Below are 144,179 nucleotides of genomic sequence, written 5' to 3' on the forward strand. Positions count from 1 at the left end.
ATCAGCTCTGGGTAATTCCCCATTATCAAATTCTTACAAATCGGGTCAGAAAGGCACCTTGTACACACTGTCAAACTGCACCCCTTCTCTCCTTTCACTCTCTCTCCCAGCCCTTTATTTGGGGCAGTTGTTGAAATCCCCCATGTTTATGATTCTGGTGTTTTTGCTCAGTTCGTATATCTCTCTACATATTTCTCCCTCCACTTCCTTTCCACTATTTGGTGGTCTGCAATATACCCCTAACATCTTCCATCTCAATCCATATGGATTATGTTTCTATCGCTTCGTTAGTTATGTCCTTTCTTGTTACTGCCTTTGTGTTGTCCCTGATTAACATATCGACCCCTCCACCCTTCCTTTCCCATCTTTCTAAATACATTATAGTCTGCAGAATTTAACTGCCAATCCATCCTGTCTGCAGCCATATTTCATCTGTTTCCTCACTCCTAACTATTGCCTCCAATTCCCCATTATTGATGCTCTCGTACATTGCTATACCAACAATTTACATAAGAAATAGGAGCAGGAGTCAGCCATTTGGCCCCTCGAGCCTGCTCCACCATTCATTAAGATCATGGTTGATCTGATCTTGGGGTCAGCTCCACTTCCTCGCCCGCTCCCCATAACCCTTGACTCCCTTATCATTCAAGAATCTGTTCATCTCCACCTTAAATATATTCAATGACCCAGCCTCCACAGCTCTCTGTGGTAGAGAATTCCAAAGATTCACGACCCTCAGAGAAGAAATTCCTCCTCATTTCTGTGTTAAGTAGGCGACCCCTTATTCTGAATTTATGTCCCCTGGTTCTAGATTTTCTCTTGAGGGGGAACATCCTCTCTGCATCTATCCTGTCAAGCCCCCTCAGAATTCTATATGTTTCAATAAGATCGCCTCTCATTTTTCTAAACTCTAATTAGTGTCGGTCCAACCTGCTCAACCTTTCTTCATATGACAACCCCTTCATCTCAGGAATCAACCTCATGAACCTTCTCTGAACAGCCTCCAATCCTTAAATACGGAGACCAAAACTGTAGGCAGTACTCCAGGTGCGTCTCACCAATACCCTGTACAGTTGTAGCAGGACTTCCCTACTTTTATACTCTATCCCCCTTGCAATAAATGCCAACATTCCATTTGCCTTCCTGATTACTTGCTGTACCTGCATACTAACTTTTTGCATTTCATGCACAAGAACCCCTAGGTCCCTCTGTACCGCAGCATTTTGTAATCTCTCCCCATTTAAAAAATAATTTGCCTTTTTATTTTTCCTTCCAAAGTGGATAACCTCACAATTTCCCACATTATACTCCATCTGCCAAATGTTTACCCATTCACTGAGCCTGTTATATCCCTTTGTAGATTCTTTGTGTCCTCCTCACAACTTGCTTTCCCACAAATCTTTGCATCATCAGCAAATTTGGCTATATTACACTGGGTCCTTTCATCCAAGTCATTAATATAGATTGTAAATAGCTGCGGTCCCAGCACGGATCTCTGTAGCACCCCACTGGTTATAGTTTGCCAACTGGAAAATAACCCACTTATCCCGACTCTCTGTTTTCTGTTAACATAAGAAATAAGAACATAAGAAATAGGAGCAGGAGTCGGCCATTTGGTCCCTCGAGCCTGCTCCGCCATTTAATAAGATCATGGCTGATCTGATCATGACTCAGTTCCATTTCCCCGCCCGCTCCCCGTAACCCTTTACTCCCTTATCGCTCAAAAATCTAATAGGCTCCTAGTTTTCATCACTCCCCTGCTTTATTTTCATTACTCCCTATAACCTGTTCTGTTCTAAGTATTTACATTGTTTTTATCACTTTTCGCACTCTGACCTTTGCTCCCGGGTAGAATCATAGAATTTTACAATGGCTACACCATAGAAGGTGACCATTCGGCCCTGCAAGAGCAGTTCAGCTAGTCCCACTCCCCCGGTCTTACCTTTAAGTTACTATAATATCCCTAGACTGGGTAGCTCTGGTGTAAGAGCTGGCACTGGGCTAAACGGCCTCGTTCGGTGCTACTGTTTCTATCATTGCTTCACAAGGCACCTGAACAAAGCACAGAGGAGATAGAAGACATTTCCCTGCAGGAACCGAGATACCCTGGCAACAGGTTCAAAGGCAGCACAGATAAGAGGTCTGTGGGCACAGTGCCAGTCTGCCCTTCAAGCTGTGATATGGTTCACAGTTAGTGCAGAAAGGGGAGTAGGAATCATTGCCAATTAGAACCAGGATATAAATATTATCTGAAAGTTCATGCCATTGAAATGATGACAGAGATCTACATATGGATAAAGCTTGCTCGTGAGAAGAGGCGACTGTGGCAAGCTTCCTCTCAGTGGGACAGTCATTGTAGTTCTCAGTCAAATTGCTAAACTACCATCAACCTATATTGACTAGACCCTGAAGCAGGCATATCATTTACCTAAATGTAATAAAGGGCTTTCCAACTCTCAGCTACATTGCATATAACCCACAAACTTCTGGTCTCTGTAGACCAGTTATCCCCTGTGGACGTCTTAGCCATGAAGCTGTCACACACAGGAATGCTTTCCTAGTTTGGAGGCTCAATTACACATTATTTAAACAAACACATCACGGGTGGATCTGATTATCTTTTCAACTTCCTTTGTGTTAGCAAAACAGAATTGTTAAGCTTCATGTTTTGAACAACAGTAGAAAAGTACAGCAGGATTTCCCAGCTTCATGGCGTTAATATCACAATGAAAGGGTTGGTGTAAAGGAATATAGAATCATAGGAACAGGAGTAGGCCATTCAGCCCCTCGAGTCTGTTCCGTCATTCAATTAGATCATGGCTGATCTGCATCTTAACTCCATCTACCCGCCTTGGTTCCGTAACCATTAATACCCTCGCCTAACAAAAATCTATCGATCTCAGTTTTGAAATGTTTAATTGACCCCCAGACCCAACAGCATTTTGGGGAGAGCGAGTTCCAGATTCCCACGGTCCTCAGTGTGAAGAAGTCAAGCTTCAATCACCTCTTGCTGATAATGCCCCACGTTTATCGTTGCAAACTCCTAGACCAATCCACCTCATCTTTTTCTTCATAATTTCAAACAGGTGAAAGGGCGGCACCATCAGCAAAGGACATTGTGAAATGAGATTTATAACTGAGAAACCTGAAATAGTCAGTGAGCATGCCAGTGACCAGGGAGGGCAGATATTACACTTTGGTCAAAACAGTAATGCCCTCCCAGCATAACCCAGTCCAACAGTCTTGCCCAATACTGAGGGAGCACTGCATGGTCCTTCCAGTCAGGTGTTAAACCAAAGTCCCTGTTCAGATGGATGTTAAAGATCCTATGACTGTATTTTTTTTTTTAAAAGCAAGGAGTTCGACACAATATTCTTCCCTCAACAAATGCCAGCAAAAAACCCAGATTCATCTCACAGCTGCTTGTGGGATCCTGAGGTGTGAATAGAAAAAGGCTGTTGAGTTTTCCGACCAACAGTCGCTGATCCTGCAGGACTGTCAGATGTGATAAGATACCCTATAAATGCAAGTCTTTCTTTTCAAACTGAGAAATTCTGTAAAAAAAAATCCCATCTTTATGTTCCATTCCGACAAGAACCTGATTGGTACATTCAAAAGAAATGCAATAGGTCTAGGTGTCCCATTTTCCACCCTCCATAAACTTCAGCACATCCAAAACTCTGCTTGCCATATCCTGACCCACACCGAGTCCCGTTCACACATCCCCCTATGCTCACGGACCTACACTGGTTCACGGTCCGGCAACCCCACCAATGTAAAATTCTCATCCTTCTGTTTAAATCCCTCCATGATCTCACCCCTCACTATCTCTGTAATTTTGCCAACACTACAGCCTACCAGAACTCTGAACTCTTATGCACTCCCTTTGCCCCAGCATTGGCTGCCGTCCCGTGATCCGTTCAGGTCCCGAACTTTAGAATTCCCTCCCACAAGCCTTCCGGTCTCTCCACGTCCATTGCCTCAAATCCCATCTTTGACCAAGCTTTTGGACACACCTCCCAATATCTCCTTCTGTCGCTCAGCTCTCATTTCTTATTATGCCTCTAGGGACATTAAAGGCACCATATCAATGTTGCTGCACCAACACAAAACTGTTGCATAGAAGTATATTCGTTTTAAGTCATGACAATAGTGGCAGAAATGAAACAGAGGAATTTGCTTTTACACACCTTGCCTTTCATATCATGGGGATAAAGTCCCATAACCAATGAATTCTATTTGTAGTGTAGTCACTGCTGTTAAAAGCAGCACTAAATTTTCGCACAGTAAGGTGCCACAAATAACATTGAGCTAAATTATCAGATAATCTGTTGACTGATGACTAGGACACTGCAATGCTCCATTTCCAATTTTTAAAAACCTTGCATTTATATAGCACCTTTCACATCTTCAGGATGTCCCAAAATGCGTTACAGCCAATGAAGTACTTTTGAAGTAGTCACTGTTGTAATATAGGAATCATGACAGTCAATTTGCGCATGGGATGTGGATGTCGCCAGAAAGGCCAGCATTTATTGCCCTCCAGAAGGTGGTGGTGGTGAGTTGCCTTATTTTATACAACTGAGTGGCTTGCTGGGCCATTTCAGAGGGGAATTACGAATCAACCACGTTGCTGTGGGTCTCGAGTCACATATAGGTCAGACCGGGTAAGGACAGCTGATTTCCTTCTAAAGGACATTCGTGAACCAGATGGGTTTTTACAACAATCTAGTAGTTTCATGGTCACCATTACTGATATTAGATTTTTATTTTATTAACTAAATTTAAATTCCCCAGCTGCCATGGTGGGATTTGAATTCAGGCCACAGGATCATTAGTCGAGGCCTCTATGCTTAACCACTATGCCACCATACCCCGTGTACCCTTTTATGTGCACTTGAGAAGGCAGATGGGGCCTTAGTTTAATGTCTCACCCGAAATATGGCACCTCCGACAGTGCAGCGCTCCCTCAGTACTACCGCTCCGACAGTGCAGCGCTCCCTCAGTACTACCGCTCCGACAGTGCAGCGCTCCCTCAGTACTGCCCCTCCAACAGTGCAGCTCTCCCTCAGTACTGCCCCTCCAATTGTGCGGCACTCCCTTAGTGCTGCCCCTCCGACAATGCATTCTCTCAGCACTGCATTGGGAGTGTCAGCCTAGATTTGTGTGTTCAAGTCTCTGGTGTGGGACTGGAACCACAACCTTCTGACTCAAAGGCGAGGGTGCTGCCCCGAGTCACAGCTAACATACAGCACAATGGGATTTTTAAAATCGCACCTGAAGTCTCAGAGATGGCCCAAAGCCAGCACATGCGGCAATGCCGGACTCAGCCTTGATTGTGGGCTGGAGTCTGGAGTGCGGTTGGAACGTACAAGCTGCTGGTCCAGAAGCGGGAAAACCAACCCTGATCCAAGGCTGGCACCGGCTCACTGAACATTACATTCAACAAGAGTTGGATTTATTGTTTCAGGAAACCTCAAACCCCAAATAATTCTGAAAGCTATCGGAGAACAAAATCAATACAAACTGGCAACTGATAAAAATCACTTTCAAACTTTTGGAATCGAGTGGTTCATTCGAAAATGTTAAATCTTTGCTGGTCCAACATTTCAGGAAGGGAAGATCTTTCACTGTTTAATATTCTGACAGAAATCCCTCCACAGCCTGACCCCAGCACTTCATTTACTGCAACACTGACACTTCATTTCCGGTCGAATTATTTCACAATACTCTCTCAGTACTTGCACTGAATGAGCCATCTGAAAAAACTTCAATCCTCAGATATCCCCAAAAGAGAAAAGGAGATATTTTTTAATAAAGCCCACAATATCCCAGGTCAGCAGACCAACACCAGTCTCTGCTGCAATGGATTCTGGCAGTTCCACTTCTTACCACCCTGCACAACAAAAGCAAACAGTGAAAATACCACAGTACCCCCATCACTGATGACAGTACACTGCAACAAAATTAGTGCTCACATCGTTGCCATTATTTTACTGCTGAAGCAGTACACTACATGGCAGCCTGTAAATCTAGTAATAGGTGAACAACTTGACTAAAAAACTACCCAGACAGCCAAAAATAGGAATTAGATCAGTGCTGGATTATCTGACACTCTCCCTCACTCCCTCAGTTAACGCTGACACTCTCTCACTCTTATGTATTTATGCTTGGAGTCACCAGACACCAGGGGGCGCCACTGTCGGAGGCCATCAGGCTGTACGCACGTGTGCGCAGTCATTGGTATATAAGCGCGGGTACCATGTCACGCGGGTTACATTGGCCGCAAATAAAGTTGGATCAGGTTTACACCTGAGGCAGTTTACAGTAACAAGTCTTTTGAGTCATTGCATTCATTACATTTAGCGACGAGGTAACTTAAGAACCTTCACATGCACAATGGGCACTATTGGAATTCTGGAGAGATTCGCGGATGGCGAGGATTGGGCGGATTTTATCGACCGTCTGGATCAGTATTTTTAGGCCAACAAAATGGAGGGAGAGGCTGACGCAGCTCAGCGCAAGGCAGTTTTCCTCACCGTTTGTGGTCCAAAAATTTATAGCCTCATGAAGAATCTTCTCTCGCCTTTACATCCAACGGACAAAGAATATGGGGATTTGTGTGCTTTGGTGCATGACCATCTTAAGCCAAAAGAGGGGATCATCATCTCACGCTATCGCTTCTACACAAGTTTGTGCTGAGGGCCAGGATGTGTCGGGATTTGTTGCCGACCTGCGACGTGTCTTGCTGAGCCGTGTAAGTTCGGGAATGTGTTGGAAGACATGCTGCGAAATTTCTTTGTGATAGGCATCAACCATGATGTGATTCTTCGGAAGTTATTGGCTGAAGAGAAACTGGATTTGTGCAAGGCCATCGCGACTGCCCAGACATGCATGATGACTGATGATAATTTGAGGCAGATATCATCGAAGAGTCGGAGCTCCACGGCAAGTACTGTAAACAAGATTGTGCCGTCTGGCAGAGCTACTTACGGCAGGACCTACTCAACTGCTTATGTGAAACCTGTAGCTGCTCAAAGTCCGCCAACTGGTACGAATCCGATTTCACCCTGTTGGCGTTGTGCGGGCAATCATCGGCCTCATCAGTGTCAGTTGAAACAGTACTCTTGTAATGGCTGTTCAAAAATGGGCATCTTCAGAGAATGTGCCCACAACTGAGCAAGCGTGCTGCCGCTCATCACATTGCTGATGATGACCAGTCCAGTGCTGGCCCGGATACACAACCCGAGGAGGAAGTGTATGGTCAGTATTCGTTCTTGGGAAAGAGCCAGCCAATAATCGTTAATGTGAAGCTGAATGGCGTGCCTGTATCAATGGAGCTGGACACGGGTGTGAGTCAGTCGATAATGAGCCAAAGGACATTTGACAAGCTCTGCGACACTGAAGCTGTGAAGCCTAAGCTGAGTCCAGTCAATGCCAAGTTGTGTACTTACACTAAGGAACTCATACCGGTGATTGGCAGTGCAGTGGTCAAGGTGTCATATGATGGTGTGGTTCACGATCTTCCGTTATGGATCATCCCAGGTAATGTTCGGCAGGAATTGGCTCGAGAAAATCAAGTGGAATTGGAACGATATCAAAGCGTTGTCATCAGTGGATGACACTTCGTGTGCTCAAGTGTTGAAGAAGTTTCCTTCTTTGTTTGAACCGGGCATTGGTAATTTTACAGGAGCCAAGGTGCAGATTCACTTGGACTCCAATACAAGGCCTATCTATCACAAAGCTCGGTCTGTTCCCTACATGATGAGGGAGAAGGTTGAAATTGAGCTTGACAGACTCCAACGTGAGGGGTCATATCACCAGTCGAGTTTAACAAGTGGGCCAGTCCTATTGTTCCTGTATTGAAGAGTGATTGCCACTGTCAGGATTTGTGGAGACGACAAGGTTACGATTAACCGATTTTTAAAACAGGATCAGTACCCGTTACCGAAGACCGATGACCTGTTCGCCATGCTAGCTGGTGAAAAGTAGTTCACTAAACTGGATCTGACGTCGGCCTATATGACACAAGAGCTTGTCAACACTTTAAAGAAACTCACCTGCATCAATACCATAAAGGACTGTTTGTTTATAACAGGTGTCCTTTTGGAATTCGTTTGGCTGCAGCCATATTTCAGAGGAATATGGAGAGTCTACTGAAGACCGTTCCTAGAACTGTCGTGTTTCAAGATGACATTCTGGCCACAGGTCGCGACACTACTGAATATCTGAACAATCTTGAAGAAGTCCTACATCGTCTGGACAAAGTGGGGCTCAGGGTGAAACGTTCGAAGTGTGTCTTCAAGGCACCTGAAGTTGAATTCCTGGGGAGGAAGATTGCTGCTGATGGCATCAGGCCCACAGATTCGAAAACCGAGGCTATCAAAAATGCACCCAGGCCTCAGAATGTGACAGAGCTGCGTTCATTCCTTGGGCTACTCAACTACTTTGGTAATTTCTTACCCAGATTGAGCACTTTGTTAGAACCACTGCACGTGCTACTCAGAAAAGGCAACAACAGGGTCTGGGATATACCTCAAGATAGAGCCTTTGAGAAAGCTAAGAAGCTGCTCTGATCAAACAAGTTGCTTGTACATTATGATCCGTGTAAGCGTCTTGTATTGACCTGTGATGCTTCATCATATGGGGTTGGCTGTGTACTCCAACAAGCAAATGAGTCGGGTAAGCTACAACCTGTTGCGTATACTTCGAGAAGTTTGTCAAAGACGGAAAGAGCTTACAGCCTGGTAGAAAAAGAAGCTTTGGCCTGTGTGTATGGGGTCTTCATTTTGAACTCGAAACGGATCACAAGCCACTCATTTCATTGTTTTCGGAAAACAAAGGGATTAATACCAATGCATCATCCCGTATCCAGAGGTGTGTGTTGACATTGTCTGCCTCTGATTATGTTATTCGTCATAGCCCTGGCACCGAGAATTGTGCCAATGCACTGAGTCATCTGCCATTGCCCACACCTGAGCTGGAGACACTTCAACCTGCAGATCTACTGTTAGTAATGGATGCTTTTGAGAGTGAAGGAACACCTGTCACTGCTCAACAAGTTAGGATCTGGACCAGCCATGACCTTATTTTATCGGTTGTGAAACATTGTGTCCTCAGTGGTGATTGGTCTGCAATACCGATGGAAATGTGTGATGAGACCAAACCTTACAACTGTCGCAAGGATTTACTGTTCATTCAGTCAGATTGTTTACTGTGGAGTAATCGTGTTGTTATGCCTAAGAAAGGTGGAGAGAAATTTGCACATGAACTACATAGCACTCATCCTAGTATTGTCATGATGAAAGCCATTGTTAGAGCTCATGTATGGTGGCCTGGAATTGACTCTGATCTGGAATCACGTGTGCATCAGTACAATACTTGCATGCAGCTAAGTAAAGTACCAGCGGAATCTCCGCTCAGACTCTGGATCAGTTCCTATGGAGTGGAGGGTAGCCAATGTAACCCCACTTTTTAAAAAAGGAGGGAGAGAGAAAACAGGGAATTATAGACCGGTCAGCCTGACATCGGTAGTGGGTAAAATGATGGAATCAATTATTAAGGATGTCATAGCAGTGCATTTGGAAAGAGGTGACATGATAGGTCCAAGTCAGCATGGATTTGTGAAAGGGAAATCATGCTTGACAAATCTTCTGGAATTTTTTGAGGATGTTTCCAGTAGAGTGGATAAGGGAGAACCAGTTGATGTGGTATATTTGGACTTTCAGAAGGCGTTCGACAAGGTCCCACACAAGAGATTGATGTGCAAAGTTAGAGCACATGGGATTGGGGGTAGTGTACTGACATGGATTGAGAACTGGTTGTCAGACAGGAAGCAAAGAGTAGGAGTAAATGGGTACTTTTCAGAATGGCAGGCAGTGACTAGTGGGGTACCGCAAGGTTCTGTGCTGGGGCCCCAGCTGTTTACACTGTACATTAATGATTTAGATGAGGGGATTAAATGTAGTATCTCCAAATTTGCGGATGACACTAAGTTGGGTGGCAGTGTGAGCTGCGAGGAGGATGCTGTGAGGCTGCAGAGCGACTTGGATAGGTTAGGTGAGTGGGCAAATGCATGGCAGATGAAGTATAATGTGGATAAATGTGAGGTTATCCACTTTGGTGGTAAAAACAGAGAGACAGACTATTATCTGAATGGTGACAGATTAGGAAAAGGGGAGGTGCAAAGAGACCTGGGTGTCATGGTACATCAGTCATTGAAGGTTGGCATGCAGGTGCAGCAGGCGGTTAAGAAAGCAAATGGCATGTTGGCCTTCATAGCAAGGGGATTTGAGTACAGGGGCAGGGAGGTGTTGCTACAGTTGTACAGGGCATTGGTGAGGCCACACCTGGAGTATTGTGTACAGTTTTGGTCTCCTAACCTGAGGAAGGACATTCTTGCTATTGAGGGAGTGCAGCGAAGGTTCACCAGACTGATTCCCGGGATGGCGGGACTGACCTATCAAGAAAGACTGGATCAACTGGGCTTGTATTCACTGGAGTTCAGAAGAATGAGAGGGGACCTCATAGAAACATATAAAATTCTGACAGGGTTAGACAGGTTAGATGCAGGAAGAATGTTCCCAATGTTGGGGAAGTCCAGAACCAGGGGTCACAGTCTAAGGATAAGGGGTAAGCCATTTAGGACCGAGATGCGGAGGAACTTCTTCACCCAGAGAGTGGTGAACCTGTGGAATTCTCTACCACAGAAAGTTGTTGAGGCCAATTCACTAAATATATTCAAAAAGGAGTTAGATGAGGTCCTTACTGCTAGGGGGATCAAGGGGTATGGCGAGAAAGCAGGAATGGGGTACTGAAGTTGAATGTTCAGCCATGAACTCATTGAATGGCGGTGCAGGCTAGAAGGGCCGAATGGCCTACTCCTGCACCTATTTTCTATGTTTCTATGTTTCTATGTCTTTGGTCGTGGCCATCTAAACAATGGTCGAGGATCCACATCGATTTTGCGGGTTCTTTCCTGGGAATGATGTTTTTTGTTGTGGTGGATGCATATTCAAAGTAGATAGAGTGTATTATTGCGTCATCCAGTACGTCTACAGCTACTATTGAGATCCTTTGTCATGTTTGCTACTCATGGTTTGCCTGACATTGTTGTGAGCGACAACGGATCTTGCTTCACAAGTCTGGAGTTTCAAGAGTTCATGATACTCAATGGTATTAAACATGTGAGGTCAGCCCCATTCTAACCTGCTTCTAATGGTCAAGCAGTGCATGCTGTTCAAACGATCAAGCACAGTATGAAACGTGTAACTCAGGGTTCACTGCAGACTCGCTTGTCCTGTATACTACTCAGTTACAGGACCAGACCTCTTACGTTTACTGGGGTCTCCCCTGCTGAACTACTAATGAAGAGAAGTCTCAAGACCAAGCTCTCTCTTGTTCACCTGATTTGAATGATCGTGCTGAAAACAGACGTCAAAGTCAGCAAGGGTATCATGATCGTGCTGCTGTGTCACATGACATCTCTGTTAACAATCCGGTTTATGTACTGAACTATGGTCAAGGTCCAAAGTGGATCGCCGGCACTGTTACAGCCAAGGAGGGTAACAGAGTGTTTATTGTCGTGCTCAAGAATGGGCAAACATGCAGGAAACATATTGATCAGATAAAACTGCGGCACATGGATGAACCGGAACGTTTGAGGAAGATGCAGTCAGTGACCAACCAACCAATGTTCATTCATTAGAGGATCCTGCTGTCATTATTGAAACTGGCCTCCAGTCCCTGATGTGGTCATTACCACTCCCATCAGATCGGTTACTCAACCTTCAGTTACAACTGACTCAGAACGCTCGCCTAGAATGGAAGTTGAGCTGAGACGATCAACTCGTGAATGGAAAGTCACAGACCTGTCTTAATTTGTAAAAAGACTGATATTAAGATCTTGAAAGGTGATGTTGTTATGTATTTATGCTTGGGGTCACCAGACACCAGGGTCCCCACTGTCAGAGGTCATCAGGCTGTACGCGCGCATGTGCGGTCACTGGTTGATAAGCACGGGTACCATGTCACACGGGTTACTTTGGGCGCGAATAAAGTTGGATCAGGTTTACACCTGAGGCAGTTTACAGTAACAAGTCTTTTGAGTCATTACATTCATAACACACTTCATGCTCTCTCTCTCTCACTCCCTCACTCCCACAGTTAATGCTGCCTCTCTCTCCCTTACGCCCTCAGTAATGCTGTCACTCTCCCTCACTCCCTCCATTAATGCTGTCACTCTCCCTCACTCCCTCCATTAATGCTCACATTCTCCTTCCCCGCTCAGTTTGGAAATGAATATCGGAGGGGGCGGGGGGCGGTTCTACAAGAGCGATCAATCTGCTCTGCTAGTTTACAGCCAAGTGCTGATGGTGAATATTCCCTGTTTTTTTTAAATAAAGTTTCGCTCCTTTATATTGGATTGTTTGCAAAGCTTAGAGCAATTTGTGAAACAGAGAAGCAGAGATGGTCCCAACAAAGTGGAGCTGGGAGAAACAAAATGAATGCAGTACAACACCACCAGTGGCAGGAGGATGTAACTACAATGTGACAAGTTTACATTGGTAGTTTCCAATATTACTCTGGACATAGGAATTTACAATGAAACTAAATCTGACACAAAATTGTGATGAAAATGTAACAGGATGTAAAGTTTTTCCAGAGAGGAAGTGTGTGCAGAGATAAGATTTTGTAACATTATAGATTGTAGCTAGGCCTATCTCCATATTAGTTTTAGTGAATTGCATGCAGGAGTTCACAGTTTTCCATAGAATTATTTAGCCAAATTTGTAAGAAGTGTAAATAATGAGGATGTGGGGTAGAGAACAGACTCTCCATCCAACATCCCAACACATATTATTTTCATGAATAATATCCTTTCTGCTTTCTGAAAAGATCAGCTCTGGAAGCTAACCTATCACTGATTCAACTGTTGCTTTTTACTGAACACTGAGGGGATCACAAAGAATATCTGGGAGAGCCCCATGTCTCCAGGACCAGCGGTAGCAGTCCGAAACTTCAGGCAACTGGAGAAATACAGTCCAGACCCACTAATTACTCTAATTAGTCTTACATCAGTCTAACTTCAACTAGATCCATTAATCTGACACTAACAACCTCTGTTCATCTAGTACGAACTACATCAACTAGTCTCAGACTAACTAGTTCCATTAGCCTCACAAGAACTAACTCCGCTAACCTGACATTAACTAGATCTACCAGACCCACAATAACCAGACCCACAATAACCAGTCCCGCTAGCCCTACAGTAATCACCCTCACTATCCTCACACTAAGTGGTCCCATTAGTCCCGTACAAACCAGTTCCACTAGAATCATAAAATCTTACATCACAGGAAGAAGCCTGTTGGCCCGTCGTGCTTGTGCTGGCTCTTTGAAAGTGCTGTGCAATTTAGTCCCACACCCCAGCATTTTCCCCATAACCCTTAGGGAATTAGTCCTCTTGAAGCACATGTCCAATTGTCTTCTGAAATTCCCCATGGAGTTTCAGGTAGTGCGTGCCAGATCGTAACAACCCTCCGAAGACATTTCTCCTCATGTCCACTTTAGTTCTTTTGCCAATTATTTTAAATCTGTGACCTCTGGTTTCTGACCTGCTTGCCAGATGAAACAGTTTCTCCCCACTTGCTCTATAATTCTGAATACCTCTATTAAATCTCCCTGTAACCTTCTCTGCCCTAAGGAGAACACTCCCAGCTTCTCCAATCTATCCACATAACTGAAGTCTCTCATCCCTGGTACCATCCTGGTAAACCTCCTCTGTATCCGCTCCAAGGCCTTGCTATCCTTCCTAAAGTGCGGTGCCCAGAATTGGACACAATACTCCAGCTGGGGCCCAACCAGTGATTTGTAACGGTTTAGCATGGCCTCCTCGTTTTTGTATTCAATGCCACTATTTACAAAGCAACGTATCCCCTACGCTTTCTTACCAGCCTTATCACCCTGCCTTGCCACCTTCAAGGATGTGTGAATGCACCCTCGCTTGTACCCCCCTCAAAATAGTTCCATTTCGATTATACTGCCTCTTACATAGAAACATAGAAAATAGGTGCAGGAGTAGGCCATTCAGCCCTTCTAGCCTGCACCGCCATTCAATGAGTTCATGGCTGAACATGCAACTTCAGTACCCCATTCCTGCTTTCCCGCCATACCCCTTGATCCCCCGAGTAGTAAGGACTTCATCGAACTCCCTTTTGAATATATTTAGTGAATTGGCCTCAACAACTTTCTGTGGTAGAGAATTCCACAGGTTCACCACTCTCTGGGTGAAGAAGTTTCTCCTCATCTCGGTCCTAAATGGCTTACCCCTTATCCTTAGACTGTGACCCCTGGTTCTGGACTTCCCCAACATTGGGAACATTCTTCCTGCATCTAACCTGTCTAAACCCGTCAGAATTTTAAACGTTTCTATGAGGTCCCCTCTCATTCTTCTGAACTCCAGTGAATACAAGCCCAGTTGATCCAGTCTTTCTTGATAGGTCAGTCCCACCATCCCGGGAATCAGTCTGGTGAATCTTTGCTGCACTCCCTCAATAGCAAGAATGTCCTTCCTCAAGTTAGGAGACCAAAACTGTACACAATACTCCAGGTGTGGCCTCACCAAGGCCCTGTACAACTGCAGCAACACCTCCCTGCCCCTGTACTCAAATCCCCTCGCTTTGAAGGCCAACATGCCATTTGCTTTCTTAACCACCTGCTGTACCTGCATGCCAACCTTCAATGACTGATGTACCATGACACCCAGGTCTCGTTGCACCTCCCCTTTTCCTAATCTGTCACCATTCAGATAATAGTCTGTCTCTCTGTTTTTACCACCAAAGTGGATAACCTCACATTTATCCACATTATACTTCATCTGCCATGCATTTGCCCACTCACCTAACCTATCCAAGTCACTCTGCAGCCTCATAGCATCCTCCTCGCAGCTCACACTGCACCCAACTTAGTGTCATCCGCAAATTTGGAGATACTACATTTAATCCCCTCGTCTAAATCATTAATGTACAATGTAAACAGCTGGGGCCCCAGCACAGAACCTTGCGGTACCCCACTAGTCACTGCCTGCCATTCTGAAAAGTACCCATTTACTCCTACTCTTTGCTTCCTGTCTGACAACCAGTTTTCAATCCACGTCAGCACACTACCCCCAATCCCATGTGCTTTAACTTTGCACATCAATCTCTTGTGTGGGACCTTGTCGAAAGCCTTCTGAAAGTCCAAATATACCACATCAACTGGTTCTCCTTTGTCCACTCTACTGGAAACATCCTCAAAAAATTCCAGAAGATTTGTCAAGCATGATTTCCCTTTCACAAATCCATGCTGACTTGGACCTATCATGTCACCATTTTCCAAATGCGCTGCTATGACATCCTTAATAATTGATTCCATCATTTTACCCACTACTGAGGTCAGGCTGACCGGTCTATAATTCCCTGTTTTCTCTCTCCCTCCTTTTTTAAAAAGTGGGGTTACATTGGCTACCCTCCACTCGATAGGAACTGATCCAGAGTCAATGGAATGTTGGAAAATGACTGTCAATGCATCTGTTATTTCCAAGGCCACCTCCTTAAGTACTCTGGGATGCAGTCCATCAGGCCCTGGGGATTTATCGGCCTTCAATCCCATCAATTTCCCCAACACAATTTCCCGACTAATAAAGATTTCCCTCAGTTCCACCTCCTTACTAGACCCTCTGACCCCTTTTATATCCGGAAGGTTGTTTGTGTCCTCCTTAGTGAATACCGAACCAAAGTACTTGTTCAATTGGTCTGCCATTTCTTTGTTCCCCGTTATGACTTCCCTTGATTCTGACTGCAGGGGACCTACGTTTGTCTTTACTAACCTTTTTCTCGTTACACACCTATAGAAACTTTTGCAATCTGCCTTAATGTTCCCTGCAAGCTTCTTCTCGTATTCCATTTTCCCTGCCCTAATCAAACCCTTTGTCCTCCTCTGCTGAGTTCTAAATTTCTCCCAGTCCCCGGGTTCGCTGCTATTTCTGGCCAATTTGTATGCCACTTCCTTGGCTTTAATACTATCCCTGTTTTCCCTAGATAGCCACGGTTGAGCCACCTTCCCTTTTTTATTTTTACGCCAGACAGGAATGTACAATTGTTGTAGTTCATCCATGCGGTCTCTAAATGTCTGCCATTGCCCATCCACAGTCAACCCCTTAAGTATCATTCGCCAATCTATCCTAGCCAATTCACGCCTCATACCTTCAAAGTTACCCTTCTTTAAGTTCTGGACCATGGTCTCTGAAGTAACTGTTTCATTCTCCATTCTAATGCAGAATTCCACCATATTATGGTCACTCTTCCCCAAGGGGCCTCGCACAATGAGATTGCTAATTAATCCTCTCTCATTACACATCACCCAGTCTAAGATGGCCTCCCCCCTAGTTGGTTCCTCGACATATTGGTCTAGAAAACCATCCCTTATGCACTCCAGGAAATCCTCCTCCACCGTATTGCTTCCAGTTTGGCTAGCCCAATCTATGTGCATATTAAAGTCACCCATTATAACTGCTGCACCTTTATTGCATGCACCCCTAATTTCCTGTTTGATGCCCTCCCGAACATCACTACTACTGTTTGGAGGTCTGTACACAACTCCCACTAACGTTTTTTGCCCTTTGGTGTTCTGCAGCTCTACCCATATAGATTCCACATCATCCAAGCTAATGTCTTTCCTAACTATTGCATTAATCTCCTCTTTAACCAGCAATGCTACCCCACCTCCTTTTCATTTTATTCTATCCTTCCTGAATGTTGAATACCCCTGGATGTTGAGTTCCTAGCCCTGATCATCCTGGAGCCACGTCTCCGTAATCCCAATCACATCATATTTGTTAACATCTATTTGCACAGTTAATTCATCCACCTTAATGCGGATACTCCTTGCATTTAGACACAAAGCCTTCAGGCTTGTTTTTTTAACACCCTTTGTCCTTTTAGAATTTTGCTGTACAGTGGCCCTTTTTGTTCTTTGCCTTGGGTTTCTCTGCCCTCCACTTTTCCTCATCTCCTTTCTGTCTTTTGCTTTTGCCTCCTTTTTGTCTCCCTCTGTCTCCCTGCATTTGTTCCCATCCCCCTGCCATATTAGTTTAACTCCTCCCCAACAGCACTAGCAAACACTCCCCCTAGGACATTGGTTCCGGTCCTGCCCAGGTGCAGACCGTCCGGTTTGTACTGGTCCCACCTCCCCCAGAACCGGTTCCAATGCCCCAGGAATTTGAATCCCTCCCTGCTGCACCACTGCTCAAGCCACGTATTCATCTGCGCTATCCTGCGATTCCTACTCTGACTAGCACGCGGCACTGGTAGCAATCCCGAGATTACTACTTTTGAGGTCCTACTTTTTAAATTTAGCTCCTAGCTCCTTAAATTCGTTTCGTAGGACCTCATCCCTTTTTTTACCTATGTCGTTGGTACCAATGTGCACCACGACAACTGGCTGTTCTCCCTCCCTTTTCAGAATGTCCTGCACCTGCTTCGAGACATCCTTGACCCTTGCACCAGGGAGGCAACATACCATCCTGGAGTCTCGGTTGCGGCCGCAGAAACGCCTATCTATTCCCCTCACCATTGAATCCCCTATCACTATCGCTCTCCCACTCTTTTTCCTGCCCTCCTGTGCAGCAGAGCCAGCCACGGTGCCATGAACTTGGCTGCTGTTGCCCTCCCCTGATGAGTCATCCCCCCCAACAGTACTCAAAGCGGTGTATCTGTTTTGCAGGGGATGACCACCTTCCTTGCACTACTCTTCCTGCTGGTCTTCCATTCCCTATCTGGCTGTGGACCCTTCTCCTGCGGTAAGACCAACTCGCTTCATGTTGTTTCTCCTAAAGTGCACACTTCACATTTATCCGCATTAAATTGCATCTGCCATGTGTCTGCCCATTTCACCAGTCTCTCTATGTCCCCTTAACATCTGCTGCTATCCTGCTCACTATTTACTAAGTACCAAGTTTTGGATCATCCGCAAACATCAAAATTGTACTCCCTATACCCAAGTCCAGGTCATGTGTTTAAATATATATATATCACACCCACACTTCTCCATTGCTCTCTGCCTCCTATTCCTTTGCCAATTACATACCCAAGTTACCATTGCACCTTTAATGCCATGTGCTTCTATTTTCCGAATAAGTCACTTATGTGGTACTTTATCAAATGACATTTGAAAGTCCATATATAAAAAATCTGTTGTACTCCCTTCATCAACCCTCTATTATTTCATTAAAGAACTCAATCAAATTAGTCAGACACGATTTGCCTTTAACAAATCCGTGCTGGCTGTCCCCTGTTTATCCCAGCTCCTCCAAGTGAGAATTAATTGTCCTTGACAATGGTCTCCAGTAGTTTTCCCACCACTGATGTTAGACTGATTGCCCTGTAGTTACAGGTTTATCCCTCTCCTTTTTGTTTGAACAGGGGTGTAACATTTGCAATCCTCCAGTCCTCTGGCACCAGTCCCACGTCCAAGCAGGATTGAAAGATTGTGGTCAGAGCATCGGCTATCTCCACCCTAGCTTCCCTCAGCAAACTAGGATGTATCCAATCTGGAGTTGATGGCTTGTTAACCTTGAGTGATGTCAACCTATATAGCACCACTTTTCAATCTATTTTTATCCTAACCAATATCTCTACTCCCTTTCCTCTACTGCAACATTAACTTCATCCTCGTCTTTTGTCACTAACCAGTGACACTAGCCCCAGACTAACCAGTGGCATTAGCCCACACTAACCAGTGTCACTTGCCCCACAGTAACCAGTGACACTAGCCCACACTAACCAGTGACACTAGCCCCACAATAACCAGTGACACGAGACCCACACTAACCAATGACACTCGCCCCACACTAACAGGTTTCACTAGCCACACACTAATCAGTGTCACTATCGCCACACTAACCATTGTGACACTTGCCCCACACTAACCAGTGACACCAGCCCCATACTAACCAGTGTAACTAGCCCCACACTAACCAGTGTCACTAGCCCCACACTAACCATAGCACACACTTACCAGCGTCACGAGCCCCACGCGTACCATTTTCTTTCGCCCCACATTAACCATTATCACTTGCCCCACACTAACCAGTGTCAATAGCCCCACATTAACCAGTGTCACCAGCCCCACACTAACCAGTGTCACTAGCCCCACACTAACCAGTGTCAATAGCCCCACACTAACCAGTGTTAATAGCCCACGCTAATCAGTGTCAGTAGCCCCACACTAACCAGTCACACCAGCCTCACACTAACCAGTGACACGAGCCCCACACTAAACAGTGTAACTAGCCCCACAATAACCAGTGACGCTAAGGCCCACATTAACCAGTGACGCTATGCCTCACTCTAACCAGTGACACTAGCCCCACACTAACCAGTGACACTAAGGCCCACACTAACCAGTGACGCTAAGCCCCACATTAACCAGTGATACCAGCCTCACACTAACCAGTGACACTAGCCCCACACTAACCAGTCACACTAACCAGTGACACGAGCCCCAAACTAACCAGTGTGACTAGCCCCACACTAACCAGTGTAACTAGCCCCACACTAACCAGTGACGCTAAGGCCCACACTAACCAGTGACACTAGCCCCACACTAACCAGTGACGCTAAGGCCCACACTAACCAGGGACACTAGCCCCACACTAACCAGTGATACTAGCCCCACACTAACCAGTGACGCTAAGGCCCACACTAACCAGGGACACTAGCCCCACACTAACCAGTGACAATAGCCCCACACTAACCAGTGATAATAGCCCCACACTAACCAGTGACGCTAAGGCCCAAACTAACCAGTGACACTAGCCCCACATGAACCAGTGTCAGTAGCCCCACACTTACCAGTCACACTAACCAGTGACACGAGCCCCACACTAGCCAGTGTAACTATCCCCACACTAATCAGTGACACTAGCCCCACACTAACCAGTGACACGAGCCCCACACTAACCAGTGAAACTAGCCCCACATAACCAGTGACACTAGCCACACACTAACCAGTGTCACGAGCAATAGATTAACCAGTGTCACAAGCTCCACACTAACCAGTGACATTAGCCCACACTAACCAGTGTCACTTGCACCACAGTAACCAGTGACACTAGCCCACACTAACCAGTGACACTAGCCCCATATAAACCAGTGTAACTAGCCCCACACTAACCCATGACATTAGTCCACACAACCAGTGTCACTAGCCCCACAATAACCAGTGACACAAGACCCACACTAACTAATGACATTCACCCCACACTAACAAGTGTCACTAGCCACACACTAACCAGTGTCACTATCCCCATACTAACCAGTGTAACCAGCCCCCACACTAACCAGTGTAACTAGCCAAAACTAACCAGTGTCACTAGCCCCACACTAACCAGTGTAACTAGCCCCACACTAACCAGTGACGCTAAGGCCCACACTAACCAGTGACGCTAAGCCCCACACTAACCAGTGATACTAGCCCCACACTAACCAGTGACACTAGCGCCACACTAACCAGTGACGCTAAGCCTCACACTAAGCAGTGATACTAGCCCCACACTAACCAGTGACGCTAAGGCCCAAACTAACCAGTGACACTAGCCCCACATGAACCAGTGTCAGTAGCCCCACACGAACCAGTGTCAGTAGCCCCACACGAACCAGTCATACTAACCAGTGACACGAGCCCCACACTAACCAGTGTAACTAGCCCCACACTAACTAGTGATGCTAAGCCCCACACTAACCAGTGACACTAGCCCCACACTAACCAGTGACACTAGCCCCACACTAACTAGTGATGCTAAGCCCCACACTAACCAGTGACACTAGCCCCACACTAACCAGTGACACAACCCCACATAACCAGTGACACTAGCCACACACTAACCAGTGTCACTAGCAATAGATTAACCAGTGTCACAAGCTCCACACTAACCAGTGACACTAGGCCCACACTAACCAGTGACATTAGCCCACACTAACCAGTGACATTAGCCCACACTAACCAGTGTCACTTGCCCCACAGTAACCAGTGACACTAGCCCACACTAACCAGTGACACGAGCCCCACACTAACCCATGACACTAGTCCACACAACCAGTGTCACTAGCCCCACAATAAACAGTGACACAAGACCCACACTAACTAATGACATTCACCCCACACTAACAAGTGTCACTAGCCACACACTAACCATTGTGACACTTGCCCCACACTAACCAGTGACACTAGCCCCATACTAACCAGTGTAACCAGCCCCCACACTAACCAGTGACACTCGCACACACTAACCAGTAACACTATCCCCACACTAACGAGTGTCACTAGCCCCACACTAACCAGTGTGAAACTAGCCCCACACTAACCAGTGTGACTAGCCCCACACTAACCAGTGTCACTAGCCCCACACTAACCATAGCACAAACTAACCAGCGTCACGAGCCCAAGTGCCATTTTCTTTTGCCCAACATTAACCATTGTCACTTGCCCCACACTAACCAGTGTCACTAGCCCCACACTAACCAGTGTCACTAGCCCCACACTAACCAGTGTCACTAGCCCCACACTAACCAGTGATACTAGCCCCACACTAACCAGTGACGCTAAGGGCCACACTAACCAGTGACGCTAAGCCCCACACTAACCAGTGTAACTAGCCCCACACTAACCAGTGTCACTAGCCCCACACTAGCCAGTGTCACTAGCCTCACACTAACCAGTGACACAAGCCCCACATAACCAGTGACACTAGCCCAACAGTAACCAATGACACGAGCCGACACTAACCAGTGACACTAGCCCCATATAAACCAGTGTAACTAGCCCCACACTAACCCATGACACTAGCCCAAACAACCAGTGTCACTAGCCCCACAATAACCAGTGACATGAGACCCACACTAACCAATGACACTCGCCCCACACTAACGAGTGTCACTAGCCACACACTAACCAGTGTCACTATCCCCATACTAACCATTGTGACACTTGCCCCACACTAACCAGTGACACTAGCCCCATACTAACCAGTGTAACCAGACCCCACACTAACCAGTGACACTCGCACACACTGACCAGAGACACTATCCCCACACTAACGAGTGTCACTAGCCCCACACTAACCAGTGACACTAGCCCCACACGAACCAGTGACACTAGCCCCACACTAAACAGTGTCATTGGACCTACACTAAACAGTGTCATTGGACCCACACTAACCAGTGACACTAGCCCCACACGAACCATTGTCACTAGCCCCACATGAACCACTGACACGAGCCCCACACTAACCAAAGCACACACTAACCAGTGTCACGAGCCCCACACGTACCATTTTACCTCACTTGCCCCACACTAACCAGTGTCACTAGCCTTACACTAACCAGTGTCACTAGCCCCACACTAACCAGTGTCACGAGCGACACATTAACCAGTGTCACGAGCCCCACATTAACCAGTGTCGCTAGCCTCACACTAACCAGTGACACACTAACCAGTGACACAAGTCCAACACTAACTACTGTCACTAGTCCCTTGCTAATCAGTGTTGCTAGCCCCACACTAACCAGTGACACTAGCCCCAGACTAACCAGTGACACTAAGGCCCACACTAACCAGTGACGCTAAGCCCCACATTAACCAGTGATACCAGCCTCACACTAACCAGTGACACTAGCCCCACACTAACCAGTCACACTAGCCTCACACTAACCAGTGACACGAGCCCCAAACTAACCAGTGTGACTAGCCCCACACTAACCAGTGTAACTAGCCCCACACTAACCAGTGACGCTAAGGCCCACACTAACCAGTGACACTAGCCCCACACTAACCAGTGACGCTAAGGCCCACACTAACCAGGGACACTAGCCCCACACTAACCAGTGATACTAGCCCCACACTAACCAGTGACGCTAAGGCCTTCACTAACCAGGGACACTAGCCCCACACTAACCAGTGACTATAGCCCCACACTAACCAGTGATAATAGCCCCACACTAACCAGTGACGCTAAGGCCCAAACTAACCAGTGACACTAGCCCCACATGAACCAGTGTCAGTAGCCCCACACTTACCAGTCACACTAACCAGTGACACGAGCCCCACACTAGCCAGTGTAACTATCCCCACACTAATCAGTGACACTAGCCCCACACTAACCAGTGACACGAGCCCCACACTAACCAGTGAAACTAGCCCCACATAACCAGTGACACTAGCCACACACTAACCAGTGTCACGAGCAATAGATTAACCAGTGTCACAAGCTCTACACTAACCAGTGACATTACCCCACACTAACCAGTGTCACTTGCACCACAGTAACCAGTGACACTAGCCCACACTAACCAGTGACACTAGCCCCATATAAACCAGTGTAACTAGCCCCACACTAACCCATGACATTAGTCCACACAACCAGTGTCACTAGCTCCACAATAACCAGTGACACAAGACCCACACTAACTAATGACATTCACCCCACACTAACAAGTGTCACTAGCCACACACTAACCAGTGTCACTATCCCCATACTAACCAGTGTAACCAGCCCCCACACTAACCAGTGTAACTAGCCAAAACTAACCAGTGTCACTAGCCCCACACTAACCAGTGTAACTAGCCCCACACTAACCAGTGACGCTAAGGCCCACACTAACCAGTGACGCTAAGCCCCACACTAACCAGTGATACTAGCCCCACACTAACCAGTGACACTAGCGCCACACTAACCAGTGACGCTAAGCCTCACACTAAGCAGTGATACTAGCCCCACACTAACCAGTGACGCTAAGGCCCAAACTAACCAGTGACACTAGCCCCACATGAACCAGTGTCAGTAGCCCCACACGAACCAGTGTCAGTAGCCCCACACGAACCAGTCATACTAACCAGTGACACGAGCCCCACACTAACCAGTGTAACTAGCCCCACACTAACTAGTGATGCTAAGCCCCACACTAACCAGTGACACTAGCCCCACACTAACCAGTGACACAACCCCACATAACCAGTGACACTAGCCACACACTAACCAGTGTCACTAGCAATAGATTAACCAGTGTCACAAGCTCCACACTAACCAGTGACACTAGGCCCACACTAACAAGTGACATTAGCCCACACTAACCAGTGACATTAGCCCACACTAACCAGTGTCACTTGCCCCACAGTAACCAGTGACACTAGCCCACACTAACCAGTGACACGAGCCCCACACTAACCCATGACACTAGTCCACACAACCAGTGTCACTAGCCCCACAATAAACAGTGACACAAGACCCACACTAACTAATGACATTCACCCCACACTAACAAGTGTCACTAGCCACACACTAACCATTGTGACACTTGCCCCACACTAACCAGTGACACTAGCCCCATACTAACCAGTGTAACCAGCCCCCATACTAACCAGTGACACTCGCACACACTAACCAGTAACACTATCCCCACACTAACGAGTGTCACTAGCCCCACACTAACCAGTGTGAAACTAGCCCAACACTAACCAGTGTGACTAGCCCCACACTAACCAGTGTGACTAGCCCCACACTAACCATAGCAAAAACTAACCAGCGTCACGAGCCCCACAAGTGCCATTTTCTTTTGCCCAACATTAACCATTGTCACTTGCCCCACACTAACCAGTGTCACTAGCCCCACACTAACCAGTGTCACTAGCCCCACACTAACCAGTGATACTAGCCCCACACTAACCAGTGACGCTAAGGGCCACACTAACCAGTGACGCTAAGCCCCACACTAACCAGTGTAACTAGCCCCACACTAACCAGTGTCACTAGCCCCACACTAGCCAGTGTCACTAGCCTCACACTAACCAGTGACACAAGCCCCACATAACCAGTGACACTAGCCCAACAGTAACCAATGACACGAGCCGACACTAACCAGTGACACTAGCCCCATATAAACCAGTGTAACTAGCCCCACACTAACCCATGACACTAGCCCAAACAACCAGTGTCACTAGCCCCACAATAACCAGTGACATGAGACCCACACTAACCAATGACACTCGCCCCACACTAACGAGTGTCACTAGCCCCACACTAACCAGTGACACTAGCCCCACACGAACCAGTGACACTAGCCCCACACTAAACAGTGTCATTGGACCTACACTAAACAGTGTCATTGGACCCACACTAACCAGTGACACTAGCCCCACACGAACCATTGTCACTAGCCCCACACGAACCACTGACACGAGCCCCACACTAACCATAGCACACACTAACCAGTGTCACGAGCCCCACACGTACCATTTTACCTCACTTGCCCCACACTAACCAGTGTCACTAGCCTTACACTAACCAGTGTCACTAGCCCCACACTAACCAGTGTCACGAGCCCCACATTAACCAGTGTCACGAGCCCCACATTAACCAGTGTCGCTAGCCTCACACTAACCAGTGACACACTAACCAGTGACACAAGTCCAACACTAACTACTGTCACTAGTCCCTTGCTAATCAGTGTTGCTAGCCCCACACTAACCAGTGACACTAGCCCCAGACCAACCAGTGTCACTAGGCCCACACTAAGCAGCTTCTCGAGATCCACACTAAGCAGCTTCTCTAGATCCACACTAAAAGCGTCACTTGCCCCACACTAACCAGTGAAACTAGCCCCACAACTAACCAGTGACACACTAACCAGTGACACTAGCCCCACACTAACCAGTGTCAGTAGCCCCACACTAACCAGTGTCACAAGCCACACACTCACCAGTGTCACCAACCCACACACTCACCAGTGTAACTAGCCACACACTAACCAGTGTCACTAGCAAAACATTAACCAGTGACGCTTTGCCCCACACTAACAAGTGTCACTAGCCACACACTAACCAGTGTCAGTAGCCCCACAGTAACCAGTGTCAGTAGCCCCACAGTAAACAATGACACGAGACCCACACTAACCAGTGACACGTGACCCACACTAACCAGTGATACTAGCCCCACACTAACCAGTGATACTAGCCCCACACTAACCAGTGACACTAGCCCCACACTAACCTGTCAGTAGCCCCACACTAAACAGTGTCACTAGCAATACATTAACCAGTGTCACCACCTCCACACTAACCAGTGACATGAGCCCACACTAACCAGTGTCACTAGCCCCACAATAACCAGCGACACGAGCCCCAAACTAACCAATGACACTCGCCCCACACTAACCAGTGACACTATCCCTACACTAACGAGCGTCACTAGCCCCACACTAACGAGTGTACCAGGCCCACACTAACCAGTATCACTAGCTCCACACTAACCACTGTGACACTAGCCCCACACTAACCAGTGACACTAGCCCCATACTAACCAGTGTAACGAGCCCCACAATAACCAGTGTCACTTGCCCCATACTAACCAGTGTCACCAACCCCACACTAACCAGTGTCACCAACCCCACACTAACCAGTGATGCTAGCCCGCACTAACCAGTGTCACTAGCCCCACACTAACGAGTGTACCAGGCCCACACTAACCAATATCACTAGCTCCACACTAACCACTGTGACACTAGCCCCACACTAACCAGTGACACTAGCCCCACACTAACCAGTGTCAGTAGCCCCACACTAACCAGTGACTCTAGCCCCACAATAACCAGTGTCAGTAACCCCACACTAACCAGTGTCATTAACCCCACAATAACCAGTGTCGCAAGCCCAGACTAACCAGTGTCGCAAGCCCCACACTAACCAGTGACACTAGCCCCAGTTCAACCAGTGTCACTAGCCCCACACTGAGCAGCTTCTCTAGCACCACACTAACAGCGTCACTTGCCCCACACTAACCAGTGACACGAGCCCCACACTATCCAGTGACACGAGCCCCACACTAACCAGTGTCACGAGCCACACACGAACCAGTATCAATAGCCCCACACTAACCAATGTCACTAGCCCCAGACTAACCAGTGTCGCAAGCCCCACACTAACCAGTGACACTAGCCCCACACTAACCAGATGTCACAAGCCCCATACTAATCAGTGTCGCAAGATCACACTAATCAGTGTCGCAAGATCACACTAACCAGTGTCACTAGCTCCACACTAACCAGTGTCACTAGCCCCTCACTAACCAGTGACACTAGCCCCTCACTAACCAGTGACACTAGCCCCTCACTAACTAATGTCGCTAGCCCAACAATAACAAGTGACACACTAACCAGTGACACTAGCCCCACACTAACTAGTGTCACGAGTCCCACACTAACCAGTGTCGCTAGCCCCACACTAACCAGTGTCGCTAGCCCTACGCTAACCAGTGACCCGAGTGCAACACTAGCCAGTGCCATTACCACCATACTAACCAGTATAACTAGCTCCACACTAACCAGTGACACTAGCCCACATTAACCAGTGACACGAGACCCACACTAACCAGTGTCACTAGCCCCACACTAAGCAGTGACTCTCGCCCCACACTAACCAGTGACAGTAGCCCCATACAAACCAGTGACAGTAGCCCCACAATAACCAGTGTCACTAGCCCCACACTAATCAGTGACACGAGCCCCACACTAGCCAGTGACACGAGCCCCACACTAACCATAGTACACACTAACCAGTGTCACAAGCCCCACACATACCATTTGCTCGAGCTCCACATTAACCAGTGTCACTTGCCCCACGCTAACTAATGTCGCTAGCCCCATGCTAACCAGTGTCACTAGCCACACACTAACCAGTGTCGTTAGCCGCTCACGAACCACTGTCGCTAGCCCCACATGAACCAGTGTCACTAGCCCCACACTAACCAGTGTCAATTGCCCTACACTAACCAGTGTCACCAGCCCACACTAACCAGTGTCACCAGCCCACATTAACCAGTGTCACTTTCCCCACGCTAACTAATGTCGCTAGCCCCATGCTAACCAGTGTCACTAGCCACACACTAACCAGTGTCGTTAGCCGCTCACGAACCACTGTCGCTAGCCCCACATGAACCAGTGTCACTAGCCCCACACTAACCAGTGTCACTAGCCCCACACTAACCATAGCACACACTTACCAGCGTCACGAGCCCCACGCGTACCATTTTCTTTCGCCCCACATTAACCATTATCACTTGCCCCACACTAACCAGTGTCAATAGCCCCACATTAACCAGTGTCACCAGCCCCACACTAACCAGTGTCACTAGCCCCACACTAACCAGTGTCAATAGCCCCACACTAACCAGTGTCAATAGCCCACGCTAATCAGTGTCAATAGCCCCACACTAACCAGTCACACCAGCCTCACACTAACCAGTGACACGAGCCCCACACTAAACAGTGTAACTAGCCCCACAATAACCAGTGACGCTAAGGCCCACATTAACCAGTGACGCTATGCCTCACTCTAACCAGTGACACTAGCCCCACACTAACCAGTGACACTAAGGCCCACACTAACCAGTGACGCTAAGCCCCACATTAACCAGTGATACCAGCCTCACACTAACCAGTGACACTAGCCCCACACTAACCAGTCACACTAGCCTCACACTAACCAGTGACACGAGCCCCAAACTAACCAGTGTGACTAGCCCCACACTAACCAGTGTAACTAGCCCCACACTAACCAGTGACGCTAAGGCCCACACTAACCAGTGACACTAGCCCCACACTAACCAGTGACGCTAAGGCCCACACTAACCAGGGACACTAGCCCCACACTAACCAGTGATACTAGCCCCACACTAACCAGTGACGCTAAGGCCCACACTAACCAGGGACACTAGCCCCACACTAACCAGTGACAATAGCCCCACACTAACCAGTGATAATAGCCCCACACTAACCAGTGACGCTAAGGCCCAAACTAACCAGTGACACTAGCCCCACATGAACCAGTGTCAGTAGCCCCACACTTACCAGTCACACTAACCAGTGACACGAGCCCCACACTAGCCAGTGTAACTATCCCCACACTAACCAGTGACACTAGCCCCACACTAACCAGTGACACGAGCCCCACACTAACCAGTGAAACTAGCCCCACATAACCAGTGACACTAGCCCCACACTAACAAGTGTCATGAGCCCACACTAGCCCCACACTAACCAGTGACACTAGCCCCACACTTCCCAGTGTCACTAGCTGCACACTAACCAGTGTCACTAGCTCCACACTAACCAGTGTCACTAGCTCCACACTAACACGTGTCGCAAGCCCCACACTGACCAGTGACACTAGCCCCACACTAACCAGTGTGACATTAGCCTCATACTAACCAGTGTAACTAGCCCCCACATTAACCCATGACACTAGTCCCACACTAACCAGTGTCACCAGCCCCACACTAACCAGTGACACTAGCCCCACACTAACCAGTGTCATGAGCCCACACTAGCCCCACACTAACCAGTGACACTAGCCCCACACTAACCAGTGACACTAGTCCCACACTACCCAGTGACACTAGCTGCACACTAATCAGTATCGCAAGCCCACACTAACCAGTGACACTAGCCCCACACTAACCAGTGTCACTAGCTCCACACTAACCAGTGTCACTAGCTCCACACTAACCAGTGTCACTAGCTCCACACTAACAAGTGTCGCAAGCCCCACACTGACCAGTGACACTAGCCCCACACTAACCAGTGTGACATTAGCCTCATACTAACCAGTGTAACTAGTCCCCACATTAACCCATGACACTAGTCCCACACTAAACAGCCCGGTGACACTAGCCCCTCACTAACCAGTAACACTAGCCCCACACTAACTAGTGTCACTAGTCCCACGCTAACCAGTGTCGCTAGCCCCACACTAACTAATGAAACTAGCCCCTCATTAACCAATGTCACTTGCCGCGCACTAACTAATGTCGCTAGCCCCACATTAACTAATGACACTAGCCCCACACCAACCAGTCACGAGCCACACACTAACCAGTGACACTAGCCCCACGCTAACCAGTGACCCTAGTGCAACACTAGCTATTGCCACTAGCACCATATTAACTAGCTCCACACTAACCAGTGACACGAGGCCCACACTAACCAGTGACACTAGCCCCACACTAACCAGTGACACGAGCCCCACACTAACCAGTGACACTAGCCCCACACGAACCAGTGACTCTCGCCCCACATGAAGCAGTGACTAACCAGTGACACAAGCCCCACACTAACCAGTGACACTAGCCCCACACTAACCAGTGCCATTAGCAGCATACTAACCAGTATAACTAGCTCCACACTAACCATTGACACTAACCAGTGACACTAGCCCCACACGAACCAGTGACTCTCACCCCACATGAAGCAGTGACTAACCAGTGACACAAGCCCCACACTAACCAGTGACACTAGCCCCACACTAACCAGTGCCACTAGCAGCATACTAACCAGTATAACTAGCTCCACACTAACCAGTGACACTAACCAGTGACACTAGCCCCACACTAACCAGTGACATGAGCCCCACACTAACCATAGCACACACTAACCAGTGTCATGAGCCCCACACGTACCAATTGCTCTCGCCCCACATTAACCAGTGTCACTAGCCCCACACTAACCAGTGTCGCTAGCCGTTCATGAACCACTGTCGCTAGCCCTACATGAACCAGTGTCACTAGCCCCACACTAACCAATGTCACGAGCCCACACTAACCAGTGTCACAAGCTCCACATTAACCAGTGTCAATTGCCCCACACTCACCAGTGTCACGAGCCCACACTAACCAGTGTCACAAGCTCCACATTAACCAGTGTCACTTGCCCCACACTAACTAATGTCGCTAGCCTCACACTAACCAGTGACACACTAACCAGTGTCGCTAGCCTCACACTAAGCAGTGACACTAACCCCACACTAACCAGTGTCATGAGCCCGCACTAGCCCCATACTAACCAGTGTCACTAGCCACACACTAACCAGTGACACTAGCCCCACACTAACCAGTGACACTAGCCCCATACTAACCAGTGTCACTAGCCCCACACGAACCAGTGTCAGTAACCCCACACTAACCAGTGTCACTAGCCCCGCAATAACCAGTGACACAAGCCCCACACTAACCAGTGTCACTAGCCCCACACTAACCAGTGACACGAGCTCCACATGAACCAGTGACATGAGCCCCACACTAACCAGTGACACGAGCCGCACACTAACCATAGTACACACTAACCAGTGTCATGAGCCCCACACGTACCATTTGCTCTCGCCCCACATTAACCAGTCACTTGCCCCACGCTAACTAATGTCGCTAGTCCCCCTTGCTAGCCCCACACTAATCACTGTCGCTAGCCCCACACGAACCACTGTCACGAGCCCACACTAACCAGTGTCACGAGTCCACACTAAGCAGTGTCGCGAGCCCCTCTCGAACCACTGTCACGAGCCCACACTAACCAGTGTCACGAATCACACATTAACCAGTGTCACTTGCCCCACACTAACTAATGTCGCTAGCCTCACACTAACCAGTGACACACTAACCAGTGACACTAGTCCCACACTAACCAGGGTCGCTAGCCCCACACTAACCTGTGACACTAGCCTCACACTGAGCAGCTTCTCTAGCCCCACACTAACAGCATCACTTGCCCCACACTAACCAGTGTCACGAGCCCCACACTAACCAGTGTCACGAGCCCCACACTAAGCAGCTTCTCTAGCCCCACACTAACCAGTGACACTAACCAGTGACACACTAACCAGTGACTATAGCCCCACACTAACCAGTGACACTAGCCCCACACTAACCAGTGACACTAGCCCCACACTAACCAGTGTCACTAGCTGCACACTAATCAGTATCGCAAGCCCACACTAACCAGTGACACTAGCCCCACACTAACCAATGTCACTAGCTCCACACTAACGAATGTCACTAGCTCCACACTAACGAATGTCACTAGCTCCACACTAACCAGTGTCACTAGCTCCACACTAACCAGTGTGATATTAGCTTCATACTAATCAGTGTCACTAGCCCCTCACTAACCAGTGACACTAGCCCCTCACTAACCAATGTCGCTAGCCCCGCACTAACAAGTGACACACTAACCAGTAACACTAGCCCCACACTAACTAGTGTCACTAGTCCCACGCTAACCAGTGTCGCTAGCCCCACACTAACCAGTGACGCTAGCCCCATACTAACTAATGACACTAGTCCCTCATTAACCAATGTCACTTGCCCCACACTAACTAATGTCGCTAGCCCCACACTAACTAATGACACTAGCCCCGCACCAACTAGTCACGAGCCACACACTAACCAGTGACACTAGCCCGATGCTAACCAGTGACCCGAGTGAAACACGAGCCATTGCCACTAGCACCATATTAACCAGTATAACTAGCTCCACACTAACCAGTGACACTAGCCCACATTAACCAGTGACACTAGCCCCACACTAACCAGTGACTCTCGCCCCACATGATAGTGACTAACCAGTGACACTAGCCCCACACTAACCAGTGACACTAGCCCCACAATAACCAGTGACACTAAACCCACAATAACCAGTGTCACTAGCCCCGCAATAACCAGTGTCGCAAGCCCACACTAACCAGTGTCAGTAGCCCCATACTAACCAGTGACACTAGCCCCACAATAACCAGTGTCACTAGCCCCACAATAACCAGTGACACGAGCCCCACACTAACCAGTGACACGAGCCCCACACTAACCAGTGACACGAGCCCCACACTAACCAGTGACACGAGCCCCACACTTACCATTTGCTCTAGCCCCACATTAACCAGTGTCACTTTCCCCTCACTAACTAATGTCGCTAGCCCCATGCTAACCAGTGTCACTAGCCCCACACTAACCAGTGTCGCTCGACGCTCACGAACCAGTCGCTAGCCCCACATGAACCAGTGTCACTAGCCCCACACTAACCAGTGTCACGAGCCACACATTAACCAGTGACACTAGTCTCACACTAATCAGTGTCGCTAGCCCCACACTAACCAGTGTCACGAGCCACACATTAACCAGTGTCACGAGCCCCACACTAACCAGTGTCATGAGCCCACACTAGCCCCACACTAACCAGTGTCACTCGCCACACACTTACCAGTGACAGTAGCCCCACACTAACCAGTGTCACTAGCCCCATACTAAGCAGCTTCTCTCGCCCCACACTAACCAGTGACACTAACCAGTGACACACTAACCAGTGACTATAGCCCCACACTAACCAGTGTCACTAGCCCCACACTAACCAGTGTAACTAGCCCCCACACTAACCAGTGTAACTAGCCCCTCACTAACCAATGTCACTTGCCCCGCACTAATTAATGTCGCTAGCCCCACACTAACAAGTGACACACTAACCAGTAACACTAGCCCCACACTAACTAATGACACTAGCCCGATGCTAACCAGTGACCCGAGTGAAACACGAGCCATTGCCACTAGCACCATATTAACCAGTATAACTAGCTCCACACTAACCAGTGACACGAGCCCCACACTAACCAGTGACACTAGCCCCACACTAACCAGTGACTCTCGCCCCACATGATAGTGACTAACCAGTGACACTAGCCCCACAATAACCAGTGTCACTAGCCCCGCAATAACGTGTGACGCGACCCACACTAACCAGTGACACGAGCCCCACACTAACCAGTGACACGAGCCCCACACGTACCATTTGCTCTAGCCCCACATTAACCAGTGTCACTTGCCCCTCGCTAACTAATGTCACTAGCCCCACATTAACCAGTGACACTAGTCCCACACTAATCAGTGTCACTAGCCTCACACTGACCAGTGTCACTAGCCCCACACTAGCCCCACACTAACCAGTGTCACTCGCCACACACTTACCAGTGACACTAGCCCCACACTAACCGGTGTCACGAGCCACACATTAACCAGTGTCACTAGCCCCACGCTAACCAGTGACCCTAGTGCAACACTAGCCAGTGACCCTAGCCCCACACGAACCAGTGACTCTCGCCCCACACGAACCAGTGACTAACCATTGACACAAGCCCCACACTAACCAGTGACACTAGCCCCACACTAACCAGTGTCAGTAGCCCCATACTAACCAGTGACACTAGCCCCACAATAACCAGTGTCAGTAACCCCACACTAACCAGTGTCACTAGCCCCGCAATAACCAGTGTCGCAAGCCCACACTAACCAGTGTCGCAAGCCCCACACTAATCAGTGTCACTAGCCCCACACTAACCAGTGTCACTAGCCCCACACTAACCATAGCACACACTAACCAGTGTCACTAGCCCCACATGAACCAGTGACACGAGCTCCACACTAACCAGTGACACGAGCCCCACACTAACCAGTGACACGAGCCCCACACTAACCATAGCACACACTAACCAGTGTCACGAGCCCCACAGGTACCATTTGCTCTCGCCCCACATTAACCAGTGTCACTTGCCCCACGCTAACTAATGTCGCTAGCCCCTCACGAACCACTGTCGCTAGCCCCACATGAACCACTGTCACTAGCCCCACACTTACCAGTGTCAATTGCCCCACACTAACCAGTGTCACGAGCCCACACTAACCAGTGTCACGAGCCCACACTAACCAGTGTCACTTGTCCCACACTAACTAATGTCGCTCGCCTCACACTAACCAGCGACACACTAACCAGTGGCACTAGTCCCACAATAATCAGTGTCGCTAGCCCCACAATAACCAGTGTCACTAGCCCCGCAATAACGTGTGACGCGACCCACACTAACCAGTGACACGAGCCCCACACTAACCAGTGACACGAGCCCCACACGTACCATTTGCTCTAGCCCCACATTAACCAGTGTCACTTGCCCCTCGCTAACTAATGTCACTAGCCCCACATTAACCAGTGACACTAGTCCCACACTAATCAGTGTCACTAGCCTCACACTGACCAGTGTCACTAGCCCCACACTAGCCCCACACTAACCAGTGTCACTCGCCACACACTTACCAGTGACACTAGCCCCACACTAACCGGTGTCACGAGCCACACATTAACCAGTGTCACTAGCCCCACGCTAACCAGTGACCCTAGTGCAACACTAGCCAGTGACCCTAGCCCCACACGAACCAGTGACTCTCGCCCCACACGAACCAGTGACTAACCATTGACACAAGCCCCACACTAACCAGTGACACTAGCCCCACACTAACCAGTGTCAGTAGCCCCATACTAACCAGTGACACTAGCCCCACAATAACCAGTGTCAGTAACCCCACACTAACCAGTGTCACTAGCCCCGCAATAACCAGTGTCGCAAGCCCAAACTAACCAGTGTCGCAAGCCCCACACTAATCAGTGTCACTAGCCCCACACTAACCAGTGTCACTAGCCCCACACTATCCAGTGTCACTAGCCCCACACGAACCAGTGACATGAGCCCCACACTAACAATAGCACACACTAACCAGTGTCACTAGCCCCACATGAACCAGTGACACGAGCTCCACACTAACCAGTGACACGAGCCCCACACTAACCAGTGACACGAGCCCCACACTAACCATAGCACACACTAACCAGTGACTATAGCCCCACACTAACCAGTGTCACAAGCCCCACACTAACCAGTGTAACTAGCCCCCACACTAACCAGTGTAACTAGCCCCTCACTAACCAATGTCACTTGCCCCGCACTAATTAATGTCGCTAGCCCCACACTAACAAGTGACACACTAACCAGTAACACTAGCCCCACACTAACTAATGACACTAGCCCGATGCTAACCAGTGACCCGAGTGAAACACGAGCCATTGCCACTAGCACCATATTAACCAGTATAACTAGCTCCACACTAACCAGTGACACTAGCCCCACACTAACCAGTGACACTAGCCCCACACTAACCAGTGACTCTCGCCCCACATGATAGTGACTAACCAGTGACACTAGCCCCACAATAACCAGTGTCACTAGCCCCGCAATAACCAGTGACACGAGCCCCACACTAACCAGTGACACGAGCCCCACACTAACCAGTGACACGAGCCCCACACGTACCATTTGCTCTAGCCCCACATTAACCAGTGTCACTTGCCCCTCGCTAACTAATGTCCCTAGCCCCATGCTAACCAGTGTCACTAGCCCCACATTAACCAGTGACACTAGTCCCACACTAATCAGTGTCGCTAGCCCCACACTAACCAGTGACACTAGCCCCACATTAACCAGTGACACTAGCCACACATTAACCAGTGACAATAGTCCCACACTAACCAGTGTCACTAGCCTCACACTAACCAGTGTCACTAGCCCCACACTAGCCCCACACTAACCAGTGTCACTCGCCACACACTTACCAGTGACACTAGCCCCACACTAACCGGTGTCACGAGCCCCACACTAACCAGTGTCACGAGCCACACATTAACCAGTGTCACTAGCCCCACGCTAACCAGTGACCCTAGTGCAACACTAGCCAGTGACCCTAGCCCCACACTAACCAGTGACTCTCGCCCCACACGAACCAGTGACTCTCGCCCCACACGAACCAGTTACTAACCATTGACACAAGCCCCACACTAACCAGTGACACTAGCCCCACACTAACCAGTGTCAGTAGCCCCATACTAACCAGTGACACTAGCCCCACAATAACCAGTGTCAGTAACCCCACACTAACCAGTGTCACTAGCCCCGCAATAACCAGTGTCGCAAGCCCACACTAACCAGTGTCGCAAGCCCCACACTAATCAGTGTCACTAGCCCCACACTAACCAGTGTCACTAGCCCCACACTAACCAGTGACACGAGCCCCACACTAACCATAGCACACACTAACCAGTGTCACTAGCCCCACATGAACCAGTGACACGAGCTCCACACTAACCAGTGACACGAGCCCCACACTAACCAGTGACACGAGCCCCACACTAACCATAGCACACACTAACCAGTGTCACGAGCCCCACAGGTACCATTTGCTCTCGCCCCACATTAACCAGTGTCACTTGCCCCACGCTAACTAATGTCGCTAGCCCCTCACGAACCACTGTCGCTAGCCCCACATGAACCACTGTCACTAGCCCCACACTTACCAGTGTCAATTGCCCCACACTAACCAGTGTCACGAGCCCACACTAACCAGTGTCACGAGCCCACACTAACCAGTGTCACTTGTCCCACACTAACTAATGTCGCTCGCCTCACACTAACCAGCGACACACTAACCAGTGGCACTAGTCCCACACTAATCAGTGTCGCTAGCCCCACATTAACCAGTGACACTAGCCCCACACTAACCAGTGACACTAGCCCACACTAACTAGTGTCACTCGCCACACACTAACCAGTGACACTAGCCCCATACTAACCAGTGTCACTAGCCCCACACCAACCAGAGTCACTAGCCCCACACTAATCTGTGTCGCAAGCCCACACTAACCAGCGACACCAGCCCCACACTAACCAGTGACACTAGCCCCTCACTAACCAGTGACACTAGCCCCACACTAACAAGTGACACACTAACCAGTGACACGAGCCCCACACTAACCAGTGTCATGAGCCCACACTAGCCACACACTAACCAGTGTCACGAGCCCCACACGTACCATTTGCTCGAGCCCCACACTAACTAGTGTCACTAGTCCCACACTAACTAGTGTCACTAGTCCCACGCTAACCAGTGTCGCTAGCCCCACACTAACCAGTGACGCTAGCCCCTCACTAACTAATGACATGAGCCCCACACCAACCAGTCACTAGCCACACAGTAACCAGTGACCCTAGTGCAACACTAGCCAGTGCCACTAGCACTATACTAACCAGTACAACTAGCTCCACACTAACCAGTGACACAAGCCCACATTAACCAGTAACACTAGCCCCACACTAACCAATGACTCTCGCCCCACATGAACCAGTGACACTAGCCCCACACTAACCAGTGACACCAGCCCTACACTAACCAGTGTCAGTAACCCCACACTAACCAGTGTCACTAGCCCCACAATAACCAGTGTCGCAAGACCACATTAACCAGTGTCGCAAGATCCACACTAACCAGTGACATGAGCCCCACACTAACCATAGCACACACTAACCAGTGTCACGAGCCCCACATTAACCAGTGTCACTTGCCCCACGCTAACTAATGTCGCTAGCCCCACACTAACCAGTGACTCTCGCCCCACACGAACCAGTGACTCTCGCCCCACACGAACCAGTGACTAACCATTGACACAAGCCCCACACTAACCAGTGACACTAGCCCCACACTAACCAGTGTCAGTAGCCCCATACTAACCAGTGACACTAGCCCCACAATAACCAGTGTCAGTAACCCCACACTAACCAGTGTCACTAGCCCCGCAATAACCAGTGTCACTAGCCCCACACTAACCAGTGTCACTAGCCCCACACTATCCAGTGTCACTAGCCCCACACTAACCAGTGACATGAGCTCCACACTAACCATAGCACACACTAACCAGTGTCACTAGCCCCACATGAACCAGTGACACGAGCCCCACACTAACCAGTGACACGAGCCCCACACTAACCATAGCACACACTAACCAGTGTCACGAGCCCCACAGGTACCATTTGCTCTCGCCCCACATTAACCAGTGTCACTTGCCCCACGCTAACTAATGTCGCTAGCCCCTCACGAACCACTGTCGCTAGCCCCACATGAACCACTGTCACTAGCCCCACACTTACCAGTGTCAATTGCCCCACACTAACCAGTGTCACGAGCCCACACTAACCAGTGTCACGAGCCCACACTAACCAGTGTCACTTGTCCCACACTAACTAATGTCGCTCGCCTCACACTAACCAGCGACACACTAACCAGTGGCACTAGTCCCACACTAATCAGTGTCGCTAGCCCCACATTAACCAGTGACACTAGCCCCACACTAACCAGTGACACTAGCCCACACTAGCCCCACACTAACTAGTGTCACTCGCCACACACTAACCAGTGACACTAGCCCCATACTAACCAGTGTCACTAGCCCCACACCAACCAGAGTCACTAGCCCCACACTAATCTGTGTCGCAAGCCCACACTAACCAGTGACACCAGCCCCACACTAACCAGTGACACTAGCCCCTCACTAACCAGTGACACTAGCCCCACACTAACAAGTGACACACTAACCAGTGACACGAGCCCCACACTAACCAGTGTCATGAGCCCACACTAGCCACACACTAACCAGTGTCACGAGCCCCACACGTACCATTTGCTCGAGCCCCACACTAACTAGTGTCACTAGTCCCACACTAACTAGTGTCACTAGTCCCACGCTAACCAGTGTCGCTAGCCCCACACTAACCAGTGACGCTAGCCCTCACTAACTAATGACATGAGCCCCACACCAACTAGTCACGAGCCACACACCAACCAGTCACTAGCCACACAGTAACCAGTGACCCTAGTGCAACACTAGCCAGTGCCACTAGCACTATACTAACCAGTACAACTAGCTCCACACTAACCAGTGACACAAGCCCACATTAACCAGTGACACTAGCCCCACACTAACCAATGACTCTCGCCCCACATGAACCAGTGACACTAGCCCCACACTAACCAGTGACACCAGCCCTACACTAACCAGTGTCAGTAACCCCACACTAACCAGTGTCACTTGCCCCACAATAACCAGTGTCGCAAGACCACATTAACCAGTGTCGCAAGATCCACACTAACCAGTGACATGAGCCCCACACTAACCAGTGACACGAGCCCCACACTAATCATAGCACACACTGACCAGTGTCACGAGCCCCACATTAACCAGTGTCACTTGCCCCACGCTAACTAATGTCGCTAGCCCCATGCTAACCAGTGTCATTAGCCCCACACTAACCAATGTCGCTAGCCCCTCACGAACCACTGTCGCTAGCCCCACATAAACCAGTGTCACTGGCCCCACATGAACCAGTGTCGCTAGCCCCACACTAACCAGTGTCAATTGCCCCACACTAACCAGTGTCAATTGCCCCACACTAACCAGTGTCACGAGCTCCACATTAGCCAGTGTCACTTGCCCCACACTAACTAATGGCGCTAGTCTCACACTAACCAGCGACACACTAACCAGTGGCACTAGTCCCACACTAATCAGTGTCGCTAGCCCCAAACTAACCAGTGACACTAGCCCCACAGAGCAGCTTCTCCAGCCCCACACTAACCAGTGACACTAGCCTCACACTAAGAAGCTTCTCTAGCGCCACACTAACAGCATCACTTGCCCCACACTAACCAGTGACATTAGCCCCACACTAACCAGTGACACTAGCCACACACTAACCAGTGACAATAGCCCCACATTAACCAGTGTCACTCGCCACACACTAACCAGTGTCACTAGCTCCACACTAACCAGTGACACTAGCCCCTCACTAACCAGTGGCACTAGCCCCACATTAACCAATGTCGCTAGCCCCACACTAACTAGTGTCACTAGTCCCAAGCTAACCAGTGTTGCTAGCCCCACACTAACCAGTGACGCTAGCCCCACACTAACTAATAACACGAGCCCCACACCAACCAGTCACGAGCCACACAATAACCAGTGTCACGAGCTACACACGAACCAGTGACAATAGCCCCACATTAACCAGTGTCACGAGCCACACAGTAACCAGTGACACTAGCCCCACGCTAACCAGTGATCCTAGTGCAACACTAGCCAGTGCCACTAGCAGCATACTAACCAGTATAACTAGCTCCATACTAACCAGTGACACTAGCCCCACACATAAGCCAGTGACACTAGCCCTACACTAACCAGTGACACAAGCCCCAGACTAACCAGTGACACGAGCCCCACACTAACCAGTGACACGAGCCCCACACTAACCAGTGTCACTAGCCTCACACTAACCAGTGTCACTAGCCCCACATTAATCAGTGTCATTAGCCCCACGCTAACAAATGTTGCTAGCCCCATGCTAACCAGTGTCACTAGCCCCACACTCACCAGTGTCGCTAGCCCCTCACGAACCACTGTCGCTAGCCCCACACTAACCAGTGTCAATTGCCCCACACTAACCAGTGTCACGAGCCCACACTAACCAGTGTCACGAGCTCCGCATTAACCAGTGTCACTTGCCCCACACTAACTAATGTCGCTAGCCTCACACTAACCAGTGACAAACTAACCAGTGACACTAGTCCCACACTAACTAGTGTAACTAGGCCCACACCAACCAGTGACACTAGCTCCACACTAACCAGTGTCACAAGCCCACACTAACTAGTGTCACTAGCCCCACACTAACCAGTGACACTAGCTCCACACTAACCAGTGTCACTAGCCTCACACTAACCAGTGAAACTAGCCCCACACTAACCAGTAACACTGGGCCAAATTAACCTGTGACACGAGCTCACACTAAACAGTATCACTAGCCGACACAAACCAGTGTCACGAGCACCACACTAACCACTGTGACACTAGCTACACACTAACCAGTGTCACTTGCCCCACACTAACCGGTGTCACGAACCCCACACTAACCGGTGTCACGAACCCCACGCTAACTAATGTCGCTAGCCCCATACTAACCATTGTCACTAGCCCCACACTAACCAGTGTCACTAGCCCCACACTAACTAATGTCGCTTGCTCACGCTAAACAGTGTTGCTAGCCCCACACTAACCAGTGACACGAGCCCCACACTAACCAGTGACACTAGCCTCATACTAACCAGTGTAACTAGCCCCCACACTAACCCGTGACACTAGCCCCACACTAACCAGTGTCACTAGCTGCACACTAATCAGTGTCGCAAGCCCAAACTAACCAGTGACACTAGCCCCACACTAACCAGTGTCACCAGCCTCACACTAACCAGTGTGACATTAGCCTCATACTAACCAGTGACACTAGCCCCTCACTAACCAGTGACACATTAACCAGTGACACTAGTCCCACACTAACCAGTGTCGCTAGCCCCACACTAATCTGTGACACTAGCCCCACACTGAGCAGCTTCTCTAGCCCCACACTAAGCAGCTTCTCTAGCCCCACACTAACCAGTGTCATGAGCCCGCACTAGCCCCATACTAACCAGTGTCACTAGCCACACACTAACCAGTGTCGCTAGTCCCACGCTAAACAGTGTAACTCATTCCACACTAACCAGTGACACTAGCCCCACACTAACCAATGTCGCTAGCCTCATACTAACCAGTGTAACTAGCCCCCACACGAGCCAGTGACACTAGCCCCTCACTAACTAGTATCACTAGTCCCACGCTAACCAGTGTCGCTAGCCCCACACTAACCAGTGACACCAGCCTGACACTGACCAGTGTCACTAGCACCACACTAACCAGTATCACTCGCTCCACACGAACCAGTGTTGCAAGCCCACACGAATCAGTGACACTCGCCCCACACTAACCAGTGTGACACTAGCCCCACCTAACCAGCGACACTAGCCGCCACACGAACCTGTGACAGTGTCTCCACACTATACAGACCAGTGTCACTAGCCCCACACGAACCAGTGGCACTAGCCCCACACTACCGATTGATACTAGCTCCACATTAACCAGTGTCACTAGCCCCACATGAACCAGTTTCTCTAGCACCAGACTAACCAATGACACTAGCCCACACTAACCAGTGACACTATCCCCTCAGTAACCAGTGACTCGAGCCCCACACTAACCCGTGTCACTAGCATCAGACTAACTAGTGACATTAGCTGCACAGTAACCAGTATCACTAGCGCCTCACTAACCACTGTGACACTAGCCCCACACTTACCAGTGACTCTAGTCCACATGAACCAGTGTCACTAGACCCACACGCACCAGTAACACTAGCCCACACTCACCAGTGACATGAGCTGCACACTAACCAGTGACACGAGCACACAATAACCAGTGTCATTAGCCCCACACGTAGCAATTTCTCTGGCCCCACACTAACTAATGTCGCTAGCCCACGCTAAACAGTGTCGCTAGCCCCACGCTAAACAGTGTCGCTAGCCCCACACTAACCAGTGTAACTCGCTCCACACTAACCAGTGACACTAGACCCACACGAACCAGTGACACTAGACCCACACTAACCAGTGATTGTAGCCCCACACTAACGAGTGTGTCGCAAGCCCACACTAAAGAGTGAAACTAGCCACACACTAACAGTGACACTAGCCCAAACTAACCAGTGACACTATCCCCTCAGTAACCAGTGACTCGAGCCCCACACTAACCCGTGTCACTAGCATCAGACTAACTAGTGACATTAGCTGCACACTAACCAGTATCACTAGCGCCTCACTAACCACTGTGACACTAGCCCCACACTTACCAGTGACTCTAGCCCACATGAACCAGTGTCACTAGACCCACACGCACCAGTAACACTAGCCCACACTCACCAGTGACATGAGCTGCACACTAACCAGTGACACGAGCACACAATAACCAGTGTCATTAGCCCCACACGTAGCAATTTCTCTGGCCCCACACTAACTAATGTCGCTAGCCCACGCTAAACAGTGTCGCTAGCCCCACGCTAAACAGTGTCGCTAGCCCCACACTAACCAGTGTAACTCGCTCCACACTAACCAGTGACACTAGACCCACACGAACCAGTGACACTAGACCCACACTAACCAGTGATTGTAGCCCCACACTAACGAGTGTGTCGCAAGCCCACACTAAAGAGTGAAACTAGCCACACACTAACAGTGACACTAGTCTACACTAACCAGTGACACTATCTCCACAGTAACCAGTGACTCTAGCCCCACACTAACCTGTGTCATGAGCACCACGCTAAACAGTGTCGCTAGCCCCACACTAACCAGTGTAACTCGCTCCACACTAACCAGTGACACTAGCCCCACACTAACCAGTGACACTAGCCCCACACTAACCAGTGTAACTAGGCCCACACCAACCAGTGACACTAGCTCCACATTAACCAGTGACACTAGCCCCACACTAACCAGTGACACTAGCCCCACACTAACCAGTGTCATGAGCCTACACTAGCCACAACACTAACGAGCCCCACACGTACCATTTGCTCTAGCCCCACATTAACCAGTGTCACTTGCCCCACGCTAACTAATGTCGCTAGCCCCATGCTAACCCGTGTCACTAGCCCCACACTAACCAGTGTCGCTAGCCGCTCACGAATCACTGTCGCTAGCCCCACATGAACCAGTGTCACTTGCCCCACACTAACCAGTGTCACTAGCCTCACACTAACCCCTCACGAGCACCACACTAACCCATGTCACTAGCCCCACACTGACCAGTAACACGAGCCACACTAACCAGTGCCACTAGCCCCACTCTAACCAGTGAGACAAGCCCCAGACTAACCAGTGACACTAGCCCCACACTAACCAGTGTCACGAGCCACACATAAGCCAGTGACACTAGCCACACACTAACCAGTGTGACACTAGCCCTACACTAACCAGTGACACAAGTCCCAGACTAACCAGTGACACTAGCCCCACACTAACCAGTGACACAAGCCCCACACTAACCAGTGTAACTAGGCCCACACCAACCAGTGACACTAGCTCCACATTAACCAGTGTCACAAGCCCACACTAACCAGTGACACTAGCCCCACACTAACCAGTGACACTAGCCTGACACTAGCTCCACACTAACCAGTGAAACTAGCCCCACACTAACCAGTAACACTGGGCCAAACTAACCTGTGACACGAGCTCACACTAAACAGTATCACTAGCCGACACAAACCAGTGTCACTAGGCCCACACTAACCAGTGACTCTAGCCCCACACTAACCAGTACCACTAGCCCAACACTAACTTGTGTCACTAGCACCACACTAACCACTGTGACACTAGCTACACACTAACCAGTGTCACTTGCCCCACACTAACCAGTGACATAACCCACACTAACCAGTGTCACGTGCCCCACACTAACCAGTGTCACTTGCCCCACACTAACCCCTCATTAGCACCACACTAACCCATGTCAGTAGCCCCACACTAACCAGTGACTCTAGCCCCAAACTAATCAGTGACACTAGCCCCACACTAACCAGCGACACGAGCCCCACACTAACCAATTTCACGAGCCACATATAAGCCAGTGACACTAGCCCCACACTAACCAGTGTCACTAGCCACACACTAACCAGTGTGACACTAGCCCCAGACTAACCAATGATACTAGCCCCAGACTAACCAGTGACAGTAGCACACACTAAAAATCACACTAGCCCCACACTAACCAGTGACACTAGACCCACACTAACCAGTGACCACGAGCCCCACACTAACCAGTGTCACTAGCCTCACACTAACCATTGTCAATAGCCCACACTAACCAGTGTCACTTGCCCCACGCTAACTAATGTCGCTAGCCCCATGATAACCAGTGTCACTAGCCCCACACTACCAGTGACACTAGCCCCACAATAAAAATCACACTAGCCCCACACTAACCAGCGACAGGAGACCCATACTAACCAGTGACACTAGACCCACACTAACCAGTGACCACGAGCCCCGCACTAACCAGTGTCACTAGCCTCACAATAACCAGTGACACGGGCCCCACACTAACCATAGCACACACTAACCAGTGTCACGAGCCCCACACTAAGCAGTGACACGAGCCCCACACTAACCAGTGACACGGGCCCCACACTAACCATAGCACACACTAACCAGTGTCACGAGCCCCACACGTACCATTTGCTCGAGCCCCACATTAACCAGTGTCACTTGCCGCACGCTAACTAATGTCACTAGCCCCTCACGAACCACTGTCGCTAGCCCCACATGAACCAGTGTCACTAGCCCCACACTAACCAGTGTCAATTGCCCCACACTAACCAGTGTCACGAGCCCACACTAACCGGTGTCACAAGCTCCACGTTAACCAGTGTCACTTGCCCCACACTAACCAATGTCGCTAGCCTCACACTAACCAGCGACACACTATCCAGTGGCACTAGTCCCACACTAATCAGTATCGCTAGCCCCACACTGAGCAGCTTCTCTAGCGCCATACTAAGCAGCTTCTCTAGCCCCACACTAACCAGTGACATGAGCCACACACTAACCAGTGACACTAGCCCCACACTAACCAGTGACACTAGCCCCACACTAACCAGTGACACGAGCCACACACTAAGCAGTGACACTAGCCCCACACTAAGCAGTGACACGAGCCACACACTAACCAGTGTCACTAGCCACACACTAACCAGTGTCACTAGCCCCACACTAACCAGAGTCACTAGCTGCACACTAATCTGTGTCACAAGCCCACACTAACCAGTGACACCAGCCCACACTAACCAGTGACACCAGCCCCACACGAATCAGTGACACTAGCCCCTCACTAACCAGTGACACTAGCCCCACATTAACCAATGTCGCTAGCCCCACACTAACCAGTGACACTAGCCCCACACTAACTAGTGCCATTAGCCCGGCAATAACCACCGTCAGTAACCCCACACTAACCAGTGTCACTGGCCACACAGTAACCAGTGACACGAGCCCCACGCTAACCAGTGACCCTAGTGCAACACTAGCCAGTGCAATTAGCACCATACTAACCAGTATAACTAGCTCCACACGAACCAGTGACACTAGCCCACATTAACAAGTGACACGAGCCCCACACTAACCAGTGACACTAACCAGTGTCACTAGCCCCACACTAACCAGTGACTCTCGTCCCACACTAACCAGTGATAGTAGCCCCATACAAACCAATGACAGTAGCCCCATACAAACCAGTGACAGTAGCCCCACAATAACCAGTGTCACTAGCCCCACAATAACCAGTGTCGCAAGCACCACACTAACCAGTGTCACTAGCTCCACACTAACAACTGTCGCAAGCCCCACACTGACCAGTGTCACTAGCCCCACACTAACCAGTGTCACTAGCTCCACACTAACCAGTGTCGCAAGCCCCACACTGACCAGTGACACTAGCCCCGCACTAACCAGTGTGATATTAGCCTCATACTAACCAGTGTAACTAGCCCCCACACTAACCCGTGACACTAGCCCCACACTAAACAGCCCAGTGTCACTAGCCCCTCACTATAATGTCACTTGCCCCTAACGAACTAATGTTGCTAGCCCCACACTAACAAGTGACACACTAACCAGTAACACTCGCCCCACACTAACTAGTGTCACTAGTCCCACGCTAACCAGTATCGCGAGCCCCACACTAACCAGTGATGCTAGCCCCACACTAACTAATGTCGCTTGCCCCACACTAACTAATGACACTAGCCCCGCACCAACCAGTCACGAGCCACACACTAACCAGTGACCCGAGTGCAACACCAGCCATCACCACGAGCACCATATTAACCAGTATAACTAGCTCCACACTAACCAGTGACACTAGCCCACATTAACCAGTGGCACTAGCTCCACACTAACCAGTGACACTAGCCACACAATAACCAGTGACACTAGCCACACAATAACCAGTGACACTAACCCCACAATAACCAGTGTCACTAGCCCCGCAATAACCAGTGTCGCAATCCCACACTAACCAGTGTCAGTAGCCCCATACTAACCAGTGACACTAGCCCCACAATAACCAGTGTCACTAGCCCCACAATAACCAGTGTCACTAGCCCCACAATAACCAGTGTCGCAAGCCCCACACTAACCAGTGACACAAGCCCCACACTAACCATAGCACACACTAACCGGTGTCACGAGCCCCACACGTACCATTTGTTCTAGCCTCACATTAACCAGTGTCACTTGCCCCACGCTAACTAATGTCACTAGCCCCATGCTAACCAGTGGCACTAGCCCCACACTAACCACTGTCGCTAGCCCTACATGAACCAGTGTCACTAGCCCCTCATGAACCAATGTCACGAGCCCACACTAACCAGTGTCACAAGCTCCAGATTAACCAGTGTCAATTGCCCCACACTAACCAGTGTCACGAGCCCACATTAACCAGTGTCACTTGCCCCACACTAACTAATGTCGCTAGCCTCACACTAACCAGTGACACACTAACCAGTGTCGCTAGCCCCACACTAACTGTGACACTAGCCCCACACTGAGCAGCTTATCTAGCCCCACACTAAGCAGTGACACTAACCCCACACTAACCAGTGTCATGAGCCCGCACTAGCCCCATACTAACCAGTGTCACTAGCCACACACTAACCAGTGTCACTAGCCCCACACTAACCAGTGTCACTAGCCCCACACTAACCAGTGTCGCAAGCCCACACTAACCAGTGTCACTAGCCCCACACTAACCATTGTCACTAGCCCCACACTAACTAATGTCGCTCGCCCACGCAAAACAGTGTCGCTAGCCCCACACTAACCAGTGTCGCTAGCCCCACACTAACCAGTGTCGCTAGCCTCATACTAACCAGTGTCACTAGCCACACAGTAAACAGTGACCCTAGTGCCACATTAGCCAGTGCCACTAGCAGCATACTAACCAGTATAACTAGCTCCATACTAACCAGTGACACGAGCCCACATTAACCAGTGACACTAGCCCCACACTAACCAGTGACACTAGCCCCACACTAACCAGTGACTCTCGCCCCACATGAACCAGTGACTAACCAGTGACACAAGCCCCACACTAACCAGTGACACTAGCCCCACACTAACCAGTGACACTAGCCCCACACTAACCAGTGACACTAGCCCCACACTAACCAGTGTCAGTAACCCCACACTAACCAGTGTCACTAGCCCCGCAATAACCAGTGTCGCAAGCCCACACTAACCAGTGTCGCAAGCCCCACACTAACCAGTGACACAAGCCCCACACTAACCAGTGTCACTAGCCCCGCAATAACCAGTGTCGCAAGCCCACACTAACCACTGTAGCAAGCCCCACACTAACCAGTGACACAAGCCCCACACTAACCAGTGACACTAGCCCCACACTAACCAGTGACACTAGCCCCACACTAACTAATGACACGAGCCCCACACCAACCAGTCACGAGCCACACACTAACCAGTGTCACTAGCCACACAGTAAACAGTGACCCTAGTGCCACATTAGCCAGCGCCACTAGCAGCATACTAACCAGTATAACTAGCTCCATACTAACCAGTGACACGAGCCCACATTAACCAGTGACACAAGCCCCACACTAACCAGTGACACTAGCCCCACACTAACCAGTGTCAGTAGCCCCACACTAACCAGTGACACTAGCCCCACAAAATCCAGTGACACAAGCCCCACACTAACCAGTGTCACTAGCCCCGCAATAACCAGTGTCGCAAGCCCACACTAACCAGTGACACAAGCCCCACACTAACCAGTGTCACTAGCCCCACACGAACCAGTTTCACTAGCCCCACATTAACCAATGTCGCGAGCCCCACACTAACAAGTGACACACTAACCAGTGACACTAGCCCCACACTAACTAAGGACACGAGCCCCACACCAACCAGTCACGAGCCACACACTAACCAGTCACGAGCCACACACTAACCAGTCACACTAGCCCCACGCTAACCAGTGACACTAGTGCAACACAAGCTAGTGCCACTAGCAGCATACTAACCAGTATAACTAGCTCCACACTAACCAGTGACACTAGCCCCATACTAACCAGTGACACTAACCCCACATGAAGCAGTGACTAACCAGTGACACAAGCCCCACACTAACCAGTGACACTGGCCCCGTATTAACCAGTGACACTAGCCCCACACCAACCAGTCACAAGCCACACACTAACCAGTGACACTAGCCCCACGCTAACCAGTGACCCTAGTGCAACACTAGCCATTGCCACTAGCACCATATTAACCAGTATAACTAGCTCCACACTAACCAGTGTCGCAAGCCCCACACTAAGTTGATTCTCTAGACCCACACTAACCAGTGACACTAGCCCCACACTAAGAAGCTTCTCTCGCGCCACACTAACAGCGTCACTTGCCCACACTAACCAGTGACACTAGCCCCACACTAACCAGTGACACTAGCCCCACACTAACCAGTGGCACTAGCCCCACACTAACCAGTGGCACTAGCCCCACACTAACCAGTGTCACGAGCCACACACTAACCAGTATCACTAGCCACACACTAACCAGTGTCATGAGCCCACACTAGCAATTGTAACTCGCCACACACTAACCAGTGTCACTAGCTCCACACTAACCAGTGACACTAGCCCCACATTAACCAATGTCGCTAGCCCCACACTAACTAGTGTCACTAGTCCCAAGCTAACCAGTGTTGCTAGCCCCACACTAACCAGTGACGCTAGCCCCACACTAATAACACGAGCCCCACACCAACCAGTCACAAGCCACACACTAACCAGTGTCAGGAGCCACACAGTAACCAGTGACACTAGCCCCACGCTAACCAGTGATCCTAGTGCAACACTAGCCAGTGCTCTTGCAGCATACTAACCAGTATAACTAGCTCCATACTAACCAGTGACACTAGCCCCACACTAACCAGTGTCACGAGCCACACACGAACCAGTGACAATAGCCCCACATTAACCAGTGTCACTCGCCACACACTAACCAGTGTCACTAGCTCCACACTAACCAGTGACACTAGCCCCACATTAACCAATGTCGCTAGCCCCACATTAACCAATGTCGCTAGCCCCACACTAACTAATAACACGAGCCCCACACCAACCAGTCACGAGCCACACGCTAACCAGTGTCACGAGCCACACAGTAACCAGTGACACTAGCCCCACGCTAACCAGTGATCCTAGTGCAACACTAGCCAGTGCCACTAGCAGCATACTAACCAGTATAACTAGCTCCATATTAACCAGTGACACTAGCCCCACACTAACCAGTGACACTAACCAGTAACACTAGCCCCACACTAACTAGTGTCACTAGTCCCACGCTAGCCAGTGACGCAAGCCCCACAATAACTAATGTCACTTGCCCCGCACTAACTAATGTCGCTAGCCCCACACTAACTAATGACACTAGCCCCACACCAACCAGTCACGAGCCACACACTAACCAGTGACACTAGCCCCACACCAACCAGTGACCCTAGTGCAACACTAGCCATTGCCACTAGCACCATATTAACCAGTATAACTAGCTCCACACTAACCAGTGACACTAGCCCCACACTAACCAGTGTCAGTAGCCCAATACTAACCAGTGACACAAACCCCACACTAACCATAGCACACACTAACCAGTGTCATGAGCCCCACACGTACCATTTGCTCTCGCCCCACATTAACCAGTGTCACTTGCCCCACGCTAAATAATGTCGCCAGCCCCATGCTAACCCGTGTCACTAGCCCCACACTAACCAGTGTCACTAGCCCCACACTAACCAGTGTCAATTGCCCCACACTAACTAATGTCGCTAGCCTCACACTAACCTGTGACACTAGCCCCACACTGAGCAGCTTCTCTAGCCCCACACTAACAGCATCACTTGCCCCACACTAACCAGTGTCACTAGCCCCACACTAAGTTGATTCTCTAGCCCCAACTAAGCAGCTTCACTAGCCCCACACAAACAGCGTCACTTGCCCCACACAAACCAGTGACACTAACCAGTGACACACTAACCAGTGACAAAAGCCCCACACTAACCAGTGTCATGAGCCCACACTAGCCCCACATTAACCAGCGACACTAGCCCCACACTAACCAGTGACACTAGCCCCACACTAACCAGTGTCACTAGCTGCACACCAACCAGTGTGACATTAGCCTCATACTAACCAGTGACACTAGCCCCTCACTAACCAATGTCACTTGCCCCGCACTAACTAATGTTGCTAGCCCCACACTAACAAGTGACACACTAACCAGTAACACTAGCCCCACACCAACTAGTGTCACTAGTCCCACGCTAACCAGTGTCGCTAGCCCCACACGAACCAGTGACGCGAGCCCCACACTAACCAGTGACGCGAGCCCCACACTAACCAGTGACGCGAGCCCCACACTAACTAATGTCGCTAGCCCCACAATAACAAGTGACACACTAACCAGTAACACACTAGCCCCACACTAATTAGTGTCACTAGTCCCACGCTAACCAGTGTCGCTAGCCCCACACTAACCAGTGACGCTAGGCCCACACTAACCAGTGACCCTAGTGCAACACTAGCCATTGCCACTAGCACCATACTAACCAGTATAACTAGCTCCACACTAACCAGTGACACTAGCGCACATTAACCAGTGTCACTCGCCCCACACTAACCAGTGACACTAGCCCCACAATAACCAGTGTCGGTAACCCCACACTAACCAGTGTCAGTAGCCCCATACTAACCAGTATCACTAGCCCCACAATAACCAGTGACACGAGCCCCACAATAACCATAGCACACACTAACCAGTGTCATGAGCCCCACACGTACCATTTGCTCTAGCCCCACATTAACCAGTGTCACTTGCCACACGCTAACTAATGTCACTAGCCCCATGCTAACCAGTGTCACTAGCCCCACACTAACCAGTTTCGCTAGCCGCTCATGAATCACTGTCGCTAGCCCCACATGAACCAGTGTCACTAGCCCCACACTAACCAGTGTCAATTGCCCCACACTAACCAGTGTCACGAGCCCACATTAACCAGTGTCACAAGCCCCACACTAACTAATGTCGCTAGCTTCACACGAACCAGTGACACTCGTCCCACACTAACCAGTGTCAGTAGCCACACATTAACCAGTGACAATAGCCCCACACTAACCAGTGACACTAGCCCCACACTAACCAGTGTCATGAGCCCACACTAGCCCCATACTAACCAGTGTCACTAGCCACACACTAACCAGTGACACTAGCCCCACACTAACCAGTGTCACTATCCCCATACTAACCAGTGTCACGAGCCCCACACTAACCAGTGTCACTAGCCCCACACTAACCAGTGTCACTTGCCCCACACTAACTAATGTCGCTCGCCCACGCTAAACAGTGTCGCTAGCCCCATGCTAAACAGTGTAACTCGCTCCACACTAACCAGTGACACTAGCCCCACACTAACCAGTGTCGCAAGCCCCACACTAACCAGTGACACTAGCCCCACACTAACCAGTGACACTAGCCTCACACTAAACAGCCCAGTGTCACTAGCCACACACGTGCCAGTGACACTAGCCCCACATTAACCACTGTCACTTGCCCTGCACTAACCAGTGACACTATCCCCACACTAACTAGTGTCACTAGTCCCACGCTAACCACTGTGACACTAGCAACACACTAACCAGTGACACTAGCCCACACTAACCAATGACTATAGCCCCACACTATCCAGTGTCACTAGCCCCACACTAACCAGTGTCATGAGCCCACACTAGCCCCACATTAACCAGTGACACTAGCCCCACACTAACCAGTGTCACTAGCCCCATACTAACCAGTGTCACTAGCTGCACACTAATCAGTGTTGCAAGCCCACACTAACCAGTGACACTAGCCCCACACTAACCAGTGTCGCAAGCCCCACACTAACCAGTGACACTAGCCCCACACTAACCAGTGACACTAGCCTCACACTAAACAGCCCAGTGTCACTAGCCACACACGTGCCAGTGACACTAGCCCCACATTAACCACTGTCACTTGCCCTGCACTAACCAGTGACACTATCCCCACACTAACTAGTGTCACTAGTCCCACGCTAACCACTGTGACACTAGCAACACACTAACCAGTGACACTAGCCCACACTAACCAATGACTATAGCCCCACACTATCCAGTGTCACTAGCCCCACACTAACCAGTGTCATGAGCCCACACTAGCCCCACATTAACCAGTGACACTAGCCCCACACTAACCAGTGTCACTAGCCCCATACTAACCAGTGTCACTAGCTGCACACTAATCAGTGTTGCAAGCCCACACTAACCAGTGACACTAGCCCCACACTAACCAGTGACACCAGCCTCACACTAACCAGTGTGACATTAGCCTCATACTAACCAGTGACACTAGCCCCTCACTAACCAGTGACACATTAACCAGTGACACTAGTCCCACACTAACCAGTGTCGCTAGCCCCACACTAACCTGTGACACTAGCCCCACACTGAGCAGCTTCTCTAGCCCCACACTAACCAGTGACACTAGCCCCACACTAACCAGTGTCATGAGCCCGCACTAGCCCCATACTAACCAGTGTCACTAGCCACACACTAACCAGTGTCGCTAGTCCCACGCTAAACAGTGCAACTCATTCCACACTAACCAGTGACACTAGCCCCACACTAACCAGTGTCGCTAGCCTCATACTAACCAGTGTAACTAGCCCCCACACGAGCCAGTGACACTAGCCCCTCACTAACCAGTGACACTAGCCCCACATTAACCAATGTCACTTGCCCCACACTAACTAGTGTCACTAGTCCCACGCTAACCAGTGACACCAGCCTGACACTGACCAGTGTCACTAGCACCACACTAACCAGTATCACTCGCTCCACACGAACCAGTGTTGCAAGCCCACACGAATCAGTGACACTCGTCCACACTAACCAGTGTGACACTAGCCCCACCTAACCAGCGACACTAGCCCCCACACGAACCTGTGACAGTGTCCCCACACTATACAGACCAGTGTCACTAGCCCCACACGAACCAGTGACACTAGCCCCACACTACCGATTGATACTAGCTCCACATTAACCAGTGTCACTAGCCCCACATGAACCAGTTTCTCTAGCACCAGACTAACCAATGACACTAGCCCACACTAACCAGTGACACTATCCCCTCAGTAACCAGTGACTCGAGCCCACACTAACCCGTGTCACTAGCATCAGACTAACTAGTGACACTAGCTGCACACTAACCAGTATCACTAGCGCCTCACTAACCACTGTGACACTAGCCCCACACTTACCAGTGACTCTAGCCCACATGAACCAGTGTCACTAGACCCACACGCACCAGTAACACTAGCCCACACTCACCAGTGACATGAGCTGCACACTAACCAGTGACACGCGCACACACTAACCAGTGTCATTAGCCCCACACGTAGCAATTTCTCTGGCCCCACACTAACTAATGTCGCTAGCCCACGTTAAACAGTGTCGCTAGCCCCAAGCTAAACAGTGTCGCTAGCCCCACGCTAACCAGTGTAACTTGCTCCACACTAACCAGTAACACTAGACCCACACTAACCAGTGACTCTAGCCCCACATTAACCAGAACCACTAGCCCCACACTAACCCGTGTCACTAGCATCACACTAACTAGTGACACTATCTGCACACTAACCAGTATCACTAGCGCCTCACTAACCACTGTGACACTAGCCCCAACACTAACCAGTGACACTAGCCCCATACTAACCAGTGTAACCAGCTCCACACTAACCAGTGTCACTAGCCCCACACTTACCAGTGACTCTAGCCCCACACTAATGAGTGTGTCGCAAGCCCACACTAAAGAGTGAAACTAGCCACACACTAACCAGTGACACTAGTCTACGCTAACCAATGACACTATCTCCACAGTAACCAGTGACTCTAGCCCCACATTAACCAGAACCACTAGCCCACACTAACCTGTGTCACTAGCACCACACTAACTAGTGACACTAGCCCAACACTAACCAGTATCACTAGCTCCACACTAACCACTGTGACACTAGCCCACACTAACCAGTGAGACTAGCCCCATACCAACCAGTGACACTAACCCCACAATAACCAGTGTCAGTAACCCCACAATAACCAGTGTCAGTAACCCCACACGAACCAGTGACACTAGCCCCACACTACCAATTGACACTAGCTCCACATTAACCAGTGTCACTAGCCCCACATGAACCAGTTTCTCTAGCACCAGACTAACCAATGACACTAGCCCACACTAACCAGTGACACTATCCTCTCAGTAACCAGTGACTCGAGCCCCACACTAACCCGTGTCACTAGCATCAGACTAACTAGTGACACTAGCTGCACACTAACCAGTATCACTAGCGCCTCACTAACCACTGTGACACTAGCCCCACACTTACCAGTGACTCTAGCCCACATGAACCAGTGTCACTAGACCCACACGCACCAGTAACACTAGCCCACACTCACCAGTGACATGAGCTGCACACTAACCAGTGACACGAGCACACACTAACCAGTGACACTAGACCCACACTAACCAGTGATTGTAGCCCCACACTAACGAGTGTGTCGCAAGCCCACACTAAAGAGTGAAACTAGCCACACACTAACCAGTGACACTAGTCTACACTAACCAGTGACACTATCTCCACAGTAACCAGTGACTCTAGCCCCACATTAACCAGAACCACTAGCCCCACACTAACCTGTGTCACGAGCACCACACTAATGAGTGATACTAGCCCAACACTAACCAGTATCACTAGCTCCACACTAACCACTGTGACACTAGCTACACACTAACCAGTGACACTAGCCCCATACTAACCAGTGTCACTTGCCCCAAACTAACCAGTGACACAAACGCACACGAACCAGTGTCACTTGCCCCACACTAACCGGTGTCACGAACCCCACACTAACCAGTGTCGCGAGCCCAAACTAACAAGCGACGCTAGCCCGCACCATTCAGTGTCACGGGCCCCACACTATTCAGTGTCACGGGCCCCACACTAACCAGTGTCACTTGCCCCACACTAACCCCTCACTAGCACCACACTAACCCATGTCACTAGCCCCACACTGACCAGTAACACGAGCCACACTAACCAGTGCCACTAGCCCCACACTAACCAGTGTCACTAGCCCCACACTAACCAGTGTCACGAGCCACACATAAGCCAGTGACACTAGCCACACACTAACCAGTGTGACACTAGCCCTACACTAACCAGTGACACTAGCCCACATTAACCAGTGTCACTAGCCCCACACTAACCAGTGACTCTCGCCCCACATGAACCAGTGACGAAACAGTGACACTAGCCCCACACTAACCAGTGTCAGTAGCCCCATACTAACCAGTGACACTAGCCCCACAATAACCAGTGTCGCAAGACCACATTAACCAGTGTCGCAAGCCCCACACTAATCAGTGTCACTAGCCCCACACTAACCAGTGTCGCAAGACCACATTAACCAGTGTCACGAGCCCCACACTAAACAGTGACACGAGCCCCACACTAACCATAGCACACACTAACCAGTGTCACGAGCCCCACACGTACCATTTGCTCGAGCCCCACATTAACCAGTGTCACTTGCCCCACGCTAACTAATGTCGCTAGCCCCAAGCTAACCAGTGTCACTAGCCCCACACTTATCAGTGTCGCTAGCCCCTCACGAACCACTGTCGCTAGCCCCACATGAACCAGTGTCACTAGCCTCACACTAACCAGTGTCAATTGCCCCACACTAACTAATGTCGCTAGCCTCACACTAACCAGCGACACACGAACCAGTGACACTAGCACCACACTAACCAGTGTCACTAGCCCCACACTGAGCAGCTTCTCTAGCCCCACACTAAGCAGTGACAGTAGCCCCAGACCAACCAGTGTCACTAGCCCCACACTAAGAAGCTTCTCTAGCGCCACACTAACAGCATCACTTGCCCCACACTAACCAGTGACACTAGCCCCACACTAACCAGTGACAATAGCCCCACATTAACCAGTGTCACTAGCCACACACTAACCAGTGTCATGAGCCCACACGAGCCCCACACTAACCAGTGTCACTCGCCACACACGAACCAGTGTCACTCGCCACATACGAACCAGTGACACTTACCCCACACTAAGCAGTGTCACGAGCCCCACACTAACCAGTGACAATAGCCCCACATTAACCAGTATCATGAGCCCACACTAGCCCCACACTAACCAGTGTCACTCGCCACACACTAACCAGTGTCACTCGCCACACACGAACCAGTGTCACTAGCCCCACACTAATCTGTGTCGCAAGCCCACACTAACCAGTGACAGCAGCCCCACACTAACCATTGTCACTAGCCCCACACTAACCAGTGACACTAGCCCCACATGAACCAGTGACACTAGCCCCTCACTAACCAGTGACACTAGTCCCAAGCTAACCAGCGTTGCTAGCCCCACACTAACCAGTGACGCTAGCCCCACACTAACCAGTGACGCAAGCCCCACACTAACCAGTGACACGAGCCTCGCACCAACCAGTCACGAGCCACACACTAACCAGTGACCCTAGTGCAACACTAGCCAGTGCCACTAGCAGCATACTAACCAGTGTCACTAGCCCCACACTAACCAGTGACACGAGCTCCACACTAACCAGTGACACGGGCCACACACTAACCAGTGACACGAGCCCCACACTAACCAAAGCACACACTAACCAGTGTCACGAGCCCCACACGTACCATTTGCTCTCGCCCCACACTAACCAGTGTCGCTAGCCCCTCATGAACCACTGTCACGATACACACTAACCAGTGTCACGAGTCCACACTAACCAGTGTCACGAGTCACACATTAACCAGTGTCACTTTCCCCACACTAACTAATGTCGCTAGCCTCACACTAACCAGTGACACACTAACCAGTGACACTAGTCCCACACTAACCAGGGTCGCTAGTCGCACACTAACCTGTGACACTAGGCCCCACAATGAGCAGCTTCTCTAGCCCCACACTAACAGCATCACTTGCCCCACACTAACAGCATCACTTGACCCACACTAACCAGAGTCACTAGCCCCACACGAACCAGTGTCACTAGCCCCACACTAAGCAGCTTCTCTAGCCCCACACTAACAGCGTCACTTGCCCCACACTAACCAGTGACACACTAACCAGTGACTATAGCCCCACACTAACCAGTGTCACTAGCCCCACACTAACCAGTGTCATGAGCCCACACTAGCCCCACACTAACCAGTGACACTAGCCCCACACTAACCAGTGTCAGTAACCCCACACTAACCAGTGTCACTAGCCCCACACTAACCAGTGTCATGAGCCCACACTAGCCCCACACTAACCAGTGACACTAGCCCCACACTAACCAGTGTCAGTAACCCCACACTAACCAGTGTCACTAGCCCCACACTAACCAGTGTCACTAGCCCCACACTAACCAGTGACACGAGCCCCACACTAACCAAAGCACACACTAACCAGTGTCACGAGCCCCACACGTACCATTTGCTCTCGCCCCACACTAACCAGTGTCGCTAGCCCCTCACGAACCACTGTCACGAGCCCACACTAACCAGTGACACTTGCCCCACACCAAGCAGCTTCTCTAGCGCCACACAAACAGCGTCACTTGCCCCACACTAACCAGTGACAATAGCCCCACACTAACCAGTGTCACTAGCCCCACACTAACCAGTGTCACTAGCCCCACACTATCCAGTGTCACTAGCCCCACACTAACCAGTGTCCGAGCCACACATTAACCAGTGACAATAGCCCCACACTAACCAGTGTCATGAGCCCACACTAGCCCCACACTAACCAGTGTCACTCGCCACACACTTACCAGTGACAGTAGCCCCACACTAACCAGTGTCACTAGCCCCATACTAACCAGAGTCACTAGCTGCACACTAATGTGTCGCAAGCCCACACGAACCCCACACTAACTAATGACACGAGCCCCACACCAACCAGTGACACTAGCCCCTCACTAACCAGTGTCAGTAGCCCCATACTAACCAGTGACACTAGCCCCACAATAACCAGCGTCAGTAACCCCACACTAACCAGTGACACTAGCCCCGCAATAACCAGTGTCGCAAGCCCACACGAACCAATGTCACTAGCCCCACACTAACCAGTGTCACTAGCCACACACTAACCATTGTCACTAGCCCCACACTAACCAGTGACACGAGCCCCACACTAACCATAGCACACACTAACCAGTGTCACTAGCCCCACACTAACCAGTGACACGAGCTCCACACTAACCAGTGACACGAGCCCCACACTAACCATAGCACACACTAACCAGTGTCACGAGCCCCACAGGTACCATTTGCTCTCGCCCCACATTAACCAGTGTCACTTGCCCCACGCTAACTAATGTCACTAGCCCCTCACGAACCACTGTCGCTAGCCCCACATGAACCAGTGTCACTAGCCCCACACTTACCAGTGTCAATTGCCCCACATTAACCAGTGTCACGAGCCCACACTAACCAGTGTCACGAGCTCCACATTAACCAGTGTCACTTGTCCCACACTAACTAATGTCGCTAGCCTCACACTAACCAACGACACACTAACCAGTTGCACCAGTCCCACACTAATCAGTGTCGCTAGCCCCACACTAAGCAGTGACACTTGCCCCACACTAACCAGTGACACTAGCCCCACACTAACCAGTGACACAAGCCACACATTAACCACTGTCACGAGCCCCACACTAACCAGTGTCATGAGCCCACACTAGCCCCACACTAACTAGTGTCACTCGCCACACACTAACCAGTGTCACTCGCCACACACTAACCAGTGAAACTAGCACCACACTAACCAGTGACACTAGCCCCACACCAACCAGTGTCACTAGCCCCACACTAATCTGTGTCGCAAGCCCACACTAACCAGTGACACCAGCCCCACACTAACCATTGTCACTAGCTCCACATTAACCAATGTCGCTAGCCCCACACTAACAAGTGACACACTAACCAGTGACACTAGCCCCACACTAACCAGTGTCATGAGCCCACACTAGCCACACACTAACCAGTGTCACGAGCCCAAGTACCATTTGCTCTCGCCCCACATTAACTAGTGTCACTTGCCCCACACTAACTAATGTCGCTAGCCTCACACTAACCAGTGACACACTAACCAGTGACACTAGCCCCATACGATGCAGCTTCTCTAGCCCCACACTAACCAGTGACACTAGCCCCACACTAACCAGTGTCACTGGCTGCACACTAATCAGTATCGCAAGCCCACACTAACCAGTGACACTAACCAGTGTCACCAGCCCCACACTAACCAGTGTCACTAGCTCCACACTAACAACTGTCGCAAGCCCCACACTGACCAGTGACGCTAGCCCCACACTAACCAGTGTGATATTAGCCTCATACTAACCAGTGTCACTAGCCCCTCACTAACCAGTGACACTAGCCCCTCACTAACCAGTGACACTAGCCCCTCACTAACCAATGTCACTTGCCCCTCACTAACTAATGTCACTAGTCCCACACTAACCAGTGTCGCTAGCTCCACACTAACTAATGACACTAGCCCATCATTAACCAATGTCACTTGCCCCGCACTAACTCATGTCGCTAGCCCCACACTAACTAATGACACTAGCCCCGCACCAACCAGTCACGAGCCACACACTAACCAGTGACACTAGCCCCACGCTAACCAGTGACCCGAGTGCAACACTAGCCATTGCCACTAGCACCATATTAACCAGTATAACTAACTCCACACTAACCAGTGACACTAGCCCCACACTAACCAGTGACACTAGCCCCACAATAACCAGTGACACTAACCCCACAATAACCAGTGACACTAACCCCACAATAACCAGTGTCGGAAGCCCACACTAACCAGTGTCAGTAGCCCCATACTAACCAGTGACACTAGCCCCACAATAACCAGTGTCACTAGCCCCACAATAACCAGTGACACTAGCCCCACAATAACCATAGCACACACTAACCAGTGTCACGAGCCCCACACTAACTAATGTCGCGAGCCCCATGCTAACCAGTGTCACTAGCCCCACACTAACCAGTGTCGCTAGCCGCTCACGAACCACTGTCGCTAGCCCCACATGAACCAGTGTCACTAGCCCCACACTAACCAGTGTCACGAGCCCACACTAACCAGTGTCGCTAGCCCCACACTAACCAGTGACACTTGCCCCAGACCAACCAGTGTCACTAGCCCCACACTAAGCAGCTTCTCTAGCGCCACACACTAACAGCGTCACTTGCCCCACACTAACCAGTGACACTAGCCCCACACTAACCAGTGACAATAGCCCCACACTAACCAGTGATAGTAGCCCCACACTTACCAGTGACAGTAGCCCCACACTTACCAGTGACAGTAGCCCCACACTTACCAGTGTCACTAGCCCCATACTAACCAGAGTCACTAGCTGCACACTAATGTGTCGCAAGCCCACACTAACCAGTGACACTAGCCCCACACTAACTAATGACACGAGCCCCACACCAACCAGTCACGAGCCACACACTAACCAGTGTCACTAGCCCCACGCTAACCAGTGATCCTAGTGCAACACTAGCCAGTGACACTAGCCCCACACTAACCAGTGACTATTGCCCGACATGAACCAGTGACTAACCAGTGACACAAGCCCCACACTAACCAGTGACACTAGCCCCACAATAACCAGTGTCAGTAACCCCACATTAACCAGTGACACTAGCCCCGCAATAACCAGTGTCGCAAGCCCACATGAACCAATGTCACTAGCCCCACACTAACCAGTGTCACAAGCCCCACACTAACCATTGTCACTAGCCCCACACTAACCAGTGACACTAGCCCCTCACTAACCAGTGTCGCAAGCCCACACGAACCAATGTCACTAGCCCCACACTAACCAGTGTCACAAGCCCCACACTAACCATTGTCACTAGCCCCACACTAACCAGTGACACTAGCCCCTCACTAACCAGTGTCAGTAGCCCCATACTAACCAGTGACACTAGCCCCACAATAACCAATGTCAGTAACCCCACACTAACCAGTGACACTAGCCCCGCAATAACCAGTGTCGCAAGCCCACACTAACCAGTGTCACTAGCCCCACACTAACCAGTGACACGAGCTCCACACTAACCAGTGACTCGAGCCCCACACTAACCAGTGACATGAGCCCCACACTAACCATAGCACACACTAACCAGTGTCACGAGCCCCACAGGTACCATTTGCTCTCGCCCCACATTAACCAGTGTCACTTGCCCCACGCTAACTAATGTCGCTAGCCCCTCACGAACCAGTGTCGCTAGCCCCACATGAACCAGTGTCACTAGCCCCACACTTACCAGTGTCAATTGCCCCACACTAACCAGTGTCACGAGCCCACACTAACCAGTGTCACAAGCTCCACATTAACCAGTGACACTAGCCCCACACTAACCAGTGACGCTAGCCACACATTAACCAGTGACAATAGCCCCACATTAACCACTGTCACGAGCCCCACACTAACCAGTGTCATGAGCCCACACTAGCCCCACACTAAAAAGTGTCACTCGCCACGCACTAACCAGTGTCACTCGCCACACACTAACCAGTGACACTAGCCCCACACTAACCAGTGTCACTAGCCCCACACCAACCAGAGTCACTAGCCCCACACTAATCTGTGTCGCAAGCCCACACTAACCAGTGTCACTAGCTCCACACTAACCAGTGTCACTAGCTCCACACGAACCAGTGACACTAGCCCCTCACTAACCAGTGACACTAGCCCCACATTAACCAATGTCGCTAGCCCCACACTAACAAGTGACACACTAACCAGTGACACTAGCCCCACACTAACCAGTGTCATGAGCCCACACTAGCCACACACTAACCAGTGTCACGAGCCCCACAAGTACCATTTGCTCTCGCCCCACATTAACGAGTGTCACTTGCCGCACACTAACTAATGTCGCTAGCCTCACACTAACCAGTGACACACTAACCAGTGACACTAGCCTCATACGATGCAGCTTCTCTAGCCCCACACTAACCAGTGTCACTAGCCCCACACTAAGCAGCTTCTCTAGCGCCACACTAACCAGTGACACTAGCCCCACACTAACAAGTGACACACTAACCAGTGACACTAGCCCCACACTAACTAGTGTGACTAGCCCCACACTAACCAGTGTCGCTAGCCCCTCACGAACCACTGTCGCTAGCGCCTCACTAACTAATTTCGCTAGCCTCACACTAACCAGTGACACACTAACCAGTGACACTAGTCCCACACTAGCCTGTGTCGCTAGCCCCACACTAACCTGTGACATTAGCCCCACACTGAGCAGCTTCTCTAGCCCCAAACTAACCAGTGTCACTAGCACCACACTAACGAGTGACACTAGCCCAACACTAACCAGTGACACTAGCCCAACACTAACCAGTATCATTAGCTCCACACTAACCACTGTGACACTAGCTACACACTAACCAGTGACACTAGCCCACACTAACTAGTGACTCTAGCCCCATACTAACCAGTGTCACTTGCCCCACACTAACCAGTGACACAAACCTACACTAACCAGTGTCACTTGCCCCACACTAACCAGTGTCACGAACCCCACACTAACCAGTGTCGCGAGCCCAAACTAACAAGCGACGCTAGCCCGCACCATTCAGTTTCACGAGCCCCACACTAACCAGTGTCACTAGCCTCACACTAACCATTGTCACTAGCCCACACTAACCAGTGTCACTTGCCCCACGCTAACTAATGTCGCTAGCCCCATGATAAACAGTGTCACTTGCCCCACACTAACCAGTGTCACTAGCCCCACACTAAGCAGATTCTCTAGCCCCACACTAAGCAGATTCACTAGCCCCACACTAACCAGTGACACTAGCCCCACACTAACCAGTGTCACTAGCCCCACACTAAGCAGATTCTCTAGCCCCACACTAAGCAGATTCACTAGCCCCACACTAACCAGTGACACTAACCAGTGACACACTAACCAGTGACTATAGCCCCACACTAACCAGTGTCACTAGCCCCACACTAACCTCGTGTCATGAGCCCACACTAACCAGTGTGACATTAGCCTCATACTAACCAGTGACACTAGCCCCTCACTAATCAATGTCACTTGCCCCGCACTAACTAATGTTGCTAGCCCCACACTAACAATTGACACACTGACCAGTAACAGTAGCCCCACACTAACTAGTGTCACTAGTCCCACACTAACCAGTGACACTAGCCCCACACTAACCAGTGACGCTAGTCCCGCACTAACTAATGTCGCTAGCCCCACACTAACAAGTGACACACTAACCAGTGACACTAGCCCCACGTTAACCAGTGACACTAGTGCAACACTAGCCAGTGCCACTAGCACTATACTAACCAGTATAACTAGCTCCACATTAACCAGTGTCACTAGCCCCACACTAACCAGTGACTCTCGCCCCACATGATCCAGTGACTCTCGCCCCACATGATCCAGTGACTAACCAGTGACACGAGCCCCACACTAACCAGTGACACTAGCCCCATACTAACCAGTGACACTAACCCCACAATAACCAGTGTCAGTAACCCCACACTAACCAGTGTCGGTAGCCCCATACTAACCAGTGTCGGTAGCCCCACAATAACCTGTGACACTAGCCCCACACTGAGCAGCATCTCGAGCCTCATTTTAAGCAGCTTCTCTAGCCCCACACTAACCAGTGACACTAGGCCCAGACCAACTAGTGTCACTAGCTCCACACTAAGCAGATTCTCTAGCCCCACACTAAGCAGCTTCTCTAGTGCCACACTAACAGCGCCACTTGCCCCACACTAACCAGTGTCATGAGCCAACACTAGCCCCATACTAACCAGTGTCACTAGCCACACACTAACCAGTGTCACTAGCCCCACACTAACCAGTGTCACTAGCCCCACACTAACCAGTGTCGCTCGCCCACGCGAAACAGTGTCGCTAACCCCATGCTAAACAGTGTAACTCGCTCCACACTAACCAGTGACACTAGCCTCACACTAACCAGTGTCGCAAGCCCCACACTAACCAGTGACACTAGCCCCACACTAACCTCATACTAACCAGTGTAACTAGCCCCCACACTCACCCGTGACACTAGCCCCACACTAAACAGCACAGTGTCACTAGCCCCACACGAGCCAGTGACACTAGCCCCTCACTAACCATTGACACTAGCCCCACACTAACCAGTGACACGAGCGCCACACTAACCATAGCACACACTAACCAGTGTCACTAGCCCCACACTAACCAGTGACACGAGCTCCACACTAACCAGTGACACGAGCCCCACACTAACCATAGCACACACTAACCAGTGTCACGAGCCCCACAGGTACCATTTGCTCTCGCCCCACATTAACCAGTGTCACTTGCCCCACGCTAACTAATGTCGCTAGCCCCTCACGAACCACTGTCGCTAGCCCCACATGAACCAGTGTCACTAGCCCCACACTTACCAGTGTCAATTGCCCCACACTAACCAGTGTCACGAGCCCACACTAACCAGTGTCACGAGCTCCACATTAACCAGTGTCACTTGTCCCACACTAACTAATGTCGCTAGCCTCACACTAACCAACGACACACTAACCAGTTGCACCAGTCCCACACTAATCAGTGTCGCTAGCCCCACACTAAGCAGTGACACTTGCCCCACACTAACCAGTGACACTAGCCCCACACTAACCAGTGACACAAGCCACACATTAACCAGTGACAATAGCCCCACATTAACCACTGTCACGAGCCCCACACTAACCAGTGTCATGAGCCCACACTAGCCCCACACTAACTAGTGTCACTTGCCACACACTAACCAGTGTCACTCGCCACACACTAACCAGTGAAACTAGCACCACACTAACCAGTGACACTAGCCCCACACCAACCAGTGACACTAGCCCCACACCAACCAGTGTCACTAGCCCCACACTAATCTGTGTCGCAAGCCCACACTAACCAGTGACACCAGCCCCACACTAACCATTGTCACTAACTCCACATTAACCAATGTCGCTAGCCCCACACTAACAAGTGACACACTAACCAGTGACACTAGCCCCACACGAACCAGTGTCATGAGCCCACACTAGCCACACACTAACCAGTGTCACGAGCCCCACAAGTACCATTTGCTCTCGCCCCACATTAACGAGTGTCACTTGCCCCACACTAACTAATGTCGCTAGCCTCACAATAACCAGTGACACTAGCCCCATACGATGCAGCTTCTCTAGCCCCACACTAACCAGTGACACTAGCCCCACACTAACCAGTGTCACTGGCTGCACACTAATCAGTATCGCAAGCCCACACTAACCAGTGACACTAGCCCCACACTAACCAGTGTCACCAGCCCCACACTAACCAGTGTCACTAGCTCCACACTAACAACTGTCGCAAGCCCCACACTGACCAGTGACACTAGCCCCACACTAACCAGTGTGATATTAGCCTCATACTAACCAGTGTCACTAGCCCCTCACTAACCAGTGACACTAGCCCCTCACTAACCAGTGACACTAGCCCCTCACTAACCAATGTCACTTGCCCCGCACTAACTAATGTCACTAGTCCCACACTAACCAGTGTCGCTAGCTCCACACTAACTAATGACACTAGCCCATCATTAACCAATGTCACTTGCCCCGCACTAACTCATGTCGCTAGCCCCACACTAACTAATGACACTAGCCCCGCACCAACCAGTCACGAGCCACACACTAACCAGTGACACTAGCCCCACGCTAACCAGTGACCCGAGTGCAACACTAGCCATTGCCACTAGCACCATATTAACCAGTATAACTAACTCCACACTAACCAGTGACACTAGCCCCACACTATCCAGTGACACTAGTCCCACACTAACCAGTGACTCTAGCCCCACACTAACCAGTGACTCTCACCTCACATGATACAGTGACTAACCAGTGACACTAGCCCCACAATAACCAGTGACACTAACCCCACAATAACCAGTGACACTAACCCCACAATAACCAGTGTCAGAAGCCCACACTAACCAGTGTCAGTAGCCCCATACTAACCAGTGACACTAGCCCCACAATAACCAGTGTCACTAGCCCCACAATAACCAGTGACACTAGCCCCACAATAACCATAGCACACACTAACCAGTGTCACGAGCCCCACACGTACCATTTGCTCATGCCCCACATTAATCAGTGTCACTTGCCCCACGCTAACTAAGGTCGCGAGCCCCATGCTAACCAGTGTCACTAGCCCCACACTAACCAGTGTCGCTAGCCGCTCACGAACCACTGTCGCTAGCCCCACATGAACCAGTGTCACTAGCCCCACACTAACCAGTGTCACGAGCCCACACTAACCAATGACAATAGCCCCACACTAACCAGTGACAATAGCCCCACACTAACCAGTGACAATAGCCCCACACTAACCAGTGACAATAGCCCCACACTAACCAGAGTCACTAGCTGCACACTAATGTGTCGCAAGCCCACACTAACCAGTGACACTAGCCCCACACGAACCAGTGTGATATTAGCCTCATACTAACCAGTGTCACTAGCCCCTCACTAACCAGTGACACTAGCCCCTCACTAACCAATGTCACTTGCCCTGCAATAACTAATGTCACTAGTCCCACACTAACCAGTGTCGCTAGCTCCACACTAACTAATGACACTAGCCCATCATTAACCAATGTCACTTGCCCCGCACTAACTCATGTCGCTAGCCCCACACTAACTAATGACACTAGCCCCGCACCAACCAGTCACGAGCCACACACTAACCAGTGACACTAGCCCCACGCTAACCAGTGACCCGAGTGCAACACTAGCCATTGCCACTAGCACCATATTAACCAGTATAACTAACTCCACACTAACCAGTGACACTAGCCCCACACTATCCAGTGACACTAGTCCCACACTAACCAGTGACTCTAGCCCCACACTAACCAGTGACTCTCACCTCACATGATACAGTGACTAACCAGTGACACTAGCCCCACAATAACCAGCGACACTAACCCCACAATAACCAGTGAACTAACCCCACAATAACCAGTGTCAGAAGCCCACACTAACCAGTGTCAGTAGCCCCATACTAACCAGTGACACTAGCCCCACAATAACCAGTGTCACTAGCCCCACAATAACCAGTGTCACTAGCCCCACAATAACCATAGCACACACTAACCAGTGTCACGAGCCCCACACGTACCATTTGCTCATGCCCCACATTAATCAGTGTCACTTGCCCCACGCTAACTAATGTCGCGAGCCCCATGCTAACCAGTGTCACTAGCCCCACACTAACCAGTGTCGCTAGCCGCTCACGAACCACTGTCGCTAGCCCCACATGAACCAGTGTCACTAGCCCCACACTAACCAGTGTCACGAGCCCACACTAACCAATGACAATAGCCCCACACTAACCAGTGACAATAGCCCCACACTAACCAGAGTCACTAGCTGCACACTAATGTGTCGCAAGCCCACACTAACCAGTGACACTAGCCCCACACTAACTAATGACACGAGCCCCACACCAACCAGTCACGAGCCACACACTAACCAGTGCCACTAGCCACACAGTAACCAGTGTCACTAGCCCCACGCTAACCAGTGACCCTAGTGCAACACTAGCCAGTGACACTAGCCCCACACTAACCAGTGACTATTGCCCCACATGAACCAGTGACTAACCAGTGACACAAGCCCCACATTAACCAGTGACACTAGTCCCTCACTAACCAGTGTCAGTAGCCCCATACTAACCAGTGACACTAGCCCCACAATAACCAGTGTCAGTAACCCCACACTAACCAGTGACACTAGCCCCGCAATAACCAGTGTCGCAAGCCCACACGAACCAATGTCACTAGCCCCACACTAACCAGTGTCACAAGCCCCACACTAACCATTGTCACTAGCCCCACACTAACCAGTGACACTAGCCCCTCACTAACCAGTGTCGCAAGCCCACACGAACCAATGTCACTAGCCCCACACTAACCAGTGTCAGTAGCCCCATACTAACCAGTGACACTAGCCCCACAATAACCGATGTCAGTAACCCCACACTAACCAGTGACACTAGCCCCGCAATAACCAGTGTCGCAAGCCCACACTAACCAGTGTCACTAGCCCCACACTAACCAGTGACACGAGCCCCACACTAACCATAGCACACACTAACCAGTGTCACTAGCCCCACACTAACCAGTGACACGAGCTCCACACTAACCAGTGACACGAGCCCCACACTAACCAGTGACATGAGCCCCACACTAACCATAACACACACTAACCAGTGTCACGAGCCCCACAGGTACCATTTGCTCTCGCCCCACATTAACCAGTGTCACTTGCCCCACGCTAACTAATGTCGCTAGCCCCTCACGAACCAGTGTCGCTAGCCCCACATGAACCAGTGTCAATTGCCCCACACTAACCAGTGTCACGAGCCCACACTAACCAGTGTCACAAGTTCCACATTAACCATTGTCACTTGTCCCACACTAACTAATGTCGCTAGCCTCACACTAACCAGCGACACACTAACCAGTGACACTAGCCCCACACTAACCAGTGACGCTAGCCACACATTAACCAGTGACAATAGCCCCACATTAACCACTGTCACGAGCCCCACACTAACCAGTGTCATGAGCCCACACTAGCCCCACACTAACTAGTGTCACTCGCCACGCACTAACCAGTGTCACTCGCCACACACTAACCAGTGACACTAGCCCCACACTAACCAGTGTCACTAGCCCCACACTAATCTGTGTCGCAAGCCCACACTAACCAGTGACACCAGCCCCACACTAACCATTGTCACTAGCTCCACACTAACCAGTGTCACTAGCTCCACATGAACCAGTGACACTAGCCCCTCACTAACCAGTGACACTAGCCCCACATTAACCAATGTCGCTAGCCCCACACTAACAAGTGACACACTAACCAGTGACACTAGCCCCACACTAACCAGTGTCATGAGCCCACACTAGCCACACACTAACCAGTGTCACGAACCCCACAAGTACCATTTGCTCTCGCCCCACATTAACGAGTGTCACTTGCCCCACACTAACTAATGTCGCTAGCCTCACACTAACCAGTGACACACTAACCAGTGACACTAGCCACATATGATGCAGCTTCTCTAGCCCCACACTAACCAGTGACACTAGCCCCACACTAACCAGTGTCACTAGCCCCACACTAAGCAGCTTCTCTAGCGCCACACTAACCAGTGACACTAGCCCCACGCTAACCAGTGTCATGAGCCCACACTAGCCCCACACTAACCAGTCACTAGCCACACACTAACCAGTGATATTGGCCCCACACTAACCAGAGTCACTAGCTGCACACTAATCTGTGTCGCAAGCCTACACTAACCAGCGACACCAGCCCCACACTAACTAGTGTGACTAGTCCCAAGCTAACCAGTGTCGCTAGCCTCACACTAACTAATGACATGAGCCCCATACCAACCAGTCACGAGTCACACACTAACCAGTCACGAGCCACACACTAACCAGTGACACTAGTCCCACGCTAACCAGTGACACTAGTGCAACACTAGCCAGTGCCAGTAGCAGCATACTAACCAGTATAACTAGCTCCACACTAACCTGTGACACTAGCCCTACACTAACCAGTGACACAAGCCTCACACTAACCAGTGACACTAGCCCCACACTAACCGGTGTCAGTAGCCCCATACTAACCAGTGACACTAGCCCCACACTAACCAGTGACACTAGCCCCACACTAACCAGTGTCATGAGCCCACACTAGCCACACACTAACCAGTCACGAGGCCCACACATACCATTTGCTCCAGCCCCACATTAACCAGTGTCACTTGCCCCATGCTAACCCATGTCACTAGCCCCACACTAACCAGTGTCACTAGCCCCACACTAACCAGTGTCGCTAGCCGCTCACGAACCACTGTCGCTAGCCCCACATGAACCAGTGTCACTTGCCCCACACTAACTAATGTCGCTAGCCTCACACTAGCCAGTGACACACTAACCAGTGACACTAGTCCCACACTAACCAGTGACGCTAGCCCCTCACGAACCACTGTCGCTAGCGCCTCACTAACTAATTTCGCTAGCCTCACACTAACCAGTGACACACTAACCAGTGACACTAGTCCCACACTAACCTGTGACATTAGCCTCACACTGAGCAGCTTCTCTAGCCTCATACTAAGCAGCTTCTCTAGCCCCACACTGAGCAGCTTCTCTAGCCCCAAACTAACCAGTGTCACTAGCACTACACTAACTAGTGACACTAGCCCCATACTAACCAGTGTCACTTGCCCCACACTAACCAGTGACACAAACCTACACTAACCAGTGTCACTTGCCCCACACTAACCAGTGTCACGAACCCCACACTAACCAGTGTCGCGAGCCCAAACTAACAAGCGACGCTAGCCCGCACCATTCAGTGTCACGGGCCCCACACTAACCAGTGACCACGAGCCCCACACTAACCAGTGTCACTAGCCTCACACTAACCATTGTCACTAGCACTACACTAACGAGTGACACTAGCCCAACACTAACCAGTATCACTAGCTACACATTAACCAGTGACACTAGCCCACACTAACTAGTGACACTAGCCCCATACTAACCAGTGTCACTTGCCCCACACTAACCAGTGACACAAACCTACACTAACCAGTGTCACTTGCCCCACACTAACCAGTGTCACGAACCCCACACTAACCAGTGTCGCGAGCCCAAACTAACAAGCGATGCTAGCCCGCACCATTCAGTGTCACTTGCCCCACACTAACCAGTGTCACTTGCCCCACACTAACCAGTGTCACTAGCCACACACTAACTAGTGTCACTAGCCCCACACTAAGCAGCTTCACTAGCCCCACACTAACCAGTGACACACTAACCAGTGACACTAGCCCCACACTAACCAGTGTCATGAGCCCACACTAGCCACACACTAACCAGTGTCACGAGCCCCACAAGTACCATTTGCTCTCGCCCCACATTAACGAGTGTCACTTGCCCCACACTAACTAATGTCGCTAGCCTCACACTAACCAGTGACACACTAACCAGTGACACTAGCCCCATACGATGCAGCTTCTCTAGCCCCACACTAACCAGTGTCACTAGCCCCACACTAAGCAGCTTCTCTAGCGCCACACTAACCAGTGACACTAGCCCCACGCTAACCAGTGTCATGAGCCCACACTAACCAGTCACTAGCCACACACTAACCAGTGATACTAGCCCCACACTAACCAGTGACACTAGCCCCACACTAACCAGAGTCACTAGCTGCACACTAATCTGTGTCGCAAGCCCACACTAACCAGCGACACCAGCCCCACACTAACAAGTGGCACACTAACCAGTGACACTAGCCCCACACTAACTAGTGTGACTAGTCCCAAGCTAACCAGTGTCGCTAGCCCCACACTAACTAGTGTGACTAGTCCCAAGCTAACCAGTGTCGCTAGCCCCACACTAACTAATGACATGAGCCCCATACCAACCAGTCACGAGTCACACACTAACCAGTCATGAGCCACACACTAACCAGTGACACTAGCCCCACGCTAACCAGTGACACTAGTGCAACACTAGCCAGTGCCACTAGCAGCAAAAACAACCAGTATAACTAGCTCCACACGAACCTGTGACACTAGCCCTACACTAACCAGTGACACAAGCCTCACACTAACCAGTGACACTAGCCCCACACTAACCGGTGTCAGTAGCCCCATACTAACCAGTGACACTAGCCCCACACTAACCAGTGACACTAACCCCACACTAACCAGTGTCATGAGCCCACACTAGCCACACACTAACCAGTCACGAGGCCCACACATACCATTTGCTCCAGCCCCACATTAACCAGTGTCACTTGCCCCCCCCTAACTAATGTCGCTAGTCCCATGCTAACCCGTGTCACTAGCCCCACACTAACCAGTGTCGCTAGCCGTTCACGAACCACTGTCGCTAGCCCCACATGAACCAGTGTCACTTGCCCCACACTAACTAATGTCGCTAGCCTCACACTAGCCAGTGACACACTAACCAGTGACACTAGTCCCACACTAACCAGTGACACTAGCCCCACACTAACCAGTGTCGCTAGCCCCTCACAAACCACTGTCGCTAGCGCCTCACTAACTAATTTCGCTAGCCTCACACTAACCAGTGACACACTAACCTGTGACGCTAGTCCCACACTAGCCAGTGTCGCTAGCCCCACACTAACCTGTGACATTAGCCCCACACTAAGCAGCTTCTCTAGCCTCATACTAAGCAGCTTCTCTAGCCCCACACTGAGCAGCTTCTCTAGCCCCAAACTAACCACTGTGACACTAGCTACACACTAACCAGTGACACTATCCCACACTAACTAGTGACACTAGCCCCATACTAACCAGTGTCACTTGCCCCACACTAACCAGTGACACAAACCCACACTAACCAGTGTCACTTGCCCCACACTAACCAGTGTCACGAACCCCACACTAACAAGTGTCGCGAGCCCAAACTAACAAGCGACGCTAGCCCGCACCATTCAGTGTCACGGGCCCCACACTAACCAGTGACCACGAGCCCCACACTAACCAGTGTCACTAGCCTCACACTAACCAGTGTCACTTGCCCCACGCTAACTAATGTCGCTAGCCCCATGATAAACAGTGTCACTTGCCCCACACTAACCAGTGTCACTTGCCCCACACTAACCAGTGTCACTAGCCTCACACTAAGCAGATTCTCTAGCCCCACACTAAGCAGCTTCACTAGCTCCACACTAACCAGTGACACACTAACCAGTGACTATAGCCCCACACTAACCAGTGTCACTAGCCCCACACTAACCTCGTGTCATGAGCCCACACTAACCAGTGTGACATTAGCCTCATACTAACCAGTGTGACATTAGCCCCTCACTAACCAATGTCACTTGCCCCGCACTAACTAATGTCGCTAGCCCCACACTAACAATTGACACACTGACCAGTAACAGTAGCCCCACACTAACTAGTGTCACTAGTCCCACACTAACCAGTGACACTAGCCCCACACTAACCAGTGACACTAGCCCCACACTAACTAATGTCGCTAGCCCCACACTAACAAGTGACACACTAACCAGTGACACTAGCCCCACGTTAACCAGTGACACTAGTGCAACACTAGCCAGTGCCACTAGCACTATACTAACCAGTATAACTAGCTCCACATTAACCAGTGTCACTAGCCCCACACTAACCAGTGACTCTCGCCCCACATGATCCAGTGACTAACCAGTGACACGAGCCCCACACTAACCAGTGACACTAGCCCCATACTAACCAGTGACACTAACCCCACAATAACCAGTGTCAGTAACCCCACACTAACCAGTGTCGGTAGCCCCATACTAACCAGTGTCGGTAGCCCCACAATAACCTGTGACACTAGCCCCACACTGAGCAGCATCTCTAGCCTCATTTTAAGCAGCTTATCTAGCCCCACACTAACCAGTGACACTAGGCCCAGACCAACTAGTGTCACTAGCTCCACACTAAGCAGATTCTCTAGCCCCACACTAAGCAGCTTCTCTAGTGCCACACTAACAGCGCCACTTGCCCCACACTAACCAGTGTCATGAGCCAACACTAGCCCCATACTAACCAGTGACAATAGCCCCACACTAACCAGTGACACTAGCCCCACACTAACCAGTGTCATGAGCCCACACTAGCCCCATACTAACCAGTGTCACTAGCCACACACTAACCAGTGACACTAGCCTCACACTAACCAGTGTCACTAGCCCCACACTAACCAGTGTCGCTCGCACTAACCAGTGTCATGAGCCCACACTAGCCCCATACTAACCAGTGTCACTAGCCACACACTAACCAGTGACACTAGCCTCACACTAACCAGTGTCGCTAACCCCATGCTAAACAGTGTAACTCGCACTAACCAGTGTCATGAGCCAACACTAGCCCCATACTAACCAGTGACAATAGCCCCACACTAACCAGTGACACTAGCCCCACACTAACCAGTGTCATGAGCCCACACTAGCCTCACACTAACCAGTGTCGCAAGCCCCACACTAACCAGTGACACTAGCCCCACACTAACCTCATACTAACCAGTGTAACTAGCCCCCACACTCACCCGTGACACTAGCCCCACACTAAACAGCCCAGTGTCACTAGCCCCATACGAGCCAGTGACACTAGCCCCTCACTAACCATTGACACTAGCCCCACATTAACCAATGTCACTTGCCCCGCACTAACCAGTGACACTATCCCCACAATAACTAATGACACTAGCCCCACACCAACCAGTCACAAGCCACACACTAACCAGTGTCACTAGCCGCACACTAAGCAGTTTCTCTAGCCCCACACTAACCAGTGACACCAGCCCCACACTAACCGGTGACACACTAACCAGTGTCACTAGCCGCACACTAACCACTTTCACTAGCCTCAAACTAACCAGTTTCTCTAGCCACACACTAACCAGTCACACCAGCCTGACACTAACAAGTGTCACTTGCCCCACACGTACCATTTGCTCTCGCTCCACATTAACCAGTGTCACTTGCCCCAAGCTAACAAATGTCGCTAGCCCCATGCTCGCCAGTGTCGCTAGCCCACACTAACCACTGTCGCTAGCCCAACATGAACCAATGTCACGAGTCCACACTAACCAGTGTCGCTAGCCCCTCATGAACCACTGTCGCTAGCCCCACATGAAGCAGTGTCACTAGCCCCACACTAACCAGTGTCACGAGCGCACACTAACCAGTGTCACGAGCCCTACATTAACCAGTGTCACTTGACCCACACTAAGTAATGTCGCTAGCCTCACACTAACCTGTGACACTAGCCCCACACTGAGCAGCTTCTCTCGCCCCACACTAACAGCATCACTTCCCCACACTAACCAGTGACACACGAACCAGTGTCACTAGCCCCACACTAACCAGTGTCATGAGCCCACACTAGCCCCACACTAACCAGTGTCACGAGCCCCATACTAACCAGTGTCACTAGCTGCACACTAATCAGTGTCGCAAGCCCACACTAACCAGTGACACTAGCCCCACACGAACCAGTGACGCGAGCCCCACACGAACCAGTGATGCTAGCCCCACACTAACCAATGTCACTTGCCCCGCACTAACTAATGTCGCGAGCCCCACAATAACAAGTGACACACTAACCAGTGACACTAGCCCACACGAACCAGTTACACTAGCCCCATACTAACCAGTCACTTGCCCCACACTAACCAGTGACACTAGCCCCAGACCAACCAGTGTCACTAGACCCACACGAAGCAGCTTCTCTCGACCCACACGAAGCAGCTTCTCTAGACCCACACTAACCAGTGGCTCTAGCACCACACTAACTAGTGACACACTAACCATGACACTAGCCCCACACTAACCAGTGTCACGAGCCCCACACTAACTAGTGACACTAGCCCCACACTAACCAGTGACACGAGCCCCACACTAACCAGTGTCACTAGCCTCACATTAACCAGTGTCAGTAGCCCACACTAACCAGTGTCAATAGCCCACACGAACCAGTGTCGCTAGCCCCTCACGAACCACTGTCGCGAGCGCCTCACTAACCAGTGTCACTAGCCCCACACTAACCAGTGTCACTAGCCCCACACTAACCAGTGTCACGAGCCCACACTAACCAGTATCACAAGCTCCGCATTAACCAGTGTCACTAGCCCCACACTAACCAGTGTCACGAGCCCACACTAACCAGTGACACTAGCTCCACACTAACCAGTGAAACTAGCCCCACACTAACCAGTAACACTGGGCCAAACTAACCTGTGACACGAGCTCACACTAAACAGTATCACTAGCCGACACAAACCAGTGTCACTAGGCCCACACTAACCAGTACCACTAGCCCAACACTAACCTGTGTCACTAGCACCACACTAACCACTGTGACACTAGCTACACACTAACCAGTGTCACTTGCCCCACACTAACCAGTGACACAAACCCACACTAACCGGTGTCACTTGCCCCACACTAACCGGTGTCACGAACCCCACACTAACCGGTGTCACTTGCCCCACACTAACCGGTGTCACTTGCCCCACACTAACCGGTGTCACTTGCCCCACACTAACCCCTCACTAGCACCACACTAACCCATGTCACTAGCCCCACACTGACCAGTAACACGAGCTGACACTAACTAGTGCCACGAGCCCCACACTAACCAGTGACTCTAGACCCAAACTAACCAGTGACACTAGCCCCAGACTAACCAGTGACACTAGCACACACTAACCAGTATGACTAGCCCACACTAACCAGTGTGACACTAGCCCCAGTCTAATCAGTGACACTAGCCCCAGACTAACCAGTGACACTAGCCCCAGACTAACCAGTGTCACTAGCCCCACACTACCAGTGACACTAGCCCCACACTAAAAATCACACTAGCCCCACACTAACCAGTGACACTAGACCCACACTAACCAGTGACCACGAGCCCCACACTAACCAGTGTCACTAGCCTCACACTAACCATTGTCAATAGCCCACACTAACCAGTGTCACTTGCCCCACGCTAACTAATGTCGCTAGCCCCATGATAACCTGTGTCACTTGCCCCACGCTAACCAGTGTCACTAGCCCCACACTAAGCAGATTCTCTAACCCCACACTAAGCAGTTTCACTAGTCCCACACTAACAGTGTCACTTGCCCCACACTAACCAGTGACACAAACCCACACTAACCGGTGTCACTTGCCCCACACTAACCGGTGTCACTTGCCCCACACTAACCGGTGTCACTTGCCCCACACTAACCGGTGTCACTTGCCCCACACTAACCCCTCACTAGCACCACACTAACCCATGTCACTAGCCCCACACTGACCAGTAACACGAGCTGACACTAACTAGTGCCACTAGCCCCACACTAACCAGTGACTCTAGACCCAAACTAACCAGTGACACTAGCCCCAGACTAACCAGTGACACTAGCACACACTAACCAGTATGACTAGCCCACACTAACCAGTGTGACACTAGCCCCAGACTAACCAGTGACACTAGCCCCACACTAAAAATCACACTAGCCCCACACTAACCAGTGACACTAGACCCACACTAACCAGTGACCACGAGCCCCACCTAACCAGTGTCACTAGCCTCACACTAACCATTGTCAATAGCCCACACTAACCAGTGTCACTTGCCCCACGCTAACTAATGTCGCTAGCCCCATGATAACCTGTGTCACTTGCCCCACGCTAACCAGTGTCACTAGCCCCACACTAAGCAGATTCTCTAACCCCACACTAAGCAGTTTCACTAGCCCCACACTAACAGTGTCACTTGCCCCACACTAACCAGTGACACTAACCAGTGACATACTAACCAGTGACTATAGCCCCACACTAACCAGTGTCACTAGCCCCACACTAACCAGTGTCATGAGCCCACACTAGCCCCACACTAACCAGTGACACGAACCAGTGACACACTAACCAGTGACTATAGCCCCACACTTACCAGTGACACTAGCCCCACACTTACCAGTGACGCACGTCCCACACTAACCAGTGACGCTAGACCCACACTAACCAGTGACCACGAGCCCCACACTAACCAGTGTCACTAGCCTCACACTAACCATTGTCAATAGCCCCATACTAACCAGTGTCACGAGTGCAACACTAGCCAGTGCCACTAGCACTATACTAACCAGTATAACTTGCTCCACATTAACCAGTGTCACTAGCCCCACACTAACCAGTGACTCTCGCCCCACATGATCCAGTGACTAACCAGTGACACGAGCCCCATACTAACCAGTGACACTAACCCCACAATAACCAGTGTCAGTAACCCCACAATAACCAGTGTCGGTAGCCCCATACTAACCAGTGTCACTAGCCCCACAATAACCAGTGACACGAGCCACACACTAACCATAGCACACACTAACCAGTGTCACGAGCCCCACACGTACCAATTGCTCTAGCCCCACATTAACCAGTGTCACTTGCCCCTCGCTAACTAATGTCACTAGCCCCATGCTAACCAGTGTCACGAGCCCCACACTAACCATTGTGACACTAGCTACACACTAACCAGTGACACTAGCCCACACTAACCAGTTACACTAGCCCCATACTAACCATTGTCACTTGCCCCACACTAACCAGTGACACTAGCCCCAGACCAACCAGTGTCACTAGACCCACACGAAGCAGCTTCTCTCGACCCACATGAAGTAGCTTCTCTAGACTCACACGAAGCAGCTTCTCTAGCCCCACACTACCCAGTGACTCTAGCACCACACTAACCAGTGACACACTAACCAGTGTCACGAGCCCCACACTAACCAGTGTCACGGGCCCCACACTAACCAGTGACCACGAGCCCCACACTAACCAGTGTCAATAGCCCACACTAACCAGTGTCACTTGCCCCACGCTAACTAATGTCGCTAGCCCCATGATAACCAGTGTCACTAGCCCCACACTAAGCAGATTCTCTAGCCCCACACTAAGCAGCTTCACTAGCCCCACACGAACAGTGTCACTTGCCCCACACTAACCAGTGACACTAACCAGTGACACACTAACCAGTGACTATAGCCCCACACTAACCAGTGTCACTAGCCCCACACTAACCAGTCTCATGAGCCCACACTAACCAGTGACACTAGCCCCACACTAACCAGTGTCACTAGCCCCACACTAACCAGTGTCACTAGCTGCACACTAACTAATGTCGCTAGCCCCATGCTAACCAGTGTCACTAGCCCCACACTAACCAGTGTCGCTAGCCACTCACGAACCAATGTCGCTAGTGCCTCACTAACTAATGTCGCTAGCCTCACACGAACCAGGCACACACTAACCAGTGACACTAGTCCCACACTAACCTGTGACACTAGCCCCACACTGAGCAGCTTCTCTAGCCTCATACTAAGCAGCTTCTCTAGCCCCATACTAAGCAGTTTATCTAGCCCCACACTAACCAGTGTCACTAGCACCACAGTAACCAGTGTCACTAGCACCACAGTAACCAGTGTCACAAGCCCAACACTAACCAGTATCACTAGCACCACACTAACAACTGTGAAACTAGCTACACACTAACCAGTGACACTAGCCCCATACTAACCAGTGTCACTTGTCCCACACTAACCAGTGACACAAACCCACACTAACCAGTGTCACTTGCCCCACACTAACCAGTGTCACGAACCCCACACTAACCAGTGTCGCGAGCCCAAACTAACAAGCGACGCTAGCCCGCACCATTCAGTGTCACGGGCCCCACACTAACCAGTGTCACTTGCCCCACACTAACCAGTGTCACGAGCCCCACACTAACCAGTGTCACGAGCCACACATAAGCCAGTGACACTAGCCACACACTAACCAGTGTGACACTAGCCCAACACTAACCAGTGACACAAGCCCCAGACTAACCAGTGACACTAGCCCCAGACTAACCAGTGACACTAGCCCCACACTAACCAGTGACACGAGCCCTACACTAACCAGTGACACTAACCAGTGTCAATAGCCCACACTAACCAGTGTCACTAGCCCCACATTAACTAATGTCGCTAGCCCCATGCTAACCAGTGTCACTAGCCCCACACTAACCAGTATCGCTAGCCCCTCACGAACCACTGTCGCTAGCGCCTCACTAACCAGTGTCAATTGCCCCACACTAACCAGTGTCGCTAGCCCCACACTAACCAGTGTCGCTAGCCCCACACTAACCTGTGACACTAGCCCCACACTAACCTGTGACACGAGCCCCACACTGAGCAGCTTCTCTAGCCCCACACTAAGCAGCTTCTCTAGCCCCACACTAAGCAGCTTCTCTAGCCCCACACTAACCAGTGTCACTAGCACCACACTAACCAGTGTCACTAGCCCCACACTAACCAGTGACACTAGCCCCACAATAACCAGTGTCGGTAACCCCACACTAACCAGTGTCGGTAGCCCCATACTAACCAGTATCACTAGCCCCACAATAACCAGTGACACGAGCCCCACAATAACCATAGCACACACTAACCAGTGTCATGAGTCCCACACGTACCATTTGCTCTAGCCCCACATTAACCAGTGTCACTTGCCACACGCTAACTAATGTCACTAGCCCCATGCTAACCAGTGTCACTAGCCCCACACTAACCAGTTTCGCTAGCCCAAACTAACAAGCGACGCTAGCCCGCACCATTCAGTGTCACGGGCCCCACACTAACCAGTGTCACTTGCCCCACACTAACCAGTGTCACGAGCCCCACACTAACCAGTGTCACGAGCCCCACATAAGCCAGTGACACTAGCCACACACTAACCAGTGTGACACTAGCCCTACACTAACCAGTGACACAAGCCCCAGACTAACCAGTGACACTAGCCCCAGACTAACCAGTGACACTAGCCCCACACTAACCAGTGACACGAGCCCTACACTAAACAGTGACACTAACCAGTGTCAATAGCCCACACTAACCAGTGTCACTAGCCCCACATTAACTAATGTCGCTAGCCCCATGCTAACCAGTGTCACTAGCCCCACACTAACCAGTATCGCTAGCCCCTCACGAACCACTGTCGCTAGCGCCTCACTAACTAGTGTCAATTGCCCCACACTAACCAGTGTCGCTAGCCCCACACTAACCAGTGTCGCTAGCCCCACACTAACCTGTGACACTAGCCCCACACTAACCTGTGACACGAGCCCCACACTGAGCAGCTTCTCTAGCCCCACACTAAGCAGCTTCTCTAGCCCCACACTAACCAGTGTCACTAGCACCACACTAACCAGTGTCACTAGCCCAACACTAACCAGTATCACTAGCTCCACACTAACAACTGTGACACTAGCTACACACTAACCAGTGACACTAGCCCACACTAACCAGTGACACTAGCTCCATACTAACCAGTGCCACTTGCCCCACACTAACCAGTGACACAAACCCACACTAACCAGTGTCACTTGTCCCACACTAACCAGTGTCGCGAGCCCAAACTAACAAGCGACGCTAGCCCGCAACATTCAGTGTCAAGGGCCCCACACTAACCAGTGTCACTTGCACCACACTAACCAGTGTCACGAGCCCCACACTAACCAGTGTCACTTGCCCCACATTAACCAGTGACGCTAGCCCCACACTAACCAGTGACGCTAGCCCCACACTAACCAGTGACACACTAACCAGTGACACTAGCCCCACGCTAACCAGTGACACTAGTGCAACACTAGCCAGTGCCACTAGCACTATACTAACCAGCATAACTAGCTCGACATTAACCAGTGTCACTAGCCCCACACTAACCAGTGACGCTAGCCCCACACTAACAAGTGACACTAGTGCAACACTAGCCAGTGCCACTAGCACTATACTAACCAGCATAACTAGCTCCACATTAACCAGTGTCACTAGCCCCACACTAACCAGTGACTCTCGCCCCACATGATCCAGTGACTAACCAGTGACACGAGCCCCACACTAACCAGTGACACTAACCCCACAATAACCAGTGTCAGTAACCCCACACTAACCAGTGTCAGTAACCCCATACTAACCAGTGTCACTAGCCCCACAATAACCAGTGACATGAGCCCCACACTAACCATAGCACACACTAACCAGTGTCACGAGCCCCACACGTACCATTTGCTCTAGCCCCACATTAACCAGTGTCACTTGCCCCACGCTAACTAATGTCACTAGCCCCATGCTAACCAGTGTCACTAGCCCCACACTAACCAGTGTCGCTAGCCCCTCATGAACCACTGTCGCTAGCCCCTCATGAACCAGTGTCACTAGCCCCACACTAACCAGTGTCAATTGCCCCACACTAACCAGTGTCACGAGCCCACACTAACCAGTGTCACAAGCTCCACATTAACCAGTGTCACTTGCACCACACTAACTAATGTTGCGAGCCTCACACTAACCAGTGACACACTAACCAGTGACACTAGTCCCACACTAACCAGTGTCACTAGCTCCATACTAACCTGTGACACTAGCCCCACACTGAGCAGCTTCTCTAGCCCCACACTAAGCAGCTTCTCTAGCCCCACACTAACCAGTGTCACTAGCCACACACTAACCAGTGTCACTAACCCTCACATTAACCCGTGACACTAACCCCACACTAAACAGCCCAGTGTCACTAGCCCCACACGAGCCAGTGACACGAGCCCCTCACTAACCAGTGACACTAGCCCCACACTAACCAGTGTCACTAGCTCCATACTAACCTGTGACACTAGCCCCACACTGAGCAGCTTCTCTAGCCCCACACTAAGCAGTTTCTCTAGCCCCACACTAACCAGTGTCACTAGCCACACACTAACCAGTGTCACTAGCCCTCACATTAACCCGTGACACTAGCCCCACACTAAACAGCCCAGTGTCACTAGCCCCACACGAGCCAGTGACACGAGCCCCTCACTAACCAGTGACACTAGCCCCACATTAACCAATGTCACTTGCCCCACACTAACCAGTGACACTAGCCCCACACTAACCAGTGACACTAGCCTCATACTAACCAGTGTAACTAGCCCCCACACTAACCCATGACACTAGCCCCACACTAAACAGCCCAGTGTCACTAGCCCCACACGAGCCAGTGAAACTAGCCCCACACTAACCAGTAACACTGGGCCAAACTAACCTGTGACACGAGCTCACACGAAACAGTATCACTAGCCCACACAAACCAGTGTCACTAGGCCCACACTAACCACTGTGACACGAACCCACACTAACCAATCTCACGAGCCACACATAAGCCAGTGACACTAGCCCCACACTAACCAGTGATGCTAGCCCCACACTAACCAGTGACACTAGCCCCAGACAAACCAGTGACACTAGCACACACTAACCAGTATGACTAGCCCACACTAACCAGTGTGACACTAGCCCCAGTCTAACCAGTGACACTAGCCCCAGACTAACCAGTGTCACTAGCCGCACACTACCAGTGACACTAGCCCCACACTAAAAATCACACTAGCCCCACACTAACCAGTGACCACGAGCCCCACACTAACCAGTGACCACGAGCCCCACACTAACCAGTGTCACTAGCCTCACACTAACCATTGTCAATAGCCCACACTAACCAGTGTCACTTGGCCCACGCTAACTAATGTCGCTAGCCCCATGATAACCTGTGTCACTTGCCCCACACTAACCAGTGTCACTAGCCCCACACTAAGCAGATTCTCTAACCCCACACTAAGCAGCTTCACTAGCCCCACACTAACAGTGTCACTTGCCCCACACTAACCAGTGACATACTAACCAGTGACTATAGCCCCACACTAACCAGTGTCACTAGCCCCACACTAACCAGTGACACGAGCCCCATACTAACCAGTGACACTAACCCCACAATAACCAGTGTCAGTAACCAGTGTCGGTAGCCCCATACTAACCAGTGTCACTAGCCCCACAATAACCAGTGACACGAGCCACACACTAACCATAGCACACACTAACCAGTGTCACGAGCCCCACATGTACCAATTGCTCTAGCCCCACATTAACCAGTGTCACTTGCCCCTCGCTAACTAATGACACTAGCCCCATGCTAACCAGTGTCACTAGCCCCACACTAACCACTGTGACACTAGCTACACACTAACCAGTGACACTAGCCCACACTAACCAGTTACACTAGCCCCATACTAACCATTGTCACTTGCCCCACATTAACCAGTGACACTAGCCCCAGACCAACCAGTGTCACTAGACCCACATGAAGCAGCTTCTCTAGACTCACACGAAGCAGCTTCTCTAGCCCCACACTAACCAGTGACTCCAGCACCACATTAACCAGTGTCACTTGCCCCTCGCTAACTAATGTCACTAGCCCCATGCTAACCAGTGTCACTAGCCCCACACTAACCACTGTGACACTAGCTACACACTAACCAGTGACACTAGCCCACACTAACCAGTTACACTAGCCCCATACTAACCATTGTCACTTGCCCCACACTAACCAGTGACACTAACCAGTGACACACTAACCAGTGACTATAGCCCCACACTAACCAGTGTCACTAGCCCCACACTAACCAGTGTCGCAAGCCCACACTATCCAGTGACACTAGACCCACATGAACCAGTGTCACTAGCCACACACTAACCGGTGTGACACGAGCCCCAGACTAACCAGTGACACTAGCCCCAGACTAACCAGTGACACTAGCCCCAGACTAACCAGTATGACTAGCCCCACACTAACCAGTGTGACACTAGCCCCACACTAACCAGTGTCACGAGCCCCACACTAACCAGTGTCACTAGCTGCACACTAATCAGTGTCGCAAGCCCACACTATCCAGTGACACTAGCCCCACATGAACCAGTGTCACTAGCCCCACACGAACCAGTGTCAATTGCCCCACACGAACCAGTGTCACGAGCCCGACATTAACCAGTGTCACTTGACCCACACTAACTAATGTTGCTAGCCTCACACTAACCTGTGACACTAGCCCCACACTTACCAGTGACACTAGCCTCACACTAACCAGTGTCACTAGTCCCATGCAAACCAGTGTCGCTAGCCCCAAACTAACCCGTGATGCTAGCCCCACCCTAACCCGTGACGCTAGCCCCACACTAACTAATGACACGAGCCCCACACCAACCAGTCACGAGCCACACACTAACCAGTGACACTAGCACCACGCTAACCAGTGACCCTAGTGCAACACTATCCAGTGCCACTAGCACTATACTAACCAGTATCACTAGCTCCACACTAACCAGTGACACGAGCCCCACACTAACTAATGTCGCTAGCCCCATGCTAACCAGTGTCACTAGCCCCACACTAACCAGTGTCGCTAGCCCCTCACGAACCACTGTCGCTAGCGCCTCACTAACTAATGTCGCTAGCCTCACACTAACCAGTGACACACTAACCAGTGACACTAGTCCCACACTAACCAGTGTCGCTAGCCCCACACTAACCTGTGACACTAGCCCCACACTGAGCAGCTTCTCTAGCCCCACACTAAGCAGCTTCTCTAGCCCCACACTAACCAGTGTCACTAGCACCACACTAACCAGTGTCACTAGCCCAACACTAACCAGTATCACTAGCTCCACACTAACAACTGTGACACTAGCTACACACTAACCAGTGACACTAGCCCACACTAACAAACGACGCTAACCCGCAACATTCAGTGTCACGGACCCCACACTAACCAGTGTCACTTGCCCCACACTAACCAGTGTCACGAGCCCCACACTAACCAGTGTCACGAGCCGCACATAAGCCAGTGACACTAGCCACACACTAATCAGTGTGACACTAGCCCTACACTAATCAGTGACACTAGCCCCACACTAACCAGTGACACGAGCCCCACACTAACCTCACACTAACCAGTGTCAATAGCCCACACTAACCAGTGTCACTAGCCCCACATTAACTAATGTCGCTAGCCCCATGCTAACCAGTGTCACTAGCCCCACACTAACCAGTGTGACACTAGCCCCAGTCTAACCAGTGACACTAGCCCCAGACTAACCAGTGACACTAGCGAACACTAACCAGTGTCACTAGCCCCACACTACCAGTGACACTAGCCCCACACTAAAAATCACACTAGCCCCACACTAACCAGTGACACTAGACCCACACTAACCAGTGACCACGAGCCCCACACTAACCAGTGTCACTAGCCTCACACTAACCAGTGTCACTTGCCCCACGCTAACTAATGTCGCTAGCCCCATGATAACCAGTGTCACTTGCCCCACACTAACCAGTGCCACTAGCCCCACACTAAGCAAATTCTCTAGCCCCACACTAAGCAGCTTCACTAGCACCACACTAACTGTCACTTGCCCCACACTAACCAGTGACACTAACCAGTGACACACTAACCAGTGACTATAGCCCCACACTAACCAATGTCACTAGCCCCACACTAATCAGTGTCGCAAGCCCACACTAACCAGTGACACTAGCCCCACACTAACCAGTGTCACCAGCCCCATACTAACCAGTGTGACATTAGCCTCAGACTAACCAGTGACACTAGCCCCTCACTAACCAATGTCACTTGCCCCGCACTAACTAATGTTGCTAGCCCCACACTAACAAGTGACACACTAACCAGTAACACTAGCCCCACACTAACTAGTGTCACTAGTCCCACGCTAACCAGTGTCGCTAGCCCCACACGAACCAGTGTCACCAGCCCCACACTAACCAGTGACGCTAGCCCCACACTAACCAATGTCACTTGCCCCGCACTAACTAATGTCGCTAGCCCCACACTAACAAGTGACTCTCGCCCCACATGATCCAGTGACTAACCAGTGACACGAGCCCCACACTAACCAGTGACACGAGCCCCATACTAACCAGTGACACTAAACCCACAATAACCAGTGTCAGTAACCCCACACTAACCAGTGTCAGTAGCCCCATACTAACCAGTGTCACTAGCCCCACAATAACCAGTGACACGAGCCCCACACTAACCATAGCACACACTAACCAGTGTCACGAGCCCCACACGTACCATTTGCTCTAGCCCCACATTAACCAGTGTCACTTGCCCCACGCTAACTAATGTCACTAGCCCCATGCTAACCAGTGTCACTAGCCCCACACTAACCAGTGTCGTTAGCCCCTCATGAACCAGTGTCACTAGCCCCACACTAACCAGTGTCAATTGCCCGACACTAACCAGTATCACGAGCCCACACTAACCAGTGTCACAAGCTCCACATTAACCAGTGTCACTTGCCCCACACTAACTAATGTCGCTAGCCTCACACTAACCAGTGACACACTAACCAGTGACACTAGTCTCACACTAACCAGTGTCGCTAGCCCCACACTAACCTGTGACACTAGCCCCACACTGAGCAGCATCTCTAGCCTCATTCTAAGCAGCTTCTCTAGCCCCACACTAACCAGTGACACTAGGCCCAGACCAACCAGTGTCACTAGCCCCAGACCAACCAGTGTCACTAGCCCCACACTAAGCAGATTCTCTAGCCCCACACTAAGCAGCTTCACTAGCACCACACTAACCAGTGTCACTAGCCCAGCACTAACCAGTATCACTAGCTCCACACTAACAACTGTGACACTAGCTACACACTAACCAGTGACACTAGCCCACACTAACCAGTGACACTAGCCCCATACTAACCAGTGTCACTTGCCCCACACTAACACCAGTGACACAAACCCACACTAACCAGTGTCGCGAGCCCAAACTAACAAGCGACGCTAGCCCGCACCATTCAGTGTCACGGGCCCCACACTAACCAGTGTCACTTGCCCCACACTAACCAGTGTCACGAGCCCCAAACTAACCAGTGTCACGAGCCACACATAAGCCAGTGACACTAGCCACATACTAACCAGTGTGACACTAGCCCTACACTAACCAGTGACACAAGCCACAGACTAACCAGTGACACAAGCCCCAGACTAACCAGTGACACTAGCCCCACACTAACCAGTGACACTAGGCCCAGACCAACCAGTGTCACTAGCCCCACACTAAGCAGATTCTCTAGCCCCACACTAAGCAGCTTCACTAGCACCACACTAACCAGTGTCACTAGCCCAGCACTAACCAGTATCACTAGCTCCACACTAACAACTGTGACACTAGCTACACACTAACCAGTGACACTAGCCCACACTAACCAGTGACACTAGCCCCATACTAACCAGTGTCACTTGCCCCACACTAACACCAGTGACACAAACCCACACTAACCAGTGTCGCGAGCCCAAACTAACAAGCGACGCTAGCCCGCACCATTCAGTGTCACGGGCCCCACACTAACCAGTGTCACTTGCCCCACACTAACCAGTGTCACAAGCCACACATAAGCCAGTGACACTAGCCACACACTAACCAGTGTGACACTAGCCCTACACTAACCAGTGACACAAGCCCCAGACTAACCAGTGACACTAGCCCCACACTAACCAGTGTCAATAGCCCACACTAACCAGTGTCACTAGCCCCACATTAACTAATGTCGCTAGCCCCATGCTAACCAGTGTCACTAGCCCCACACTAACCTGTGTCGCTCGCCCCTCACGAACCACTGTCGCTAGCGCCTCACTAACCAGTGTCAATTGCCCCACACTAACCAGTGTCAATTGACCCACACTAACCAGTGTCACGAGCTCCGCATTAACCAGTGTCACTTGCCCCACACTAACTAATGTCGCTAGCCTCACACTAACCAGTGACACACTAACCAGTGACACTAGTCCCACACTAACTAGTGTAACTAGGCCCACACCAACCAGTGACACTAGCTCCAAACTAACCAGTGTCACTTGCCCCACACTAACCAGTGACACAAACCCACACTAACCGGTGTCACTTGCCCCACACTAACCGGTGTCACGAACCCCACACTAACCGGTGTCACGAACCCCACACTAACCGGTGTCACTTGCCCCACACTAACCAGTAACACGAGCCCACACTAACTAGTGCCACTAGCCCCACACTAACCAGTGACGCTAGACCCAAACTAATCAGTGACACTAGCCCGACACTAACCAGCGACACGAGCCCCACACTAACCAATCTCACGAGCCACACATAAGTCAGTGACACTAGCCCCACACTAACCAGTGGCATTTGTCCCACACTAACCATTGTCACTAGCCACATACTAACCAGTGTGACACTAGCCCCAGACTAACCAGTAACACTAGCACACACTAACCAGTATGACTAGCCCCACACTAACCAGTGACACCAGACCCAAACTAACCAGTGACCACGAGCCCCACACTAACCAGTGACACTAGCCTCACACTAACCATTGTCAATAGCCCACACTAACCAGTGTCACTTGCCCCACGCTAACTAATGTCGCTAGCCCCATGATAACCAGTGTCACTTGCCCCACACTAAGCAGATTCTCTAGCCCCACACTAAGCAGCTTCACTAGCCCCACACTAACAGTGTCACTTGCCCCACACTAACCAGTGACACTAACCAGTGACACACCAACCAGTGACTATAGCCCCACACTAACCAGTGTCACTAGCCCCACACTAACCAGTGTCACTAGCCCCACACTAATCAGTATCGCAAGCCCACACTAACCAGTGACACTAGCCCCACACTAACCAGTGTCACCAGCCCCACACTAACCAGTGTGACATTAGCCTCATACTAACCAGTGACACTAGCCCCTCACTAACCAATGTCACTTGCCCCGCACTAACTAATGTCGCTAGCCCCACACTAACAGGTGACACACTAACCAGTAACACTAGCCCCACACTAACTAGTGTCACTAGTCCCACACTAACCAGTGTCGCTAGCCCCACACTAACCAGTGACGCGAGCCCCACACTAACCAGTGACGCTAGCCCCACACTAACACTAGCCCCTCACTAACCAATGTCACTTGCCCCGCACTAACTAATGTTGCTAGCCCCACACTAACAAGTGACACACTAACCAGTGACACTAGCCCCACGCTAACCAGTGACACTAGTGCAACACTAGCCAGTGCCACTAGCACTATACTAACCAGTATAACGAGCTCCACATTAACCAGTGTCACTAGCCCCACACTAACCAGTGACTCTCGCCCCACATGATCCAGTGACTAACCAGTGACACGAGCCCCACACTAACCAGTGACACTAGCCCCATACTAACCAGTGACACTAACCCCACAATAACCAGTGTCAGTAACCCCACACTAACCAGTGTCACGAGCTCCACAATAACCAGTGACACGAGCCACACACTAACCATAGCACACACTATCCAGTGTCACGAGCACCACACATACCATTTGATCTAGCCCCACATTAACCAGTGTCACTTGCCCCTCGCTAACTAATGTCACTAGCCCCACACTAACCTGTGTCACTAGCACCACATTAACCAGTGTCACTTGCCCCTCGCTAACTAATGTCACTAGCCCCACACTAACCTGTGTCACTAGCACCACATTAACCAGTGTCACTTGCCCCTCGCTAACTAATGTCACTAGCCCCACACTAACCTGTGTCACTTGCCCCACACTAACCAGTGACACTAGCCCCAGACCAACCAGTGCCACTAGACCCACATGAAGCAGCTTCTCTCGACCCACACTAACCAGTGTCACGAGCCCCACACTAACCAGTGACACAAACCCACACTAACCAGTTTCACTTGTCCCACACTAACCAGTGTCACGAAACCCACACTAACCAGTGTCGCGAGCCCAAACTAACAAGCGACGCTAGCCCGCAAGATTCAGTGTCACGGGCCCCACACTAACAAGTGTCACTTGCACCACACTAACCAGTGTCACGAGCCCCACATTAACCAGTGACACTAGCCCCACACTAACCAGTGACGCTAGCCCCACACTAACTAATGTCGCTAGCCCCACACTAACAAGTGACACACTAACCAGTGACACTAGCCCCACGCTAACCAGTGACACTAGTGCAACACTAGCCAGTGCCACTAGCATTATACTAACCAGTATAACTAGCTCCACATTAACCAGTGTCACTAGCCCCACACTAACCAGTGACACTAGCCCCAGACCAACCAGTGCCACTAGACCCACACGAAGCAGCTTCTCTCGACCCACATGAAGCAGCTTCTCTTGACCCACACTAACCAGTGACTCTAGCACCACACTAACCAGTGACACACTAACCAGTGTCGCTAGCCCCACACTAACCTGTGACACTAGCCCCACACTGAGCAGCTTCTCTAGCCCCACACTAAGCAGCTTCTCTAGCCCCACACTAACCAGTGTCACTAGCACCACACTAACCAGTGTCATTAGCCCAACACTAACCAGTATCACTAGATCCACACTAACAACTGTGACACTAGCTACACACTAACCAGTGACACTAGCCCACACTAACCAGTGACACAAACCCATACTAACCAGTGCCACTTGCCCCACACTAACCAGTGACACAAACCCACACTAACCAGTGTCACTTGCCCCACACTAACCAGTGTCACGAACCCCACACTAACCAGTGTCGCGAGCCCAAACTAACAAGCGACGCTAGCCCGCACCATTCAGTGTCACGGGCCCCACACTAACCAGTGTCACTTGCCCCACACTAACCAGTGTCACGAGCCCCACACTAACCAGTGTCACGAGCCACATATAAGCCAGTGACACTAGCCACACACTAACCAGTGTGACACTAGCCCTACACTAACCAGTGACACAAGCCCCAGACTAACCAGTGACACAAGCCCCAGACTAACCAGTGACACTAGCCCCAGACTAACCAGTGACACTAGCCCCACACTAACCAGTGACATGAGCCCCACACTAACCTCACACTAACCAGTGTCAATAGCCCACACTAACCAGTGTCACTAGCCCCACATTAACTAATGTCGCTAGCCCCATGCTAACCAGTGTCGCTAGCGCCTCACTAACCAGTGTCACTAGCCCCACACTAACCAGTGTCAATTGCCCCACACTAACCAGTGTCGCTAGCCCCACACTAACCTGTGACGCTAGTCCCACACTAACCAGTGTCGCTAGCCCCACACTAACCTGTGACACTAGCCCCACACTGAGCAGCTTCTCTAGCCCCACACTAAGCAGCTTCTCTAGCCCCACACTAACCAGTGTCACTAGCACCACACTAACCAGTGTCACTAGCCCAACACTAACCAGTATCACTAGCTCCACACTAACAACTGTGACACTAGCTACACACTAACCAGTGACACTAGCCCACACTAACCAGTGACACTAGCCCCATACTAACCAGTGCCACTTGCCCCACACTAACCAGTGACACAAACCCACACTAACCAGTGTCACTTGTCCCACACTAACCAGTGACACAAACCCATACTAACCAGTGCCACTTGCCCCACACTAACCAGTGACACAAACCTACACTAACCAGTGTCACTTGCCCCACACTAACCAGTGTCACGAACCCCACACTAACCAGTGTCGCGAGCCCAAACTAACAAGCGACGCTAGCCCGCACCATTCAGTGTCACGGGCCCCACACTAACCAGTGTCACTTGCCCCACACTAACCAGTGTCACGAGCCCCACACTAACCAGTGTCACAAGCCACATATAAGCCAGTGACACTAGCCACACACTAACCAGTGTGACACTAGCCCTACACTAACCAGTGACACAAGCCCCAGACTAACCAGTGACACAAGCCCCAGACTAACCAGTGACACTAGCCCCAGACTAACCAGTGACACTAGCCCCACACTAACCAGTGACATGAGCCCCACACTAACCTCACACTAACCAGTGTCAATAGCCCACACTAACCAGTGTCACTAGCCCCACATTAACTAATGTCGCTAGCCCCATGCTAACCAGTGTCGCTAGCGCCTCACTAACCAGTGTCACTAGCCCCACACTAACCAGTGTCGCTAGCCCCACACTAACCTGTGACGCTAGTCCCACACTAACCAGTGTCGCTAGCCCCACACTAACCTGTGACACTGAGCAGCTTCTCTAGCCCCACACTAAGCAGCTTCTCTAGCCCCACACTAACCAGCTTCTCTAGCCCCACACTAAGCAGCTTCTCTAGCCCCACACTAACCAGCTTCTCTAGCCCCACACTAACCAGCTTCTCTAGCCCCACACTAACCAGTGTCACTAGCACCACACTAACCAGTGTCACTAGCCCAACACTAACCAGTATCACTAGCTCCACACTAACAACTGTGACACTAGCTACACACTAACCAGTGACACTAGCCCACACTAACCAGTGCCACTAGCCCCATACTAACCAGTGCCACTTGCCCCACACTAACCAGTGACACAAACCCACACTAACCAGTGTCACTTGTCCCACACTAACCAGTGTCACAAACCCCACACTAACCAGTGTCGCGAGCCCAAACTAACAAGCGACGCTAGCCCGCAACATTCAGTGTCACGGGCCCCACACTAACCAGTGTCACTTGCACCACACTAACCAGTGTCACGAGCCCCACACTAACCAGTGACACTAGCCCCAGACTAACCAGTGACACGAGCCCCACACTAACCTCACACTAACCAGTGTCAATAGCCCACACTAACCAGTGTCACTAGCCCCACATTAACTAATGTCGCTAGCCCCATGCTAACCAGTGTCACTAGCCCCACACTAACCAGTGTCAATTGCCCCACACTAACCAGTGTCGCTAGCCCCACACTAACCTGTGACACTAGTCCCACACTAACCAGTGTCGCTAGCCCCACACTAACCTGTGACACTAGCCCCACACTGAGCAGCTTCTCTAACCCCACACTAAGCAGCTTCTCTAGCCCCACACTAACCAGTGTCACTAGCACCACACTAACCAGTGTCACTAGCCCAACACTAACCAGTGTCACTAGCCCAACACTAACCAGTATCACTAGCTCCACACTAACAACTGTGACACTTGCTACACACTAATCAGTGACACTAGGCCACACTAACCAGTGACACCAGCCCCATACTAACCAGTGCCACTTGCCCCACACTAACCAGTGACACAAACCCACACTAACCAGTGTCACTTGTCCCACACTAACCAGTGTCACGAACCCCACACGAACCAGTGTCGCGAGCCCAAACTAACAAGCGACGCTAGCCCGCAACATTCAGTGTCACGGGCCCCACACTAACCAGTGTCACTTGCACCACACTAACCAGTGTCACTTGCCCCACATTAACCAGTGACGCTAGCCCCACACTAACTAATGTCGCTAGCCCCACACTAACAAGTGACACACTAACCAGTGACACTAGCCCCATGCTAACCAGTGACACCAGTGCAACACGAGCCAGTGCCACTAGCACTATACTAACCAGTATAACTACCTCCACATTAACCAGTGTCACTAGCCCCACACTAACCAGTGACTCTCGCCCCACATGATCCAGTGACTAACCAGTGACATGAGCCCCACACTAACCAGTGACACTAGCCCCATACTAACCAGTGACACTTACCCCACAATAACCAGTGTCAGTAACCCCACACTAACCAGTGTCAGTAACCCCATACTAACCAGTGTCACTAGCCCCACAATAACCAGTGACACAAGCCCCACACTAACCATAGCACACACTAACCAGTGTCACGAACCCCACACGTACCATTTGCTCTAGCCCCACATTAACCAGTGTCACTTGCCCCACGCTAACTAATGTCACTAGCCCCATGCTAACCAGTGTCACTAGCCCCACACTAACCAGTGTCGCTAGCCCCTCAAGAACCACTGTCGCTAGCCCAACATGAACCAGTGTCACTAGCCCCACAGTAACCAGTGTCAATTGCCCCACACTAACCAGTGTCACGAGCCCACACGAACCAGTGTCACTTGCCCCACACTAACTAATGTTGCGAGCTTCACACTAACCAGTGACACACTAACCAGTGACACTAGTCCCACACTAACCAGTGTCACTAGCCCCACACTGAGCAGCTTCTCTAGCCCCACACTAACCAGTGTCACTAGCCCCACACTAACCAGTGTCACTAGCCCCACACTAACCAGTGACACTAGCCCCACACTAACCAGTGACACTAGCCCCACACTAACCAGTGTCACCAGCCCCACACTAACCAGTGACACTAGCCCCTCACTAACCAATGTCACTTGCCCCGCACTAACTAATGTCGCTAGCCCCACACTAACAGGTGACACACTAACCAGTAACACTAGCCCCACACTAACTAGTGTCACTAGTCCCACACTAACCAGTGTCGCTAGCCCCACACTAACCAGTGACGCGAGCCCCACACTAACCAGTGACGCTAGCCCCACACTAACACTAGCCCCTCACTAACCAATGTCACTTGCCCCGCACTAACTAATGTTGCTAGCCCCACACTAACAAGTGACACACTAACCAGTGACACTAGCCCCACGCTAACCAGTGACACTAGTGCAACACTAGCCAGTGCCACTAGCACTATACTAACCAGTATAACGAGCTCCACATTAACCAGTGTCACTAGCCCCACACTAACCAGTGACTCTCGCCCCACATGATCCAGTGACTAACCAGTGACACGAGCCCCACACTAACCAGTGACACTAGCCCCATACTAACCAGTGACACTAACCCCACAATAACCAGTGTCAGTAACCCCACACTAACCAGTGTCACGAGCTCCACAATAACCAGTGACACGAGCCACACACTAACCATAGCACACACTATCCAGTGTCACGAGCCCCACACGTTCCATTTGATCTAGCCCCACATTAACCAGTGTCACTTGCCCCTCGCTAACTAATGTCACTAGCCCCACACTAACCTGTGTCACTAGCACCACATTAACCAGTGTCACTTGCCCCTCGCTAACTAATGTCACTAGCCCCACACTAACCTGTGTCACTTGCCCCACACTAACCAGTGACACTAGCCCCAGACCAACCAGTGCCACTAGACCCACACGAAGCAGCTTCTCTCGACCCACATGAAGCAGCTTCTCTAGACTCACACTAACCAGTGACTCTAGCACCACACTAACCAGTGTCACTAGCCCCACACTAACCAGTGTCACGAGCCCCACACTAACCAGTGACACAAACCCACACTAACCAGTGTCACTTGTCCCACACTAACCAGTGTCACGAAACCCACACTAACCAGTGACGCTAGCCCCACACTAACTAATGTCGCTAGCCCCACACTAACAAGTGACACACTAACCAGTGACACTAGCCCCACGCTAACCAGTGACACTAGTGCAACACTAGCCAGTGCCACTAGCATTATACTAACCAGTATAACTAGCTCCACATTAACCAGTGTCACTAGCCCCACACTAACCAGTGACACTAGCCCCAGACCAACCAGTGCCACTAGACCCACACGAAGCAGCTTCTCTCGACCCACATGAAGCAGCTTCTCTAGACCCACACTAACCAGTGACTCTAGCACCACACTAACCAGTGACACACTAACCAGTGTCGCTAGCCCCACACTAACCTGTGACACTAGCCCCACACTGAGCAGCTTCTCTAGCCCCACACTAAGCAGCTTCTCTAGCCCCACACTAACCAGTGTCACTAGCACCACACTAACCAGTGTCATTAGCCCAACACTAACCAGTATCACTAGCTCCACACTAACAACTGTGACACTAGCTACACACTAACCAGTGACACTAGCCCACACTAACCAGTGACACTAGCCCCATACTAACCAGTGCCACTTGCCCCACACTAACCAGTGACACAAACCCACACTAACCAGTGTCACTTGTCCCACACTAACCAGTGACACAAACCCATACTAACCAGTGCCACTTGCCCCACACTAACCAGTGACACAAACCTAAACTAACCAGTGTCACTTGCCCCACACTAACCAGTGTCACGAACCCCACACTAACCAGTGTCGCGAGCCCAAACTAACAAGCGACGCTAGCCCGCACCATTCAGTGTCACGGGCCCCACACTAACCAGTGTCACTTGCCCCACACTAACCAGTGTCACGAGCCCCACACTAACCAGTGTCACGAGCCACATATAAGCCAGTGACACTAGCCACACACTAACCAGTGTGACACTAGCCCTACACTAACCAGTGACACAAGCCCCAGACTAACCAGTGACACAAGCCCCAGACTAACCAGTGACACTAGCCCCAGACTAACCAGTGACACTAGCCCCACACTAACCAGTGACATGAGCCCCACACTAACCAGTGACATGAGCCCCACACTAACCTCACACTAACCAGTGTCACTAGCCCCACACTAACCAGTGTCACTAGCCCCACATTAACTAATGTCGCTAGCCCCATGCTAACCAGTGTCGCTAGCGCCTCACTAACCAGTGTCACTAGCCCCACACTAACCAGTGTCAATTGCCCCACACTAACCAGTGTCGCTAGCCCCACACTAACCTGTGACGCTAGTCCCACACTAACCAGTGTCGCTAGCCCCACACTAACCTGTGACACTAGCCCCACACTGAGCAGCTTCTCTAGCCCCACACTAAGCAGCTTCTCTAGCCCCACACTAACCAGTGTCACTAGCACCACACTAACCAGTGTCACTAGCCCAACACTAACCAGTATCACTAGCTCCACACTAACAACTGTGACACTAGCTACACACTAACCAGTGACACTAGCCCACACTAACCAGTGACACTAGCCCACACTAACCAGTGACACTAGCCCCATACTAACCAGTGCCACTTGCCCCACACTAACCAGTGACACAAACCCACACTAACCAGTGTCACTTGTCCCACACTAACCAGTGACACAAACCCATACTAACCAGTGCCACTTGCCCCACACTAACCAGTGACACAAACCTACACTAACCAGTGTCACTTGCCCCACACTAACCAGTGTCACGAACCCCACACTAACCAGTGTCGCGAGCCCAAACTAACAAGCGACGCTAGCCCGCACCATTCAGTGTCACGGGCCCCACACTAACCAGTGTCACTTGCCCCACACTAACCAGTGTCACGAGCCCCACACTAACCAGTGTCACAAGCCACATATAAGCCAGTGACACTAGCCACACACTAACCAGTGTGACACTAGCCCTACACTAACCAGTGACACAAGCCCCAGACTAACCAGTGACACAAGCCCCAGACTAACCAGTGACACTAGCCCCAGACTAACCAGTGACACTAGCCCCACACTAACCAGTGACATGAGCCCCACACTAACCTCACACTAACCAGTGTCAATAGCCCACACTAACCAGTGTCACTAGCCCCACATTAACTAATGTCGCTAGCCCCATGCTAACCAGTGTCGCTAGCGCCTCACTAACCAGTGTCACTAGCCCCACACTAACCAGTGTAGCTAGCCCCACACTAACCTGTGACGCTAGTCCCACACTAACCAGTGTCGCTAGCCCCACACTAACCTGTGACACTGAGCAGCTTCTCTAGCCCCACACTAAGCAGCTTCTCTAGCCCCACACTAACCAGCTTCTCTAGCCCCACACTAAGCAGCTTCTCTAGCCCCACACTAACCAGCTTCTCTAGCCCCACACTAACCAGTGTCACTAGCACCACACTAACCAGTGTCACTAGCACCACACTAACCAGTATCACTAGCTCCACACTAACAACTGTGACACTAGCTACACACTAACCAGTGACACTAGCCCACACTAACCAGTGCCACTAGCCCCATACTAACCAGTGCCACTTGCCCCACACTAACCAGTGACACAAACCCACACTAACCAGTGTCACTTGTCCCACACTAACCAGTGTCACAAACCCCACACTAACCAGTGTCGCGAGCCCAAACTAACAAGCGACGCTAGCCCGCAACATTCAGTGTCACGGGCCCCACACTAACCAGTGTCACTTGCACCACACTAACCAGTGTCACGAGCCCCACACTAACCAGTGACACTAGCCCCAGACTAACCAGTGACACGAGCCCCACACTAACCTCACACTAACCAGTGTCAATAGCCCACACTAACCAGTGTCACTAGCCCCACATTAACTAATGTCGCTAGCCCCATGCTAACCAGTGTCACTAGCCCCACACTAACCAGTGTCGCTAGCCCCTCACGAACCACTGTCGCCTCACTAACCAGTGTCACTAGCCCCACACTAACCAGTGTCAATTGCCCCACACTAACCAGTGTCGCTAGCCCCACACTAACCTGTGACACTAGTCCCACACTAACCAGTGTCGCTAGCCCCACACTAACCTGTGACACTAGCCCCACACTGAGCAGCTTCTCTAACCCCACACTAAGCAGCTTCTCTAGCCCCACACTAACCAGTGTCACTAGCACCACACTAACCAGTGTCACTAGCCCAACACTAACCAGTATCACTAGCTCCACACTAACAACTGTGACACTTGCTACACACTAATCAGTGACACTAGGCCACACTAACCAGTGACACCAGCCCCATACTAACCAGTGCCACTTGCCCCACACTAACCAGTGACACAAACCCACACTAACCAGTGTCACTTGTCCCACACTAACCAGTGTCACGAACCCCACACGAACCAGTGTCGCGAGCCCAAACTAACAAGCGACGCTAGCCCGCAACATTCAGTGTCACGGGCCCCACACTAACCAGTGTCACTTGCACCACACTAACCAGTGTCACTTGCCCCACATTAACCAGTGACGCTAGCCCCACACTAACTAATGTCGCTAGCCCCACACTAACAAGTGACACACTAACCAGTGACACTAGCCCCACGCTAACCAGTGACACCAGTGCAACACGAGCCAGTGCCACTAGCACTATACTAACCAGTATAACTACCTCCACATTAACCAGTGTCACTAGCCCCACACTAACCAGTGACTCTCGCCCCACATGATCCAGTGACTAACCAGTGACATGAGCCCCACACTAACCAGTGACACTAGCCCCATACTAACCAGTGACACTTACCCCACAATAACCAGTGTCAGTAACCCCACACTAACCAGTGTCAGTAACCCCATACTAACCAGTGTCACTAGCCCCACAATAACCAGTGACACAAGCCCCACACTAACCATAGCACACACTAACCAGTGTCACGAACCCCACACGTACCATTTGCTCTAGCCCCACATTAACCAGTGTCACTTGCCCCACGCTAACTAATGTCACTAGCCCCATGCTAACCAGTGTCACTAGCCCCACACTAACCAGTGTCGCTAGCCCCTCATGAACCACTGTCGCTAGCCCAACATGAACCAGTGTCACTAGCCCCACACTAACCAGTGTCAATTGCCCCACACTAACCAGTGTCACGAGCCCACACGAACCAGTGTCACTTGCCCCACACTAACTAATGTTGCGAGCTTCACACTAACCAGTGACACACTAACCAGTGACACTAGCCCCACACTGAGCAGCTTCTCTAGCCCCACACTAACCAGTGTCACTAGCCCCACACTAACCAGTGTCACTAGCCTCACACTAACCAGTGACACTAGCCCCACACTAACCAGTGACACTAGCCCCACACTAACCAGTGTCACTAGCCCCACACTAACCAGTGACAGTAGCCCCACACTAACCAGTGTCACTAGCCCCACACTAACCAGTGTCACTAGCCCCACACTAACCAGTGACACTAGCCCCACACTAACCAGTGACACTAGCCCCACACTAACCAGTGACACTAGCCCCCACATTAACCCGTGACACTAGCCCCACACTAAACAGCCCAGTGTCACTAGCCCCACACGAGCCAGTGACACGAGCCTCTCACTAACCAGTGACACTAGCCCCACATTAACCAATGTCACTTGCCCCACACTAAGCAGTGACACTAGCCCCAGACTAACCAGTGTAACTAGCCCCCACACTAACCCGTGACACTAGCACCACACTAAACAGCCCAGTGTCACTAGCCCCACATGAGCCAGTGACACTAGACCCTCACTAACCAGTGACACTAGCCCCACATTAACCAATGTCACTTGCCCCACACTAACCAGTGAAACTAGCCCCACACTAACCAGTAAAACTGGGCCAAACTAACCTGTGACACGAGCTCACACAAAACAGTATCACTAGCCGACACAAACCAGTGTCACTAGGCCCACACTAACCAGTGACTCTAGCCCCAAACTAACCAGTGTCACGAGCCCCACACGTACCATTTGCTCTAGCCCCACATTAACCAGTGTCACTTGCCCCACGCTAACTAATGTCACTAGCCCCATGCTAACCAGTGTCACTAGCCCCACACTAACCAGTGTCGTTAGCCCCACATGAACCAGTGTCACTAGCCCCACACTAACCAGTGTCAATTGCCCCACACTAACCAGTGTCACGAGCCCACACTAACCAGTGTCACAAGCTCCACATTAACCAGTGTCACTTGCCCCACACTAACTAATGTTGCGAGCCTCACACTAACCAGTGACACACTAACCAGTGACACTAGTCCCACACTAACCAGTGTCACTAGCTCCACACTAACCTGTGAAACTAGCCCCACACTGAGCAGCTTCTCTAGCCCCACACTAAGCAGCTTCTCTAGCCCCACACTAACCAGTGTCACGAACCCCACACTAACCAGTGTCACTAGCCCCACACTAACCAGTGACACTAGCCCCACACTAACCAGTGTCACTAGCCCCACACTAACCAGTGACAGTAGCCCCACACTAACCAGTGTCACTAGCCCCACACTAACCAGTGTCACTAGCCCCACACTAACCAGTGACACTAGCCCCACACTAACCAGTGACACTAGCCCCCACATTAACCCGTGACACTAGCCCCACACTAAACAGCCCAGTGTCACTAGCCCCACACGAGCCAGTGACACGAGCCTCTCACTAACCAGTGACACTAGCCCCACATTAACCAATGTCACTTGCCCCACACTAACCAGTGACACTAGCCCCAGACTAACCAGTGTAACTAGCCCCCACACTAACCCGTGACACTAGCACCACACTAAACAGCCCAGTGTCACTAGCCCCACATGAGCCAGTGACACTAGACCCTCACTAACCAGTGACACTAGCCCCACATTAACCAATGTCACTTGCCCCACACTAACCAGTGAAACTAGCCCCACACTAACCAGTAAAACTGGGCCAAACTAACCTGTGACACGAGCTCACACAAAACAGTATCACTAGCCGACACAAACCAGTGTCACTAGGCCCACACTAACCAGTGACTCTAGCCCCAAACTAACCAGTGTCACGAGCCCCACACGTACCATTTGCTCTAGCCCCACATTAACCAGTGTCACTTGCCCCACGCTAACTAATGTCACTAGCCCCATGCTAACCAGTGTCACTAGCCCCACACTAACCAGTGTCGTTAGCCCCACATGAACCAGTGTCACTAGCCCCACACTAACCAGTGTCAATTGCCCCACACTAACCAGTGTCACGAGCCCACACTAACCAGTGTCACAAGCTCCACATTAACCAGTGTCACTTGCCCCACACTAACTAATGTTGCGAGCCTCACACTAACCAGTGACACACTAACCAGTGACACTAGTCCCACACTAACCAGTGTCACTAGCTCCACACTAACCTGTGAAACTAGCCCCACACTGAGCAGCTTCTCTAGCCCCACACTAAGCAGCTTCTCTAGCCCCACACTAACCAGTGTCACGAACCCCACACTAACCAGTGTCGCGAGCCCAAACTAACAAGCGACGCTAGCCCGCACCATTCAGTGTCACGGGCCCCACACTAACCAGTGTCACTTGCCCCACACTAACCAGTGTCACGAGCCCCACACTAACCAGTGTCACGAGCCACATATAAGCCAGTGACACTAGCCACACACTAACCAGTGTGACACTAGCCCTACACTAACCAGTGACACAAGCCCCAGACTAACCAGTGACACAAGCCCCAGACTAACCAGTGACACAAGCCCCAGACTAACCAGTGACACTAGCCCCAGACTAACCAATGACACGAGCCCCACACTAACCTCACACTAACCAGTGTCAATAGCCCACACTAAGCAGTGTCACTAGCCCCACATTAACTAATGTCGCTAGCCCCATGCTAACCAGTGTCGCTAGCGCCTCACTAACCAGTGTCACTAGCCCCACACTAACCAGTGTCAATTGCCCCACACTAACCAGTGTCGCTAGCCCCACACTAACCTGTGACGCGAGTCCCACACTAACCAGTGTCGCTAGCCCCACACTAACCTGTGACGCTAGTCCCACACTAACCAGTGTCGCTAGCCCCACACTAACCTGTGACACTAGCCCCACACTGAGCAGCTTCTCTAGCCCCACACTAAGCAGCTTCTCTAGCCCCACACTAACCGGTATCACTAGCTCCACACTAACCACTGTGACACTAGCTACACACTAACCAGTGACATTAGCCCACACTAACCAGTGTCACAAGCTCCACATTAAGCAGTGTCACTAGCCCCACACTAACCAGTGACTCTCGCCCCACATGATCCAGTGACTAACCAGTGACCACGAGCCCCACACTAACCAGTGTCACTAGCCTCACACTAACCATTGTCAATAGCCCACACTAACCAGTGTCACTTGCCCCACGCTAACTAATGTCGCTAGCCCCATGATAACCAGTGTCACTTGCCCCACACTAACCAGTGTCACTAGCCCCACACTAAGCAGATTCTCTAGCCCCACACTAAAAATCACACTAGCCCCACAGTAACCATTGTCAATAGCCCACACTAACTAGTGTCACTTGCCCCACGCTAACTAATGTCGCTAGCCCCATGATAACCAGTGTCACTTGCCCCACACTAACTAGTGACACTAACCAGTGACACACTAACCAGTGACTATAGCCCCACACTAACCAGTGTCACGAGCCACACACTAACCTAGTGTCATGAGCCCACACTAGCCCCACACTCCAGTGTCACTAGCCCCATACTAACCAGTGTCACTAGCTGCACACTAATCAGTGTCGCAAGCCCACACTAACCAGTGACACTAGTCCCACACTAACCAGTGTCACCAGCTCCACACTAACCAGTGTGACATTAGCCTCATACTAACTAATGTCGCTAGCCCCACACTAACAAGTGACACACTAACCAGTAACACTAGCCCCACACTAACTAGTGTCACTAGTCTCACGCTAACCAGTGTCGCTAGCCCCACACTAACAAGTGATGCTAGCCCCACACTAACAAGTGACACACTAACCAGTGACACTAGCCCCACGCTAACCAGTGACACTAGTGCAACACTAGCCAGTGCCACTAGCACTATACTAACCAGTATAACTAGCTCCACATTAACCAGTGTCACTAGCCCCACACTAACCAGTGACTCTCGCCCCACATGATCCAGTGACTAACCAGTGACACGAGCCCCACACTAACCAGTGACACTAGCCCCATACTAACCAGTGACACTAGTCCCACAATAACCAGTGTCAGTAACCCCACACTAACCAGTGTCGGTAGCCCCATACTAACCAGTGTCACTAGCCCCACAATAACCAGTGGCACGAGCCCCACACTAACCATAGCACACACTAACCAGTCACGAGCCCCACACGTACCATTTCCTCTCGCCCCACATTAACCAGTGTCACTTGCCCCACGCTAACTAATGTCACTAGCCCCATGCTAACCAGTGTCACTAGCCCCACACTAACCAGTGTCGCTAGCCCCTCATGAACCAGTGTCACTAGCCCCACACTAACCAGTGTCAATTGCCCCACACTAACCAGTGTCATGAGCCCACACTAACCAGTGTCACAAGCTCCACATTAAGCAGTGTCACTTGCCCCACACTAACTAATGTCGCTGGCCTCACACTAACCAGTGACACACTAACCAGTGACACTAGTCCCACACTAACCAGTGTCGCTAGCCACACACTAACCTGTGACACTAGCCCCACACTGAGCAGCATCTCTAGCCTCATTCTAAGCAGCTTCTCCAGCCCCACACTAACCAGTGACACTGGGCCCAGACCAACCAGTGTCACTAGGCCCACACTAAGCAAATTCTCTAGCGCCACACTAAGCAGCTTACCTAGTGCCACACTAACAGCGCCACTTGCCCCACACTAACCAGTGTCATGAGCCAACACTAGCCACACATTAACCAGTGACAGTAGCCCCACACTAACCAGTGACACTAGCCCCACACTAACCAGTGTCACTAGCCCCACACTAACCAGTGTCACTAGCCCCACACTAACTAATGTCGCTCGCCCACGCTAAACAAACAGTGTCGCTAGCCCCATGCTAAACAGTGCAACTCGCTCCACACTAACCAGTGACACTAGCCCCACACTAACCAGTGTCGCAAGCCCCACACTAACCAGTAACACTAGCCCCACACTAACCTCATACTAACCAGTGTAACTAGCCCCCACACTCACCCGTGACACTAGCCCCACACTAAACAGCCCAGTGTCACGAGCCCCACACGAGCCAGTGACACTAGCCCCTCACTAACCAGTGACACTAGCCCCACATTAACCAATGTCACTTGCCCCGCACTAACCAGTGGCTCTAGCCCCACAATAACTAATGACACTAGCCCCACACCAACCAGTCACAAGCCACACACTAACCAGTGTCACTAGCCGCACACTAAGCAGTTTCTCTAGCCCCACACTAACCAGTGACACCAGCCCCACACTAACCGGTGACACACAAACCAGTGACAGTAGCCCGACACTAACCAGTTCCTCTAGCCTCAAATTAAACAATGTCACTAGCCCCACACTAACCAATTTCACTAGCCGCACACTAACCACTTTCACTAGCCTCAAACTAAACAGTTTCTCTAGCCACACACTAACCAGTGACACCAGCCTGACACTAACCAGTGACACCAGCCCCACACATACCATTTGCTCTCGCCCCACATTAACCAGTGTCACTTGCCCCAAGCTAACTAATGTCGCTAGCCCCATGCTCGCCAGTGTCGCTAGCCCCACACTAACCACTGTCGCTAGCCCCTCATGAACCACTGTCGCTAGCCCCACATGAACCAGTGTCACTAGCCCCACACTAACCAGTGTCACGAGCCCACACTAACCAGTGTCACGAGCCCCACATTAACCAGTGTCACTTGACCCACACTAACTAATGTCGCTAGCCTCACACTAATCTGTGACACTAGCCCCACACTGAGCAGCTTCTCTAGCCCCACACTAACAGCATCACTTCCCCACACTAACCAGTGACACTAACCAGTGACACACTAACCAGTGTCACTAGCCCCACACTAAGTTGATTCTCTAGCCCCACACTAAGCAGATTCTCCAGCCCCACACTAAGCAGATTCTCTAGCCCCACACGAAGCAGCTTCACTAGCCCCACACTAACAGCGTCACTTGCCCCACACTAACCAGTGACACTAACCAGTGACACACTAACCAGTGTCACTAGCCCCACACTAACCAGTGTCATGAGCCCACCCTAACCAGTGACACTAGCCCCACACTTACCAGTGACACTAGCCCCACACTTACCAGTGACACTAGCCCCATACTAACCAGTGTCACTAGCTGCACACTAATCAGTGTCGCAAGCCCACACTAACCAGTGACATTAGCCCCACACGAACCAGTGACGCGAGCCCCACACTAACCAGTGACGCTAGCCCCACACGAACCAGTGACGCTAGCCCCACACGAACCAATGTTACTTGCCCCGCACTAACTAATGTCGCTAGCCCCACAATAACAAGTGACACACTAACCAGTAACACCAGCCCCACACTAACCAGTATCACTAGCCCCACACTAACCGGTGACTCTCGCCCCACATGATCCAGTGACCAACCAGTGACACGAGCCCCATACTAACCAGTGACACTAGCCCCACAATAACCAGTGTCAGTAACCCCACACTAACCAGTGTCGGTAGCCCCATACTAACCAGTGACCCCAGTGCAACACTAGCCAGTGCCACTAGCACTATACTAACCAGTATAACTAGCTCCACATTAACCAGTGTCACTAGCCCCACACTAACCAGTGACTCTCGCCCCACATGATCCAGTGACTAACCAGTGACACGAGCCCCATACTAACCAGTGACACTAGCCCCATACTAACCAGTGACACTAACCCTGCAATAACCAGTGTCAGTAACCCCACACTAACCATTGTCACTAGCCCCACAATAACCAGTGACACGAGCCCCACACTAACCATAGCACACACTAACCAATGTCACGAGCCCCACACGTACCATTTGCTCTAGCCCCACATTAACCAATGTCACTTGCCCCACGCTAACTAATGTCACTAGCCCCATGCTAACCAGTGTCACTAGCCCCACACTAACCTGTGTCACTAGCACCACACTAACTAGTGACACTAGCCCAACACTAACCAGTATCACTAGCTCCACACTAACCACTGTGACACTAGCTACACACTAACCAGTGACACTAGCCCACAATAACCAGTGACACTAGCCCCAGACCAACCAGTGTCACTAGACCCACACGAAGCAGCTTCTCTCGACCCACACGAAGCAGTGACTCTAGCACCACACTAACCAGTGTCACGAGCCCCACACTAACCAGTGTCACTAGCCTCACACTAACCATTGTCAATAGCCCACACTAACCAGTGTCACTTGCCCCACGCTAACAAATGTCGCTAGCCCCATGATAACCAGTGTCACTTGCCCCACACTAACCAGTGTCACTAGCCCCACACTAAGCAGCTTCACTAGCCCCACACTAACAGTGTCACTTGCCCCACACTAACCAGTGACACTAACCAGTGACACTAGCCCCACACTAACCAGTGACACTAGCCCCACATTTACCAGTGACACTAGCCCCACAATAACCAGTGTCACTAGCCCCACAATAACCAGTGTCACTAGCTGCACACTAACCAGTGTCACCAGCCACACACTAACCAGTGTGACATTAGCCTCATACTAACCAGTGACACTAGCCCCTCACTAACCAATGTCACTTGCCCCGCACTAACTAATGTCGCTAGCCCCACACTAACAAGTGACACACTAACCAGTAACACTAGCCCCACACTAACTAGTGTCACTAGTCCAACGCTAACCAGTGTCGCTAGCCCCACACTAACCCGTGACGCTAGCCCCACACTAACTAATGACACGAGCCCCACACCAACCAGTCACTAGCCACACACTAACCAGTGACACTAGCCCCACGCTAACAGTGACCCTAGTGCAACACTAGCCAGTGCCACTAGCACTATACTAACCAGTATAACCAGCTCCACATTAACCAGTGTCACTAGCCCCACACTAACCAGTGACTCTCGCCCCACATGATCCAGTGACTAACCAGTGACACGAGCTCCACACTAACCAGTGACACTAACCCCACAATAACCAGTGTCAGTAACCCCACACTAACCAGTGTCGGTAGCCCCATACTAACCAGTGTCACGAGCCCCACAATAACCAGTGACACGAGCCACACACTAACCATAGCACACACTAACCAGTGTCACTAGCCACACACTAAGCAGTTTCTCTAGCCCCACACTAACCAGTGACACCAGCCCCACACTAACTGGTGACACACAAACCAGTGACACTAGCCCGACACTAACCAGTTCCTCTAGCCTCAAATTAAACAATGTCACTAGCTCCACACTAACCAATTTCACTAGCCGCACACTAACCATTTTCACTAGCCTCAAACTAACCAGTTTCTCTAGCCACACACTAACCAGTGACACAGCCTGACACTAACCAGTGTCACTAGCCCCACACGTACCATTTGCTCTCGCCGCACATTAACCAGTGTCACTTGCCCCAAGCTAACTAATGTCGCTAGCCCCATGCTCGCCAGTGTTGCTAGCCCCTCACTAACCACTGTCGCTAGCCCCACATGAACCAGTGTCACGAGTCCACACTAACCAGTGTCGCTAGCCCCTCATGAACCAGTGTCACTAGCCCCACACGAACCAGTGTCGCTAGCCCCACATGAACCAGTGTCACTAGCCCCACATGAACCAATGTCACTAGCCCCACACGAACCAGTGTCGCTAGCCCCACATGAACCAGTGTCAATTGCCCTACACTATCCAGTGTCACGAGCCACACATTAACCAGTGTCACTTGACCCACACTTACTAATGTCGCTAGCCTCACACTAACCTGTGACACTAGCCCCACACTGAGCAGCTTCTCTAGCCCCACACTAACAGCATCACTTCCCCACACTAACCAGTGACACTAACCAGTGACTATAGCCCCACACTAACCAATGTCACTAGCCCCACACTAAGTTGATTCTCTAGCCCCACACTAAGCAGATTCTCTAGCCACACACTAAGCAGCTTCACTAGCCCCACACTAACAGCGTCACTTGCCCCACACTAACCAGTGACACTAACCAGTGACACATGAACCAGTGACTATAGCCCCACACTAACCAGTGTCACTAGCCCACCCTAACCAGTGTCATGAGCCCACACTAGCCCCACACTAACCAGTGATACTAGCCCCACACTTACCAGTGACACTAGCTGCACACTAATCAGTGTCGCAAGCCCACACTAACCAGTGACACTAGCCCCACACGAACCAGTGACGCGAGCCCCACACTAACCAGTGACGCTAGCCCGACACGAACCAGTGACGCTAGCCCGACACGAACCAATGTCACTTGCCCCGCACTAACTAATGTCGCTCGCCCCACAATAACAAGTGACACGCTAACCAGTAACACTAGCCCCACACTAACCAGTGTCACTAGCCCCACACGAACCAGTGACTCTCGCCCACATGATCCAGTGACTAACCAGTGACACGAGCCGCATACTAACCAGTGACACTAGCCCCATACTAATCAGTGACACGAGCCCCATACTAACTAGTGACACGAGCCCCACAATAACCAGTGTCAGTAACCCCACACTAACCAGTATCGGTAGCCCCATACTAACCAGTGACCCTAGTGCAACACTAGCCAGTGCCACTAGCACTATACTAACCAGTATAACTAGCTCCACATTAACCAGTGTCATTAGCCCCACACTAACCAGTGACTCTCGCCCCACATGATCCAGTGACTAACCAGTGACACGAGTCCCATACTAACCAGTGACACTAGCCCCATACTAACCAGTGACACTAACCCCACAATAACCAGTGTCAGTAACCCCACAATAACCAGTGTCACTAGCCCCACAATAACCAGTGACACGAGCCCCACACTAACCATAGCACACACTAACCAGTGTCACGAGCCCCACACGTACCATTTGCTCTAGCCCCACATGAACCAGTGTCACTTGCCCCACGCTAACTAATGTCACTAGCCCCATGCTAACCAGTGTCACTAGCCCCACACTAACCTGTGTCACTACACCACACTAACTAGTGACACTAGCCCAACACTAATCAGTATCACAAGCTCCACACTAACCAGTGTCACCACATTAACCAGTGTCAATAGCCCACACTAACCAGTGTCACTAGCCCCACATTAACCAGTGTCACTAGCCCCACACTAACTAATGTCGCTAGCCCCATGCTAACCAATGTCACTAGCCCCACACTAACCAGTGACACTAGTCCCACACTAACCAGTTTCGCTAGCCCCACACTAACCTGTGACACTAGCCCCACACTGAGCAGCTTCTCTAGCCTTATACTAAGCAGCTTCTCTAGCCCCACACTAAGCAGCATCTCTAGCCCCACACTAAGCAGTGTCACTAGCACCACACTAACTAGTGACACTAGCTCAACACTAACCAGTATCACTAGCTCCACACTAACCACTGTGACATTAGCCCACACTAACCAGTGACACTAGCCCCATACTAACCAGTGTCACTTGCCCCACACTAACCAGTGACACAAACCCACACGAACCAGTGTCACTTGCCCCACACTAACCAGTATCACGAACCCCACACTAACCAGTGTTGCGAGCCCAAACTAACAAGCGATGCTAGCCCGCACCATTCAGTGTCACTTGCCCCACACTAACCCCTCACTTGCTAGTGCTGTTGGGGAGGAGTTAAACTAATATGGCAGGGGGATGGGAACCAATGCAGGGAGATCGAGGGAAACAAAAAGGAGGCAAAAGCAAAAGACAGAAAGGAGATGAGGAAAAGTGGCGGGCAGAGAAACCCAAGGCAAAGAACAAAAAGGACCATTGTACAGCAAAATTCTAAAAGAACAGAGGATGTTAAAAAAACAAGCCTAAAGGCTTTGTGTCTTAATGCAAGGAGTATCCGCAATAAGGTGGATGAATTAACTGTGCAAATAGATGTTAACAAATATGATGTGATTGGGATTACGGAGACGTGGCTCCAGGATGATCAGGGCTGGGAACTCAACATCCAGGGGTATTCAACATTCAGGAAGGATAGAATAAAAGGAAAAGGAGGTGGGGTAGCATTGCTGGTTAAGGAGGAGATTAAGGCAATAGTTCGGAAGGACATTAGCTTGGATGATGTGGAATCTATATGGGTAGAGCTGCAGAACACCAAAGGGCAAAAAACGTTAGTGGGAGTTGTGTACAGACCTCCAAACAGTAGTAGTGATGTTCGGGAGGGCATCAAACAGGAAATTAGGGGTGCATGCAATAAAGGTGCAGCAGTTATAATGGGTGACTTTAATATGCACATAGATTGGGCTAACCAAACTGGAAGCAATACGGTGGAGGAGGATTTCCTGGAGTGCATAAGGGATGGTTTTTTAGACCAATATGTCGAGGAACCAACTAGGGGGGAGGCCATCTTAGACTGGGTGTTGTGTAATGAGAGAGGATTAATTAGCAATCTCGTTGTGCGAGGCCCCTTGGGGAAGAGTGACCATAATATGGTGGAATTCTGCATTAGGATGGAGAATGAAACAGTTAATTCAGAGACCATGGTCCAGAACTTAAAGGCGGCTAACTTTGAAGGTATGAGGCATGAATTGGCTGGGATGGATTGGCGAATGATACTTAAGGGGTTGACTGTGGATGGGCAATGGCAGACATTTAGAGACCGCATGGGTGAACTACAACAATTGTACATTCCTGTCTGGCATAAAAATAAAAAAGGGAAGGTGGCTCAACCGTGGCTATCAAGGGAAATCAGGGATAGTATTAAAGCCAAGGAAGTGGCATACAAATTGGCCAGAAATAGCAGCGAACCTGGGGACTGGGAGAAATTTAGAACTCAGCAGAGGAGGACAAAGGGTTTGATTAGGGCAGGGAAAATGGAGTATGAGAAGAAGCTTGCAGGGAACATTAAGACGGATTGCAAAACTTTCTATAGATATGTAAAGAGAAAAAGGTTAGTAAAGACAAACGTAGGTCCCCTGCAGTCAGAATCAGGGGAAGTCATAACGGGGAACAAAGAAATGGCGGATCAATTGAACAAGTACTTTGGTTCGGTATTCACGAAGGAGGACACAAACAACCTTCCGGTTATAAAAGGGATCGGGGGGTCTAGTAAGGAAGAGGAACTGAGGGAAATCCTTATTAGCCGGGAAATTGTGTTGGGGAAATTGATGGGATTGAAGGCCGATAAATCCCCAGGGCCTGATGGACTGCATCCCAGAGTACTTAAGGAGGTGGCCTTGGAAATAGTGGATGCATTGACAGTCATTTTCCAACATTCCATTGACTCTGGATCAGTTCCTATAGAGTGGAGGGTAGCCAATGTAACCCCACTTTTTAAAAAAGGAGGGAGAGAGAAAACGGAATTATAGACCGGTCAGCCTGACATCGGTTGTGGGTAAAATGATGGAATCAATTATTAAGGATGTCATAGCAGTGCATTTGGAAAGAGGTGACATGATAGGTCCAAGTCAGCATGGATTTGTGAAAGGGAAATCATGCTTGACAAATCTTCTGGAATTTTTTGAGGATGTTTCCAGTAGAGTGGACAAGGGAGAACCAGTTGATGTGGTATATTTGGACTTTCAGAAGGCGTTCGACAAGGTCCCACACAAGAGATTGATGTGCAAAGTTAGAGTACATGGGATTGGGGGTAGTGTGCTGACATGGATTGAGAACTGGTTGTCAGACAGGAAGCAAAGAGTAGGAGTAAATGGGTACTTTTCAGAATGGCAGGCAGTGACTAGTGGGGTACCGCAAGGTTCTGTGCTGGGGCCCCAGCTGTTTACACTGTACATTAATGATTTAGATGAGGGGATTAAATGTAGTATCTCCAAATTTGCGGATGACACTAAGTTGGGTGGCAGTGTGAGCTGCGAGGAGGATGCTGTGAGGCTGCAGAGCGACTTGGATAGGTTAGGTGAGTGGGCAAATGCATGGCAGATGAAGTATAATGTGGATCAATGTGAGGTTATCCACTTTGGTGGTAAAAACAGAGAGACAGACTATTATCTGAATGGTGACAGATTAGGAAAAGGGGAGGTGCAAAGAGACCTGGGTGTCGTGGTACATCAGTCATTGAAGGTTGGCATGCAGGTGCAGCAGGCGGTTAAGAAAGCAAATGGCATGTTGGCCTTCATAGCAAGGGGATTTGAGTACAGGGGCAGGGAGGTGTTGCTACAGTTGTACAGGGCATTGGTGAGGCCACACCTGGAGTATTGTGTACAGTTTTGGTCTCCTAACCTGAGGAAGGACATTCTTGCTATTGAGGGAGTGCAGCGAAGGTTCACCAGACTGATTCCCGGGATGGCGGGACTGACCTATCAAGAAAGACTGGATCAACTGGGCTTGTATTCACTGGAGTTCAGAAGAATGAGAGGGGACCACATAGAAACATTTAAAATTCTGACGGGGTTAGACAGGTTAGATGCAGGAAGAATGTTCCCAATGTTGGGGAAGTCCAGAACCAGAGGTCACAGTCTAAGGATAAAGGGTAAGCCATTTAGGACCGAGATGCGGAGGAACTTCTTCACCCAGAGAGTGGTGAACCTGTGGAATTCTCTACCACAGAAAGTTGTTGAGGCCAATTCACTAAATATATTCAAAAAGGAGTTAGATGAGGTCCTTACTACTAGGGGGATCAAGGGGTATGGCGAGAAAGCAGGAATGGGGTACTGAAGTTGAATGTTCAGCCATGAACTCATTGAATGGCGGTGCAGGCTAGAATGGCCGAATGGTCTACTCCTGCACCTATTTTCTATGTTTCTATGTTTCTAGCACCACACTAACCCATGTCACTAGCCCCACACTGAGTAGTAACACGAGCCCACACTAACCATAGCACACACTAACCAGTGTCACGAGCCCCACACGTACCATTTGCTCTAGCCCCACATTAAGCAGTGTCACTTGCCCCACGTTAACTAATGTCACTAGCCCCATGCTAACCAGTGTCACTAGCCCCACACTAACCAGTGTCGCTAGCCCCTCATGAACCACTGTCGCTAGCCCCACATGAACCAGTGTCACTAGCCCACACGAACCAGTGTCACAAGCTCCACACAAACTAATGTTGCTAGCCTCACACTAACCAGTGACACACTAACCAGTGACACTAGTCCCACACTAACCTGTGACACTAGCCCCACACTAAGCAGCTTCTCTAGCCCCACACTAACCAGTGACACTAGCCCCACACTAACCAGTGTCACTAGCCACACACTAACCAGTGTCGCTAGCCCCACGCTAAACAGTGTAACTCGCTCCATACTAACCAGTGACACTAGCCCCACACTAACCAGTGTCGCTAGCCTCACACTAACCAGTGACATTAGGCCCAGACCAACCAGTGTCACTAGGCCCACACTAAGCAGATTCTCTAGCCCCACACTAAGCAGCTTCTCTAGTGCCACACTAACAGTGCCACTTGCCCCACACTAACCAGTGTCATGAGCCAACACTAGCCCCATACTAACCAGTGTCAGTAGCCCCACACTAACCAGTGACAATAGCCCCACACTAACCAGTGTCAGTAGCCACACATTAACCAGTGACAATAGCCCCACACTAACCAGTGACACTAGCCCCACACTAACCAGTGTCATGAGCCCACACTAGCCCCATACGAACCAGTGTCACCAGCCCCACACTAACTAATGTCGCTCGCCCACGCTAACCAGTGTCGCTAGCCCCATGCTAAACAATGTAACTCGCTCGAAACTAACTAGTGTCGCAAGCCCCACACTAACCAGTGACACTAGCCCCACACTAACCTCATACTAACCAGTGTAACTAGCCCCCACACTCACCCGTGACACTAGCCCCACACTAAACAGCCCAATGTCACTAGCCCCACACGAGCCAGTGACACTAGCCCCTCACTAACCAGTGACACTAGCCCCACATTAACCAATGTCACTTGCCCCGCACTAACCAGTGACACTAGCCCCACAATAACAAATGACACTAGCCCCACACCAACCAGTCACAAGCCACACACTAACCAGTGTCACTAGCCACACATTAAGCAGTTTCTCTAGCCCCACACTAACCAGTGACACCAGCCCCACACTAACTGGTGACACACAAACCAGTGACACTAGCCCGACACTAACCAGTTCCTCTAGCCTCAAATTAAACAATGTCACTAGCTCCACACTAACCAATTTCACTAGCCGCACACTAACCATTTTCACTAGCCTCAAACTAACCAGTTTCTCTAGCCACACACTAACCAGTGACACCAGCCTGACACTAACCAGTGTCACTAGCCCCACACGTACCATTTGCTCTCGCCGCACATTAACCAGTGTCACTTGCCCCAAGCTAACTAATGTCGCTAGCCCCATGCTCGCCAGTGTTGCTAGCCCCACACTAACCACTGTCGCTAGCCCCACATGAACCAGTGTCACGAGTCCACACTAACCAGTGTCACTAGCCCCACACGAACCAGTGTCGCTAGCCCCATATGAACCAGTGTCACGAGCCCCACATTAACCAGTGTCGCTAGCCCCTCATGAACCAGTGTCGCTAGCCCCACATGAACCAGTGTCGCTAGCCCCACATGAACCAGTGTCGCTAGCCCCACATGAACCAGTGTCGCTAGCCCCACATGAACCAGTGTCGCTAGCCCCACACTAACCAGTGTCGCTAGCCCCACATGAACCAGTGTCGCTAGCCCCACATGAACCAGTGTCGCTAGCCCCACATGAACCAGTGTCGCTAGCCCCACATGAACCAGTGTCACTAGCACCACACGAACCAGTGTCGCTAGCCCCACATGAACCAGTGTCAATTGCCCTACACTAACCAGTGTCACGAGCCACACATTAACCAGTGTCACTTGACCCACACTTACTAATGTCGCTAGCCTCACACTAACCTGTGACACTAGCCCCACACTGAGCAGCTTCTCTAGCCCCACACTAACAGCATCACTTCCCCACACTAACCAGTGACACTAACCAGTGACTATAGCCCCACACTAACCAATGTCACTAGCCCCACACTAAGTTGATTCTCTAGCCCCACACTAAGCAGATTCTCTAGCCACACACTAAGCAGCTTCACTAGCCCCACACTAACAGCGTCACTTGCCCCACACTAACCAGTGACACTAACCAGTGACACATGAACCAGTGACTATAGCCCCACACTAATCAGTGTCACTAGCCCCACACTAACCAGTGTCATGAGCCCACACTAGCCCCACACTAACCAGTGATACTAGCCCCACACTTACCAGTGACACTAGCCCCACACTTACCAGTGACACTAGCTGCACACTAATCAGTGTCGCAAGCCCACACTAACCAGTGACACTAGCCCCACACGAACCAGTGACGCGAGCCCCACACTAACCAGTGACGCTAGCCCGACACGAACCAGTGACGCTAGCCCGACACGAACCAGTGACGCTAGCCCGACACGAACCAATGTCACTTGCCCCGCACTAACTAATGTCGCTCGCCCCACAATAACAAGTGACACACTAACCAGTAACACTAGCCCCACACTAACCAGTGTCACTAGCCCCACACGAACCAGTGACTCTCGCCCACATGATCCAGTGACTAACCAGTGACACGAGCCGCATACTAACCAGTGACACTAGCCCCATACTAATCAGTGACACGAGCCCCATACTAACTAGTGACACGAGCCCCACAATAACCAGTGTCAGTAACCCCACACTAACCAGTATCGGTAGCCCCATACTAACCAGTGACCCTAGTGCAACACTAGCCAGTGCCACTAGCACTATATTAACCAGTATAACTAGCTCCACATTAACCAGTGTCATTAGCCCCACACTAACCAGTGACTCTCGCCCCACATGATCCAGTGACTAACCAGTGGCACGAGTCCCATACTAACCAGTGACACTAGCCCCATACTAACCAGTGACACTAACCCCACAATAACCAGTGTCAGTAACCCCACAATAACCAGTGTCACTAGCCCCACAATAACCAGTGACACGAGCCCCACACTAACCATAGCACACACTAACCAGTGTCACGAGCCCCACACGTACCATTTGCTCTAGCCCCACATGAACCAGTGTCACTTGCCCCACGCTAACTAATGTCACTAGCCCCATGCTAACCAGTGTCACTAGCCCCACACTAACCTGTGTCACTAGCCCCACGCTAACTAATGTCGCTAGCCCCATGCTAACCAATGTCACTAGCCCCACACTAACCAGTGACACTAGTCCCACACTAACCAGTGTCGCTAGCCCCACACTAACCTGTGACACTAGCCCCACACTGAGCAGCTTCTCTAGCCTTATACTAAGCAGCTTCTCTAGCCCCACACTAAGCAGCTTCTCTAGCCCCACACTAAGCAGTGTCACTAGCACCACACTAACTAGTGACACTAGCCCAACACTAACCAGTATCACTAGCTCCACACTAACCACTGTGACACTAGCCCACACTAACCAGTGACACTAGCCCCATACTAACCAGTGTCACTTGCCCCACACTAACCAGTGTTGCGAGCCCAAACTAACAAGCGATGCTAGCCCGCACCATTCAGTGTCACTTGCCCCACACTAACCCCTCACTTGCTAGTGCTGTTGGGGAGGAGTTAAACTAATATGGCAGGGGGATGGGAACCAATGCAGGGAGATCGAGGGAAACAAAAAGGAGGCAAAAGCAAAAGACAGAAAGGAGATGAGGAAAAGTGGCGGGCAGAGAAACCCAAGGCAAAGAACAAAAAGGACCATTGTACAGCAAAATTCTAAAAGAACAGAGGATGTTAAAAAAACAAGCCTAAAGGCTTTGTGTCTTAATGCAAGGAGTATCCGCAATAAGGTGGATGAATTAACTGTGCAAATAGATGTTAACAAATATGATGTGATTGGGATTACGGAGACGTGGCTCCAGGATGATCAGGGCTGGGAACTCAACATCCAGGGGTATTCAACATTCAGGAAGGATAGAATAAAAGGAAAAGGAGGTGGGGTAGCATTGCTGGTTAAGGAGGAGATTAAGGCAATAGTTCGGAAGGACATTAGCTTGGATGATGTGGAATCTATATGGGTAGAGCTGCAGAACACCAAAGGGCAAAAAACGTTAGTGGGAGTTGTGTACAGACCTCCAAACAGTAGTAGTGATGTTCGGGAGGGCATCAAACAGGAAATTAGGGGTGCATGCAATAAAGGTGCAGCAGTTATAATGGGTGACTTTAATATGCACATAGATTGGGCTAACCAAACTGGAAGCAATACGGTGGAGGAGGATTTCCTGGAGTGCATAAGGGATGGTTTTTTAGACCAATATGTCGAGGAACCAACTAGGGGGGAGGCCATCTTAGACTGGGTGTTGTGTAATGAGAGAGGATTAATTAGCAATCTCGTTGTGCGAGGCCCCTTGGGGAAGAGTGACCATAATATGGTGGAATTCTGCATTAGGATGGAGAATGAAACAGTTAATTCAGAGACCATGGTCCAGAACTTAAAGGCGGCTAACTTTGAAGGTATGAGGCATGAATTGGCTGGGATGGATTGGCGAATGATACTTAAGGGGTTGACTGTGGATGGGCAATGGTAGACATTTAGAGACCGCATGGATGAACTACAACAATTGTACATTCCTGTCTGGCATAAAAATAAAAAAGGGAAGGTGGCTCAACCGTGGCTATCAAGGGAAATCAGGGATAGTATTAAAGCCAAGGAAGTGGCATACAAATTGGCCAGAAATAGCAGCGAACCTGGGGACTGGGAGAAATTTAGAACTCAGCAGAGGAGGACAAAGGGTTTGATTAGGGCAGGGAAAATGGAGTATGAGAAGAAGCTTGCAGGGAACATTAAGACGGATTGCAAAACTTTCTATAGATATGTAAAGAGAAAAAGGTTAGTAAAGACAAACGTAGGTCCCCTGCAGTCAGAATCAGGGGAAGTCATAACGGGGAACAAAGAAATGGCGGATCAATTGAACAAGTACTTTGGTTCGGTATTCACGAAGGAGGACACAAACAACCTTCCGGTTATAAAAGGGATCGGGGGGTCTAGTAAGGAGGAGGAACTGAGGGAAATCCTTATTAGCCGGGAAATTGTGTTGGGGAAATTGATGGGATTGAAGGCCGATAAATCCCCAGGGCCTGATGGACTGCATCCCAGAGTACTTAAGGAGGTGGCCTTGGAAATAGTGGATGCATTGACAGTCATTTTCCAACATTCCATTGACTCTGGATCAGTTCCTATAGAGTGGAGGGTAGCCAATGTAACCCCACTTTTTAAAAAAGGAGGGAGAGAGAAAACAGGGAATTATAGACCGGTCAGCCTGACATCGGTTGTGGGTAAAATGATGGAATCAATTATTAAGGATGTCATAGCAGTGCATTTGGAAAGAGGTGACATGATAGGTCCAAGTCAGCATGGATTTGTGAAAGGGAAATCATGCTTGACAAATCTTCTGGAATTTTTTGAGGATGTTTCCAGTAGAGTGGACAAGGGAGAACCAGTTGATGTGGTATATTTGGACTTTCAGAAGGCGTTCGACAAGGTCCCACACAAGAGATTGATGTGCAAAGTTAGAGCACATGGGATTGGGGGTAGTGTGCTGACATGGATTGAGAACTGGTTGTCAGACAGGAAGCAAAGAGTAGGAGTAAATGGGTACTTTTCAGAATGGCAGGCAGTGACTAGTGGGGTACCGCAAGGTTCTGTGCTGGGGCCCCAGCTGTTTACACTGTACATTAGATGAGGGGATTAAATGTAGTATCTCCAAATTTGCGGATGACACTAAGTTGGGTGGCAGTGTGAGCTGCGAGGAGGATGCTGTGAGGCTGCAGAGCGACTTGGATAGGTTAGGTGAGTGGGCAAATGCATGGCAGATGAAGTATAATGTGGATCAATGTGAGGTTATCCACTTTGGTGGTAAAAACAGAGAGACAGACTATTATCTGAATGGTGACAGATTAGGAAAAGGGGAGGTGCAAAGAGACCTGGGTGTCGTGGTACATCAGTCATTGAAGGTTGGCATGCAGGTGCAGCAGGCGGTTAAGAAAGCAAATGGCATGTTGGCCTTCATAGCAAGGGGATTTGAGTACAGGGGCAGGGAGGTGTTGCTACAGTTGTACAGGGCATTGGTGAGGCCACACCTGGAGTATTGTGTACAGTTTTGGTCTCCTAACCTGAGGAAGGACATTCTTGCTATTGAGGGAGTGCAGCGAAGGTTCACCAGACTGATTCCCGGGATGGCAGGACTGACCTATCAAGAAAGACTGGATCAACTGGGCTTGTATTCACTGGAGTTCAGAAGAATGAGAGGGGACCTCATAGAAACATTTAAAATTCTGACGGGGTTAGACAGGTTAGATGCAGGAAGAATGTTCCCAATGTTGGGGAAGTCCAGAACCAGAGGTCACAGTCTAAGGATAAAGGGTAAGCCATTTAGGACCGAGATGCGGAGGAACTTCTTCACCCAGAGAGTGGTGAACCTGTGGAATTCTCTACCACAGAAAGTTGTTGAGGCCAATTCACTAAATATATTCAAAAAGGAGTTAGATGAGGTCCTTACTACTAGGGGGATCAAGGGGTATGGCGAGAAAGCAGGAATGGGGTACTGAAGTTGAATGTTCAGCCATGAACTCATTGAATGGCGGTGCAGGCTAGAATGGCCGAATGGTCTACTCCTGCACCTATTTTCTATGTTTCTATGTTTCTAGCACCACACTAACCCATGTCACTAGCCCCACACTGAGTAGTAACACGAGCCCACACTAACCAGTGCCACTAGCCCCACACTAACTAATGACTCTAGCCCCAAACTAACCAGTGACACTAGCCCCACACTGAGTAGTAACACGAGCCCACACTAACCAGTGCCACTAGCCCCACACTAACTAATGACTCTAGCCCCACACTAACCAGTGTCACTAGCCCCACACTAACCAGTGTCACTAGCCCCACACATAAGCCAGTGACACTAGCCACACACTAACCAGTGTGACACTAGCCCTACACTAACCAGTGACACAAGCCCACACTAACCAGTGACACTAGCCCCACACTAACCAGTGACACGAGCCCCACACTAACCAGTGACACGAGCCCCACACTAACCAGTGTCACTAGCCTCACACTAACCAGTGTCAATAGCCCACACTAACCAGTGTCACTAGCCCCACATTAATCAGTGTCATTAGCCCCACGCTAACTAATGTCGCTAGCCCCATGCTAACCAGTGTCACTAGCCCCACACTCACCAGTGTCACTAGCCCCTCATGAACCACTGTCGCTAGCGCCTCACTAACCAGTGTCACTAGCCCCACACTAACCAGTGTCAATTGCCCCACACTAACCAGTGTCACGAGCTCCGCATTAACCAGTGTCACGAGCTCCGCATTAACCAGTGTCACTTGCCCCACACTAACTAATGTCGCTAGCCTCACACAAACCAGTGACACACTAACCAGTGACACTAGTCCCACACTAACTAGTGTAACTAGGCCCACACCAACCAGTGACACTAGCTCCACACTAACCAGTGTCACAAGCCCACACTAACCAGTGTCACTAGCCCCACACTAACCAGTGTCACTAGCCCCACACTAGCTCCACACTAACCAGTGAAACTAGCCCCACACTAACCAGTAACACTGGGCCAAACTAACCTGTGACACGAGCTCACATTAAACAGTATCACTAGCCGACACAAACCAGTGTCACGAGCACCACACTAACCACTGTGACACTAGCTACACACTAACCAGTGTCACTTGCCCCACACTAACCGGTGTCACGAACCCCACACTAACCGGTGTCACGAACCCCACGCTAACTAATGTCGCTCGCCCCATACTAACCATTGTCACTAGCCCCACACTAACCAGTGTCACTAGCCCCACACTAACTAATGTCGCTCGCCCACGCTAAACAGTGTCGCTAGCCCCACGCTCAACAGTGTAACTCGCTCCACACTAACTAGTGACACTAGCCCCACAATAACCAGTGTCGCAAGCCCCACACTAACCAGTGACACGAGCCCCACACTAACCAGTGACACTAGCCTCATACTAACCAGTGTAACTAGCCCCCACACTAACCCGTGACACTAGCCCCACACTAAACAGCCCAGTGTCACTAGCCCCACACTAACCAGTGACACTAGCCCCACACTAACCAGTGTCACTAGCTGCACACTAATCAGTGTCGCAAGCCCACACTAACCAGTGACACTAGCTCCACACTAACCAGTGTCACCAGCCCCACGCTAACCAGTGTGACATTAGCCTCATACTAACCAGTGACACTAGCCCCTCACTAACCAATGTCGCTAGCCCCACACTAACAAGTGACACACTAACCAGTAACACTAGTCCCACGCTAACCAGTGTCGCTAGCCCCACACTAACCAGTGACTCTCGCCTCACATGATCCAGTGACTAACCAGTGACACGAGCCCCACACTAACCAGTGACACTAGCCCCATACTAACCAGTGACACTAACCCCACAATAACCAGTGTCAGTAACGCCACACTAACCAGTGTCAGTAACGCCACACTAACCAGTGTCAGTAGCCCCATACTAACCATAGCACACACTAACCAGTGTCACGAGCCCCACACGTACCATTTGATCTAGCCCCTCATGAACCACTGTCGCTAGCCCCACATGAACCAGTGTCACTAGCCCCACACTAACCAGTGTCAATTGCCCCACACTAATCAGTGTCAATTGCCCCACACAAACCAGTGTGACAAGCTCCACATTAAGCAGTGTCACTTGCCCCACACTAACTAATGTCGCTAGCCTCACACTAACCAGTGACACACTAACCAGTGACACTAGCCCCACACTAACCAGTGTCGCTAGCCCCACACTAACCTGCGACTAGCTCCACACTGAGCAGCTTCTCTAGCCCCACACTAAGCAGCTTCTCTAGCTCCACACTAACCAGTGTCACTAGCCCCACACTAAGCAGATTCTCTAGACCCACACCAAGCAGCTTCTCTAGTGCCACACTAACAGCGCCACTTGCCCCACACTAACCAGTGTCATGAGCCAACACTAGCCCCATACTAACCAGTGACACTAGCCCCACACTAACCAGTGACAATAGCCCCACACTAACCAGTGACACTAGCCCCACACTAACCAGTGTCAGTAGCCCCACACTAACCCGTGTCACTAGCCCCACACTAACCAGTGTCACTAGCCCCACACTAACTAATGTCGCTCGCCCACGCTAAACAGTGTCGCTAGCCCCACGCTAAACAGTGTAACTCGCTCCACACTAACTAGTGACACTAGCCCCACACTAACCAGTGTCGCAAGCCCCACACTAACCAGTGACACGAGCCCCACACTAACCAGTGACACTAGCCTCATACTAACCAGTGTAACTAGCCCCCACACTAACCAGTGACACTAGCCCCACACTAAACAGCCCAGTGTCACTAGCCCCACACGAGCCAGTGACACTAGCTCCTCACTAACCAGTGACACTAGCCCCACACTAACCAGTGACACTAGCCCCACGCTAACCAGTGTGACATTAGCCTCATACTAACCAGTGACACTAGCCCCTCACTAACCAATGTCACTTGCCCCGCACTAACTAATGTCGCTAGCCCCACACTAACAAGTGACACACTAACCAGTAACACTAGCCCCACACTAACTAGTGTCACTCGTCCCACGCTAACCAGTGACGCTAGCCCCACACTAACCAATGTCACTTGCCCCGCACTAACTAATGTCGCTAGCCCCACACTAACAAGTGACACACTAACCAGTGACACTAGCCCCACGCTAACCAGTGACACTCGTGCAACACTAGCCAGTGCCACTAGCACTATACTAACCAGTATAACTAGCTCCACATTAACCAGTGTCACTAGCCCCACACGAACCAGTGACTCTCGCCCCACATGATCCAGTGACTAACCAGTGACACGAGCCCCACACTAACCAGTGACACTAGCCCCACAATAACCAGTGTCAGTAGCCCCACAATAACCAGTGTCAGTAGCCACACATTAACCAGTGACAATAGCCCCACACTAACCAGTGACACTAGCCCCACACTAACCAGTGTCATGAGCCCACACTAGCCCCATACTAACCAGTGTCAGTAGCCCCACACTAACCAGTGTCAGTAGCCCCACACTAACCAGTGTCAGTAGCCCCACACTAACCAGTGTCGTTCGCCCACGCTAAACAGTGTTGCTAGCCCCAAGCTAAACAGTGTAACTCGCTCCACACTAAATAGTGACACTAGCCCCACACTAACCAGTGTCGCAAGCCCCACACTAACCAGTGACATGAGCCCCACACTAACCAGTGAAACTTGCCTCATACTAACCAGTGTAACTAGCCCCCACACTAACCCGTGACACTAGCCCCACACTAAACAGCCCAGTGTCACTAGCCCCACACGAGCCAGTGACACTAGCCCCTCACTAACCAGTGACACTAGCCCCACATTAACCAATGTCACTTGCCCCGCACTAACCAGTGACACTAGCCCCACAATAACTAATGACACTAGCCCCACACCAACCAGTCACAAGCCACACACTAACCAGTGTCACTTGCCACACACTAAGCAGTTTCTCTAGCCCCACACTAAACAGTGACACCAGCCCCACACTAACCGGTGACACACAAACTAGTGACACTAGCCCGACACTAACCAGTTCCTCTAGCCTCAAATTAAACAATGTCACTAGCCCCACACGAACCAGTTTCTCTAGCCACACATTAACCAGTGACACCAGCCTGACACTAACCAGTGTCACTAGCACCACACTAACCAGTATCACTCGCTCCACACGAACCAGTGTTGCAAGCCCACACGAATCAGTAACACTCGCCGCACACTATCCATAGCACACACTAACCAGTGACACGAGCCCCACACTAACCAGTGACACGAGCCCCACACTAACCATAGCACACACTAACCAGTGTCACGAGCCCCACACGTACCATTTGCTCTCGCCCCACATTAACCAGTGTCACTTGCCCCAAGCAAACTAATGTCGCTAGCCCCATGCTAGCCAGTGTCGCTAGCCCCACACTAACCACTGTCGCTAGCCCCACACTAACCACTGTCGCGAGCCCCACACTAACCAGTGTCAATTGCCCCACACTAACCAGTGTCAATTGCCCCACACTAACCAGTGTCACGAGCCCCACATTAACCAGTGTCACTTGACGCACATTAACTAATGTCGCTAGCCTCACACGAACCTGTGACACTAGCCCCACACTGAGCAGCTTCTCTAGCCCCACACTAACAGCATCACTTCCCCACATTAACCAGTGACACTAAACAGTGACACACGAACCAGTGACTGTAGCCCCACACTAACCAGTGTCACTAGCCCCACACTAAGTTGATTCTCTAGCCCCACACTAAGCAGATTCTCTAGCCCCACACTAAGCAGATTCACTAGCCCCACACTAAGCAGCTTCACTTCCCCACACTAACCAGTGACACTAACCAGTGACACACGAACCAGTGACTATAGCCCCACACTAACCAGTGTCATGAGCCCACACTAGCCCCACACTAACCAGTGTCACTAGCCCCACACTAACCAGTGTCATGAGCCCACACTAGCCCCACACTTACCAGTGACACTAGCCCCACACTAACCAGTGTCGCTAGCCCCACACGAACCAGTGACACACTAACCAGTAACACTAGCCCCACACTAGCTAGTGTCACTAGTCCCACGCTAACCAGTGTCGCTAGCCCCACAAGAACCAGTGACGCAAGCCCCACAAGAACCAGTGACGCAAGCCCCACACTAACCAGTGACGCGAACCCCACACTAACTAGTGACACTAGCCCCACACGAACCAGTGACGCTAGCCCCACACTAACCAATGTCACTTGCCCCGCACTAACTAATGTCGCTAGCCCCACAATAACAAGTGACACACGAACCAATAACACTAGCCCCACACTAACCAGTGTCACTAGCCCCACACTAACCCGTGACGCTAGCCCCACACTAACTAATGACACGAGCCCCACACCAACCAGTCACGAGCCACACACTAACCAGTCACTAGCCAAACACTAACCAGTGACACTAGCCCCACGCTAATCAGTGACACTAGCCCCACGCTAGCCAGTGCCACTAGCACTATACTAACCAGTATAACTAGCTCCACATTAACCAGTGTCACTAGCCCCACTCTAACCAGTAACTCTCGCCCCACATGATCCAGTGACTAACCAGTGACACGAGCCCCACACTAACCAGTGACACGAGCCCCACACTAACCAGTGACACGAGCCCCACATTAACCAGTGTCACGAGCCCCACACGTACCATTTGCTCGAGCCCCTCATGAACCACTGTCGCTAGCCCCACATGAACCAGTGTCACTAGCCCCACATGAACCAGTGTCAATTGCCCCACACTAACCAGTGTTGGTAGCCCCATACTAACCAGTGGCACCTGCCCCACAATAACCAGTGACATGAGCCCCACACTAACCATAGCACACACTAACCAGTGTCACGTGCCCCACACGTAACATTTGCTCTAGCCCCTCGTGAACCACTGTCGCTAGCCCCACACGAACCAGTGTCACTAGCCCCACACGAACCAGTGACACTAACCAGTGACTATAGCCCCACACTAACCAGTGTCAATATCCCCACACTAACCAGTGTCATGAGCCCCACACTAACCAGTGACACTAGCCCCACACTTACCAGTGACACTAGCCACACACTAACCAGTGTCACCAGCCCCACACTAACCAGTGTGACATTAGCCTCATACTAACCAGCGACACTAGCCCCTCACTAACCAATGTCATTTGCCCCGCACTAACTAATGCCGCTAGCCCCACACTAACAAGTGACACACTAACCAGTAACACTAGCCCCACACTAACTAGTGTCACTAGTCCCACGCTAACCAGTGTCGCTCGGCCCACACTAACCAGTGACGCGAGCCCCACACTAACCAATGACGCGAGACCCACACTAACCAGTGACGCTAGCCCCACACCAACCAATGTCACTTGCCCCGCACTAACTAATGTCGCTAGCCCCACAATAACAAGTGACACACTAACCAGTAGCACTACCCCCACACTAACTAGTGTCACTAGTCCCACGCTAACCAGTGTCGCTAGCCCCACACTAACCAGTGACACGAGCCCCACACCAACCAGTCACTAACCAGTCACTAGCCACACACTAACCAGTGACACTAGCCCCACGCTAACCAGTGACACTAGTGCAACACTAGTCAGTACCACTAGCACTATACTAACCAGTATAACTAGCTCCACATTAACCAGTGTCACCAGCCCCACACTAACCAGTGTGACATTAGCCTCATACTAACCAGCGACACTAGCCCCTCACTAACCAATGTCATTTGCCCCGCACTAATGCCGCTAGCCCCACACTAACAAGTGGCACACTAACCAGTAACACTAGCCCCACACTAACTAGTGTCACTAGTCCCACGCTAACCAGTGTCGCTAGCCCCACACTAACCAATGATGCTAGCCCCACACTAACGAATGACACGAGCCCCACACCAACCAGTCACGAGCCACACACTAACCAGTCACTAGCCACACACTAACCAGTGACACTAGTGCAACACGAGTCAGTGCCACTAGCACTATACTAACCAGTATAACTAGCTCCACATTAACCAGTGTCACTAGCCCCACACTAACCAGTGACTCTCGCCCCACACTAACAAGTGACACGAGCCCCACACTAACCAGTGACACTAGCCCCATACTAACCAGTGACACTAGCCCCATACTAACCAGTGTCACTAGCCCCACAATAACCAGTGACACGAGCCCCACAATAACCATAGCACACACTAACCAGTGACACGAGCCCAACACTAACCAGTGACACGAGCCCCACAATAACCAGTGACACGAGCCCCACAATAACCAGTGACACGAGCCCCACGCTTACGTGACACTAGCCCCACACTAACCAGTGTCACTAGCCCCATACTAACCAGTGTCACTAGCTGCACACTAATCAGTGTCGCAAGCCCACACTAACCAGTGACACTTGCCCCACACTAACCAGTATCACCAGCCCCACATTAACCAGTGTGACATTAGCCTCATACTAACCAGTGACACTAGCCCCTCGCTAACCAATGTCACTTGCCCCGCACTAACTAATGTCGCTAGCCCCACACTAACAAGTGACACACTAACCAGTAAGAATAGCCCCACACCAACTAGTGTCACTAGTCCCACGCTAACCAGTGTCGCTAGCCCCACACTAACCAGTGACACGAGCCCCACACTAAAAAGTGACGCGAGCCCCACACTAACCAATGTCACTTGCCCCGCACGAACTAATGTCGCTAGCCCCACAATAACAAGTGATACACTAACCAGTAACACGAGCCCAACACTAACTAGTGTCACTAGTCCCACGCTAACCAGTGTCGCTAGCCCCACACTAACTAATGACATGAGCCCCACACCAACCAGTCACGAGCCACGCACTAACCAGTGACACTAGCCCAACACTAGCCAGTGCCACTAGCACTATACTAACCAGTATAACTAGCTCCACATTAACCAGTGTCACTAGCCCCACACTAACCAGTGACTCTCGCCCCACATGATCCAGTGACTAACCAGTGACACGAGCCCCACACTAACCAGTGACACTAGCACACACTAACCAGTATGGCTAGCCCCACACTAACCAGTGTGACACGAGCCGCAGTCTAACCAGTGACACTAGCCCCAGACTAACCAGTGACACTAGACCCACACTAACCAGTGACCACGAGCCCCACAATAACCAGTGACCACGAGCCCCACACTAACCAGTGTCACTAGCTCACACTAATCAGTGTCACTTGCCCCACACTAACCATTGTCAATAGCCCACACACTAAGCAGATTCTCTAGCCCCACACTAACAGCGTCACTTGCCCCACACTAACCAGTGACACTAACCAGTGACACACTAACCAGTGACTATAGCTCCACACTGACCAGTGTCACTAGCCCCACACTAACCAGTGTCATGAGCCCACACTAGCGCCACACTAACCAGTGAAACTAGCCCCACACTAACCAGTGTCACTAGCTGCACACTAATCAGTGTTGCAAGCCCACACTAACCAGTGACACTAGCCCCACACTAACCAGTGTCACCAGCCACAAACAAACCAGTGTGACATTAGCCTCATACTAACCAGTGACACTAGCCCCGCACTAACCAATGTCACTTGCCCCGCACTAACCAATGTCACTTGCCCCGCACTAACTAATGTCGCTAGCCCCACACTAACAAGTGACACACTAACCAGTAACACTAGCCCCACACTAACCAGTGTCGCTAGCCCCACACTAACCAGTGACTCGAGCCCCGCACTAAGCAGTGACGCTAGCCCCACACTAACAAGTGACACACTAACCAGTAACACTAGCCCCACACTAACTAGTGTCACTAGTCCCACGCTAACCAGTGTCGCTAGCCCCACACTAACTAATGACACGAGCCCCACACCAACCAGTCACGAGCCACATACTAACCAGTGACACTAGCTCCATGCTAACCACTGACCCTAGTGCAACACTAGCAAGTGCCACTAGCACTATACTAACCAGTATAACTAGCTCCACATTAACCAGTGTCACAAGCCCCACACTAACCAGTGACTCTCGCCCCACATGATCCAGTGACTAACCAGTGACACGAGCCCCACACTAACCAGTGACACTAGCCCCATACTAACCAGTGACACTAACACCACAATAACCAGTGACACGAGCCCCACACTAACCAGTGTCGCTAGCCCCTCATGAACCACTGTCGCTAGCCCCACATGAACCAGTGTCACTAGCCCCACACTAACCAGTGTCAATTGCCCCACACTAACCAGTGTCACTAGCCCCACACTAACCAGTGTCGCTAGCCCCTCATGAACCACTGTCGCTAGCCCCACATGAACCAGTGTCACTAGCCCCACACTAACTAATGTCACTAGCCCCATGCTAACCAGTGTCACTAGCCCCACACTAACCAGTGTCGCTAGCCCCTCATGAACCAGTGTCACGAGCCCACACTAACTAGTGCCACAAGCTCCACATTAACCAGTGTCACTTGCCCCATACTAACTAATGTCGCTAGCCTCACACTAACCAGTGACACTAGCCCCACACTGAGCAGCTTCTCTAGCCTCATACTAAGCAGCTTCTCTAGCCCCACACTAAGCAGCTTCTCGAGCCCCACACTAACCAGTGACACTAGCCCCAGACCAACCAGTGTCACTAGCCCCACACTAAGCAGATTCTCTGGCCCCACACTAAGCAGCTTCTCTAGTGCCACACTAACAGCGCCACTTGCCCCACACTAACCAGTGTCATGAGCCAACACTAGCCCCACACTAACCAGTGTCAGTAGCCCCACACTAACCAGTGTCAGTAGCCCCACACTAACCAGTGTCAGTAGCCACACATTAACCAGTGACACTAGCCCCACACTAACCAATGTCATGAGCCCACACTAGCCCCACACTAACCAGTGTCACTAGCCACACATTAACCAGTGACACTAGCCCCACACTAACCAGTGTCACAAGCCCCACACTGACCAGTGACACTAGCCCCATACTAACCAGTGTAACTAGCCCCCACACTAACCCGTGACACTTGCCCCACACTAAACAGCCCAGTGTCACTAGCCCCAGACGAGCCAGTGACACTAGCCCCACACTAACCAGTCACAAGCCACACACTAACCAGTGTCACTAGCCGCACACTAAGCAGTTTCTCTAGCCCCACAATAACCAGTGACACCAGCCCCACACTAACCGGTGACACACAAACCAGTGACACTAGCCCGACACTAACCAGTTCCTCTAGCCTCAAATTAAACAATGTCACTAGCCCCACACTAACCAATTTCACTAGCCGCACACTAACCACTTTCACTAGCCTCAAACTAACCAGTGTCACTAGCACCACACTAACCAGTATCACTCGCTCCACACGAATCAGTGTTGCAAGCCCACACGAATCAGTGACACTCGCCCCACACTAACCAGTGTGACACTAGCCCCACCTAACCAGTGACACTAGCCCCATACTAACCAGTGATACTAGCCCCACACTACCCATTGACACTAGCTCCACATTAACCAGTGTCACTAGCCCCACACGAACCAGTGTCACTAGCCCCACACGAACCAGTGTCACTAGCCCCACACGAACCAGTGACACTAGCCCCACACGAACCAGTGACACTAGCCCCACACGAACCAGTGACACTAGCTCCACATTAACCAGTGTCACTAGCCCCACACGAACCAGTTTCTCTAGCACCAGACTAACCAATGACACTAGCCCACACTAACCAGTGACACTATCCCCTCAGTAACCAGTGATTCAAGCCCCACACAAACCAGTGCCATTAGCCCCACACTAACCCGTGTCACTAGCATCACACTAACTAGTGACACTAGCTGCACACTAACCAGTATCACTAGCGCCTCACGAACCACTGTGACACTAGCCCCACACTTACCAGTGACTCTAGCCCACATGAACCAGTGACACGAGACCCACACTCACCAGTAACACTAGCCCACACTCACAAGTAACACGAGCTGCACACTAACCAGTGACACGAGCACACACTAACCAGTGTCACTAGCCCCACACGTAGCAGTTTCTCTGGCCCCACATTAACTAATGTCGTTAGCCCACGCTAAACAGTGTCGCTAGCCCCACGCTAAACAATGTCGCTAGCCCCATGCTAACCAGTGTAACTCGCTCCACACTAACCAGTGACACTAGCCCACACTAACCAGTGACACTAGACCCACACTAACCAGTGACACTATCTCCACAGTAACCAGTGACTCTAGCCCCACATTAACCAGAACCACTAGCCCCACACTAACCTGTGTCACTAGCAGCACACTAACTAGTGACACTAGCCCAACACTAACCAGTATCACTAGCTCCACACTAACCACTGTGACACTAGCTACACACTAACCAGTGACACTAGCCCACACTAACCAGTGACACTAGCCCCATACTAACCATTGTCACTTGCCCCACACGAAGCAGCTTCTCTTGACCCACACGAAGCAGCTTCTCAAGACCCACACTAACCAGTGACTCTAGCACCACACTAACCAGTGACACTAGCCCCACACTAACCAGTATCACTAGCTCCACACTAACCACTGTGACACTAGCTACACACTAACCAGTGACACAAACCCACACTAACCTGTGTCACTTTCCCCACACTAACCGGTGTCACGAACCCCACACTAACCAGTTGTCGCGAGTCCAAACTAACAAGCGACGTTAGCCCGCACCATTCAGTGTCACGGGCCCCACACTAACCAGTGTCACTTGCCCAAAATTAACTCCTCACTAGCACCACACTAACCCATGTCACTAGCCCCACACTGACCAGTAACACGAGCCCACACTAACCAGTGCCACTAGCCCCACACTAACTAATGACTCTAGCCCCAAACTAACCAGTGACACTAGCCCCACACTAACCAGTGTCACGAGCCACACATAAGCCAGTGACACTAGCCACACACTAACCAGTGTGACACTAGCCCTACACTAACCAGTGACACAAGCCCCAGACTAACCAGTGACACTAGCCCCAGACTAACCAGTGACACCAGCCCCACACTAACCAGTGACTCCAGCCCCACACTAACCAGTGTCACTAGCCTCACACTAACCAGTGTCAATAGCCCACACTAACCAGTGTCACTAGCCCCACATTAACCAGTGTCACTAGCCCCACGCTAACTAATGTCGCTAGCCCCATGCTAACCAGTGTCACTAGCCCCACGCTAACGAGTGTCACTAGCCCCACACTAACCAGTGTCACTAGCCTCACAATAACCAGTGTCGCAAGACCACATTAACCAGTGTCGCGAGCCCCACACTAACCAGTGACACGAGCCCCAAACTAACCAGTGACACGAGCCCCACACTAACCATAGCACACACTAACCAGTGTCACGAGCCCCACACGTACCATTTGCTCTCGCCCCACATTAACCAGTGTCACTTGCCGCACGCTAACTAATGTCACTAGCCTCTCATGAACCACTGTCGCTAGCCCCACATGAACCAGTGTCACCAGCCCCACACTAACCAGTGTTAATTGCCCCACACTAACCAGTGTCACGAGCCCACACTAACCAGTGTCACAAGCTCCACATTAACCAGTGTCACTTGACCCACACTAACTAATGTCGCTAGCCTCATACGAACCAGCGATACACTAACCAGTGGCACTAGTCCCACACTAATCAGTGTCGCTAGCCCCACACTAAGCAGCTTCTCTAGCCCCATACTAAGCAGCTTCTCTAGCCCCACACTAAGCAGCGACACGAGCCCCACACTAACCAGTGACACGAACCCCACACTAACCAGTGACACGAGCCCCACACTAACCAGAGACACGAGCCCCACACTAATCTGTGTCGCAAGCCCACACTAACCAGTGACACCAGCCCCACACTAACCATTGTCACTAGCTCCACACTAACCAGTGTCACTAGCCCCACACGAATCAGTGGCAGTAGCCCCATACTAACCAGTAACACTGGGCCAAACTAACCTGTGACACGAGCTCACACTAAACAGTATCACTAGCCGACACAAACCAGTGTCACTAGGCCCACATAAACCAGTGGCACTAGCCCCATACTAACCAGTAACACTGGGCCAAACTAACCTGTGACACGAGCTCACACGAAACAGTATCACTAGCCGACACAAACCAGTGTCACTAGGCCCACATAAACCAGTGACTCTAGCCCCACACTAACCAGTACCACTAGCCCAACACTAACCTGTGTCACTATCACCACACTAACGACTGTGACACGAGCTACACACTAACCAGTGTCACTTGCCCCACACTAACCGGTGTCACGAACCCCACACTAACCGGTGTCACTTGCCCCATACTAACCAGCATCACTTGCCCCACACTAACCAGTAACACGAGCCCACACTAACCAGTGACACTAGCCCCAAACTAATCAGTGACACTAGCCCCAAACTAACCAGCGACACGAGCCCCACACTAACCAATCTCACGCGCCACACATAAGCCAGTGACACTAGCCCCACACTAACCAGTGTCACTAGCCACACACTAACCAGTGTCACTAGCCACACACTAACCAGTGTGACACTAGCCCCAGACTAACCAGTGACACTAGCCCCAGACTAACCAGTGACACTAGCACACACTAATCAGTATGACTAGCCCCACACTAACCAGTGTCACTAGCCCCAGACTAACCATAGTCAATAGCCCACAATAACCAGTGTCACTTGCCCCACGCTAACTAATGTCGCTAGCCCCATAATAACCAGTGTCACTAGCCCCACACTACCAGTGACACGAGCCCCACACTAAAAATCACACTAGCCCCACACTAACCAGTGACAGGAGACCCATACTAACCAGTGACAGGAGACCCATACTAACCAGTGACACTAGACCCACACTAACCAGTGACCATGAGCCCTACACTAACCAGTGTCACTAGCCTCACAATAACCAGTGTCGCAAGACCACATTAACCAGTGTCGCGAGCCCCACACTAACCAGTGACACGAGCCCCAAACTAACCAGTGACACGAGCCCCACACTAACCATAGCACACACTAACCAGTGTCACAAGCCCCACACGTACCATTTGTTCGAGCCCCACATTAACCAGTGTCACTTGCCCCACGCTAACTAATGTCACAAGCCTCTCATGAACCACTGTCGCTAGCCCCACATGAATCAGTGTCACTAGCCCCACACTAACCAGTGTCACTTGCCCCACACTAACCCCTCACTAACCCATGTCACTAGCCCCACACTGACCAGTAACAAGAGCCCACAATAACTAGTGCCACTAGCCCCACACTAACCAGTGACTCTAGCCCCAAACTAATCAGTGACACTAGCCCCACACTAACCAGCGACACTAGCTCCACACTAACCAGTGGCATTAGTCCCACAGTAACCAGTGTCACTAGCCACACACTAACCAGTGTGCCACTAGCCACAGACTAACCAGTGACACTAGCGCACACGAACCAGTGTCACTAGCCCCACACTAAAAATCACACTAGCCCTACACTAACCAGTGACACTAGACCCACACTAACCAGTGACCACGAGCCCCACACTAACCAGTGTCGCTAGCCCCTCACGAACCACTGTCGCTAGCACCTCACTAACCAGTGTCAATTGCCCCACACTAACCAGTGTCACGAGCCCACACTAACCAGTGTCACTAGCCCCACACGAACCAGTTTCTCTAGCACCAGACTAACCAATGACACTAGCCCACACTAACCAGTGACACTATCCCCTCAGCAACCAGTGATTCGAGCCCCACACAAACCAGTGCCATTAGCCCCACACTAACCCGTGTCACTAGCATCACACTAACTAGTGACACTAGCTGCACACTAACCAGTATCACTAGCGCCTCACGAACCACTGTGACACTAGCCCCAACACTAACCATTGACACTAGCCCCATACTAACCAGTGTAACCAGCTCCACACTAACCAGTGTCACGAGCCCCACACTTACCAGTGACTCTAGCCCACATGAACCAGTGTCACTAGACCCACACTCACCAGTAACACTAGCCCACACTCACCAGTAACACGAGCTGCACACTAACCAGTGACACGAGCACACACTAACCAGTGTCACTAGTCCCACACGTAGCAGTTTCTCTGGCCCCACATTAACTAATGTCGCTAGCCCATGCTAAACAGTGTCGCTAGCCCCACGATAAACAATGTCGCTAGCCCCACGCTAACCAGTGTAACTCGCACCACACTAACCAATGACACTAGCCCACACTAACCAGTGACACTAGACCCACACTTACCAGTGACTCTAGCCCACATGAACCAGTGTCACTAGACCCACACTCACCAGTAATACTAGCCCACAGTAACCAGTGACACTAGCCCACACTAACCAGTGACACTAGCCCCATACGAACCATTGTCACTAGCACCACACTAACTAGTGACACTAGCCCCAGACCAACAAGTGTCACTAGACCCACACGAAGCAGCTTGTCGAGACCCACACTAACCAGTGACACACTAACCAGTGACACTAGCCCCACACTAACCAGTGAAACTAGCCCCACACTAACCAGTATCACTAGCCCCACACTAACCAGTGGCACGAGCCCCACACTAACCAGTGTCACGAGCCCCACACTAAACAGTGACACGAGCCCAACACTAACCATTGAAACGAGCTGCCCATTCGCCAGTGTCACTAGCCCCACATTAACCAGTATTTCTAGACCCACACTAACCAGTACCACTAGCCCCACATTAACCAGTATCACTAGCTCCACACTAACAACTGACACTAGCTACACACTAACCAGTGACACTAGCCCACACTAACCAGTGACACTAGCCCCATACTAACCAGTGTCACTTGCCCCACACTAACCAGTGACACAAACCCACACTAACCTGTGTCACTTTCCCCACACTAACCGGTGTCACGAACCCCACACTAACCAGTGTCGCGAGTCCAAACTAACAAGCGACGCTAGCCCGCACCATTCAGTGTCACGGGTCCCACACTAACCAGTGTCACTTGCCCCACACTAACCCCTCACTAGCACCACACTAACCCATGTCACTAGCCCCACACTGACCAGTAACACGAGCCCACACTAACCAGTGCCACTAGCCCCACACTAACTAATGACTCTAGCACCAAACTAACCAGTGACACTAGCCCCACACTAAAAAGTGTCACGAGCCACACATAAGCCAATGACACTAGCCACACACTAACCAGTGTGACACTAGCCCTACACTAACCAGTGACACAAGCCCCAGACTAACCAGTGACACTAGCCCAGGACTAACCAGTGACACGAGCCCCACACTAACCAGTGTCACTAGCCCCACGCTAACTAATGTCGCTAGCCCCATGCTAACCAGTGTCACTAGCCCCATGCTAACCAGTGTCACTAGCCCCACGCTAACCAGTGTCGCTAGCCCCTCACGAACCACTGTCGCTAGCACCTCACTAACCAGTGTCAATTGCCCCACACTAACCAGTGTCACGAGCCCACACTAACCAGTGTCACTAGCCCCACACGAACCAGTTTCTCTAGCACCAGACTAACCAATGACACTAGCCCACACTAACCAGTGACACTATCCCCTCAGCAACCAGTGATTCGAGCCCCACACAAACCAGTGCCATTAGCCCCACACTAACCCGTGTCACTAGCATCACACTAACTAGTGACACTAGCTGCACACTAACCAGTATCACTAGCGCCTCACGAACCACTGTGACACTAGCCCCAACACTAACCAGTGACACTAGCCCCATACTAACCAGTGTAACCAGCTCCACACTAACCAGTGTCACGAGCCCCACACTTACCAGTGACTCTAGCCCACATGAACCAGTGTCACTAGACCCACACTCACCAGTAACACTAGCCCACACTCACCAGTAACACGAGCTGCACACTAACCAGTGACACGAGCACACACTAACCAGTGTCACTAGTCCCACACGTAGCAGTTTCTCTGGCCCCACATTAACTAATGTCGCTAGCCCACGCTAAACAGTGTCGCTAGCCCCACGATAAACAATGTCGCTAGCCCCACGCTAACCAGTGACACTAGCCCCAGACTAACCAGTGTAACCAGCTCCACACTTACCAGTGTCACGAGCCCCACACTTACCAGTGACTCTAGCCCACATGAACCAGTGTCACTAGACCCACACTCACCAGTAACACGAGCCCACACTAACCAGTGACACTAGCCCCACACTAACCCCACACTAACCAGTGACACTAGCCCCATACGAACCAGTCACTAGCACCACACTAACTAGTGACACTTGCCCCAGACCAACCAGTGTCACTAGACCCACACGAAGCAGCTTGTCGAGACCCACACTAACCAGTGACTCTAGCACCACACTAACCAGTGACACACTAACCAGTGACACTAGCCCCACACTAACCAGTGAAACTAGCCCCACATTAACCAGTATCACTAGCCCCACACTAACCAGTGTCACGAGCCCCACACGAACCAGTGTCACGAGCCCCACACGAACCAGTGACACGAGCCCCACACCAACCATTGAAACGAGCTGCCCATTAACCAGTGTCACTAGCCCCACATTAACCAGTATTTCTAGACCCACACTAACCAGTGACACTAGTCTACACTAACCAGTGACATTATCTCCACAGTAACCAGTGACTCTAGCCCCACACTAACCAGTGACACTAGACCACACTAACCAGTGACACTAGCCCCATACTAACCAGTGTCACTTGCCCCACACTAACCAGTGACACAAACCCACACTAACCTGTGTCACTTTCCCCACACTAACCAGTGTCACGAACCCCACACTAACCAGTGTCACGAACCCCACACTAACCAGTGTCGCGAACCCCACACTAACAAGCGACGCTAGCCCGCAACATTCAGTGTCACGGGTCCCACACTAACCAGTGTAACTTGCCCCACACTAACCCCTCACTAGCACCACACTAACCCATGTCACTAGCCCCACACTGACCAGTAACACGAGCCCACACTAACCAGTGCCACTAGCCCCACACTAACTAATGACTCTAGCCCCAAACTAACCAGTGACACTAGCCCCACACTAACCAGTGTCACGAGCCACACATAAGCCAATGACACTAGCCACACACTAACCAGTGTGACACTAGCCCTACACTAACCAGTGACACAAGCCCCAGACTAACCAGTGACACTAGCCCCGGACTAACCAGTGACACGAGCCCCACACTAACCAGTGACACGAGCCCCACACTAACCAGTGACACGAGCCCCACACTAACCAGTGTCACTAGCCCCATGCTAAACAGTGTCACTAGCCCCACGCTAACCAGTGTCACTAGCCCCACACTAACCAGTGTCGCTAGCCCCTCACGAACCACTGTCGCTAGCACCTCACTAACCAGTGTCAATTGCCCCACACTAACCAGTGTCACGAGCCCACACTAACCAGTGTCACGAGCTCCACATGAACCAGTGTCACTTGCCCCACACTAACCAGTGACACTAGTTCCACACTAACTAGTGTAACCAGGCCCACACCAACCAGTGACACTAGCTCCACACTAACCAGTGTCACAAGCCCACACTAACCAGTGACACTAGCCCCACACTAACCAGTAACACTGGGCCAAACTAACCTGTGACACGAGCTCACACTAAACAGTATCACTAGCCGACACAAACTAGTGTCACTAGGCCCACATAAACCAGTGACTCTAGCCCCACACTAACCAGTACCACTAGCCCAAGACTAACCTGTGTCACTAGCACCACACTAACCACTGTGACACTAGCTACAGACTAACCAGTGTCACTTGCCCCACACTAACCGGTGTCACTTGCCCCACACTAACCAGTGTCACTTGCCCCACACTAACCAGTGTCACTTGCCCCACACTAACCCCTCACTAGCACCACACTAACCCCTCACTAGCACCACACTAACCCATGTCACTAGCCCCACACTGACCAGTAACACGAGCCCACACTAACTAGTGCCACTAGCCCCACACGAACCAGTGACACGAGCCCCACACTAACCAATCTCACGAGCCACACATAAGCCAGTGTCACTAGCCACACACTAACCAGTGTGACACTAGCCCCAGACTAACCAGTGACACTATCCCCAGACTAACCAGTGACACTAGCACACACTAACCAGTATGACTAGCCCCACACTAACCAGTGTGACACTAGCCCCAGACTAACCAGTGTCACTAGCCTCACAATAACCAGTGTCGCAAGACCACATTAACCAGTGTCGCAAGACCACATTAACCAGTGTCGCGAGCCCCACACTAACCAGTAACACGAGCCCCAAACTAACCAGTGACACGAGCCACACACTAACCATAGCACACACTAACCAGTGTCACGAGCCCCACACGTACCATTTGCTCGAGCCCCACATTAACCAGTGTCACTTGCCCCACGCTAACTAATGTCACTAGCCCCTCATGAACCACTGTCGCTAGCCCCACATGAACCAGTGTCACTAGCCCCGCACTAACCAGTGTCACGAGCCCACACTAACTAGTGTCACAAGCTCCACATTAACCAGTGTCACTTGCCCCACACTAACTAATGTCGCTAGCCTTACACTAACCAGCGACACACTAACCAGTGGCACTAGTCCCACAGTAATCAGTGTCGCTAGCCCCACACTAACCAGTGACACTAGCCCCAGACCAACCAGTGTCACTAGCCCCACACTGAGCAGCTTCTATAGCCCCATACTAAGCAGCTTCTCTAGCCCACACTCAGCAGTGACACTAGCCCCACACTAAGCAGTGACACTAGCCCCAAACTAACCAGTGACACGAGCCCCACACTAACCAGTGTCACTAGCCACACACTAACCAGTGTCACTAGCCACACACTAACCAGAGTCACTAGCCCCTCACTAACCAGTGACACTAGCCCCACATTAACCAATGTCGCTAGCCCCACACTAACAAGTGACACACTAACCAGGGACACTTGCCCCACACTAACTAGTGTCACTAGTCCCAAGCTAACCAGTGACACTAGCCCCTCACTAACCAGTGTCACTAGCCCCACACGAATCAGTGACACTAGCCCCTCACTAACCAGTGACACTAGCCCCACATTAACCAATGTCGCTAGCCCCACACTAACAAGTGACACACTAACCAGTGATACTAGCCCCACACTAACTAGTGTCACTAGTCCCAAGCTAACCAGTGTCACTAGCCCCTCACTAACCAGTGACACTAGCCCCACATTAACTAATGTCGCTAGCCCCACACTAACCAATGTCGCTAGCCCCACACTAACAAGTGACACACTAACCAGTGACACTAGCCCCACACTAACTAGTGTCACTAGTCCCAAGCTAACCAGTGTCGCTAGCCCCACACTAACCAGTTTCACTAGCCGCACACTAAGCACTTTCACTAGCCTCAAACTAACCAGTGTCACTAGCCCTACACTAACCAGTGACACCAGCCCCACAAACCAGTTCCTCTAGCCCCACACTAACTAGTGTCACTAGCCCCACACTAATCAGTAACACGAGCCACACAATAACCAGTGACACCAGCCTGACACTAACCAGTTTCACTAGCACTACACTAACCAGTGACTCCAACCCCACACTAACCAGTGACACTAGCCCCACATTAACTAGTGTAACTAGCCTCCACGCTAACTCGTGACACTAGCCCCCACACTAAACAGCCCAGTGTCACGAGCCCCACATGAACCAGTGACATTAGCCCCACACTAGCTGCACATTAACCAGTGTCACTCGCCCAGCACTAACCAGTGACACTACCCCACAATAACCAGTGACACGAGCCCCACACTAACCAGTGTCACTACCCCACACTAACCAGTGTCACTAGCCCCACACTAACCAGTGTCACTAGCCTCACACTAACCTGTGTCACCAGCCCCACACTAACCAGTGACACTAGCCCACAGTAACCAGTGTCACTAGCCCTACACAAACCAGTGACACGAGCCCCACACTAACCAGTGACACGAGCCCCACACTAACCAGTGTTACGAGTGTCACACTATCCAGTGTCACTAGCCCCACACTAACCAGTGACACTAGCCCCATACTAACCAGTGTAACTAGCCCCACACTAACCAGTGAGACTAGCCCACACTAACCAGTGAGACTAGCCCCATACTAACCAGTGTAACTAGCCCCAAACTAACCAGTGACACTAGCCCCATACTAACCAGTTTCAGTAGCCCCACACAAACCAGTGTCACTAGCAACAAATTAACCAGTGTCACTAGCCCCACACTAACCAGTGTCACAAGCCACACACTAACCAATTACTCTAGCCTCACACAAACCAGTGACATAAGCCCCACACTAACCAGTGACACGAGCCCCACACTAACCAGTGTCACTAGCCCCAGACTAACCAGTGTGACACTAGCCCATACTAACCAGTGTCAGAAGCCCCACACTAACCAGTTTCACGGGCCGCACAGTAACCACTTTCACTTGCCCCAAACTAACCACTTTCTCTAGTCACACACCTATTAGTTTCTCTACCGCCACTCTAACCAGTTCCTCTAGCCCCACACGAACCAGTGTTACTAGTCCCACACTAACCAATGTCGCTAGCCCCACAATAACCAGTTCCTCTAGACTTACACTAAACAATGTCACTAGCCCCACACTAACCAGTGACATTAGCCCCATACTAACCAGTGACACTAGCTGCGACACTAACCAGTGACACCAGCCCCACACTAACCAGTGCCAGTAGCCCCACACTAACCAGTGACACTAGCCTCACACTAACCAGTGACACTTGCCCCATACTAACCAGTGACTCGAGCCCTACACTAGTCAGTGACTCTAGCCCCACACTAGTCAGTGTCACTAGCCCCACACTAGTCAGTGACACTGGCCCCACACTAACCAATGTAACTAGACCCACACTATCCAGTGTCAAGAGACCCACACTAACCCATGACACTACCCCACAATAACCAATGTCAGTAGCCCCACACTAACCA

Source organism: Pristiophorus japonicus, chromosome 16 (genome assembly GCF_044704955.1).
Source record: "Pristiophorus japonicus isolate sPriJap1 chromosome 16, sPriJap1.hap1, whole genome shotgun sequence".
NCBI lineage: Eukaryota > Metazoa > Chordata > Chondrichthyes > Pristiophoridae > Pristiophorus > Pristiophorus japonicus.